The sequence below is a fragment of the Megalopta genalis genome, chromosome 5 (assembly GCF_051020955.1).
Source record: "Megalopta genalis isolate 19385.01 chromosome 5, iyMegGena1_principal, whole genome shotgun sequence".
Lineage (NCBI taxonomy): Eukaryota > Metazoa > Arthropoda > Insecta > Hymenoptera > Halictidae > Megalopta > Megalopta genalis.
Genome location: NC_135017.1, coordinates 488495 through 632673, shown reverse-complemented (window position 1 = coordinate 632673; position 144179 = coordinate 488495). Strand labels below are relative to the sequence as shown.

Sequence of the window (144179 nt, the reverse complement as noted above, 5' to 3'; positions counted from 1 at the left end):
GCAACTGTCTAAACAAAAGCCAGAACATGTTGGTCCATTTAGAGAGTCAAAACTAACAAGATTGTTTCAGAAAGCCCTTTCTGGTAGAGAACGTATGGTTTTGATAGTGAATATAAATCCTTTACCAAATCTGTATACAGAAACACAAAATGTTTTGAATTTTGCTGCTATTGCAAAGAAAATAGTTTTAGAACAGAAACAAAAAGTACATAAGAAAAAGTCGAGATTTTCACAAATAGTTAGAGAAAGTATGAAAACAGTAACAGATTGGGATACTACAGAATTAGAAAGTGAAGGTATAACATCTGTTAAAATTGCTTATATGTTGTAAACTGATTTATGTTAATTATATTTTTATGTATCTTCGCAGAGGTGCTTAACACTGCCGATAATCATGCTATACCTGATTATGTTCACATTGAAGATTACGATGAGTTACTTTGTGAAAATAAAAAGCTAAAAGACGAAATAAAATTATTGAAGAGTTCTGCATTAAGTCGCGATCTAGAGATTCGTCAAGAAATGGCGGATACTTACACGGCTATGATGAAAGACCTTGAAATTGAATGGAAGTATGTTACTAGTTTTAATGATTCCTTATGAGAATAATTTATCTTATGAAGTTGTATAATTCATTAGTATTATCATTGTATTTTAAAAATTATACCATCAATTGTAATCTAGGAATCATATAAACAATGTTGAGGAACAACATGAAGATATTCTTCAATGGTCTGTGAAACAAATTGAAGATTTCTATAAACAAAGATTGGATAAGCTTAGCAGTGACAAGAGAAAACGTTCGTCCATTCTAGATGACAATGTTGATGACAGAAAAAACATTGAAGAGTTGGAGATCCAAAATTCACAATTAACATCGAAGCTTGTGCTACTTAAAAGTAACGTGAAGCAACTTAAAGAATCGAATCAAACTTTAGCAATCGAAAAGAATAAGCTATCTTTCGAACTAGACTTAATAAAAAGAGATATGAATAATATGAAAGATTTGTTGAGTGCAGCTCAGAAAGATGTTTGCACTGATGAAGAAGCAACATGTTACGTAGAAGAATTAAAGTCTCAACTGTTTGCTAAAGAAGATCAAGTGAAGGTGCATGCATCATTATTAATAATTATTTAATGTCGTTTATGATCGTAAATACATATTCCATTTTATATTCTAATGATGTTGTTTCAGAAATTGAAAGTATTTTTAAATGAAGCAAAGGAAGAGTATATTACTATTACCACGGAAATAAGAGAGAAAGAATATACCATTAAGGAGCAGGAAGAAGAATTATTAGAAAAACAGGAGACAATTGATGATTTAGAAGCTGATCTTGTAAATATTAATATTTGCCTCACAAATGAGTGTAAAGAAAAAGAGGCATTAGATGAAGAATTAGAAAATCAAAATAAGAAATTGCTGGATTACGAGTGCAAAATGGAAAATATGCTCCAGATAATAAATAAATTGGAATGTGTGAAATTAGAACTATTAAATGAAGCGCAAATGTTGAAAAAAGCAGTTTCGATTAAAGATTCCACTGAAGACTCAACATGTAAAAATGATGTATGCCATATTTTAACTTTATGTACAATATATAAATAATCTCATGAATCACAACTTATATTGCTAATTGTTATGTAATAGGTTCCAGAAACATCTCATGATTCTCCAAAAGATGACAAATATCAAGAGATTGCTATCAAAAAAGAAATTTTTATTGATTACAAGACAGAATCGTTAAATAAGTCTACTGAGACTGATAACTATGATCCAAACACAGGTAGGTATAAGATTTTGTTTTATGCTGTTTGACAACAATACAATTAATTGCCGATTGATTAGGAAATGTAGAGGTTAATCCTCTAATGCGAGAAAAGATACTTGCTGTAGAAATAGAGAATTCAACTCTAAAAGAGAAATTAATTCAAAGTACGACCGAGATACAGAGTCTGAGAGACGAACTGGATTTAGCTAAAGTGAAATTAAAGGTTATATCTGATCAAATAAGCAACTTGCAAATGAATAGCATAAAAACTAATCTTGGAAGTGAGGGTTCCGTTGAACGAAAAATTGAGAAAGAAGCAGCAACAATCAGACAAGTGAATGAAAATGAAAGTCAAAGTGAATGTGGTCAATCTGTTAGAAAAGAAGAAGATACTCAAACAAGCTTTAGTGGCGAATTTGATGAAACTGAACTTATTTTGAACGAATTATCCAAACTAATGGTAAAATTCGATGATACGAAGTCGCAGCTTATGGACAAATGTCAAGTGCGTAGAGTAATATTAATATATATGTATCAGTTTTTATCAGATTTCTAATAGCACCATTATACAATTTAAGATGTTGGTTGAGTCTAAGCAAGAAGTATCATCTTTGACGCAAAAACTAGAAAGTTTGTCAGAAGAAAATATAGCAAATAAGCTTGTTTTAGAAGAATATAAAAACTCGATTGAAGTGTTGAAAAAGCAGCTTTCTCAAGGTGTGGATGAAATGCATCTTCAAAAATTATTAGAAGATATCGATCAGTCTAAGGTTACACTAAATATAAAGATTGGGTATTATGAGCGACTTATTAATGAAGTTGAAAAAGAACTTTTACATACTAAGGATGGTTACAATCAGTGTATGGAAGTACGTAGTGTTCCATAGTTTTACAATTGGTATCATAAATTTTAACTGTATCAACATTCGATGTATTTAACATTTATTCTATAATTGCAGAAATTAAATACTTTACAAGGTGATTTCGATAATCTCATTTCAAAGGTAAGTCAAGGATTAAACATAAAATCGTTTATGCACACATGCATATTTAGTGATTACGCTTTCAGTGCAAAGATGAACATATAGAAAGTATAAATCAATTGAAGATGGATCTGCATATGGGAATAGAAGGAAGTGATATTAAGACAAAGGTATTTGGATGTAGTATGACAATAAAAACGATAAAAATTAATGGATCCCTGAATCTTAGATAAAAGATTGTCGATGAATGTTATAACCTCGTGAAAAAGTATCAATATTTCTGGATTACAATTTATTTATTCAGGCTTTTATGAGCCAAACGAAAGTCTAAAGTTGTGTTGATTTTATTATGAAGTATATTTTATATTCGTTGTATGAAATTAGGAAGAGATAGTTTACTTCATCTAAGAATATGTAATTCATTAAAACTTTTTGTCGCGTTAACGTAGTATAAATTTCTTAAAACGTGGTCATTTATTCTGTCACACTATATTCTTCTTTCCAGTGCTTGGACGTACATGCTGCGAAAATCACAGAACTGGAGCACAAACTTGATATCGTAACGGAACTTCAGCAACAAATCGAAGAATTGAATAAGAAGTTAGAAATATGTCAAGATGAGAAAGAACATCTGCAAAAGTTGTTAGATGAAAATAATGATAAACTCTTAGAATTTGAGGTTCGTTTGGAAAGTGCAAAGGATATAGAACAGGAGAAAGATGCTGAAATACTATCGCTTCAACAAGGTCAGATATATATATTTGTTATTGAATAATCATTATAAGTGTTATGTCTCTAGTGAAAAAAAGTAAAATTGATCATGATTCCAGAAGTGAAATCTCTACTTCAAAAAACGGATATTGCTGATAGAGAGGGCAAGCTCATGGAAGCAGAGATAAAGAATACAATAAAGGAATTGACAGAAACAAAGGATAAACTTTCTCAAAATGAAAAACATATTGAAAACTTAGAGTCATGCGTTAAAGCAAACGAACAGAATGCTAAGATTCTAGAACTTCTTCAACAAAGTGCTCAAGAGAGGCAAACAGAAAATGACAGGTTACGGAATATGAATCAAGAACTAAAGAACAGTTTGATTGAGAAGGAACGGGAGATGGAAGCGTTTATGAAAAACAGAGATGATATGGTTACTAAATATGAGACGCTAGTAAGGAATCAACAAGAAGAATTAGAGAAACAAAAACAAGTAGCACTTCCTTACTAAATTGTTTAATGATGTTGAAAGCTTACAAACAAATTTTTCATTATGATACTTCTTTTATAGGCAACAGTACATCATTCTAAAGAGAAAGCCTATTATGAAGACGCATCAGAGGATCAAGTGATAACAAGAGAACGTAGGACAAGGAGGCCACCGAGAAAATATTCTCCAACATCAGATGTATCCGTAATCGAGCTACCTGGTTCAGAGACCAAGTATGAACATGAACATTATTATATACATTAGACTAGATGAAGAGGTTCTAAAAGGGAAATTCTTTTGTTTATCTCTGGGGCCCATTTTATTTATTTTGTAAACATACCTATACTAGACTTTCATTTTTATTACTACTTGCTCGTTTTGATCTTACATCGCCTTGTTGTTCTTCTTCTTAACAGAATTTATCAAAAGGGGAAAATAATTATAAGAAAATGTTTCGTTTTATTATTGAAGATCCATGAGCCCTTTGCACTGTAGTTCGAGCAATAAAATTGAGTATTGAAGAATGTTATTACTTAATTTTAGACGGACTGGTAAACGTACTGTGCTTCCACCTCCTACGGAATCTCTTTCGGAGAGAAGAAAAAATATTCGTAAAAAGAAATTATACGTGGCAGGAGATGAATCTTTTCATGATATTGAACCAGTCGAGGTAAATTTGTATGAAATAAATTTAATAATACCATAGATTATTAATATTTTTTATTTGTACAGTGTACAGAAACAAGTACACCTACGGAAGTGAAAACTCGCAGTTTGAGATGTAGGCGAAAATGATAAATTGTAACTAAAGTACATCGATTAAGTATGAGTTATCATAGCCGATAACTATGAAACAAGAAGAATTACAATGCAAAATATGCAATCTGTGATATATTTAATCCATACTGTAAGATGAATAATTAAAACCAGTATTTTTGTATCGCTAAGTTTTAGTGTCTATATTAAAATAATATATTTTTTAAGTACTATATGGCTTCTTTTGTTTATTCTACCACGTTCTTGGAGATTGGAGGCGTTACGTGGATACTGTATTATAAAATCACATTTTTATGACTTCCTACTCAGTGATGTTAGAATTAATGTTTGGTGGTGTCAATTGAAAAATTAATATAAAAAAAAGTATAGCATAAAAAATTATCATACAATTAATATGCTACAAAATTATCCAAGAATATGCATTAATAATATATCCTGTAGAAGAAGATGAAGTGGAAAGCCTACACCACCTACATGATCTCGAAAAATATAGGTGATACGAGAAATGTTTTAAACGAATGTGGGGTATCGATGATCAAATTTGATGCAAATTTCTATATGATATTCAACAAAAATATTTGTTTTTATTTGTTGTTATTTCTGAGTATAATCTCCGATTGTTTAAGTTTTATCGTATAAACTGTATTCAGTGAGGTAAATACTTTATTATAGAAGTTTATAAAATCAACAAAAACACAAATTTTAGCGCTAATTATCAATTAATTTATTTATGATATACGTTCTTCGAGTCCTACAAAATATTTGTTTTCCAGTTAAAATAGACGTAAATATAAAGATTAAAGTAATAAGAAAATGTGACTCTGACACATTTTAGGAATTTTCCAGATTCGCAAGGGAATAATTTTTCCTTGGTTGAATGTCGACTATTTCCTCTGTCTATTTCTCTCAGGCATTTGGAACATGTGTTTCTTCACCCTTTAGAGTCTTGTACATATATGTATGTACAACCCTTTGAAATTGTCGGGGAATCCTCACACTGTTTCTGACCAGAGAATTCAGATTAGAGGAAATACTAGTTATGACCAGCGTGACCATTTGCTTGGAACATCGCGAAGTGACCGTTGCGTCCGCCATATTTCCATAGATTATTTATATTTGTTGAAAAAGAAACTTCAGCCTCGGACAAAAATTAATCTATAGTTTACTTTGGACTGAAATTCGAAAATATCAGATTACGTTTCCGCCGGTTCCGTCAGCGTGCACTGACGGTGATGTAAACTACGCAGATTGCATTTTCGCAAAGGAAAAAGTTACTTCAATTGACCTCAGCTACCCCTCATTTTCGGCTGTTAAAATAATTGTGTAACACCCTGTATATCAAAGATACCGCGATATGCCATCGCCGGTGTCGTTAGAACACACCGCGCTCTGACTGTTAATGATCCCAGTACCGCGTATACAATGTAAGACGCGATGAATGACCGTCTATGATTGGTGGAGAAGACGATACCAAAAAGGGTATATAAGCAGGCGATTTTCAGTTGCCGGTCTCTCAGTTGATTTTGGTCGCTCAGTCACTTCGTACATGTACCTTCTCTCAAATAAAAGTAAAATAAAGCTTTTTAAGAAAAAGAATTAATATCATATTCATTTGAGAAATAATCCAAGCCATAATCCCAATAATATTTTTTATTTTTTCAGTGTACAGTAACAAGTACACCTGCGGAAGTGAAAACTCGCAGTTTAAGATCTAGACGAAAATGATAAATTGTAACTAAAATATATCGACCCCCCAAAAAACATTTGCAATGCAATGTAAAAACACCAAATAGTTGAGTTTGGTTTAGACTTTGGTTCCCGCAAAAAATCTCCCACAAGGGACCTCCATATCAATGTATTCACTCAAACAAGCATCCAGAAGATAAATAATGGAAAGCAACCGATCCCCCAAAGAAACATTCAAAAGTTATTAAGAGGGCCGTAACGGATCGTCGCGCTGCAGTTGTGCGAACGGACATTAGACAAACCAAATTAGAAATATTTTCGACCGGCAGGTGGCACACGCATATGTTTCTGTGATCACGGGTATCGGTAAAAATGTAACGGAAGAGAGAAAGCAAGCTAAAAGAGAAGGATAGCGACTAAACATGGTTGCCACATTTCATTCCTCGCCGCAATGTTGCCATGTCGTCAAAACTGTTTCACAAACTGAGTTTCATGAAACTGATTCCTGCTTCATGAGCCCGTTCTACCGCGCGCTAGGTTTCTGGATCAGGGGAAGGTGGCGTGAGGGGCAATCGTGAGCGGCGCGGCAGTTGCAGCAAGAACGCTCGTCGGATATTGTAAATATCTCAACAATAATAAAGAAATGGACATTTCTACAACCGAAGCCCCCCAGCTTAGACTTTTCTGAATCGAAATATCCAACTCCCGAACTGCTCACTCGAATATTAATTTTTAATATTGCATGAAAGTTTGGATAAGAAATTTAAATTAAATGATGGAATCAGTGCGCCAGCACCAACGGTTGAACTGCTGTTGTTCGTTAATTTTAAGAATTTGTAGGGGCTGCAGTTATCTCGATGGTAAATTTTAATAATTATCTAGGTTGAATAAATTTATGTGAACCGTACAAATCGCCCGTCACTTTCATTATAAATGGAATAAGTCGTAACGTTGTAAAAGTATGGGACAATGTTTTCATTAAAATTTTAGTTTAACAATAACTGTTTCATTTACATTGAAAGGATTCTGAATGAGGAAAATTTTATTATTTGCACAAATTATAAATATTATTGATTTCTTAATTTAATATATTTGAAAAAAGGAATTACATGATTATAAGTTATACTATTTATTTACGAATAAATTTAATGATTTTAAAATGTGTGTGCGTGTGTTGTAGAAGAAGGAAGTAATATTAGTATAAGTAAAAGTGATTTTTTCGTACTTTTTGTATTTGGGTTAATTAAAATAAAGTTAGTGTTTTTAATTATCTCGAAAGTAAAAGAGTTAATTTAATATTTCTGTTATGTATCATAATAATTATTAATACTGAATTGATGAGTTTATGTTGGAAGAAAATCCTAACTTTGGCATTGTTAGTTGTTACATTTTTTATTGGAATCTTCTTTTTTTCTTTTCTTTTTTACGGACATTATTATTTCATACTTTTAAATATATTTATTCATTTATCCTACATCAAATTGAATTGGTTAGTTTAGGGTATTCAATAATAATTGAAATAAATAATGGTTCATTGTCATATAAAGTATTAAAGTCGTGTAAAGAATTAAGTTTAGATTTATGATAATTGAAGATTTAAATTTTTATTAATATTAATCAGTAAAATTAAATGATTTGTATTTCATAACAATTTTATTACTTTGTTGTAATATAATTTAACTTAACTGGATAAATTTATTTTAATACTAATTTAAAATTGGACTTTTAAAATTAGAATATTTAAATTTTCAGTAGTTTTAACCAATAAAATTAAATATTTTGTATTATGATAATTAGACCGCATTTCCAATATTTTCACGTGGCCCGCGGGTGGTCTGGTCTGCCGATAGGACCCACGGTGGACAGTCGCATGAATTGGGGAAAACCGTAATTCGTTTTCTATGGCCGTGAATCCGGTCGACGGGCTAACGATGCATACTGTCAATGTCGTACTAAGAGAAAGAAACAGTTGTGCGTTTGTCGTAAATTATGTTGAGTGCGAGCGGCGATTGTGTCGCGCCTTCGACTGACGATATACACACGACCAGGCACTCGAGGCCCCAATAGTGTTTGGTTTCCTGGATCGCAGACAAAATATATATATTGCCGGGTAAGTGGCCGAGGACTGTCGCGTGGTTTTCCACAGATCAGTTTGTTTTTCCTTCAGAGAATCGCGGGCCTCGGAGCAGACCAGATTACTGCAGCCCCTAAAAATTCAACGAATTAATATCAAAATAAATTTATCCAGTTAAGTTAAATTATATTACAACAAAGTAATAAAATTGTTATGAAATACAAATCATTTAATTTTACTGATTAATATTAATAAAAATTTAAATCTTCAATTATCATAAATCTAAACTTAATTCTTTACACGACTTTAATACTTTATATGACAATGAACCATTATTTATTTCAATTATTATTGAATACCCTAAACTAACCAATTCAATTTGATGTAGGATAAATGAATAAATATATTTAAAAGTATGAAATAATAATGTCCGTAAAAAAGAAAAGAAAAAAAGAAGATTCCAATAAAAAATGTAACAACTAACAATGCCAAAGTTAGGATTTTCTTCCAACATAAACTCATCAATTCAGTATTAATAATTATTATGATACATAACAGAAATATTAAATTAACTCTTTTACTTTCGAGATAATTAAAAACACTAACTTTATTTTAATTAACCCAAATACAAAAAGTACGAAAAAATCACTTTTACTTATACTAATATTACTTTCTTCTTCTACAACACACGCACACACATTTTAAAATCATTAAATTTATTCGTAAATAAATAGTATAACTTATAATCATGTAATTCCTTTTTTCAAATATATTAAATTAAGAAATCAATAATATTTATAATTTGTGCAAATAATAAAATTTTCCTCATTCAGAATCCTTTCAATGTAAATGAAACAGTTATTGTTAAACTAAAATTTTAATGAAAACATTGTCCCATACTTTTACAACGTTACGACTTATTCCATTTATAATGAAAGTGACGGGCGATTTGTACGGTTCACATAAATTTATTCAACCTAGATAATTATTAAAATTTACCATCGAGATAACTGCAGCCCCTACAAATTCTTAAAATTAACGAACAACAGCAGTTCAACCGTTGGTGCTGGCGCACTGATTCCATCATTTAATTTAAATTTCTTATCCAAACTTTCATGCAATATTAAAAATTAATATTCGAGTGAGCAGTTCGGGAGTTGGATATTTCGATTCAGAAAAGTCTAAGCTGGGGGGCTTCGGTTGTAGAAATGTCCATTTCTTTATTATTGTTGAGATATTTACAATATCCGACGAGCGTTCTTGCTGCAACTGCCGCGCCGCTCACGATTGCCCCTCACGCCACCTTCCCCTGATCCAGAAACCTAGCGCGCGGTAGAACGGGCTCATGAAGCAGGAATCAGTTTCATGAAACTCAGTTTGTGAAACAGTTTTGACGACATGGCAACATTGCGGCGAGGAATGAAATGTGGCAACCATGTTTAGTCGCTATCCTTCTCTTTTAGCTTGCTTTCTCTCTTCCGTTACATTTTTACCGATACCCGTGATCACAGAAACATATGCGTGTGCCACCTGCCGGTCGAAAATATTTCTAATTTGGTTTGTCTAATGTCCGTTCGCACAACTGCAGCGGGACGATCCGTTACGGCCCTCTTAATGAACTACTCAAAAAATCTCCAAGAGGTTTAAAATAATACGTGTCAGGCTCGGCTTGTGCTGGCAGCGTCCTCGATTGAGAGTATTCACACTAGACGTGCGAGCATGGTGTCAGGCAGAACCGATTACCTCGGGAATAAGGAGTTCAATTTTATCTTATCCAAACATAGAAAAGGACAGTAAATGAAGGGTAGATAATAACGCAATGCGTAACTTCTTTATTTTTTACTATTTCTTAATGGGACTTTTTCTAATGTAATCGTAAGCTTTTTCTGATTAAAACAAGACCAAATACGATATATTTTTGTAAAAATATAAATATATTTTTCATATTAATATTAACTTAAAAATTTTAGGAAACCAGTGAAACGTCATCCTAGATGAAATTTTTATTTTTGTAGTTTATATACCCTCCGTATCGAAATGATTGTCTGATTTATAAATTTGCAACAAAATAACATGCGCCGTTTAATTACACTGTCCGACACGATTTTTGGGTTTCTATAGCCACTATGAAATTCTTGTAGAGCTTCACTCCCTGAACAAGAATCCGAAAACCGAATTGCTCCATCACCCTCAGTTTTTTAAATAAACGAACTTTTGTAAGAACCCAAAATTTTCGACAAAAATGAGGTATTGCATGAAAAGTACAAACGTTAGAAAGTTCTAATTGGTGTTAAAAGATAGAGGAGAGTTTCCCGAATATAGTGGCATGCAATTTATTAATTGTTTTTGGTCCTAAATAGCAACAAATTGATGTCAAAGTTTAAAAAAGTGTCGACGTGAGCAGTTTCTGCGTAATATTTTTGTATTTTTACGAAAAGTTTTTTGTTCAGCACGAAAACTCTACGCAGGATCGGATTCTGTAGACATTTATGAAGAAGAAACGGCCCGATAGAAGTGTCGGAACGATGTACATTTCGAGTAGGTCGAGAAAATGTTCGTCGGCAACATGTACACGACGTTTTGCCGCCATGTGCTTCGCTGCTCGCTTCTCTCTGTCCGACAGGGCCGAAGCTATGGGTGATCAACAACGATGGAGGGATCCAATGGGGCACCCACTTAGCGTGTGGGGCGTGCCATTTTTTTTTAGTACTTCAATGTGCTGTCTTCTTTTACATATTTTTATGGATAATAATCGCCAAACTGTGAATCATAAATTAAAAATGGAGAAATAATAAAAGAAAAATAATGAACAAAAAATATTCATTTTATTCTGAATTTGTTCGAATTACAAGTATATCATGTATACATTTATCATTAAAATTATAACGATAATTTATATTTAAATTATAAAAATAAAAAAATATATAAATAAAAAAAATAATAAATAATCATTTTCAAAACGTTAAACTTCTTGAAACATATCGTTAAATATATATTTAAATATTTATTTACTTATATGGCGTAGAAGTCAAAATTATGCTAGTGTTAGAATACTTTCGTTACCAACTCCAAATACTCTGGTGTGATTTTTTGTGTGAAATATATCACAGTTTGGTGATTATTATTCACAGAAATATGTAAAAAAAAACAAAACATTGAAATACTAAAAAAAATTCAAATATTATTTACGAAAAGTGGATGCCCCATTGGATCCCTCCATCGGTGTTGATTACGCATAGCTTCGACCCTGCCGGACAGAGAGAAGCGAGCAGCGAAGGACATGGCGGCAAAACGTCGTGCACATGTTGCCGACGAACATTTTCTCGATCCACTCGAAATGTACATCGTTCCGACACTTTTACCGGGCCGTTCCTTCTTCAAAAATGTCTACAGAATCCGATTCTGGGTAGAGTTTTCGTGCTGAACAAAAAACTTTTCGTAAAGATACAAAAATATTGCGCAGAAACTGCTCACGTCGACACTTTTTTAAACTTTCACATTAATTTATTGCTATTTAGGATCAAAAACAATTAATAAATTGCATGCCACTATATTCGGGAAACTCTCCTCTATCTTTTAACACCAATAAGAACCTTCTAACGTTTATACTTTTCATGCAATACCTCATTTTTGTCGAAAATTTTGGGTTCTTACAAAAGTTCGTTTATTTAAAAAACTGAGGGTGATGGAGCAATTCGGTTTTCGGATTCTCGTTCAGGGAGTGAAGCTCTACAAGAATTTCATAGTGGCTATAGAAACCCAGAAAAAAAGTTTGATTTTGTCGGACAGTGTTATATGAACTAAAAGTTAAACAAATGCTTATTATGCTCGTATAGCTAGATCATACTTAGTAAATTATGCTTGCGCCTTGAAATTAATGATAGAGCAAGTGTAAAACATTATTATTTAAAATGGGACGTCTTAAACAATACAGTTATACTTTTTGAAAACTGTGTTAACACTACGAATTGAAAGCTGAAAAGAATCAGGAAATTCCCTTTCGACCCCGTTTGTTTGTCAAATAATACCAACTAATGTTTTTGAAAAGCCGTTACTTTCTTCAGAATTTGACATTTTATTGAATTATGATTTGTTCGTCACATAGTGAAAAAATAATTTAGAACATATCACATTTAAACGATTGCACAGAAAAAATTTGCAAAGATTTAGAAAAATTTGGCAACCTTCTATGTGTGTACATTAACAATAGATTAAAGCACATCAGGAAAGCTTCCAGATTGTATACTTATAAATATCTTATGAACAATACGCTATTGATGTCTGATTTTTGCAAACATTTTTGTACATAATTTCTTATTATCTATTAATCTGTTACATTGAAATATTTGTTACTTGTCTATGTATTATGTTCATATGTGTGTCAGTAATGTATGTATTATGTCAGAATGCATGTTCCTTGTTTATTTATTATGTTGATATATGTACTACATATTTGTTTATGTATTATGTTGGAATATGTATTACATATTTGTATACATTATAATGTGTTTATATTGCATATCAGATTTTGTTCCGCATACATACTTAAAGTACTGATTCCCAGTAATTCTAAATAAAAAATATTACGAAAGAAAATTAATCAATACAGTTTCTAAAAAATTACAATACTAAATGATGATAAAATATTTTATTTATTACAACAAAAATATGTATTATATATGTACAAATCGATTTATCTTCGCATTCCCTTTAAAAAATTATCGACATACTTGGATCGAAAATAAATTAGTTTAGAAGTTATGATTTTTGTCCCGATGCGCGCCGTCGCATCACTGTGCGCTATCGCGTTGGCGAATCAGAAAAAGGGCAAACGATGATTGGTGCGGTGTGGCGACAAATCAAAAACTTGCTAAACTACGATTGGTACATAACGATGTGTGGTGGGTGTGAGTGGTGGTTGGGCAGTAGGTGGGTGTTACAGTAGAGTGCTTCGTCATATCGAGCGATATGAAGAGATAAGAACCGCTTTTCCCTGATTGGTTGACGATTCACAGCTAAGCAATGCATTCCTCGCAGTTTAGACAAAAAGAGGAAGTGCCGAAGGAGCAAAAGAGCACGACATCTGCACAACCGCAAGCGAAACAAGTCACACAATTTAACCAATGTAACTTAACTCACTTTATCATGCTTGCGATCTCACTCTATTCGCGCGTCCGTCTGCTTGATGCTCTATCTGAAACACTCGGCGCGATATTCGACTTGCACTTTTCGCTCCATAGGATACTTGACCACACAATCCAGCATATTTGCTAACGTCTTGAAACGACGATCATTTCCTCAATTATGAAAATGTTCGAAAACCGTAAGCTACATTTGAGATAACAGTTTCTAGTTTGTTAGAAAATTTCTGAGCAAATGCAAGTGCTGGACGGTCAGTCACAGTTCTCTTACGAAAAGACATCTCTGCCTTCCCCACACTCCGTAGTTAGATCCCTCAATAAAATTATCCCTATTCATTAAGGAAACGGTACTACCTGCGAATGAAGTACCCGCATAATTTCGAGATGCCCGTCATTATCTAGGATCTGTATTATGAGGTTTTGCGAATCCATGACCCTACCATAAATGATCCTGTCATAAAATTAAAGCTAGCCTAATCCATCCAGCCTATTCTACACCTCTCTTCGTTTTCGAGGTTGAAAGACTTTCCACGGTACCTTTCTACCTGTCCGTTTGCTCGTGATGCATCTAGTGGTTCCCATTTATTCAATACTTGCAATATATTTCGGTACTGCTGAATGATTTTAATGGTATTAATTGTAAATAATTCGTGAACGCGCCACTAATTAATAAAATATGTTGCTAGCCTTCTTTATTTGTTTCAAACTGGCCGACACAATCGCAGTGAATTGCGTCAAACGGTATCGATTTCTTTGGGATGGCATGAAAATATCCTTGTCTCGGCCTCGTAATGTAATACAATGATCAATATGCAGAATGTCTCAGCTAAAGGAGTTCACCTAAATAACTTTGTTATTTTTGGAAGTAACGAAAATCTTTATTAACAAAAGTTTTTTAGTTCATAGAGGTGTATAATGTGAACTTTATCTTTCTAGTTATAATCGTGTACTTGTTTAAACATTAGTTGATGCAGCTCAACATTATCTAGGTAGAAGTATTAATTTATGTGTGTCGAAAATTTATTAGATTAGTAAATATTTTAGCTTTAATTTTATCGATTTCGCCGTGTCAAAAAATTCAAATTATGTATATTAAGGTTTTCACGATTCGTAAATGTATATTTATCGAAAAATAAATATCTGCTAATTGAATGATGTAAATGAATATCTGCTAACTTTTGGGCATAAATAGGCCAATACCTTTTTATAGAAACCGTAGAGCTGCATCAACTAATGTTTAAAAAACTGTATGATTATATCTAAAAAAAAAAGTGAAGATGACCTTGAAATCTCCAAAAATTCTCCAGCTGCGCGAAAGATTATTACGTTCAGATTATAAACCTCTCTGAGCAGAAAATCTTATGTCTGTAAAGTTTTTCGATATCTTGAAAAATAACTGAGATACACTATATATCTTTACAAATTATCCACATCCTAGGGAACCGATATTTGAGAACAATACGTTCGAATATTTTATCATAATCGACACGACAATTTTCATCATTATAGAGACGTAGCAAACCAAATCAACTGCGATATACTAATAACCGACCTGAATCACTTCGCAATTTCCTACATACTATTACCATTATTAATTCAAAATCTGTGAATTTGATGATCTGAATCTGAAATTGAAAATGATTCGAATTTAGTTTAGTTTAGCTTGATTCGAATCCACACAGGGATACTAAAGTAATCTATTCCCCCACAAGTATTATAACGATTTTACGTATACATTAAAAAACTGCATTGATATTGTAAATAATTATAAATATATATATAAATTATATATATAAAATAAGATTATATATAAATCTTGTAGAAAGACCCATCATTCAGCTATATCCTAGGTACAAGATCCTTTTTTGTATCGGTCGTTTTAATCGCATTGCAAACTGTAACAATTTCCAAATTTATACCGAGGAGGTAACGTCTGCTGAAATACGCTATCACCCTCAGAATTTCGTTCACCTTTTGGAACAGAATTGGACCGTAACCTAGCGAGCTAGTATCGGTATGCAATTAGGTTTATCGTTTCGAGTGAAAAACCATTAAAAAAGGTTTCGAACTCGGATGCTTCAGACTATACCTCCGTGGTTCTTCCTGTTCTTATCCCCAATTCCAGGGTTCCTCTTTTGTTTTGTTAATTTTGTAATACACGCGGTCCGCACCGCTAATTCTGAAACGAATTTACCCTTGCATCGCATTCGCAGGTATGGAGCCGTTTAACGATGCGCTGACTTTATTTGTCCCCAGTTCAGTGCTGTTCAGCCGAAATTTCCCGATCCAGGTATTTCAAGATGATTTTAAAGGCAGCGTCGACCAGACTTTTCGCGGGGCCAAAATACACATTTTCAAATCCAATATTTAAATTTCACAATAAGAAATAATTTATTATAAGTACAATGGATGTTGATTACGTCTTTGATTGCGTCATCGAAATGAGTTAAGTTTGCTACTTCGCTTTCTAGTGAAAGAATAGCCAAATATGTAAATCGGTTTTGCCTTATTGTTGATTATTTGCTTGCAAATAATTAAAGGCAGAGTTTTAGGTAAAAGTATATTTATTGAACTAATATACAGGCTTGCTCGTAAGAGCTTAGAGACAACGAGTGTACTCGTAATCTGCTCACAGACGACTAGCTAAAAAACCGCGGAAGACACGCAAACTGTGGGTCGGAAAATCCTTAGTGGTCATAAATAACCAATTCGCTCTCACCCCGCGTGTAACGGACTTTCGAGTCAAAATTTGCTCGACTCGAGTCGACGCGCGTTTAGCGCTCACGTGCCTTGCAGATGGGCCGCAAGGGCCGTCTTACCTGAAAAACGGACAAGGCCGTAAAACATACAAAGTACCCATTTTCAATAGCATCGAAAATGCCAGACATTTACACTTATTGATGATCGAAGATAATTTCTTATTAGTTTCTTATTAGTCAACCGCGAGAAACTACGTTCAGCTGAAGCCACGGTTGCTGGCGTAATTAACATTGTTTGTAACGCAATTAATTAATTTGGATATGTTTCCGAAAGATCGTTTTTTATAATGTATATCATCGCATCTAGGGCAGAATAATTGGCTTGCGTTATCGATCGGAACATCGTAATCTCTTCAAACATTTCAGTTCCGTCGAAATCTCCTTCCAAATGTAAGCAAAGATCTTGACAACATTTTAATAAACATTCGTCTTTTAAATTCGCAATCTCATTCGTATATAGAAAACCAAAAATATTGTGATGATTTGCATGTAATTCAAATCTACTTTTAAATGATACTAACGCAGTATCTATTATTTTTAAAGAGTAATGTATATCGAAGTATTCTTCGTCGATGATCGTCGACGATTCATCCTGTCCTTCGTAATCAAACAATTTCCTTTTTTGCCCTTGTATGATGACTTGAAATCTGGCGCAATGGCTATTTCCTTTGCAATTTCATTTGCTGCGATCATGGCTTTGCTGAATCTTGAATTTCTATATTCCGCAAAGAATATGTTCAGACCTTTTAGATGCTTCGTAGCCAAATCTATTTGCATCTTTTGATTTTGTAATACTTTGCTGACGATGTTAAATTTCAATAATATTTCGTACCAAGCGACGAGACTCGCAATAAATTCAAATTCATTTATCTTTCGCACTACAGACAAAATCTTAATTTTTAATTTATTGTCAGATGCAATGCAGTTGTTGGCAATCTCGTTCAAGTAATTTCGAAATTGGCGAACTTGAAAGCGAACAACCCTTACACTATCAAAACGGCATTCCCACGTAGTTTCTGATAAAGGTTTACGGATAATTTTTCAACATGTTTTTTTGTTTTAAACATTCCAACGCGATGTTGATGCTGCAAATATCGTATAAATCAGTAACAAATTCAAGTTGCGACTACCGTATGGTACATAAAACGCTTTATGGTTTGCACGTAATATATTTGCTTGTACTTCCTGATATATTTCCCTCATATTGGCACCGTTATCATATACTTTTCCGCGACAGTCAAGTATTTTTATTCCCAATCGATCCAGAATAAATATGATTGTTTCGAATAGTTCTTTTCCTGTTGTATAGTGAACCATTTCAAATTTGATAAAATGTTCTTTGATTTCAGCGTCATCGTTTGTTATGTTAACATAATGAAGGACAACTAATAGTTGCTCTTGATGAATCATATCTTGTGTACAATCCAATAAAATGGAATAGTATTTTGCTCTCTTTATTGCATCGATAATTAATCTTTCTACTTTATTTGCCATTGCATTTATTAATTCGCTTTGAATCGAATGAGATAGATAATGATGCCCTTTTATGGTTGTTTTGTTTAAGTGGCCATTTAGAACAGAATACAATTTTTCAATTACTAAACCCAAAATATTACCATTGTGCAGTGTGTACAAAGAATCGGAACTTCCTCGGGAAGCTAAATTATGTTGCGCCAAATACAAAATAATTGCAGTTATTCTTTGGGAAACTTGTTCGCATCGTGCCGTTTGCCTAAATGCTCGAGAGCCTCCGCTATTGTAATACAACGAATCCTCGGGCGCCCCTTCTCATCCTTGATTGTCCTAAAGAATTGCGCCGCAATTTCGTCGATCCATCGATGGCGTAGTTACACCGATAGAAACCAGCGGAGACGGACAAACCCTTAATAGTAGAGGCGAATGAATTGACTTTACAATTCGTCCGTTTCAGCACCTTTTCCTTTACTAATGCACGTGTAGCTCCGTTGTTAATAAGAGTCTCCTTCAGTATCGTTTCAGGCAATACGACTGTTCCGTCCTTCAACGGAATTTTCGTGCAGCATCCGCCTAACTTTCTCCGGGACGGATTACCTTTTCCTTTTATTCCTAAAAAATATTTATTGACGGGAAATCTTCGACTCGGCGAGACAAATTAACAGTCCTTCAACGAACGACGTGCAATCGACAAAAGGTCACGTTCGTTAGACTTTCAATTTCGTAGAGCCATAGCCTTCATTGCAGTTTCTAAGTTTATGATTTTTTCGAGCCGTCTTCTTTCCGGCAATAAAGTCATTTCTGCATTTTCGAATAATGCACACCTTCATCGGCAGCATTTTTTATAACAGGGTCGCTAGCACGTACCACTTCAACTTTTACATCCCCTTTCATCGCGTCACTGGCCAATTAATTTCTAGTCTTCTGTCCACGAAACAGTATAAAAACTCGAAACCGATTCTTCTCTTAGTCATTTTCTCAGTTGTCATTTTGTCTGTCAGTGATCAGTTGTCAGTCTTCAGTTGTCAGTCTTCAGTTGTCATTTTGTCAGTTGCCAGTCATTTGTCAGTAATTCGTCGGTCTTCGGTCAGTCAGTGTTAGTTAAACTCAGTCATTCTCGCTCGGTCTCTTGTCCGCGACTCTGTTTCATCAGGCACGCGCTGTCCATTTCAACTAAGTTCTGAATCGCAGTCAATCTGCTTCAGTCAACCTCAGCAGACTCCAGCTCGCTAGTCTACTACACTCAACTCTTCAACTTCAGTAGACTCCAGCTGCTGTTGTACAGTACAACACGAATAAAGTAATATCAAAGGTAATGGAGGGCAAGGGTATGAAGCCGCCGAAATTGGTAGAAGAAATGGAAGGAAAAAGGAAAGGCAAGAATGAAAAACAAAAGGAAAAGGAAATAAAGTCTCCGAAGAAGGTGCGAAACGCGTTTTGTTCAACAACGGACCCGGATTATGGAGGTAGCGCAGAGAAACCGGATTTGGAGCAACATCTATTTAACTTTGAAAAAGAAAGGCACATGGAGATGCTGCAGGATTGGCAGACGAATCGAAAGAAAATAGAGAGGGATACGTTGGAACAAAATACAAGCCACGAGTGGCATACATACCGATCCAAATTACTTACAGCGTCGAACTTTGGCAAAGTGTGTCGGCGAAGGAAAACAACCAACTGTGGAAATTTGGTAAAATCACTGCTGTATCCAAACATATTGAAGCTGCCTGCCATTGAATATGGTCGGCAGTGTGAGAATATTGCCCGCGAACAACTTGCGAAGGAGGAAGATGTGGAAATCCGCAAATGCGGTCTCTTCATTGATGCAGAGATACCATTTTTCGGGGCAACTCCGGACGGCATAATTGACGACGACGGTATCGTGGAAATTAAATGCCCGATGACGGCAGAAAAGTTCTCGCCAGAAGAAGCGATAAAAAATATTCAACCCGTACGAAGAATATTTGAAGATGATGCAGGTACTGCATTACGCAAAACCCATCACTATTTTTACCAAGTGCAGGGACAACTGCACATAACAGGTCGACAATATTGTCTGTTTTGTTTGTGGACACCAAAGGGTATGAAAACCATAAAAGTAAGCAAAGACGACACATTTTGGCAGAATGAAATGAAATCGAAATTGTCGCGATTCTACGTCCATCGTATGTCGCCCGAAATATTGGGCAGCCGCTACATTAGATACATGAGTATCCGAAAGACCACAGAAACTGAGTACAAGAAACCAATTGTAATTAGCACGCAAATAATTAACACACTTCAAGCGTCCGGGCGCAATGCCGGCACAAATTAGCTCGGAGGACCACAAAGCCCTCGAGGGTCGCTTTGATGGCTGCCAATGTGAGTAAATGTAAAATTTTTAACTTTGAGTATTATTTCGAATTTATAACGCGATAAAATGTAGAAATTTGTTCTAGTAATTGTAGCAATTTATTTTAATAATATGATTTTTTTTCTTTAGAAACATGGAATATCATATACAAACAAAGATGCAACAGGTGAAAATTTCTGAAGGAAGCAACACTCCGCCACAGCAGCAGCGACCGCCAGCAACGGCGTTTGCAGGAACGCCGTGCAGCGGAGGTGGAAACCACCTCCCATTTGGCCAGAGCGAAAGAAATAGCTCTGTAAGTATATGCAATATATATGTACGATGAAATGTATATTTTTAATATATATACTTCTAATTCTACGCGTCTATGTTACAGGCGAGTATAAAGACAGTTCTGGCTAAATTGGCTCGGGGGATGACAAAACCCTCGAGGGTGGATTTAGTTGCTGCCAACGTAAGTAAATGTAAAATAATAAATGAAAAATACTTTCGGCGTATAATAATAAATTATAATAGTAATAGATACTTTTACGTTACAGAGAGAACTGAAAAAACAGAAGAAATATATGGCACCCGAAAAAGGGGAAACCGAAATGAGCATGAGGGAGAAAGACTAGGATGACGAGGAGGACGAAGCGGACGAGGAGGACTTCTTAGTTTATTATATTATAATGAATAATTTTAATATGATAATTTAATTGTAAAACTAAAAATTATAAATACATGTCTTAATAAATTATCATTATTACAAAAAAATCTATTAAAACGAATAAATAAATATACCCCAGCTATAACTAATGTTGATGAATGAACTAATGATGAAATAGGAGTAGGTGCAGTTATTGCTGCGGGTAACCAAGAAGAAAATGGTAGTTGAGCTCATTTAGTAATATATAATTACTAATAATAATATAAATAAACATAAAAATCTTAACCTATACAATAATAAATGTCAAGAACCATAAATAGAACTAATACCAATCAATATTAAAATTCCTACATCACCTACCCGATTACTTAAAATTGTTAGAGTCCCAGAATTTAATCTATTTTTATTTTGATAATAAATTAATAAACAATATATGAAATAAACCCTAATCCATCCCCATCTTCGTGACAACTGTTCGTATGCCCGCATGCCACCTTCCCCTGATCCAGAAACGCAGCGCGTAGCATAACTCTTCAACTTTAGTAGACTCCAGCTCACATTAGTCTACTATTCAGTTAGTCAGTAAACTACAGTAGACTCCAGCCCACGCTAGTCTAGTGCTCAGATAATCTTTCAACCTGCGACCATCGAATTGAGTGCTTTATAGTGCTTCAATTCATTTTTCAATTCATTCTTCAATTCATTCGATGTTAATTTATAGATCCACGAAAAAACAAACATTTGTTTGTAACTTATCCGTGGTGATAGATTTTCTATAGTCTGTTACAGTGTCCTACAAAAGTGTTCGCATACCTTTTAAAACGCAATAACTATTTTTAAATCGAACTGAATGAGACGATTTTTTTTTTAGATGATAGAGGGACTAGTCTACTAGACGATGACTGAAATGATTTGTTTTTAAATTTTGCTATTCCCTGGAATGACAAAAAAATAAAAATCTTTCGTTTAGTTGCCTTTACTTCCTCAAACATTTGCCTGTTACATAGCAATGTTTCTGACATCGAGTTATTCCAAGTACGCGGCAATGATTGTAAATATGAATAGATTATTCAATTGAAGGTACTAAACACCTGTTACTTTGATTGTGAAGTGATTTAATTACTTATTGTTTATTCAGTTTTATTGTCTCGAAGATACACATCCACCACGAAGTTACACTTGAACGTAACATTTCTCAAAAAAGGTAAAACATATCCTTGGATCTCAACGGAAAACTATTTCTTGAACAGACCTCGACATTATTGTACAACATTTTCTTGCAGAGGCCTGCATTTGTAATTGTGATCATGGTTTTTAGAAGCGCGTCCGAGAAAAAAATCGGGGCATTCTTGAGAAATGGATTTGTTCATCACCTAGTGAAAAAATAATTTAGAACACATCCCATTTAAACGATTGTACAGAAAAAGTTTACAAAGTTTTAGCAAAATTTGGTAACCTTCTCTATGTGTGTATGTTAACAATAGATTGAAGCACATCCGGAAAGCTTCCAAATTGAATACTTGTAAATATCTCAGGAGCACTATATGTTATTGATATGTCTGATTTTTTCAAATATTTTCGTACGTAATTTCTTATTATTTATTAACCTATTACATTGAAATATTTGTTACTTGTTTATGTATTATGTTCAAATACGTGTCAGTTATGTATGTATTATGTTAGAATGTGTGTTATTTCTTAACGAAACAATGTATCGAATGAAAATTAATCAGTACACAGTTTCCAAAAAATGACAATACTGAATGTTGATAAAAGATTTTTTCATTCAACAAAAATACAATATCGTTGCAACTTTTTTAACATAACTGTACATTGTTTATGTACAAATCGATTCATCTTTGTATTCCAGTCATAATTTTTTTTATTTATAATAAATTTCCCAAATAATACAGATTAACACCATTAAATAACAAAGTTTTTTTGATCGCCGAATAATAAATAATTTATTTCAGATGCCATTCTGATTAACTCCGTACTCTGATGTAAATCGTTGCAATGCAAGCCGCTTGACAGGAACTAACGCGCGCGCGGAACTAATATTTTAAAGAGAATTTTGAAAAACAATGTATATTATTTCATAACGTCTCTCCATTTTCTGTTTTATGGATTATAAGCATACAGAGGGAGCGAAACAGATTCAATACCTTTAAAACGGTATAACTTTTTTAAAACTGATCTAAAAATGACGAGATTTTTCAGTAAAATTTTCAACATATACATAAGCTATCCAAAAGTACGAAATGCATTTTTTAAATTTTTATTATAGGCTCAGACAAAACTATGAAAAACGAGAGTTTTTCATTTTCTTTTTATTCCAAGTAATAGCAAAATTAAGAAGAAAGGTATTGTTGCCCTCTAATATTGACAGAAAAATTCAAGTTATTCAGAACAGTTTTAAAAAAATTATACCATTTTAAATGTTTTGACTCAGCTTTGCTCCCCAATGTACGTCTACGCCTATACCTGTATCTGCACCTTTTCGACATAAGGGTGGGAATCCCTTGACCCACCATAGCGAACCTGACCGTCAAGAGCAGACCATGAATCATCCCCTCCGCTCCCAACTTTCACTTTCCCCCTCCTACATTTTTCTCCTACCCTCTCTCTTTTTCCTACCCTTAGGAAATGGGTAGATTGAGAATCAGTATTCGTTCGAATACCGAACCGTACGGGTCGCTAAGATTTCTAAAACGTACCAGTGTCTAACGGAAAATAAGTGTGTTAACCCAAGGAAGTGTGTCAACCTCTATGAACGAAGTCAAGAAAGAGATATTTTTGCTGGTAAATAAGGTAATTTTTTTATTCGACATTTGTTATAACGTTCGTTATATCATTCGTAATATCTGCTCAGATCCCGATGTCTTTACCTGCTTCTCCAGATAATTTTACCGAATCATCCAATTCTTCTTCTGATTTTCTCATATAGTTTCTTTGCAATTTATATTAAATTCTCTCCAATTGGCCCACAGATTTTAAACAAAAAAGGGACCATTTGGGATGAGGAGATACGATTATTCGAGCCTTACGGCTCGTTTTTATAGTTGTTGACAATTGATAACTATAAAAATCTTCCCAAATTGTACATTTTTGTATACAAGCCCATCGCGAATTAGGGAGAAATTATACATAGTATGTAGAATTTCTCCTTCATTCTCACAGCTACTTTATGCACGGAAAAATGCCGATTCTCTTGCGTATCTTTTTAATTATATTGGCTTGCATGCTTATCGGTACGACTATTGCATTTTTATTATTTATTTTTTATTATTTCTCCTCTTCTTGCTTTTACTGATATTTTATGACAATGTATCTTCGGTACACACATAACTGAGAACGGCTGAGCGCATCCGCGTGTCTTAACTTTTTCCCCGCGCGGTGCTCAATTTCAAAATCGAGTTCTTCCAACGATAGCGCCCACCTTGCGACCCTCGGTGATAGATCTTTCTTTTTAAGCGTCTTTTGAAATGCTTGACAATCTACAAATAATTTAAATTTAACACCTAACAAATGAACTCTAAAATTTTTCCGTTATCTCTTCAGGAGAGGTGCTGACGAAGCACTGGCTCCTTTAGCCCTTCAACTCTGAAAACTATTTTTTTTTCGACCTTGGGCTGTATCAAAAACGAAAACCTTATCCGGCTTTAATAAATCTGTAACGATCTAGCTATTAACGTCGATCTCATTCGTCTCTACAGTGTGGTACATTTGAAACGAGACACCTGAATAACTCGCTTAGGGTTAAATTTGTCTTTTCAAAGGGATGACCTAGTTTTGCTTCCTATTGTCAAAAACAAGCGAGATACTCGCAATGACCGGCGTCGTTATACATCTGTCCTTTGCATATGCGAACGTTTTTAACAACTCTCATTCTAAGAACTTCGTCATGCATATCCGATCGACTTACCACAAATATGTACGTTCGTTTTATACTCGTTGTTTTCATCGACGTTTTAATTTACTAATCCTGTAAATTCCGAACCGTTTTGTATATAACTTCGGACCTCCTATTTGATTGTAGACGTCGGAGTTTTGTTACGTTTATTTCGCTCCCTTTCTTTAACAACGCATAGGTAAACCGTTAATCTTAAGCGCGACTTTATCGGTCGAATGAATAGTATTAGTATAATACTATGCGTGTGTCACGAGACTGCGAACCGGACAAGTTGAATTTGGTATGAACCAACTGACTCGCTCTGGCCGTAGTATATATAACAGAGAGAGGCTATAGTATAGACGTACTGTTTACACTAAACACTATATCGTGGGAAGTAACCGTAAGAACAATTATTGAAGAAAACAATAACGTAGTTGGATCAAGGATCGGATAGAGTAAAGACAAGGTCGACTCGACGTAAAAATGTAGACTACTTTTATTTTGTACAGAGGGTCCTTATATAGTACTACAAGTTTGTTTTATCGTGCTATTTTTGGTGGTCTGAGAGGGATTAGTCATGGTTTAAGGATGAGAGGTTATCGGGTTCAAAGGGCCGGGTAGACGAGAAAGGTATGATGTGCGGATTTGGCATGACGTCACAGATGATTTGGCTAGATGCGTCACACGTGCATCTAAAATATTTTAAACCTTTGTCTTTATCTGGATATATTTAATAGTCGTGCACGACCGAGCAACACTCGTAACATGTACTTACCGCTGCATGTCCAACAGTTCGCGGTGACACTGCCCTTCTCTGTTCATTTTTCCAATTAGGCACACTTTGTCCAGTGTCTTCTTTTACTTTATCAAATATTTCGACATTTTTTTTACTTCTGAAAGCATTCGTGAACCATGCAATAATATGGCCTTATCGCGATGCTCGCGCTGTATGTAGATCGTCCGCAATGTAATGAACGAAACTATCTCCTCAAAATTACATTGAGCGCGATTTCTTTTGCTCACTATAGATGTACTTACGACTACTTCCGGTCGATTGTTGCCCGTGCTTGGATAACTACGAATGAGTCGTTGCTGGATTTACCTTGGTTTTAAATTTTTTAATTAATCTACACTTCGAACTGTTTCATGATTTAACTTTTCTTTCGCAGGTTATGAACTGTCTCGCTGATCCCCCCCCCCCCCCCAGCACACGTTTTCCATACGATGGCCAATCGGTAATTTGTTATCACCGTGGAAATGAGAGTGCCGCCTACCAACGCAGTGATCGCTTGGGTTTTGGCTTCGACCGATGCCCAAACAGCTCGAAGACCCAACTATCGGTTCGTATTCTCCAATTGAGCTTTTTTGTCTTTGTCGCTCCTCCTCACGCGTTATCGGAGGTCGCGTGCGAATAAACTTCGGCTTCTGTCCGGCTTTCCTCCTATGATCGCAGGCAGCGATTGAAAGAAGGCGATGACAAAGATCAACGATAGGTAGCAGCGCGATGAGTGAGGGGGAATAATGATACTATATAGAAAAATGTCCGTCTCATTCGGACTAGCTACTACCCGTCGTTCACCCTTGTCATAGTCTTCGGCCAATATCGAACGCTGCCTGCGATTGCACTGTCCGACACGAATTTTGATTTCCGATATTCACGATGGAATTCTTATAGAGCTTCACTCTGCGAACAAGAATCCGAAAACCAAATTGCTCCATCACCCTCAATTTCCGAAAAAAAAACGAGCTTTTGTGCTTTTTCACGTTTTCCCGGTGAGATCGAACAGTGAAACTGTTAGATCTACGGAGGTCGTAAGTCTCCGATTCAATCGTATACGACACCGAGTCTGCGCGATTCCCTATGACTCTTTCGAGTGATACGGATGGTAGGTTGATAGAGAATGGTTTTAACACTGGCTGATATCAATAACACTATATTTTAACATAACATAACAATTTTTAACGCTAGGATAACTAACTGTACTTGGCTTAGAATGAATTGAGTTGATGGTGAGAAGTCTTTACGCGTTGGTTTCTTGTTAGTAGTCTGTTTTGCTATTTAAGAAGATTCGTTAGGAGTGTGAAGTTTTCAATGAGACACTCGGATTCAATGTTTTTTTCAAGTTTTTCGGATCTAGAAAGGGAAGCGGTCGTTTTGAGTGATCGGTTAAAAAATTGTGAGCAAGGAAAAGGTGACCGCCCCGAACTAACAGTCACTTGCAGATATGAATCGTACCTGTGAGTGAATCTCGCGAAGAATCCGCGTGTCTCGAAGGTTGACCGTCGCAGGTAATAAGACTGGGGAAAAAGATATTGCCTTGGGTAATTGGTGTTGTGCAGAAGGTAACGGGAATACGTGACAGTGAGAGAATTTTGGCGACCAGATGTAGGCAGCGTTGAAGGAAATATTACAGGCAGGAAATAGCGGCTTTTCGGATAATTGGATACTATTGCTACGGTCGCTTATTTGTTTGTGGAAAGACGCTTGCAGTACAGATGGGGTCGTTTGGTAATTTTCGGAATCTATTGTATGGTAGGGACGGTGTTGGGTCGAGCGGTCGAGCCGCGTATGCTTTATTACTATAGATAGCTTCTATATACTTTTAACGCGGAACATTTTGTAAAATCCTACAATTTTCGACGAAAATGAGGTATTGCATGGTAAGTAAAAACGTTAGAAAGCTCTAATCGGTCTTAAAATTAAGAAGAGAGTTCCGAATATAGTGGCATACAATTTATTAATTGCTTTTGATCCTAAATAGCTACAAATTAATGTCAAAGTTTAAAAAAGTGCCAACCTGCGTAGTTCCTCAGCAATATTTTTGTATTTTTGCGAGAAGTTCTTTATCCAGCACGAAAATTCGACAAAATATTTGTCGGCACGCATGTGTCACGGAACGCGACATTCGAAATTACACTTGTAGCGTACGCGAACGCTAAGGCGTGGGTTCAGAGAGCGAAATTAAGGCGTGCAGGTTTCTTGTTAAAAATGACTCTGCTTTATTGTGTGTTTTGGGGTCTTATATACTTGAAGACAAATCAGGGTAGGGGATGCAAGAAGCTTGAGGTTAAAGGCCATGTTTAAAGGCCATGCGGTAGTTCGAGGTTGAACCCTGAATCACTATCGGTGATTCCTCGGAATTTCAGGAACTGTCGGTATTTCTTGGATCCCTGCTGGTGGGCTCCTGGGGTTTGTTGCGTATCTAACGGTTTCGTATTGTGTGGCTCCAACTGTTTGTATGTTTTCTTGACAACAAATCACAAACAACGAGTCTTGATAAACAAGAGCAAATTCCAAGTTTGTACAATAAGTAAATTATTAAGAGACCCAACGCGGCGTATCCAAGATACGTTACAATTGATACGGCTATTTCTTGGGTGGTTTTAATTCGGTGTCGCGTTGTGAAACGCTTACGAGGGTTCTTTCCATGTCGTTTAAATTGGTTATGTATCGATTGAAATTTGGAATAACTCGCGGCACTAATGGTAATTGGTTAAGCTTCTCTAATGCTGCATCTGGAATACTATAATTGAAAATCGCTATATCGGTTTCATACGTCCAATTTTCATAATATATTATTGTTATAGAGAAAAGTACAATCGGAATTACTACTGAATTAAACTGGTTGGTCGATTATGATTCTACTGTTCTCCTTACAAAAAATGTCCACAGTGATGGATTTTTCTGGTATAATGATGTAGGTATTAGGCGCGGACATCAGTATAAACGTTAAATCGTGGATTTTAAATGCGGAAAAGGGACCATCTTGGTCTTTACAGTCCATGTAATTTGTGTGCTGTGTCGGTTGCGTACGTTTACAAATTTTTGCGAGTGAAGTGCTTCTATAATAATGATTTAAGTATGTCAGATCTACAGCAATAAATTGACCTTTGAGTTGTAATATATGTTCATGTTTCAGTATAGGTGCGATGAAAGTTAAACCCTTCCGGTAGGGAATGAAGTACAATTTTATACGAGTCCATTCATCGTCTTCTAATAGGGGAATAACAATAGTATATATATGATCTTATCATTTACTAACGTAAGCTCAAGTAATTGGGGGGTTATGTGTGAAAGGAGAGAACCCTCCTTCAAAAGATGTTCGAAGGCATCAATAAATTGTTTTGATTCTATTATATCTTGACAAATTATTCCATGTTTGCCTAGTGTAATAGTCTCTTGCAGACTGTTAGCATTTTCTTGGACATCCATTATTACCATCTTTATGAGCATAAGCAATTGTCATTAATTCTTTGTCTACACAGTTTCTGTTGATCTAGGAATTGAGGCAAAGTTTTGCTATTCAAAATTGACCTAAACATAATGGTTTGGTTCTCTGAACTATTTTCGAAAGTTTGGTGTCTTCGTCGTACAGTTTGTCGATATTTTGGTTTATGAGCTTTAGATCGTCTTTGTCTAAGGTACCAAATAATGCCTTGGAAGCTGAGCCTATGATATTCAATATTCCTCGTTTGGTCCGATGATATAGGCTGGAGCTAAGCTTGTTATATTTGTAGTTAAGCCGTCTAAATTTTCCTGACAAAAGAGCTAGATTCTGATGGTTACATTCTTTGCAAATTTCTTCGATAATTGTCCATTAGTTTCAAAACTTTGGTTAGGTCGTCGCGGATGTCGCTAGGGTTAATGAAAATGTTATTTTTCACTTATTATTTGGGTATGGTTGAGAGGAGTCAGAGTTTGAATCCTTCAGATGCCTGGAAGGTAAATGGTATGGTTTCAGTCTATTTCCGTGTGCTAAAAGGGTTTTGGAATCGTTAATTTCTGTTAAATAGTTAGGCTTGCGATTTTCGAGGATAGGACATTGTAACGCCGTGCTTTTACGACGCCTTTTTGACGCGCGGGGATCGAACGTCAACCCTACCGGGGTTGTAAGGCCCGGGCTTCACTGTTTGAAGACGCGTCGGTTTACACTGGTTATCGGTCCGATATTGACCGATTTCGAATGAACGAACGATTGAGTCTCCGAATGATTGAGACTGTTTGAAACGCACGAGTGAGACTCCGAATCGAGAATATATGTTTGTGAGTGTGACTATAATAATAACGCGCCTCGATTGCTCGCGTTTTTTATGCATTTTTCCCCACTTGAGATTCCTGAAGGAACCTCCACCTCCATGCCGGGATGCACTGATCTCGAATATTATGATTTTCCGATCAGCGTCCTCCAAACGTTTTGTCACCACCCTCTCGTACCGTCCTGCACGGGCCTTGTCTAGGAGAGGGGTGCGACACGTAATTGCGTGGTCGGGAGGTCCTCTGGGTCTTGAGATGTCATCTCCGCGGCGGTTGGGACTAACTTTCCCAAGACGAGTTCAAAAATCTCAAGTGTTATTGCGGCATTATTTTTCGGGCCTTTCGGATTTACGACGTGTCGCGATCATTAGAAAAGTCGGAAGACACTGCCCAGATGTTCGGCAGCTGCAAAAAAGATTTCCGTCTCAGATGACCCACGCTTGTCCGTGCCATAAACCTTCACGAGAGAGAGAGAGAGAGAGAGGTCTACGGGAGGTCCTACGTAACGGAACAGACATCATGGGCCGTGCCATTCGGGTGATCTGTGGTCGTCGTGTAAAAGTACCAAGTCTCCCTCATTATAGAGGCTTTGGATTCTATTTTTCTTGTCTTGTTTTGCTTTATAACGGGTGTTATGTGTCGTGCCGAGGATATTAAAAACTTCTTAGATTCAACAATAACAAATTTATTGAATAATGTTTTATCCTGCACTTGTCGCCGGCCGATTTAACTTTGGGCGACTGTTTCAAAGGATCCGTGGTTGGGAGTTGGTCGGTTTAACAAATCGAATGGTTATGAAATCGCGTCTTAATTAGTGTCCCTCTCGTGTCTCTATCGTGGTCTGTCTCTGCTTCTCAGTTGTCTCTACCGTCTGGCTGTCTCTACCGTCTGGCTGTCTCTACCGTCTCGCTGTCTCTACCGTCTCGCTGTCTCTACCGTCTCGCTGTCTCTACCGTCTCGTTGTCTCTACCGTCTCGTTGTCTCTACCGTCTCGTTGTCTCTACCGTCTCGTTGTCTCTACCGTCTCGTTGTCTCTACCGTCTCAGTTGTCTCTACCGTCTCCCTGCTGCGTCGGAGTATCGTCCCTTTATCGCCTCGCGGAATGTCTCGATAAGGCCCCGTTTGGGGGAAACGTCATCCCCATTCGCCGATTGACTTGAGGGAGGAGAATTTTCTCGTTAGATCCCCTCTTCGGCGGAGGACGCGAGCCCACCCTCAAGTCAATGTTGGGAAACCCCCAAAACGTGCCGAAAACGGCTGAGAATTCCGGAGCGAGACGTTACCCCGAAACAGCATGACGACGTGGGCCCGAACGGCCCGATGTGGATTTATGGCCCTTGGCCTGGCGACGGTCCCGATGGCTCAAGGGGGCGACCGCTTTCTCGAAACCCGAGGTCGAGAGTATCTCGAGTGGTCGCACGTGCGGCGCAAGGGATGCGGACCCTTGGCCGCTGGTCGTTCGTGGGGACAGCAACATGTGTCCTTTCGGGACCGTACATGCTCCCTCCGTTGAACTATACACAAGTAGTTCAAAATCACATAGAAAGGAACATAACATAACATAGGCGTAAATTAAAACGAAAAATTCGAAAATCGATATACAATGATGCAAAAGAAGAAAATACGAAACATTCTTAAAACGCGTAAAGGGTCTGTCATAAAACTGACCTACTAGGACGGCAAACATACAAATAACACTGATAACAAACGAAACGCTGTACAAACGAAAGATCAAAGATTAAAATTAAGATTTTTCGGGTTCGATCGGTAAAGGTGCGAGGTGTCGAATGTTGCGCTTGTACGCGGCGTTAGCTGTGCGCACAGTTACCGCGCGTATTACGTCGTCCTTGCCTGGGTGAACTTCGACGACCCTTCCAAGAGTCCATTGTAGCGGTGGCAAGTTGTTGTCCCTTAACACGACAATCGTCCCTTCCTTGATGTAATGCGAGCCCCTTGTCCATTTTGCTCGTACATTTAGGTGGTTAATATATTCCTTGTGCCACCGGCTCCAAAAGTCCTGTTTAATCTTTTGGATGTGTTGCCAGGTGGACAGCCGATTGGTAACTGTTTTGGTGAAATCGGCTTCTGGTACGCTCGTCATTATACCGCCAATTAAAAAATGACCGGGAGTCAGGGCGGATAGGTCATTAGGGTCAGAAGAAAGGGGTGTCAAGGGACGTGAATTTAGGACTGCCTCGATTTCGGTTGTTGTTATTGCTCGTGGTTGATCTTGCGATCGTTCGAGCTTTGTTGTAACTTGCACGCTTTGTGTGCCGACTAAGATTCTATTTTTTAGCTAACCGGGCGCTGCAACAATTGGCTTCCCGGGAGACCTCTGTATCCACTGACGATGGATCAGGGTGGATGGACAGCTTAGGACTGTCGAACAATCGTGTAGCATCCACGAGGTCACCTCGGTTAGCCCTACCTTTACTTCAGGGTGGGCGGCGAGGAAAAACTGCCCAATCACGGCAGGCTCAAAAAACGAACGCTAATTGGTTGGAACCTTTGGAAAGGGTACCGCGAACGCCTCCAGATGAGCTTCCTCCTCATGGGAAAATTTGGAAATCTACCCCATTTGGAAGCAATCGCGCCGAGTGGTCCAAGTCCCAACTCCGCTAACGCCTGGTCGTAAATCAGAGATAAGTCCTTCACGGAGGACCACCATAAAACTGTCGACGGGGCCCATGAGTTTTACGAGGCTCGAAAACTAACATTTCTGCCACGGGGTGACAGGCCCACCCCCCTAGCCATCAAGGACCCACGTGTCTGGCCCCCGCCGTGAAGCCCAGATGGGGAATCCCTAACACTGTTGTTGAGAAATCAGAACAAAGGTCTCATTGTGACCTTTATAAGCCCTAACATACCGCCCACCTTGAACTAATCTAGTTCAATTGCACTAAAAATTAAGCGAACATATCGTAATACAATGCTAGTGGTTATAAACTAGTACAACAATGAACTATGAGAACAGTTGAATAATGTGACTAAAACTACTGAACGCAAACTATTTCTACTTAGTGTTCGCTTAGTCTTCTATGGGCAGCACACAAATTTTAGACGCTGGTCTCTTGAGCATTCCACGGGTAGTGCGAATGGTGAACACTCTGCAGATGCCATCCTGGCCCGGATGCAGCTCAACCACGCGTCTCAATGCCCACTTCAGGGGTGGAAGGTTGTCCTCCTTGATAAGGACCATGTCCCCGACCTTGGGAACAACAGCGCATCCTTGTCTCCATTTCCGACGTTGTTGGAGCCCATGCAGGTATTCCTGGTGCCAGCGCTTCCAGAAGTGCTGAACCATCTGCTGTAACAACTGAAACCTATTCAGCCGGTTTCGCGGGGTGTCCAGGAGATGGACATGAGGCAATGCCGTCAACGCCTCTCCCACCAAGAAGTGACCAGGCGACAGTGGGTTCAGGTCAGAAGGATCGGACGAGAAAGGATGGAAGGGACGGGAGTTAAGACAGGCTTCAACCTGTGTTAGTACTGTACACATCTCCTCAAACGTGAGCCTCTGCTCGCCTATCACACGTCTCAGGTGCGTCTTGACGGAGCGGACCGCCCGCTCCCACAATCCGCCAAAATGCGGCGCGCGTGGGGGGATCAGCTGCCATTGGATCTTGTTTTGAGCCAATGCCCCTTTAACTCTGTCGTTGTGAGCGGGGGATGCCAGTAAGTGACCCAGGTCCCTTAACTCATTTCGCGCTCCAATAAAATTCGTGCCATTGTCCGAGTGTATGACACGACACATTCCTCGTCGCGCAGTGAATCTACGTAGGCCGTTCAGAAATGAATCAGTGGTCAAATCCACTGCCAACTCCAAATGAACTGCCTTGGTCACAAAGCAAACAAACAGGCACAAATAGGCCTTTCTACTAGTTCGAGAGCGCCCGCTGTCCACTACTAGAAACGGGCCGGCATAGTCCACGCCGCACGTAGAAAAAGCCAGGGCAGGAGTAACGCGATCGGCTGGTAAATTACCCATTTGGGGTTGCGCGGCGCCAGGCTTCGTCCGAAAGCATCTCATGCAACTACGCACAACCTTCCGCGTGATTCGTCCGCCTGATGGAATCCAATAGTTCGCGTGAAGAGATGCGAGAGTTTGTTGGCAACCGGCATGCAACAATCGGAGATGCTCGCGCCGAATTATCAGGACTGCCAGAGAACTGGAACTTGGTATTAAGATCGGATGTTTTCGCGAGAAGGCTATCGGAGCATTCCGCAGGCGGCCGCCCACCCTAATGATCCCGAGTTCGTCCACGAAGGGGTTTAGGGACAATAACGAGCTTGTTCGATTTAACGGCTGCCTAGCTCCTAGCTGCCTCATTTCGACGCTAAAGTGATGGTTTTGCGTGACCCTGATTACAATTCGTTCGGCTGAAGAAAGTTCCGTGACTGACGGGGAACCCTGACACTTGCTTCGCGAAGCCTTATCCGTCCGTTGACTCTTGGAGCAAAATCTAAGAACGTATGCTAGGATTCGTAACAATTTGCTGTAGCATGACTGCCCTTCAATCAGTTTCAAGACTGGGTGCTCCGGTCTAACCGAGGTTGTCAATTTAACTAACGCCTGCTCACAAGTTTCGCAACCGGTCAGCAGATCGTCGACATAGAAGTCGCTCCGGATGACTTCGCTAACATCCGGCAGCGAGTGCGCGCAATATTTCCCGATCTGCTGAAGGACCCGAGTGGCCAAGTAGGAAGCGAACGCGGTGCCGTAGGTGACGGTGTTGAGGCTGTACCCCCCTATTGCATCGTGTTCCGAAAAACGCCACAGGATGCCTTGGTAGCTTCGGTCTTCCCCTCTAACCGCGATCTGCCGATACATTTTAGCAACATCCGCGGACACAACAATGCCATGTTTACGAAATCGCAGCAGGATGTCAAACAGCTCATCCTGTGTGGGGGGGGCCTACCATTTGTGTATCATTCAACGGAACGCCCGACGCGGTTTTCGCTGAGCCATCAAAGACGACCCGAAGTTTGGTGGTCGTGCTATTGCCTTTCATCACTGCATGATGAGGCAGGTAATAGCTACCGCTGACCCCTCCTATGTCCTTCGGATCCAATCTTGACATATGGCCCAGATTTTCATACTCGCGAAGGAACTCCTTATACTGCGCTTGGAGGTCGGGCTGCTTCCTGAATTTGCGTTCTAAATCCAGAAGCCCACGTTCCGCCTGAGGACGAGACTCTCCCAATTCATGAGTCCTATCATTGAACGGGATCGCTACGATGGATCGCCCCTGCTCGTCGCGCCTAGTATTTTCAACAAAGTGCTGTTCGCACGGATCGTGGTCTTTGCCATTGAACTCCGCGTTACCGACCTCCGCGTTACCGACCTCCGAGTCACCGACCTCCGCGTTACCGACCTCCGCGTTACCGACCTCCGCTTTACCGACCTCTTCGACCTCCCCGAGCCGAGATAGACCGATTTCCAAATCGGAGTTCGTCGCAGTGACTGAGTTTTCGCGGGCTTTCAAAAGGAGTGTCTCAGCCTTGGACATGATCGAGTAGTAATCGTTTTCAAAGGACTCGCGCTCGGCAATCTGCGCTTCCTCGTGCGGGGTGTACATGACGACACATTCTATTTGGGACTGAACGCGGTTGAAGGTTTCGTAAAGACCTTCATTCGTTCGCAAGCGTCTCTCAAAAGCTATTATATCTACCGTTGCGCTTTCAGACTCGAGGAATTTTTTGAACATGGTGAGTCTGGCCTTGACAACCCAGCGCTCACTAACGCATGACTTTACAGTTTCCATGATGTGTAAGGCTAACACAGATTAAAATAATGGAAATGACTCACGGAATAGACGGGTTGGATTAGCGTGACCACGTGGCTTCCTCAAATCGTCCCTTAGGATGCCTGCTGCGTCCTGGCGGCTAGAGGTGCGTCCAGAGTCCCAGTAGCCAATGACGTCCTGGATGCTGTTGCCTTGACGATGGAAGCTTACGTTGCGTGGCTCTTGCTGCAATCTCGAGTGGTCTTGCGCTCGAAGCGTGGACCCTGATGACGACTGTCTCTTGCTCCTATCACGTCCAGGGGTGTGGTGAGCTCAATTCTCACGCACGGCAGCCGCACTGGATGTACAAGATGACAGCGAACTTCCAATAGGTCGAAGTTCTTCTTCAAATGTTATTCGGCTAACCGGCTCGAATAACTCAACGATGATGTTCTTACTGGCAAGAACCAAGGAATACACAGTGGACTGTATCTAATTACTCGAGTATCCGGCTCTGGCGGATCAAATGTTAGTGGTCGATGCAACCCTTGAAGATGCACGCCGCTTGCCGCTATCACGTCCAGGGGGGTGTTGAGCCAAGTCCTCACACACAGGCGCCTCACTGGATGTACAAGTCGACGGGCAAGTCTTCCAACAATGTCACAGGACTGTGTGGACCTTTCCACACAGTATCCGGCTCGAAGGACCAAATGTTAATGCTCGTGGTGCTCCTTGTGAGCTTCGAGCCTTGTAGTATCTTGCACGCTTTGTGTGCCGACTAAGATTCTATTTTTTAGCTAACCGGGCGCTGCAACAATTGGCTTCCCGGGAGACCTCTGTATCCACTGACGATAGATCAGGGTGGATGGACAGCTCAGGACTGTCGAACAATCGTGTGGCATCCACGAGGTCACCTCGGTTAGCCCTACCTTTACTTCAGGGTGGGCGGCGAGGAAAAACTGCCCAATCATGGCAGGCCCAAAAAACGAACGCTAATTGGTTGGAACCTTTGGAAAGGGTACCGCGAACGCCTCCAGATGAGCTTCCTCCTCATGGGAAAATTTGGAAATCTACCCCATCTGGAAGCAATCGCGCCGAGTGGTCCAAGTCCCAACTCCGCTAACGCCTGGTCGTAAATCAGAGATAAGTCCTTCACGGAGGACCACCATAAAACTGTCGACGGGGCCCATGAGTTTTACGAGGCTCGAAAACTAACATTTCTGCCACGGGGTGACAGGCCCACCCCCCTAGCCATCAAGGACCCACGTGTCTGGCCCCCGCCGTGAAGCCCAGATGGGGAATCCCTAACACTGTTGTTGAGAAATCAGAACAAGGGTCTCATTGTGACCTTTATAAGCCCTAACAACTGCCTTTCCTTCCTTCTTCTAATTCTTCTATCAATTTCGGCGGCTTCGCACCCTTGCCCTCTATTACCTTTGATATTAGTTTTTGCGTGTTGTGCTGTACAACAGCAGCTGCACATCTCGCAGAATATGACCCTCTCTGGCCCCAATTTATCCTTTTCCCACCGGTATATTTTGCAATGATTGCATTGAGGTTCTCAACTGAATTGTTTGTAGTATTATGTAATAAACTTTCAGCATGAGCCATCAATGGACGGAAGATCTCATGCATCCGGTTATATATGCCGATTTTCTTGAGATGCGGTACCAAATTGTCTTCTCCCGTGTTTGCTGGGCGGTCGCAGAAATATCCTAGTCTCCGAAAACGTGGCTAGGAATATTTAGTATATCCGTTTGCAAATTTTTTATTAATTGTGCACCAGCCACAATTCAACCCGCGCTTGTTAACAGTTTTTATCATTTGTGTTCATTTTATTTACCAATTGCTCCATCGCCATCACTTTTTTCCTGATTTCCTATAATTATTCATCCTTACGTTTTTATTATTCTTACTTTATTATAATACAATGAATCATTCCATAAAAATTATAAGTACATGTCATTAAATTATTATTATTATAAAAAAATCCATTATTATTTTAATATATATTATTATATATATTAAAATTTTTTCCTACTTCACCTACCCGATTACTCGACGAGCGTTCTTGCTGCAACTGCCGCGCCGCTCACGACTGCCCCGCACGCCACCTTCCCCTGGTCGAGTAAAGTAGCGCGCGGCAGAATATCTTCGTGACAACTGTTCGTATCAAGTAAGATGAACGTGCCAATATTCGAGTGAGCAGTTCGGGAGTTGGATATTTCGATTCAGAAAAGTCTAAGCTGGGGGGCTTCGGTTGTAGAAATGTCCATTTCTTTATTATAGTTCAGATATTTACAGTATTCGACGAGCGTTCTTGCTGCAACTGCTACGAGTATGGGGACTGCCCCGCACGCCACCTTCCCCTGGTCGAGTAACCTAGCGCGCGGCAGAACGGGCTCATGAAGCAGGAATCAGTTTCATGAAACTCAGTTTGTGAAACAGTCCTGACGACATGGCAACATTGCGGCGCGGAATGAAATGTGGCAACCATGTTTAGTCGCTATCCTTCTCTTTTAGCTTGCTTTCTCTCTTCCGTTACATTTTTACCGATACCCGTGATCACAGAAACATATGCGTGTGCCACCTGCCGGTCGAAAATATTTCTAATTTGGTTTGTCTAATGTCCGTTCGCACAACTGCAGCGCCACGATCCGTTACGGCCTAGGTGCACACTCCCTTAAGGTCAAGGAGACGTTATGGTGCGGCCGCCTGTGCTCGGGAACGGTCGTAAGGCTGTTTTGAACATGGTGAGTCTGGCTATGACAGACCCGCGCTCACTGACACATAATTTTATCGTTTCCATGATCTGTAAGACTATCACAGGAATGGTTAACAATTCCGATGACAGACCCATACCGTTGGGGGGTACTCAAGCACATGGCCCTTGCCATGAATCCTGGCCACTTGGCCGCATCATTAATATCAGTTTTAAATAATTTTGAGTTAGCTTGACTAGATCCCGGACACTTGGTATTATACCCAATTGATCCGTAATTGAGTATCAAGAATAAGTTTATGGGTTGATGGTGGAACACACACACGTCGCTGAACGCGTATCAAATTCTTTACTACACGAAAGCGTACGATTGGATTTACTCGGTCATGACTTGGAAGACCGACTGAGCAAAGGGGAGGAGATATTTTTCTTCCGTTTCGATTTTTTGAAGCAAATCCACGACGATGAGTTCAGTATTCATGCGCGTCACAATAGGCCCCGGCATACGGTTTTACGTAACGATAGTGACTCCCAGTTAGACAATGTTATGTTCGATAGTGAATCGGTAGTGACGTTGAGTTCGGTCAGTTCCAACTTAAGTTTGGATAGTTGGTGTAGCTCTGTTAGTCAGAACAGCAGGGATAGTCAAGATAATAATCCACCAGCGGTGTTTCATTGTGCTTCCACGGAGAGTCAAGAAGATAGTCATAGTAATGGGAACGTTGTACCAAGGATCTTTTACCCCACCCCGAACAAGGAAGGCATCGCTCATGGATCACGGACCCCTCTTTCGCCGAATAGAATTTCTCCCGTAGCGGTTCCTGTACTCGAACGTCTTCGACAACGAAACGAATCTTCGTCGTCTGGCAGATGATATCTGGGACTGGTAGTTTACGTGGTTCCACGACTGCTAATGCTCCCATCGCAGATGGACTAACGTCTTCTGGTTTAGCTTGCAGATCTCATTGCGAAACATGTACGGGACGCGGGTCTTAGGAATCGAGTACCACGATCATCGAGGACTAAGTGTGCGCGTTATTAGCACAATCTCGCTGAGAAAAGTTACAGTGTTTAAGAAGAATATTTTATAACGCTTACAGTCGTACAATCTAGTGTTAAACCCGGCAATCTAGTGTTAAAGTATCCACAAGTAGAACTGATGTATCTCATTCTTGTTGAAGGTTGTCCCTGCGAGGGACATAATATTTTAAATTTTGTTATTATATTGTTTTATGATGGGCTGCATCACATCTGGCGAGAAAGTGCGACGACTAGCTACCTGGACAAGATACCTTTACGAAAATAATCCTGAAATTTCCTTTCGACCTCATCTGTTCGTCAAACAATGCCAACCACTTACTCCGAACATCCGTCCATACAACCGGGAAAGCATTTGTACGTGACGAAGATCCCCAAAAAAGGAAGGAATGTCTACGCAATTGATCTTTATTTTTTATTAAACACGTTTGTATATTTTGCATTTATAGAAGTGAACAAGCTGCAGCGGCAAGAAAGATGCGCACCGAGAAGATCGAAGCAGCGGAAGTCAGTCAAGAAATGCGCCATTTCATTATTGAGGCAGGAACGCAAGAGCAATCACATGCACAGCCATGCATCGAGGAAGGATTAACCATTACCGACTTCCGGTTCGTGGTAGAGCAGGTACTACTGATAGGGTACCTCTCGGCAACGTTCGAATGCACCACGCAACATTTGCAAGTGATCGGGATGAAGCGCTCGGGATTCATAGCAACGATAACTCTGAAGTGCAAGATGTGCCAATATGAAGCGGAAGTGCACAGTCAAACGGCAGACAACAAAACAATGGACTTGCATTATACTACGACCCTCGCTTCAATCACTTCTGGAGGTGGTTACGCAAAGATGGAAGAAATGTTTGCAACAATGAACATTCCATACATATCAAGGATGGAATATCCAAGACGTCATGACGACATTGTTGAAGATTTGTTAAGTCTTGCTGAAGCAGAGATGCTAGCAGCGGCAGAAGAGGAGAAACAATTAGCCGTCCGAAGAGGCGACGTTTCAGTTTTCGGTATCCCTTTCATCCCCGTCGTGACTGACGGCAGCTGGATGAAGAGATCGTTCCATACTGGAAGGTATGACTCCTTATCCGGTATTGGTGCAATAGTGGGATACCATACAAAGAAAGTGTTATTTGCAGGTGTGAAAAATAAAGTGTGTTTGATTTGCCGCAACGCTTCGAAGAGGAAGGAAAGCCCCAGAGAACATAGGTGCTTCAAGAACTGGGGACGAAATGAGACGTCCACGAGAATGGAGAGTGCTGCAATTGCTGAGGGTTTCCAGACCAGCATACAAAAAAGAGGTCTGATATATAATATCTTGATCGCCGATGGCGACAGCAGCGTGTATAAAAGGATTTTGGATTGTGATCCATACAAGGCAGAGATGGTTCGTGTTAAAAAGATTGAGTGCACGAACCATTTATTGCGCAATTTTCGCAACAAACTGAAAGACGTTGTAAAGAAGACTCCACCTGGCATTTATCGAAAAGCCGTGGAAAATAACATTCGTAGACTGCGCACGGATGTTGTGAAGGCTGCAGTTTACAGATCGAAGGAAAATCTTCCGACCCACCAAAGAATAAAAAATTTGCAAACGGATCTACTAAATATTCCTAGCCACGTTTTCGGAGAGCACAAGGAGTGTCAAAGACTAGGATATTTCTGCGACCGCCCAGCAAACACGGGAGAAGACAACTTGGTACCGCATCTCAAGAAAATCGGCATATATAACCGGATGCATGAGATCTTCCGTCCATTGATGGCTCATGCTGAAAGTTTATTACATAATACTACAAACAATTCAGTTGAGAACCTCAATGCAATCATTGCAAAATATACCGGTGGGAAAAGGATAAATTGGGGCCAGAGAGATGATCTACTAACTCAACGGTGTGGCTCATTTTCATTGGTTTGGCCAGTGGAATCAACCGAATCTTGTAAATCCTTGTAAAATACGCGTTTTCACTGCGTCGGCACAGGCCGATCGGGCAGGGGAGTAGTCAAAGATAAACAAGTTTGAAGCATTTCGTATCTTCTCAGCGTCATTTGAGAAAGGTACAGTTCCACTTGAAAAGCGATATGCTTTTCGACATCCGATGTCGGTAAAAGATCAAAGGAAATCGTGCAAAGCGAGGCCAAGTTATCGGCGCGGGGAACAGTTTCGGTTTAAAAGTAAAATCTGGGATAAAATTAACAAGTCCTGAAATTTCCTCCAAAAGTACTGCCAGCTCATACGACGATGTATCAGTTGATGAAAGGTATACAGTTTCATTGAAATAAAAGTTTAGATCATTGTGTATCTTGATAATAATATTAGTTTATATTTTCATTTTGAACAAATTCGAGCATATAAAGTTACATTTCAAGTATAGGCCCTGCCTTAGACGCGGGGATATCGGAAGCACGATTATCGGAAGGACAGTATCAGGTAGTTGCTATATATCTGCTGGTGAGCGCTAGAGATATATAGCCGACACAAAGAATTGTAAGAGAATTTCTTTTACCAAGAAAGATTCTGAGGTAAGTGTCGAGAAGTCAATCACGGTTCTCCCACCAAAAGGCGACACCTCCACTAGATGGAAAAATCCATCTAGAACAAATTGCCAATCCTTTATCAAGGCGGCATCGTGCCGTTTACCTTCATTAAATATATGTACATTGTCTCAATAGACGACCTCAGATACCCGATAGTCGGAGGAACAAACGAGGTCCCCATTCATCGTCTGTTACCAGGTCTGTTTAGACATACCCAATAAACCATAAGGTCATGTGCACGCCATGCCCTCAACGACCCTAGTTCGGTCATCCTTTCTGAGCTCTCTCTTTCTAAAAACGTGTTGCGTGATAGATCCAAAGATTTTTCTAGCTTCTGTGTATTTTGCACGTTGGTGTGCCGACTAATTTACCTAACACTGATGACGTTGCCGTGAACGTCCGAATAAGTCAATGGACAGCAACAAATAGCTGTCCGGGAGATATGAACCGCACACAGAGTCTCTAGATTGATTCCTGACTTAGTTCTACTGAGGTCCTTGGTTCACTCGATTTCAACTCAACTCAACAGAACTCAACTCAAATCAGATCAGATGTATGGTTCACTTGTTTTCATCTCAGCTCAGAACAGATCAAATCGATGGTTCACTTGTTTTCGTGTCAACTCCGGTCAGGTCAGACCTAACGAGATGACCGAGTGCCATCCACCAGGTCACCTCGGTCCCCTCCCTACTCTTCTTAACTTAGGAGTAGGCGGCGAGGATATCTGCCCAATCACGGCAGGCTCAAAACAGCGCGACGATCGCTCAAAACAATGATTATCGGGACCAAGGAGGAGACACCGCGGACGTCTCCAGAGGGGATCCAACCTTAAGGGAAAGTTTGGAAATCCTCAACCTTTGGAAGTATTTCGCGCTGAGTAACACGAGTCCCAACCGCACATACGACAAGGCCACGAGACAAGGGCCAGGCGTTTATGGCGGAACAATGAAGGCCTAAAATAAATGTAGACTATGTGCCTTGATGCGGCCCAAAAAATGCCGTTTCGAAAGTCATGGCGACAGGCCCACAACCCAGCCATTACGGACACGAGGCATATGGCCCCCGCCATAAACTCCGGCTGAGCAATACAGGTCCATGTCCAATCGCGAATTCGAAGGGGGAGTAACTGGTAACCTCGTGAAGAACAATGTTGTATTTCATACGTATTACATTCGGATTGCTATCCCGTTCTATGTGGTTATCCATTAGCAGGTATTTATTAAATCTTTTACGAGATCATCTGTTCTTTCGCGAGCTCCACTGCTTTCGGGGTGGATACTATCAGTTTCTGTGTTTAATCTTAAATATTTGTCCAAACGTTTTCACGAGGTTACTTACGAAATTACTACCTTGATCAGTTATGTAGGAGCCGAAGGTTAACGATTTCGGAGCGGCTTCCGAAATCACAACAGTCGACCGGAGCTGGCGGACTCCGGCGCGTTGACCGCACGTGACGTATGTGTCCGTGACATCGCATGCTGTTAAAACGATCGGCGGGCGTTAGGCGCTGGTCAAGCGAAACTGCTAAAATTCGAATGAAGTCTTGTAACCAGACCTCCCAGCATCGCGACCGTTCGTAGAATTTCCACTCAAGGCCAGTGTGTCCACTGATGTCTAGCGTGTCCGTTGCTGTCAGTGATTCTGCTTGGAATCTGCTCCAAGTAGCAGAGACGTGACTTCACAAGTTGGATTCGACGATTCCAGTGGATTGCCAATGGGAATCCATTGAAATCGTTCAATCCCATTTGTGATAGGCAATATTTACTTTCCTGGAAGAAAGTCTTAAAGCGGTCAGGATGCTGCAGGTCTGCTCGTAACATTCGGCCGGCGCACCGATAAAGGGACGCGGCAGAACGCGACGAACGTCGTCACGTGATTTACGATCATACTTGCGGATACGATTACGATTTACGAATACGATTACGTTTTACGAATACGATTACGATTTACGAACACGGTTACGAACACGATCACGATTACGAACCCGGCTACGAAACACGATCACGATTACGAACCCGGATTACGACTTTGGCGTGCGATTACGAGAATTATTGTTTACTGCTTTACTGTCTTTTTGCATTGTGTTTTGTGTGCGCCACTGTTTTGTAATAACTAGAATAGTTTCCATTTACTTACTATTCCATAACTGGAATAGTTTCCATTTCCAGAAATGTTCGGAGGTTGGAATTGAAACTGGCAGATCTGAGAATACTAAGACGCGATTCTTCGAGCCTCGCGCCTCGTTTTTATAGGAACACGGGGCAGTCGGCGAGAAAAGGCAACGACCAGCAGTCCGGTGTCTATAGATACCTAGTATCTATCACATATCTCGTAGCTCTGCGATTTTTCTTACCTGACTTGCACCCAACAGACTATTTTGTGTCCTGAAATTCGCGTCGCGTGCAGCACAACACGCTCGACCGACCTCGTCGACCCTTAGCATTGATGTAGCAATAAATTACATAGGCGTAGGACTAGCACAGGGAAATTCTCAGCAATCCGAAATTTGGAATTTCCGGGAGAAGTTACTGTGTTTCTACAATTGGGGGCTCGTCCGGGATTTCCATCGACTAGACAGTGCGGATTGTAATAATAGTGTAAGAGACAGCGACACGACCGTGAAGAGATGGACACACGCAATCTGCAAGATTTAACAGACTACCTGTCTGTGGGAGCTACTACGGGAAATGGCGCATTTTACCAGCGGTACGGAGGACGAGGCTAGTTGAAACCGGCACGGACATGGACGATATCTTCGGCGAGGACGTGCCTAAAGTCGTACCAACGGCACTCGACCCGGCTCCAGTCACCGAACGGGAGGTGCTCAAGCTGCGTCTAGTGCTCCTGGAAAAAGAAAAGGAGTTTGTCGTTACAGAGGCCGACCTGGCGAAGCGGGAAGCGGACCTCGTCCGTCGAGAGCAGGTCGGTACCGAGCAGCAGCCTGCAAGCGACAAGGCGATCAAGACGACCTCGTTGGCGCTCTGTGTGGGCATCATGGCAATCGCGGACATTCTGAATCATTTCGACGACTTCCAGCTACTTCGCGGCACGTTCGGATGCTAGGCGACGCCATTCGCGTCGCTGCTACTAGCGAAGGTCCTGGAGTGGTGTTCCACTCGCGGGCAGAACACATGAAGACGACGGTCGCTATGCTCCTGGGAGAGATGACTTCCACGTTCCACCTACGGACCAACAAGCTGGCGGCGCGAAGGCAGTTCGAGGAAAAAACGTGGCGCTGATAGGAGACGTTCGCGGATCACCTGTATCAGAAGGCAATCCTGGCGAACAGGATAGTTATCCACCAGGAGGAATTCGTCGATTATGTCACCGACGGCATCCCGTCCTACAGGGCCAAGCGCGAATCTAGCGATTTTAAATAAACGCCGTTATGCTGGACGCGTTTGGGAAGATTACACTGTGGACGTGGATGACGTTGCTGAGCCGGCGCCGGGACGGACAAGGGGAAGGTCCAACGAGCGGCCCAGACGAAAGATGTTCCAACCGCGGCGACCATGGACATTCTACGCAGAGATGCCCAGTCCAGGAGAAGGGCCGCAAGTGCTTTCCGTGCAATGAGTACGGGCACATTTCGTGCGACTTTCTCTTACCAAAATCGGCCACGAATGATTCACCGACGGAGGAACGAGAAACGTTCTCGCGATCATGGTAAGGAGAAAGAAGAATCTCCGGAGGGATGTTCTCGTGAATGGATACGGCGCAGTAGCAGTTATGAATACGAGTAGCGAAATTTCCCTGGTCCACTAGGACGCGTACTTCGATATCGGTGCACCTCCGTTAACGAAGGAGAAAGTACATTTCCGCGGAATAATCGACGGTGAGACACACGAGGTCACGTCCCGAGCGGCTGCTCGCTCGGGATATGTAGATTTCATTGAAACCGTAGAATGGACCGTAGACCATAAAGAACGGGGCGATGGCACTCGTAACACCGTTAAATCCATAAATGTTCTACGTACGATACAGCCCACGTAGGTCATGAATACGACCGCTCCCACGTCGAAGACCCGCAGTTGTGACAAGATATCGAGACAAACATCCGTGAATGATCTATTCACGGAGGATAACTCCGTGTGTTACACGGTTGAAATAACGACGGCCGAGAGCAAACACGGTATGCACACAACATGAATTACGAAACCACAGGAGTCAGGAGCGCAGCGAGGATAACGAAGACGATCCACAACGGACAACGAACATCCTCAACGAGCGAGGGTTCCCAGGCTGCGTGGTGCGGCGATGACACCTGATGAGGGAACTGGACAACGACCGACGCATCACGGTCCCGAAGGGATGCAGAAGCAAGGCCACTGGGAAAGCGCACGAACACAAGACGAGCGACGGACCAACACCGATGACGAGAGCGACGACGTCAAGGGCCAAGATGACCAGATAAATGATAAAGACGTCTGGGGTCATATGTCTGGACGGTCGGATGCAGGAGCCGAAGATTAACGATTTTGGGCGCTGCTAGGATAATCGGCGGGTGTTACACACTGGTCGAGCGAAACGGCCGAACTGGAACGAAGACTCGTAATGTTCGGCCGGTGCATCGATAAAAGGGCGCGCTTGCAGAGCACGTGACAGAGCGGGGCGAACGTCGACACGCTATTTACGATCACGCTCGCGAATACGATTACGAACACGGCTACGATCATGATTTCGGAATACGAAATAACGAAAGAGGGTTTACGGACACGATTTACGATTTCGGCGTGCGATTCGAGAATAATTGTATACTACTTTACTGTCTTTTTGTATTGTATTTTGTGTGCATCACTGTTTAGTAATAAATAGGATACAGTAAATTCTCCCTAATTGATGCTTACACTGTTCACAAAAATGGACATTTCGGGAAGAAGAGGTATGATTATTCGTGCCTTGTTTTTATAGTTGACAGTTGCCTATTTTTGTGTATAATTTGAGCGTCAGTTAGGGAGAATTTACTGTAGCTACTATCTCTATACTTAGTATATGCTTTGGCGAAGAAACGTATGTATGTATGTATGTATGTATGTATGTATATATATCCCGGCTATCATCTTCGCGTGAAGGTGTCTTGTAAGGCGTCACTGTTTTGGGTTGCCACTCGAAAAACGACCCAGATACGCCGCGTCTAGGACCGCGTGTTACATCTCCCGATGTATTGCAGTTGTATATTGCACTCGTATATTGCGCTCGTATATTGCACTCATGTTTTGCGTTCGTATATTGCGTTCATGTATTGCGTTCGTGTGTGTTGCGTGCGTGTGTTGCGACTCCCGATGTATTGCGTTCGTGCGTGTATGCATGTATTAATCGATCCATTGTATAATCACATAGGAGTAAGACGCGCCGTCGCTAATAGATTAAGTACATTATATGATCCAATTACCAATTCCCGAATTCTATACATATATGTAATTATAAGACCTCGCGATCCGCGACTTGCTTCCACCGCGACGTCCCCAATCCGACGGACGCACCCCACCAGCGACGCCACCCCATGCGACCTCCCCGCGACAGCGATGCCTCGAAAGAAAGGAGGTCCATGCAGAACAGATCTCGCTCACTTCGCGCTCAGCAGTCAACCAGCACACTTCGTGCTCAGTTCCAGAGGACCGTCGATCTCTGGAGACATATTCCTAAATCTTAAATTAGCTCTTATATGGAAATTGTGTGTAACTCAAGTCTCTTGTAACTTTGATTAAGAATATATATATTTATATTTATATACGTACAACTCTCAATTCAATCAACCCAATTCCAAGTTAGATCCCTGGTATTACAGAACCAGTGCATTAATCTACGATTTGAAACCAATCTCACTGTTTGTTGGAAAGTAAGATACGCCTTAGAGCTCGACCTGAATGCTCGGTATGTGAAATTCAGCCTCCAGTCAGAATAACGCAATTGCATTTTGTCGAACAAGGCGCACTGTTTCTCACATGCCCAAACGCGCCAGTCGCAAGTATCAATTACGAAAACTGCAACGACTGTACCGCGAAATCGCGACCGGGAATCATAAATTCGACAAACGAAAGTCTCGCGCATTTCACAACGCCGCAGGACGAGACCGAGTTTCCGAAAGCCTTCGAAAACTGAACGAGAACCAGCCCGCTGCACGAGCATCGTATCCTGCCGACCGTCGCCCGCAAGCCGAATAGATTGTTCGAGAACGCAACGATTGATCGATATCAATCACCGACAACTGCAGACATCCCACAGGAGGATCCTCGACGAGGCAGATACACGTCTCTCTCTCTCTCTCTCTCTCTCTCTCTCTCTCTCTCCACGTGCAGCTCGTACGCGTTTCAACACAAGGTTAGCGTACTCATTATTTGCAAGCGCGCGTTCAAATCGTGGCCGTTCCCGGTAATACTCGAACGTAACGCGTCGTGTGTACCAAAATTGCGACCAACTACGTCTTATAGCCGCGGATCCGCGAAATTATATATATTTTTCTCGTGAGTCAACTGCGGGACGTAACACGCGATTCGTGTGAAGAGACGAAGAAAGCGCGTAATATAGCGGCGCGACGCACTGAAATTTGTCAGTTGAGTCGGTTAAGACGCATTTAGGAATCGTTAGTCATAAGCATTAGTTGTAGGTATTTTGTACATATTAAGTCGTAATTAAACGCTGTGAACATAATCCCCGTATTTTATACCCACAATTCTTTTTTTATGAAAAACCATATTTTTAAACAAATTTTAAAATCTTCATAAAATTTTAATTTTTCACTTATATGTTACAATGATATGATCCTAATAAAAATCAAATAAATTTTATATAGATCCCAATCTCTGGACATAAGAGTAGGATTTTCTTGTAAGGAATGTCTCATTAAAAAATGTTGAGTAATCGTGTACTTTAAAAAGAAAATGAGTTTGCAGAAGTTCTTTTATGTTCTTTTTCCACTCTTCGAGAATTGTAAAAATAATATTAATAATGTAGTTGACCTGCACACAGTTTGATTTTAATTTTGTTTTTCCTTCAAAAATCTCAGAGTTTTGGTTTGCTATTGCATTCTGTATTTCGAGGGGATCATATTTCCGTCAGCTACGTAAATTCGTTATTAGGTATCGAGATCTTGTTTTTTTAAATCCACTTGTGTTGGGCATTGTTTAAATGTATATAAATTTCGATAACTCCATGTAAAATTATACCATTTTGTACGGAACAGAATCGTTCTAAGACTAGGTTCTATGCAAAGTTACAGCTGAAAAAATATAGGGTGTCCCAAAAATTAATCAAAATCGTGAAATGAGAGGTTCCTTAGGGCATTCGAAGTAACTTTTTCCTTAACGTAAATGCAGTCCGCAGCTTTGGTTACGAGTTATTAATGAAAAACACTGACCAATGAGAGGCAAACTCGGCTGTACTAGCCGATGTTTGCTTATCACCGGGGCGTCACTAAGTAAGTAAGGGTGCCGTGGACTAGCTGGTGCATTTTTCATCGCCGGGACGTCGCTAGGAGTAGAAGAGAAGATCTTGAAGGTTGGTTGCCTCGTAATTTTTTTAAAAGAAGAATGTAGATACACCTCGAGCGGTAAAAATGTATCTCTGTGGATTGTACCAACTACAGCTTCGAATCAGGAAATGGAATAGTCAACTTTGACAACAATATAGACTGGTAAAAAGTAATACATTACAAGTTTTTGGTCTATCACAAATGTTCCCTGGAGAAAAACAATAATGGTGGTTGTGTGCGTACGTGCACCGGTTCCAAAGAATTCGTCGCTGTACTCCTTCGGGGTACTTGTATTATGACGCGCTGCCGTCCAGCGCACAATGGTCTGCAGCGAAGTAATTTTTGGCAAAATAACAATTTCTCAACTTCAATTTATGGAAAACATGTTTCTTCCTATGAACTGGTAACTTATCCGATAACTCTATAAAGATAAAAATATTGAAATTGAAGTTGAAGCATTTGATTTAATTCATGGTTAGGAGCATTAAAATACTCGTTTGTTTTAGTAATACGAAGGTGATTACAATTTAGACTTTAAAACTAGATTTACGGAGCACAAAAAACAGCTCTTTTATATCAGTTTAGAAAAGTAACAATAAGACATTTATTCTGATTTTTAACAAGTTTTATTGTAACATTTGCCGTAAGTAACGTATAAATTGAATAAATAACTCATAAATGTATTTTTACGATATGAATAATCGTAAATATTAAAAAATTAGTGACCCGCCATTTTGATGGGTTCGGTAAATCTAGTGTTAAGAAGCATTTAAAAACAAAACTATAGAATGTGTTAAATATCCGATTTGTTTCATATAAAAACTGACAGTATTACGAAAAAGATCGTACAAATTTTAGCTGCTATTATTTGCGCTTTCTAATTTTCTATGGATTTTAAGAAACCGCGACGCGGTGTTTTCAACGTTGCGATGCGACGCGTCCTGTCAGTTCGGGTCGTAACAGTAGCCACTTGATAGACTCCTTTCAAAGATAACGAGCAAAGGAACATGCCTCTTATCTACTGCTTATAAATTCAATAAACACTAGCTTTTGGATTTGGGTCTTGGAATATCGGCCTTGTTGGTTCGTTGATTCAAAAGACATTTATAATACATTTTGGTATGTTCACATTACTTATTTAATATTATATCATTTAACTACAGATTTTTTACATTTTTTACAACGAAACATTTGTTACAATGGTTTATTTTTAATGTAAAAAAACTACAAATTACCTAAATGATCCATAGAAAGATTAATATATTCCGATCATAGAAACTATGTAATCTTGGCGTTTTATATAACTGCGCGCTCGCATCCAATTTCAAAATAAACCACAATATTTCAGACATTTTCAATGATCTGGCAAGAACATATTTCCAACAAAAGTTGGTCGGTACTCACTTTTCTACCTATTAGAATGTAATAGCTTCCAAAAAAATTTCTTTTTATAAAAAGTACTGGACACCTCAATTTTTTAAATGTCAACATATATTTTTTACCTGATAATATTGTAGCTGGTGTCGAGACGAATTCAACGACCTACTGCTCTCTCTCGCTCTCTCTCCCCTCTCTCTCTCTCTCTCTCACACACACACACACAGCTCTGCTACTCGATTAGCATTGAAATCGGCCTTTTCCAAATCCACCAGGAATTTAATCATATTCAAATTACCACTTTCAGCTGCCATATGCAAAATTGTCATGCCAGACTTAGTTTCAGCAACAATATTGGCGCCTTTAATTACCAGAAACTTAACTATCTTTAAATTACCACGTTTAGCAGCCATATGCAAAACTGTTCTGTCATCACTGTCTTTAGCATTGAAATCGGCCTTTTTCTCATCCACCAGGAATTTAATCATATTCAAATTACCACTTTTAGCAGCCATGTGCAAAACTGTCATGCCAGACTTGGTTTTAGCATCAACATTGGCACCTTTCAATACCAGAAACTTAACCATCTTTAAATTACCACGTTTAGCAGCCATATGCAAAACTGTTCTGTCACCACTGTCTTTAGCATTGAAATCGGCCTTTTTCTCATTCACCAGGAATTTAATCATTTTCAAATTACCACTTTCAGCTGCCATATGCAAAATTGTCATGCCAGTCTTAGTTTCAGCAACAATATTGGCGCCTTTAATTACCAGAAACTTAACTATCTTTAAATTACCACGTTTAGCAGCCATATGCAAAACTGTTCTGTCACCACTGTCTTTAGCATTGAAATCGGCCTTTTTCTCATTCACCAGGAATTTAATCATTTTCAAATTACCACTTTCAGCTGCCATATGCAAAACTGTCATTCCAGACTTGGTTTTAGCATCAACATTGGCACCTTTCAATACCAGAAACTTAACCATATTTAAGTTACCACGTTTAGTAGCCGTGTGTAAAATTGTTATTCCTCTCCAATCTTTAGCACGAAAATTTACCTTTTTCTCATCCACCAGAAATTTAACTATCTCCAATTTACCAGAGCCAGCAGCCATGTGCAAAACCGTGCTGCCGTTATTGTCTTTAGCATTAAAATCGGCCTTTTTCTCATTAATCAGAAATTTAACCATGTCCAAGTTGCCAGACACAGCTGCCACGTGCAAGACTTTAGGATCAACGATGCTACTTGAATTATCTAACACAAAACCGGCGATTCCTATATTACTTTCCTTGGCTGCTACAATTAAAACTTCTATAACATTATATTCTACTTTTAGTCGTATATTCGTTGTTTTCTGTTTTAAAAGCTTACTATTTAAGAATGTTCGAATAACTTGATAATCCGGTTGCAGTAAAACCACCGATAAGTCTATTCGTTGACACTCATTTCCTTTTTTCCATTCGTCTATCCAATTTAAGAATGCTTTAGCAGCAAAGTATTCTGTAAAAGTTGGATGCGTAAACTCAACATTGTTACCATCGGATCTAACAATCCCAGCTGATAGCACTATGTCTCTAAATTTTTCAAATTTTTCTAAGGATTGTTTGGACAATGGTTTAAGAATTAAATATTTGGCTAGATCTTTATGAAAATCGTCCAAATTGTCTTTTTCCTGCTCCCGTTTTATTTGTTCCTTAATGTCTGTTTTTTTAAAATAAATACTATACTTTCTGTCAACAAAATTATCAAATACATCCCAAATGTCATTACCCAGATAGCTGAAATCTGGGATTTGACCATTATCTCGTACCCATTCTTTAAAATGTTCTGTAGAACCTTCTAACAATAAATTGAGCTGTAATGGTGTTCCAATGAACTTAGATACATCACCTTTGAATACTTCGCGCATTTTACTTAAGAATGCCTTGGCGTATGCCTGCATGCTCGTATTTTCTGTCATTTCATCACTACTGCCAAAGATACTTTGAAACTGCTCACGACTGAAAATTAGACTTAGGCGATTTTTTAAATACTTTTTAATGAATTCGCTTGTTGTTTTATCACAAATTGGGTCAATTTCTATAGCAAATGTTGATGCTACACTCTCTAAAGTCTGCTGATAATGGAGACGAGTAGTAATCCAAAATTTAGCTTTTGTTTCGTTCTTTAAACATTTTAATAATAAGATAATTTTGTCTCTATCCGCTTTATCCAACACTTCATCAAATCCATCGAGTGCTATTAATAAAGGTTTCAGAAAATTCTCCTTTACCAGCGCCATACCTAATAATTTTCTGGCAAAATCATCGCTTATGTTTTTATCAACTTGTGATAAAAATTCTGCAACATTTTTTATTATTTCTGTTGATATATTAAAATCAATATCTCTAATTGCTTGTAAATGATCTTTTAGATTGATCCTAATCAACCAATGCGACTTAATTATCGACCCTACTGTGCCCGATTGTAATGCATACTTAGACTCATATAATTTAACCAAAGTAGTACTTTTGCCTATCCCTGAATCACCAGCGATAATTACCACTTTATCACCTTTAATTTCAGTAATTAAAGCATCCTCTCCTAATAAACGTTTAGTATTCCTATGGTCTTTACATCTATATTTACTCAAATTCATTAACGAACCATGGGTTTTGCACCAAATAAGCTGATCTTGTTCAAACTTATGCAAATGAACCGTTTGTTCGTGATTTTGGTCGACTAGTTCTTGAAAAGTAGCTTCCATATGATCTTGAGAAGTTAGAAACTTAATTCTACATTTCTTGCAATTTTTTTCAAATTCTATTTGTTCTTTATTATCACTAAATTGAAGCCATCTTGTGGCCTCCTCTTTGCTTTTGCCACCGATGATAAATATTTCAGAAAGCGTAGGACTTGCTAACTGTTCTTTTACATTTTTCACAATAATTACTTCATTATTAAATCTGTTACCTTTTAAGTAAAAATCAGGATTATAAATTTGTTCTAGCATGAATTTAGATGCACTACCTTCATGTTTTACATTAATCCAATAAATCTTTCTTTCCCGATTTTTCTGACATATTTGTTTAAAATCTTCTTTTTTAAATTGATCATCAGCTATTTGTATTCTATTGTCAATAGCTCTGTCAATATATCGATTCAATATTGCTATTCGACTTTTGAGATCATTCACTTTTGGTATTTTGCTATTATCTATATCTGCTTTTACTAGGTATTCAATTAACTTGTTCTCTTTGACTGTGCTAGGTATCCCACTAATAATGTAAATATCATTTGATTCTTCTGATAATAATTTATCAACCAAAGTTTTCATATTGACTTCGTCAACTAAGTCAGAATATGCTCCTTCTAAGTCAATTGTGCCTAATGGGCTACTACCTATCTTGATTACTTTATTGAGAATAAGTCTCTCTACCGTTTCTGCATCAATTATTTGTTTTGCATCTTTATCCGACTTATCTATTAATTTGTTTAAACTAATTTTTTCTCCTTGCAAAGTTACTTCTCGTTCCAAAAGCTTCCGCTGTGATTCTTTAGTTAGGTCATTCAATGTGAACTTGCGGTCTGTTGTTTCTTTATAACATTTGTTGGTGAACACCCTTTTCATTTCATGAAATTCCTCTATTTTACTTTCTGGTATTATGAATACGACTTTTCTATCTGATTTTTCTTCTAAAAGTGTATTTAAAATTTTTAAAACATCTGATAATCTTTCCTTATCTGAATCGTAGGGATATCTTATGCATAGCATTTTTCCTGCTGCAGAATAGTATCGGTGGTTGATTTTGTCTCCCTTCTCCATATAAGAATTAAATTTTAAAAAAAGACAATCTCGTATAGGATAATTTCTATTCTCAATTGTTAAGCTTTCATAAATACTTAAAATGCTTAACAACGTGTTCTCTGTTTTTAGAAGAAAAACTTGTTCGTTTGACCTTAGAAAGTTATCAAGATCAATAGGATTTTCAAAATGTATCTCATATTTTATTATATTGTTCATTTCTCCTAAATATTCATTAAGAACTTGTACACTATTCCTTGGCTTAATTAAAAAACTGTTTTCAATGAATTCCTTACATCGATATGCTATTCCTCCTTTTGCTTGATCGGTGTAGTACTCAAAAAGCGACTTGATTTCTTTATTTGTATTAAGCAACCATCTTCTTCCTTCATCATGATATCGTGCAAGTATATGTGGAATCCTTACAATTAGTTCAGAATGCTGCTCATCCTCTGGATATGTAAATGCTCTTGCTAGAGTTATGAACGGACTATCATCAGTGTTACTGTGTATTTCTTTAATTATGTCTTTTGTATAATCTTTAATATTCGCCGTTGTTGTTTCAAAAGCTTGCTTTTCATTATTTTGTAAATTATATGGATTACAATCATTTTTATATAGAATATACATTGCAAGGTGCGTTAACTCATGAGCCAAAGTACCTAATAGTTTATTTTCTTCTATCTTAGCTGCTAAGTAAATTCTACCGTCTTTATAATCAGTAGTTCCTTTTGTACCTTCTGAAGCAGTGGGATTAATATCCTTAATGTTTTCATTATCAAAATCAAAAACTATGTCAAGATAATCTATATATTGTATCACTTTGAGAATTATTGAAATTTCGGGAATAGCATCCAAAGACCTATAAAGTTTTTCGATTCGCTCTCTGTCGACAGGTTTCTCTGCTCTTGATTTTGATGTTAGGTAAAGAATATGTGCTTGATCAATTTGAGGAAATTTAGAAATCATTTCTGTTTTTAGAGTATCTTTTTCTCCTTGAGAGAGTTTATTTATGCATTCTTTTTCATCTTCATTTTTAAACATGAATCCAGCGGACTTAAGAAACGCAAAAATTTCGAATCTTTTTTTTTCAATAGCTGTAAACATTGCCGATTGACTTTCACTATTTAAGCAAAGCTTCGATTCGCTAATAGTATCCGTATAAACTTTAATATCCTCTAAATGATTTTCTTTAATTTGTTCATGTAAAGAATTTCTCTTTCCAACAAATTCTTTAAATTCCTTCTGAACATTTCCTTCATTTAACACAGTTAGATCAAAGTGATTAGGAAAATCTGAATCAGCTTTTAATAATGCAAGTACAATATCATAATGGTGATTTTCCCAAGCTAAATCTACAGCACTCTTTTTTAATTTATTATGACAATTGATATCAATTCCACATCGAATAAAAAAATCTACGTTGTCTTTTTTTCCACTTTTAGCAGCTATTGATAGTAGTGTATTACCTTCTTCGTTAATTTGTTTTAACAATTTGAGTTGTTCTTCTGTAAGAGTAGTTTCTCTTAAAGGTAATTGGAGATTAATTACAGATGCTATATCTTTTACATTTCCATGTGCCGCGGCAACCGGTAATGGTAAATTTACTTTCTGATTGTCAGCAGCATCCATATTTATTGGTTGCCAAATTTGCTGCTGTGACTTAGTTCTATTTATATCACTATGCTGTTGAGTTTTATATGAATCAGTATCGCTACCATCTGCTAAATCCAATGCTGTTTTACCACCTAGTGCAGAAAGAAATTCAACTAAATTCTCATAATTTTTATCACGTGCAACATCTAAAACTGTTTTTCCTCGTGCATTTAGAGCATTTATTTCTGCACCATTCTTTAGACAGTTTCCAATGTCTTCCATAATTCGTTCTTGTGGCAGTTTTTTGCGTATAATAGAAAATAACTCATAATTCCTCAACCTCTGTTCATCTTCATCGCCACTACTTATATTATCGAAGAACATCTTGAAAATCTTGAGATTTTGATATGTATATGTTGCGCGAAATCTTCCTGCTGCTGTTGTTGATTTTCTAACTAAGAATTTACTGGATTTATTCCAAAAGGAATGTGTATTTCCGAGCTTTCAGTTATCACTATTGCAACTTTATCGGCATCCTCTATCCGATATTATTATCTTCATATATGTAGTATCTCTTGCTTGTCGCCACCTACGGTCATCAATAAATATTATCATCGTACTTGATCTACGCGATATTTTTTCACAAACAAAGAAATGTAGGAATAAGCATGAAAGGAATGTGGTATCGGAATTGATATTTCGTAGAGCAAACTGGACGCAGTGATGAGTGAATAAATAATTAATTTATAACCGAAATCACAAGTGAGATTCGAATCATCGTAAAAAAGTGCACCTTAAAAAGAGAGCAATCCATAGTGTACTTTTTGACGTTGAAAAATCATTGGATCCAATTGTTTCATTTTCGAAACCGCTTGGTTTTGTTGAAGCAAAATAAGGAATCTTCTACTTCTAATTTCACATCAACACCGTCGCGAAAAATTATTTTGAAAATCTTCTGAAGACGTTGCCGAAATCATACGACCAAAGAGACACAGAAAATATCTCTTCAAATATTTGATGCAAACATGTAGACCAGTGGATACAAAATTAATTCTGTTGCGAACGAAAAGTTTCTTTATATCTATGATCACTAGACTGTGGAACTTTACGCAGATTTACATTTTCATACTTAATTTTGCAGAAACTAAAATAACAGAAAAATTTCTTTCATTTGATAAAAGATTTCTTATGATGAAAATAAAATTAGTATATTGTTAACGTTCATTTATACACATGATTTCTTCACTTTTGATCATCAGATCATCAGTCTAATGGCCGCTTATTCGCGGGAAAGACTGTTGAGTGGTATGCAAGGCCAACTTTACGGGCTGCTTTGGTAGACAAATTTGACACTGACACTTTCAGCAATAACTCATTTGCATTTCAGTGTCCAAAATTAACAAGATTCACTTCAACCATTCACGCCTACAAAGCACTTGAGCCATTTATGGACAAAACTTTGTAACACTCACTTGAAAATATTAGCCAGATAATTAGTATCCTGATATTGCGATTATGGAGGCCATCGTTAGACTCATCTCCATCGAAGGAACCTCGCGAAGAAAGCTGCAAACAAAATATTAGCTAACAAACAGGCTTGCGTTTATGGATTCTCGATATATTGGAATAAAATTCAAAAGCGGAGAGTTGAAAAAGATACAGTAAATTCTCTCCAATTGTCCCTCAGTTTATAAACAGAAATGAACAATTTGGGAAGAGAAGACACGATTATTCGAGTCTCGCGGCTAGTTTTTATAGTTGTTGATAACTTTATAACTGTACTCATGGGACAAAGAGGTGTATGTTACTTTACAATTCTCGATATTGCCGCAAGATTTCACCAGATTCCACTAACACAACAGTCTATAGAAAAAAAGCATCATTCGTTACCCATGACGGGCAATATGAATATTAGATAATATAGTTCGGTTTAAAAAATGTCTCACCTATGTATCAAGGAGCTAAAGAGAAAGCATTAGGAGACTATGCTAATAACATTGTTCTTACCTATGTACATAGACAATTTATAAATTGCCAGAAAGATCGATGAAAATACACAAAATCTTGAAAAAGTTATAATAATTAGGCTGGTAAACGCACGAAAGTTATCTTCCTTGGTTGTGAGTAGAAAATATTTTCGAAGAAAATAGATAGACCAATAGGACCTGGACAGAAATCTACGTCGTAATCGAGTAATTCCAAAAATATATTTTTGACAGACAATAGGAGGCAAAACAAAGGCGATTCTATGATGTATAAATAGACAGAATCACGTCACAGTAGACATCCACAATCCAAGCTAATAATATTATAATTTGGTATGAATCGTTTGATGTTAAACGTGCATAATATTGCTGGGTTCTAGCTGTGAAAGATAATTATATTCTTTACAGAGAAAAAGAAACGATATACAGTAAATTCTCCGTAAATAGTTCCTGTTAATGGTTTGCTTACAGTAAATTGCTACAGTAAATTCTCTCCTGAGCTTGGAAACAGAAATGTGGAGGCTCGAATAATCGTATCTTCTCTTCCCAAATTTCTGTTTACAAGCTGAAGGACGATAGGAGAGAATTTACTGTATTCCTACGCCCAGAGATGTTCTCGCTTCCCCTCCCCCCTCTCACTCACACTCTGTATCTATCTATCTATCTATCTATCTATCTATTTATCTATCTCTACCTGTCTCTCTCAGGAAATGTCGGAACCACGAGGCTCAAAAAATCGTTTCTGCTTTGGCTAAGTTGTCCATTTCCAATTCCAAACTGAGAGACTAGTTGGCAGAATTTACTGTATATGCGACGCAACTACTGGATGAACGTTAGAATTCTGAACTACGATCTCGACGCGGCATAGAGTTTCTATCTGATCGTAGTTCAGAATTATAATGTGTTCACCTAGTAAATGCGTCACATTTATTTCTTCTCGAACATTCATCACTATCACTAACAAAGCACCACTGATAACAAATAAACGTAGGAGTATGTACGGAGGGGATGTGACAACCAGAGTGATTGACAAGAGCGGTTATGAATTAATTTTTCAGGCAGCAAAGCGGGCACATTATAATGTAAAATAAAGTATATTGTGAGCATTGGATAAATAATTAAATTATATACGAAATCTACGACAAATAATAGTTATTGCATTATTTTCATCCTTATAATAGATCTGTTGCTTATACGGCTTACTTAGTACGTACACTAGCCTTCCTTTTATAATTCTGCGAACAGCAAACTTTTTTATCCATGTTATTACCAATAATATTTGCGATAATTCTCGAACTCATGCCTAGTGCTTGTCATATTCTTCGACTAATTTCTCTAGCTGCTTTGGCACGTCTTTTAAATGCAAGCTAATTTAGTAATTTAATAAAGTATTACCACCATTAATCAACTTTGTTGCATAAATGAGCATGTTGAGCATGATCGTCTATTATTCGTCTATTATATTAAATCGTCTATATTTATGCGCCGGCTATGATCATATGCATGCAATTTAAAATTCACAGTGATAAATTATCTTTGTTTTATTGCTTTATAATAAATAGGAGAGATTTGACGATGTGGTTTACAAAAGAAGCTATAGAAGCATGGTTTGAGCAATTACCTATAAATAGAAGCATTGGTAAGCAAAAACAATGAGAAAGAGGTATAAAATTATTAGCAATACTTCTAAAAACATTGTTTAGAAACAAAAATAATGGGTCACGAAAACACGCATGCCATAGATATTATGCTCATTATTGCTTACCTCACGTTATGTACGTTGATTGCTCTGTATAAATCTGTCTATTAAAACATTCGAAAGATCCGTTGGAACAAATAGAATTAACAATTAAGAGGTATCCTCAGGTTTACAGTAAGAAAAACAGTTTCACCAGAAGTATGTTTTACACAGTTGTATGTCGTATACAGGATGCGTACGGACACTGCTTTTTGATAAGTTATCTAGAGATAAGATAAGATACATGGTCAGCAGGTACCCTAAGTTTGTAGTTAGGTCCATTTCTATACCCCCTCTGTGCTATTATATTTTACAGGTGCCGTTTTCATCCTTTGAATATACGCGCTTCCAAATTATACAACGTGCAGTAATGTAAATGACGTCCCAAACTTAGGATCCGCATATGAACCGTATCGCATTGCATCTTTTTCGTTTCAGGTATTTACGGCCACAGTGACATCAATATCACTTCGGTGTCGTGCCGAATATTACCGATAGTTCATGAATTATAGGTGTGTAGCAAACACGGACTTATACACGGACTACATATATGTATATTAATACCCCCTCCCCCAAACAAGCATTAGAACACCTACTGATTTAGAACAGATGTTCCAATTATCGTGCCATTAAGCCAATTTTTGCTTTGCCGAAACTCTCATTAAATAATAGAATTTTCATTTAATGCACTAAAAATATATTTCGATTTGTCAGACGTTTCTGATTTTAAACATATTTTCTTGCATGATAAAATTTATCAATTTAACTCCATTGCCCGTCAAATGATCGGTTTCCTACATTTTATTTCATAATTATTGAAGTCATAAAACTGTTTCTATTAAAAATTGTTAAATATATTTCTTTACTCAGGCACACGCTAACATAAAAATTGTTTAAAAATTTGAATAAATTCTATCTTGTAATTCTTACGAGGCAATTCTTGTTAGTCGCTTTCAAACCTCGGTAGGTTTACTTGTTAATATAATGTTCTTAATTAAACAAAAAAAGTGTTTCTAGCCATAATATCGTACACTTCCAGGAGATCTGCATTTCCGTGTCTTTCCATATTTTCGTGCGTGTATTTTATGCAAGCTTTTTCAATTGTTCTGAATGAAAATGACGTTGGGTTTGATTACGCAGTCTAATAAAAGAGGGCACTGAAATCTGGACAACTATTTCCGAATTTACATTAAAAATATAAAAATATATAAACGTAATATAGTATAATGTAATATAATATAATAAAATATAATATAATATAAATGTAATATAATATCGTATAGTATGGCACAGCATGGCATGGCATTGTATAATACAATATAATAAAATATATATTGTAATAATAATTGTTGGGATTATGAAATGAAAATGAATATGATTCTAATTCTTTTCTTAAAAAGACTTTATTTTATTCCTTTATTGAGAGAAAGTATATGGGCGAAAACGATCGAGCGACCAAACTCTACTGAGAGTCCGGTAAGAAAAAACGCTTCTTTTATACCCTTCTTGGGTTCGTCTTATCCACCAATCAGAGACGTTTATTTGTCGCGTTTCACATTGTATACGTGACGCTGGGATCCCCAAACAGTCAGGGCACGATGTGTATCTAATGGTACCGGTGATGATGTATCGCGGTATCTATTATATACAGTTTACATCACACCGTCGTTGCCCGCTGACGGAACCGACGAAAATGTAAACCGATATCTTAGTATCTTAGTACTAAGTAAACTATAGATTAATTTTTGTTCGAGGCTAAAATTTCCTTTTTTTCAACAATAATAATAATAATAATATACAATACAATATAATATGTATCGTAATGGTGACGTAATGATGACATGACGAGATGCATGTAACACCTCTGTCTGAATCTTACATGTTAATAGGTAAACATAATAAAAAGAAATAGGTCGTCAATTTATATATACCACTTGACTTTTTCTATACATTTTTTTTCTAACACTGAAACATCTACCTTAGTATGAATTGTAATTTCTTATTCAGTTTAAGTAATATTTTATGTTTATTATTAAGTTGTATGGCATCGTATTGTCAATTGTACGCATTAAGTTAGAAGCTTTTGTCGCTTGTGTAATTTAGTTTACCCATTTATTGTATTTTGTTCAGTGAAAACGTCGAGTTCATTTCATACGATATGTTTTCGCAATATGTGGAACATATTACACATGTATGCAATCAAGTAGAACGAGAAATAATAGGCAAACTTATAATATGTACACCGAAGTTAGTCCAAGAAGTAATTAAAAAATGCAGTGAATATATATGGTCGATCGTTATTTTTATTTTATAATGTAAAAAGGGTCATATATATATGTACTTGTCACAGTTTAATACAATTAACTCTGAAACATATGAAAGGAATTATAACAATTTCCTATCGGTTTCTTAAATTCATTTGATTTTCTGAGTGTCCTAATACTTTTTAAGGGGAATGTACGTCATTTCTACGACGATTGTTTAATAATAGTTAGTGTCGACAAATGTATATGGTGTACAAATTTGAACGATGGAAATATTACTTTCGAAATACATACAATGCTACAGAAATGCATTTTTATTAATTATAATATTATAAAAAATGTACTAAAAAATGTTTGATTTCAATCATTTTCCATTTTTATTTATCTCGCATTGTAAATCAATTCACATCGTCATTTAATACATTTCATTTCTTCGTAGCCTATTCTAGATTAAACATAATTATGAGATAATTAACAATCCATATTTTTTTTAATATTGAAGCAGCTTTAATAAGTTATTTAAAACTTGATCTCGAACGATATATTCATCCAACTTCATAATTTTGCCAAACGGGCAACAGAACCGAGAGATATATGTTTAAAAAATATATAGTATATTGTTATCTATTACATAATTATATTTACAAAAGTCAGTACGAATACTATGCGATTATTCAATATATAGGATGTTCGAAAAATCGTGATACAAACGGCAAGAGTGTGATTCCTGACATAAAACTGAGATAAATTAGAAAATAATTAAAACTAAAGGAGTGGAGTAGGATATAACATACTTACATTTACTAATTACTTACACTTACTAATTTCATGAAAATTATACCATATTGTAACTGATATTGTTTACAAATGGAAGCAACAGTGTGGTTTGTCAAGTTGAGTAAACGAAGCAGTCTGTCTCTAAGTGCACGCGTAATTAATGAATTTTCAAACTCGATTTCCTGAAAATTAAGTCCTGTACAAAAAATTTTGATTTCATGTTTTGGACATGAAATTCCTCTTATGTGAGGAATTGCCGATTGTATCATGATTTTTCGAATACCCTGTATAAGCAATTTTATTTTTTGTAACGTTTAAGTTAATTTTAAAGTAATTTTTGTAAGCTTACTTTGTGTTTGTATAAATTTCAATTGAAGTGTTATATTTTAAATGAAGAATGTGAAGAAATAAAAATCTACACTCCGCGACAATAATTATTTTGTACTATTAGGAGCTGAAAAGAATAACCTCTACCAACAAACTAAACGCGGAGCTCCAGGGGAATCGAGCAACCGATCCACCTAACCTCTTTTCCTTTTCCAGATTGCCGATCGTTATTGACTAAGTAAACAACACGAAGGGTAAAGGGAATCGATCACCCGCGCCATCTAATCTCGTTTTCTGTCTAGAGCAGGACTCGGAATTAAGTGCATGAAACACGGCAATGTCAAGGGCTTCGCCTCCTGACCAATGTAAGCATGCATATTAACTACACTCGATGACGCATGCGTAGGGTACCTACCAGATGAACATTGTAAAACCATCTGCAGTTCTGCGTCGTGTCGCGATCGTAATTCAGAACTACAATGTTCACCCGGTAATCGCCACTTTCGGATCGAGGCACATCAAGTTCGTGTACATACGTAAAATTTGAACTTTCATCTTTTACCCCAACGTCCAACATTATTATATGCTCGCCCACTGTGAGCTGTCGAAAAAAAACAAAATTTTCCGAAAGCCACGGAATTCTATTATTCCGAATTCAAATAAGCGCGGTGCCGTGATCATAGGAATTAATAAGATGGCGACGATCTCGTTTAGGTCGACATCGCACAGTAACACCGTCAACTATATTATGATATTCTATGGTCAAGATTTAAGCGCCCACATACGTTGTATCTATCAACTTGTTTGAATTTCTGACAGTTTAAACTTAATTAAGAAGAATTGTCAAATTACATATACAAAAATAACCTTTAATGTTTTCACGATTTACTCGGAAAATAGGTTTTGTGTTGTGATTTTTCTTAGTTACTGTGTTTACATAAAGGTGACCATCAAATTTTATTTCATTCCTATTTACATATGTACATTTAAAATCAGTTACTTAATTATGTTTATCTACGAATACGTATATTTTTTATGTGTTTAGAAATATGGAAAAATCTACTGATCCATTTGCATGGGCTCACAAATTGAGATGTCCACCAACAATTTGCAATGATTCTGTAAAAAAAATGTTTGTATAGATTTTTAGTGTTGTTTACAAATAGATTTTAAGAAAATTGAGCATTGCTAATGTAAATACATACAATAGTTTGATCCTAATATCATAGTTGTGAATAATGCATTATATTTACAGATTATATACAGGTACTGTTTCATTTCTATGGGATGATTTAGCTGATCTTATATTTACTGTCGATGAGGTAAAAACTATAAGAAAAAATGTATTATTACATCAGTTAAAAACAGGACAGCCAAATAAAGTAGTTCAATGCATGCAAAACCTGATACAGCTAAAATCTGCAAGAAGTGATATAAAAAACCAAATATCTAAACTAGAAGAGGAATACGAGCAATTAGATTTTATGGTCAGACAGAAAGGTATGTTTAAATCTACAAAGATATGTATGAAAATCTAAGTATATTATGTATGATTATTTCAGTACAAAAGTTAAGAGAAATTAAGTCTGAGCGTTCTAAAATAAAAATAAGAAAAAACTTAATTAAGATGAAATATGATCAAACTGTTACACAAATTGAGGACTGCAAGAAGATGAAATTAGTTTGTGAATATTTAATGCCAAGTACTTGTAAAGAGTTAGATCCTAAATTACTAACGGAAATGTTAAATTTAGTGTCGACTTTCTGGGATGGAGCAAATAAAAAACAAGTATGCATACAAATAAAATATAATTTGAATAAAGAACAGTTAAAATTTACAATAAATTTTTTAGATATGTGATACGATATCAAACAATCTTAATATTGAAGTTCCTACATTATGGTGTCACTTGAATAAGAATTTGACACAAAGTGTAGATATGTTAATGAAGATGGTAACTTCCAAACCTTTGGACATGGGTATACAAAATTTAAATATTGGTATTGCCAAAATATATGGCCAACAGATTTCTATGGTTACAAAGCGATTATGGTGTAATGCACAAGCAGATAATCATCAGCAAAGTATTCTTGAACTTACAGAGAAAATTGAGGTATGTGTGTAAGGATTATCCGCGAAACGAGTATAAAACTTCTTAGACTCACTGTTAATTTTCTATTGTGATACTATCAGCAACTAATAGTTAAATTATTAGGTCATTAAGTATGAAATGTCCGATTTTGAGATTGAAAGTTTGGTTTATTATATCTCTGGCCTTGCTCTCAGGTTACCTGCGTGGTTCATTCTGGATATCAAAATCTCCAAATCGGAATTTTTCAAACCATCGACGTACTGTACGTTCATTAGCCACATCCTTGCCGAACACCTCGTTAACATTTCGACTTGTCTGCGCTGCATTAATTCCACGACGGAACTCATATTCGAAAATAACCCGAATTTTTTACTTATCCATGGATTACAATATTTAATCCTCAGACGACAATACGATAGACAATTAAAAACAAAAGAGTGCGACTGAAAGCCAGATGGCGTATCCCTTCCCACTGCAAAAAAACAAAGGACGGTCGAAGTAAAACATCGGAAACGTCGGTTATCAAACTTGATGCTTTAGGTAATCGGACATTTCATACTTAATGGCCTAATAATAGTTATGTTAGTCTGAGAATGATATAACTTAAATAAAAACGTCGGTAATAGTATCCGTACTTACTGTACTGTTTTTATTATGCATAATTTTAAATATAAATAAACTGTTACTTTAGGCAGGTTCAAACAATTCACCAGATATTATTACATGGCTTGCATTAGCATTGGAAGTTTGCAAGCTAGAAATTGAACAAAAACGTTTAGGTGATGAAGTTATAAAAATTCGAGAACACTTAAATGAGAACAGTACATTAGCATTTGAATTAGCTGAATTGATTTCAGAAATAGAAGACATCGATAAGAAAATAGTATGTTATCTTTTTAAAATCCTTGTGTTACTAGTTACATCATACATTAATTAAAAACCGATTGTAGATGACATATGCAGAATGTATACAACAATCATTAAATCATTTGAAATCTTTGCCGGAGCATATTATGAAAATAAGGAATGAGATGAGTTCAGTATTGCAAAAAATATTAACACTGAGAAACAATTTTAGTGACTACTCATGCTTGAAAAACAGTTTAAGGACTGAATTGAGTATGTTTCATGACATCTTGGATTGTAATGCTTTGAGGAAGATTAAATTAAAAAACGATGTTGGAATTTACAGGTTCGTTTATTAATATTTCATTATTATATCTTATAAATATTTACATACGATGTGAAACTATTAAATTTGATTTGTGTATTATTCACCATTTTCAGACATAAAAGTATGTGTATCACAGAAGTGTCTCTCTTGGTTCCTAATAATCAAGCTACACATATCGTTCACTATTTTCCAATGATTCACTCACCAACATACTCTTTACTAGAATATTACAGAAATTTCACTTTAATGTTGTTTCACAAACGATTTAATTCTTTTGAAATTGAAGAGAATTTAGATACTTTGCAACTGTCTGCATTGAAACACGAAGGATATGATTGTAATATACTTGAATTGTTAAATTTATCGAAAACTATAAATATAAAGACAAAAGATGAAATTAACGAATTTAATAGAATACTAAACGATTGGTACGTAATTCAATGAGAATATTTTTTAAGAATGCAATTACTTACAATACTATTTTTTTGTATATTTTATTACATTGTACAATTTATTCTACTTTGTATTATATTTGTAGGGTACATCATACAGTTGAAGAAGTAATGAATATTGTTGAGACTGTCGTAGATGGTGCCACTTTTCCAGAATGGGTTGAGCGTTATAATTTATTACTATATATAATTCAGAAGTCTAAATAGTGTTTTATACAATTTGTAATTTATTTTATACTTTTATAATTCTCGTTATTATACCCTTTTTAACTCGTAATACATCAAGGATGAGTGTTAATGTTCTTAGTCTTTTTAATATTCGACCGCAAGTAATGCAGTCGAACGTATAATCCCCCCCCCCCCCCCCCCCGTGCTGAGAATTTGGATTCGCGGGGCAATATGTACCTCTTTCGGTGCCGAATCAACTACATACCGCCTTTCTTCAAACTTTTCTTGGCAGTCATGGCATGTGTACTTTACCTTGGACATCAACTGGCTAGGTCTGGTCATGAAATTTGCAAGAAAAGCTTTTGTCTATTATTACCATTGTTTCAGTCTCCAGTCACTGAGTCCCATGCTTCCTCCTGCCTTTCTTCCAACACCAGTAACATGCCACGCGCCTAAACACACTTGTAATGTTATAAGAGTAGTCATGCGAGAATCCAGCTCGGTTCTCGGCGTCATTCACATCCATGGGAACGACCACGTCTTGCCGAGGTTCGTTACGAGTTTTTTATTTTTTTTGTCATTCTAAGTAATAGCACAATTTCAAAAAAGTATTACATATAGTCATTGACTAGTAGACTAGACCCTCTATTATCTAAAAAAAGTTCAAGACATTTGGCTCAATTTTAAAAAAGCTACTTCATTTGAGATACTGATAATGCAACATATTGACACAATTTAAAAATAGATAATTATTTATGCTAATATAGTTGGCAGATTTAAAATATTTACGGTAAACAGTTTTTATGGCAATACGAAATGTAGACAGTGAAAGGAAAGCGAAAACATATGGATAGATGATAATAGTTTTCCGGAAGCAGATCTGGTGAGCGAAGAATAGGAATATTATGGATGGAGGAGAAAACAAGGTCCAGAAGTACATTATGGTTATTATTTAATTGAGTGAAATTGAAAAAACTTAAAATTCACGAATAAATTCGAGCGGAGAAGGTAGATCATTGTGATATTGAGTGGATAAATTTGGTAGAGGAGGGTGAGAAAAATCAGGGAGATTATAATCACTCGAGTTTGACTCATCATCTTCCAGATAATTACCTTCTGTTAGGGCCAAGTGGCCAGGATTTATGGCAGGGGCCATGTGCTTGGGTACCCGGACGGTATGGGTCTGCCCCGGGCCGTTCCCGGGCACATGTGGCACCGTCATAACGTCTCCTGGTCCTTGATTACGGTCCAGTCAATGACGGTTGGGTCTGGCATTGTTCGGGCACGTAGGCCCATCAGCGCGGGATGTCTCGCAGGAGTTATTTTGTCACTCTCCCTCCTAACTCCCGGCCCACCGTTTTGGGGCAGTCTCGCTGGATTTGGGATTGCAGTGATTGGACCGTAATTCCTTGCCGCCCACCCTAGGTTAAGAGAAGTAGGGAGGACCGAGGTGATATTAGACATGACTCCGGTCCTCTAAAGACCAGAACATTCTTAGAGTACAGACAAACAGAACATTCTTAGAGTACAGACAAACAGAACATTCTTAGAGTACAGACAAACAGAACATTCTCAGAAGAACAGAACATTCTTAGAGTAAAGACAGACAGACATACAGAAAGTACAGACAAGACAGACTTTCAAACAGAACAGAACAGAACACATAGAGAGATACGCGTAACGGTTAGGTTGCGCGTTACAAATAGAGTCCCACTACAGTGGGTGGTCCTTCGAGGTAGTCGGCATCAAGTGCAATATTCAGAGGATCTCCGTCATCCATCTGATGAGTCCTCAACACCTTCATTTGAAATCCTTCGTTCAGCTGTAGGGATGAAGAACAGCGATCACGAGCCAAGTGCTGCGGCCCCCTCTACTTAGTTTCGGTGTGGCTGGCACTCCGTGGCTTTTCTAATATACATTAGAGATGTTGCAAGAGTCCTCGCGAATTCAGAGGGGCCGAACACTGCATGTCGTTATGAAATTCGCGTTCTTCGGAAAGGCAATAGGGTTCGCCGAGGCTCTGGAGGCAACTGAACCGACTCGGTGGAATTCGCAGAAAATGATTCGCCTGGCCATTCCAGGACAGGAAACTGTTGAGCGAGTGCTTGAGTAGTTAAAATTGTCTTTTTTTACGTGGAGGTAATCACTCATTACGGATATCTCAGCTTCCGCGGGAGTGTGGCTGAGATTGTGTGGGGCTCCCTCGGCCTATTTAACAAGAAACACTTCCACGTTCGTCCCTATGTGGTGCGCCTCTGTGATTCGAGCGCACGTCAAACCCGAGACTTCTACTTCTACATATCTCCACGATGTGGTTGCAATTGTCATTCCAAGTAATAGCAAAATTTAAAAGAAGTACTGCAGTCATTACGTAATGGATTAGTACTTTTAAAAAGTGGACAACTAAAATATCCTAATGGTTCATGCATTAGATCAATTCAGAACTTAACTCTTATGTTAAGTTTCTAATCAAATAAATCGTGCGTGATTAATAACCACTCTATAGTTATAAGAGTAACTTAGTACTTTTTTTATGAGGAATGTGTCATTAAAAAACTTTAAGTAACCGTATAATTTAAAAAGAAATTGATTTTAAGTTATTTAAGTTATTCCGAGTATTTATGTTTATCGATAATTAATTAGTGGAGACGTTTATGAGCCCCTCCCTGTGTATTGAAGTACATTCATTGATACGTGTTAGACATATTCAGTAATTTAAAGCGCATAATCTCAACAGATTCGACATAGAATCATTGAAAACTAAGAACTGTTTATTTGACCTCCGAAAGAATCGACACCTTGTACAGGGTGTCGCAAAATTATATGTTACGATCACCATAGCGGGATTCTACATTTTTGTATCGATGGAGACTTGTTAAAAAATATTGGGATTATGGCTTGGATTATTTCTCAAATGAATATGATATTAATTCTTTTTCTTAAAAGTTTTATTTTTACTGTTATTTGAGAGAAGGTATACATATATACGAAATGACTGAGCGACCAAATTCAACTGAGAGACCGGCAACTGAAAATCGCCTGCTTATATACCCTTTTTGGTGTGGTCTTCTCCACCAATCAAAGACGGTCATTCATCGCGTCTTACATTGTATACGCGGTATTGGGATCACTGACAGTCAGAGCACGATGTGTTCTAACGACACCGGCGATGGTACATCGCGGTAACTTTGATATACAGTTTACATCACCGTCGGAGCCCGCTGACGGAACTGGCGGAAACGCCATTTTATTGATATTTTCGAATCTCAGTCCTAAGTAAACTATAGATTAATCTTTGTGTCCGAGACTAAAGTTTCTTTTTTCAACAAAAACAATGTTAAAAACGACATATAAAAATTATATGTCACGGTCACCATACCCAAAGTCGCGGTACAACCGGGCGGGTTGTGATTCTATAAAATGAAACGAAGAAAGAAACATTTTTTTTATTTAAGACTTCGTTTTCGAGAAAACTGACAAGGGAAGTTTGAAAACCTAGAAATTCAATAAAATATGAAACCTCCGTGTTCAAGTAAAGAAAGTCATCTATAACACATATATACATTTTTCGTTCGTGCCACAATTCATTTTTAAGGGATGATTTCATCCCTTGAAGAGAATGAAAAATTATCTTTCTCGTCGAATATCTCAAGAACGATGCGAATGTGTAAAAATATTTTTCAAAAAATCTATACTTTTTGAGTTAAACTCTCCACAACTCCTCAAATTTTATTTTCTGATTTTTTAAAATTTAAATTGAAGTGATTTTCTATACCCCCTCTATCCATTCTCATAAAATACTTTACTTTTTACATATTTAAATCGTATTTAAATCGAGGAATTAATAATAATTAATTAATAATAATAATAAATAATAATTTAAATCGAATTTAAAGTCTGCTGTAGTATTTTTATTATTAGAATGGTTTCATCACAGACAACTTATATTATCATTTATGGTGTACGCTTCGTAATGGCAGCAAATATAGACATTCTTTTTGTAAACACCCGATACATTAGAATTCGCATGATTATTGTGAAAACAACTAATATTTGAGGGCAGTGTGAACAAACTCAACATTTTGCCATTTCATTTTATTCCATACTATTAAAATTATTGTATTTATTGTATTTTTCCTGTTCAGCAGAATTTTTTCAACAGAAACACGTTTCTCTTAAAACATGTCTTTGTTGATTGTATCTCAATCATTTGACAAATTAAAAATAGTACAGTAATGATACTGATTGTAAAAATGTCCAAAACAGAAATACTCGCCACATCACGAACATCTTATAAAAGCGAGCGTCCCACAAACATTAAAGTTGGGCACACTTTTCTGGTTTTTAAAATAACAAAAATCCACAGGATTTTCAAAGACCCCAGAATGCACTCCTAAATATCCGCTTTTAAACCAAACATATATAAAAACGTTTTGGAATCTGGGTGTGTCAAATTTATATCTGTCTCTTAAAAATTATTTCAAAATATGTATTCAAGCATATCCTAATATATCGTATTTTAAAAGACAAACAGTCCGATAAGATATTACATTAAGCATGCACGTACACATGTCTGTATGTGCTGCCATTACAAATCTTACATGTGTATCTTAAACCGTTCTTGAGATATTCAGCGAAAAAGATAATTTTACATTCTCCTTAACCGTTTGACTGCTGAGGAGCGCTATCGCGCTCTTCTTATGTTGTACCAAAAATGCGAAGAGCGCTCCTGCTTTTTTTTATGCCAAGACTGCGGAGAGCGTAATAACGCTGCTCTAAATCACTAGAATTTATGCGTTCAGTGAAGCGCGTTGCGTTTGTGGAGCATATGATTTTTAATTTTTGTAATAATATTACATATTTCAAATCTACTTTCTTTTTTTCTGTTAAATAACGGTGAAAACAATGTCTAATATTTGGAGTGAAACTGACTCGGAATCGTGGACTGGTGATGAAGATCAAATTTGTGACAACGAAAGTGATAGCGGAAGTGATATTATTATTCCTAAAAAGAGATTACGGGCTATTAGCGAGAGCAGCGATGATGAACTAAATGGAGACTGCACCGAACATGCCTCTGTTGATGAATTTGTGCCGTAGTTTTGGCATATGTCCGAAAAGATACGTCAGCAGCCAAACGGTTAAGGAGCGAAATCACCGCTTAAAATTGAATTATGGCACGAACGAAAAATAGTTATATGTTATGCACGACTTACTTTACTTGTATACGGAGCTTGATATTTTTTGAATTTCTGGATTCCCGAACTTTCCTTCTTAATCAATATTAGAAATTGTCGAATAAAATAGGAAATGTTAGTTATCGGCATCCATTGTTAAAGGCGAAGCAGTCCAGCAGGCCAAATTATTATTTACATTGTACAGACATAAGATGGTTATTTACATCTGCCAGAGCTGCTGAACCAGCAGCCTACTGGCGTACTGACTCTGAAGTGATAGGAGATGTAACATGTATACCACTTGTAAAACCATGCAAGTATATAAAATGTAACACCGCTTACTTTATTTTATAAATTTTCTTTCCTACTGGCTATTATTAATGTGATTTCTTGAATAATTGTATAATGTATTAATTGTATGATAATTTTTGATGCTATACTACTTTTTACATCAACTTTTCAATTGAGACCATGAAACTGAAGTTCCAACTGGATAGGAAGTTTCAAAAATGTGATGAACTTATAGCACAGAATCAACGTAACGCCTCGAATCTTCAAGAACATAATAAAATAAACAAAGAAAGCCATGCAATACTTTAAAAATATACTATTTTAATATAGACACTAACTTCATGATATAAAAATACTGGTTTTAATTATTCATCTTACAGTATGAATTAAATTACAGATAATAAAAAATAAATATCACAGATTGCATATCTTGCATCATAACGTATTTTTTACATAAAATCACCGACGCTATAATTAATCCCTTTCTTCATTTTTCATAGTGATCGATTATGATAACTCATTCTTATTCGATATATTTTAGTTACTTTTTTTTCGTCTAGATCTTAAACTGCGCGTTTTCAGTTCCGTAGGTGTATCTATTACTGTACACTGAAAAAATAAAGAAATATTAATAATCTATAGAATTATTAAAATTATTTCATACAAAATTACCTCGACTGGCTCAATATCATGAAAAGATTCATCTTCTGCCACGTATAACTTCTTTCTACGCGTATTTTTTCTTCTTTCCGAAAGAGATCCCGTAGGAGGTGGAAACACAGTACGCTTGCCAGTCCGTCTAAAATTAAGTAATAACATTTTTCAATACCCAATTTTATTGTTTGAACTACCATGCAAAGGGCTCATGGATCTTCAATAATAAAATGTAGAAAAAATTTCCTTATAATTATTTGCTCCTCTTAATTCACTCTGTTAAGAAAGAGAACAGCAAGATGATGGAAGATTAAAATGAGCAAGTAGTAATAAAAATGAAAATCTATAGTATAGGCATGTTTATAGAATAAATAAAAGAATATCCTTTTCAGAACCTCCTCATCTATAGTCTAATCTATACAATAACGTTTAAGTTTATACTTGGTCTCTGAACTAGGTAGCTCGATGACGGATACATCTGATGTAGGAGAATATTTTCTCGGTGGCCGCCTTGTTCTACGTTCTTTTGTTATCACTTCATCCTCTGAAGCGTCATCACAATAGGCTTTTTCTTTAGAATGATGCACAGTTGCCTATAAAAGAAGTATCATAATGAACAATTTGTTCCTAAGCCTTCAACTTCATTAAACAATTTAGTAAGGAAGTGCTACATGTTTTTGTTTCTCTAATTCCTCTTGTTGATTCCTTACTAGTGCCTCATATTTGGTGACCATCTCATCTCTGTTTTTCATAAATGCTTCCATCTCCCGTTCCTTCTCATTCAAACTATTTTTTAGTTCTTGATTCATGTTCCGTAACCTATCATTTTCTGTTTGCCTTTCTTGAGCACTTTGTTGAAGAATTTCCAAAATCTTAGCATTCTGTTCATATGCTTTAATGCGTGACTCTAAGTTTTCAATATGTTCTTTATTTTGAGAAAGTTTATCCTTTGTTTCTGCCAATTCTTTTATTGTATTCTTTATTTCTGCTTCCATGAGCTTGCCGTCGCTGTCAGCAACATCCGTTTTTTGAATTAGAAATTTTACTTCTGGAATCATGACAAATTTTGTTTTTCTACACTACAGACATAATGATTTATTTAATAACAAATATATATATATTGACTTACCTTGTTGAAGCGATACTATTTCAGCATCTTTCTCCTGTTCTATATTCTTCGCACTTTCCAAACGATTCTCAAATTCTAAGAGTTTATCATTACTTTCATCTAACAACTTCTGCAAATGTTCTTTCTCATCTTGACATATTTCTACCTTATTTAATTCTTCAATTTCTTGTTGAAGTTCCGTTATGGTATCAAGTTTGTGTTCCAGTTCTGTGATTTTTGCAGCATGTACATCCAGGCACTGGAAAGAAGAATATAGTGTGACAGAATAAATTACCATGTTTTAGATAATTTATTCTATGTTAACGACAAAAAGTTTTAAAGAATTACAAATTCTTAGATAAAGAAAATAATCTCTTCCCTAATTTCATAAAACGAAAGTTTTCTCAAAACAAATGCTATTAAAAAATTTAGAATATACTTTGTAATAAAATCAATACAAATTTGTCCTATTACATCCAAATACCTTTGTCTCCATATCACTTTTCACTATTGCTGTATGCAGATCAATCTCCAATCGACTTATACTTTCTACATGTTCATCTTTGCACTGTAATCGTAATCATTAAATATATATGTATAAACGATTTTATGTTTAAACCTATACTTACCTTTGAAATGAGATTATCGAAATCATCTTGTAGAGAATTTAATTTCTGCAATTATAGAATAAATGTTAAAGAAGTTGATACCTTTAATATTTATGATACCAATTGTAAAATTATGAAACACTACGTACTTTCATACACTGATTATAATCACTCTTAGTATGTAAAAGTTCTTTTTCAACTTCATTAATAAGTTGCTCATAATCACCAATCTTTATATCTAGTGTAGCCTTAGACTGATCGATATCTTCTAATAATTTTTGAAGATGCGATTCATCATCCACATCTCGAGACAGCTGTTTTTTTAACAATTCAATCGAGTTTTTATATTCTTCTAAAACAAGCTTATTTGCTATATTTTCTTTTGTCAGACTTTCTAGTTTTTGCGTCAAAGATGATACTTCTTGCTTAGACTCAACCAACACCTTAAATTGTATAGTGGTCCTATTAGAAATCTACCAAAAACTGATATGAATATATTTTTATTAATTTACGTACTTGACACTTTTCCATAAGAAGTGATTTCGTATCATCGTATTTTACCATTAGTTTGGATAATTCGTTCAAAATAAGTTCACATTCATCAAATTCGCCACTAAAACTTGTTTGAGTATCTTCTTTTCTAATAGGTTGACTGCAATCACTTTGAATTCCATTTTCATTTACTTGACTTTTGCATTCAACAGAACCTTCAATTCCAAATTTAGTATTTCTGCTATTCATTTGCAAATTGCTTATTTGATCAGATATAACTTTCAATTTCACTTTAGCTAAGTCTAGTTCATCTCTCAGGCTCTGTATCTCGGTCTTACTTTGAGTTAATTTCTCTTTTAGAGTAGAATTCTCTATTTCTACAGCAAGTGTCATTTCTCTCATTTGGAGATCAACCTCTTCATTTCCTATTAAATTGGCAATTAATTGTATGATAACTATTGTTGTTAAACACCATAAATCAAGATCTTATACCTACCTGTTTTTTGGTCATAGTTACCAGGCTCAGTAGACTTATCTAACGATTCTACCTTGTAATCCATAGAAATTTCTTTTTTGATAATAATCTCTTGATATTCGTCATCTTTTGGAGAATCATGAGATGTTTCTGAAACCTATTATGTAACAATTAGCAATGTAAGTTCTGATTCATAAAATTATTTATATATTATATAAAGTTAGAATATGGCATACATCATTTTTACATGTTGAGTCTTGCATGGAATCTTTAATCGAAACTGCTTTTTTTAACATTTGCGCTTCATTTAATAGTTCTAATTTCTCACATTCCAATTTATTTATTATCTGGAGCATATTTTGCATTTTGCGCTCGTAATCCAGCAATTTCTTATTTTGATTTTCTAATTCTTCATCTAATGCCTCTTTTTCTTTACACTCCTTTGTGAGGCAAATATTAATATTTACAAGATCAGCTTCTAAATCATCAATTGTCTCCTGTTTTTCTAATAATTCTTCTTCCTGCTCCTTAATGGTATATTCTTTCTCCCTTATTTCCGTGGTAATAGTAATATACTCTTCCTTTGCTTCATTTAAAAATACTTTCAATTTCTGAAATAACATCATTAGAATATAAAATGGAATATGTATTTACGATCATAAACGACATTAAATAATTATAAATACTGATGCATGCACCTTCACTTGATCTTCTTTAGCAAACAGTTGAGACTTTAATTCTTCTACGTAAAATGTTGCTTCCTCACCAGTGCAAACATCTTTCTGAGCTGCACTCAACAAATCCTTCATATTATTCATATCTTTTTTTATTAAGTCTAGTTCGAAAGATAGTTTATTCTTTTCGATTGCCAAAGTTTGATTCGATTCTTTAAGTTGCTTCACGTTACTTTTAAGTAGCACAAGTTTCGATGTTAATTGTGAGTTTTGAATCTCCAACTCTTCAATGTTTTTTCTGTCATCAGCATTGTCGTCTAGAATAGACGAACGTTTTCTCTTGTCACAGTTAAGTTCATCCAATCTTTGTTTATAGAAATCTTCAATTTGTTTCACAGACCATTGAAGAATATCTTCATGTCGTTCCTCTACATCGTTTATATGACTCCTGGATCACAATTGATGGTGTAATTTTTAAAATACAATGATTATACTAATGAATTATACAACTTAACAAGACAAATTATTCTCGATGAATTGTTAAAACTAGTAACATACTTCCATTCAGTTTCAAGGTTTTTCATCATAGCCGTATAAGTATCCGCCATTTCTTGACGAATCTCTAGATCGCGACTTAATGCAGAACTTTTCAATAATTTTATTTCGTCTTTTAGATTTTTATTTTCACAAAGTAACTCATCGTAATCTTCAACGTGAACATAATCAGGTATAGCATGATTATCGCCAGCGTTAAGCACCTCTGCAAAGATACATAAAAATATAATTAACATAAATCAGTTTAGGACACATATAAGCAATTTTAACAGATGTTATACCTTCACTTTCTAACTCTGTAGTATCCCAATCTGTTACAGTTTTTATACTTTCTCTAACTATTTGTGAAAATCTCGACTTTTTCTTATGTACTTTTTGTTTCTGTTCTAAAACTATTTTCTTTGCAATAGCAGCAAAATTCAAAACATTTTGTGTTTCAGTATACAAATTTGGTAAAGGATTTATATTCACTATCAAAACCATACGTTCTCTACCAGAAAGGGCTTTCTGAAACAGTCTTGTTAGTTTTGACTCCCTAAATGGACCAACATGTTCTGGTTTTTGTTTAGACAGTTGCCCGTCATGAATCGTTTTTAAACATTTTCCTAATACCAACAGACTTGTATTGATATTTTGTGCTTCTTTTAATCTGTCCCCAATATTCAATGTTTTTTTCAAACGTTCCGAACCAGCCAAATCGCAGAAGGTAAATCTGTAATATTTATAAGAACAATTACATATAACCGAAATGGCTAAACACTATATTTAATAAGAAATACTATTGCTTACGTGCTAACTTCAACAGCATTTGGTTCATTCTCAACATAATACTTCAATAATTTGATTGTAAATATGCAATGAGACCTAGAACTTCTTGCATTTAGAGCTGTTGCAGCTACTTTTAGATTATATTGTCCAGCCATTAAAACCTGATAAGCCTCGGAACCAGAATTGACACATACAGTTTTCAGTCCTTTGATAAAAGCTGTACCTTGAGCATCATTAACTAATTTCAGCGGAGTTCTTCTTTTCTGAGTTTCATTCGACAAAAGATCGTAGACAATTTCATTATATATTTCTGCAAAAGACACCCAAACTGAGTAATGCGTGCCAATGCATTGACTTGGTCTGATTGGTGACTCCTCTTGTAATAACTTTTGCATTTCTGTGTAAGCATTAATATAGTGATGTTTATCCATCGAAGCAAACGTTAGCAATTTCGTTTTCATTTCTAATTCTTGAGCACGTTCGAGAGGACCCAAACTAACAACATCACAATGATTCACTGACTTGTAAGAAGGAGACGGTTTTGAAGTAATATTAGAGAAAACAAATTCTAAGCACCTGGGTATAATACCAGGAGATGTAATACTCCCTTGAAGAGTAAATGATTTCCCTGAACTTGTTGTACCTATAAAAATTATAATACTTGTGTAGTAATCAACAATAGAAGTAATCAAGATGTTGATTTCATTTCTTTAAATGTAAACAATATTTATAAGATATTTTATAGCCTTACCATAAGTCATGATAGTTGAATTCTGACCAGCTAAAAATTCTACCATGTGCTGTTTAACAGCTTGATCAAACAGTTCCAATTGAGTAATCTCTGGCCCAAATGTTTGAGTAAATGTAAATTTTCTATGTACAATATCACTACTATTAGATCTTTTCAAAGAATTACTAGTATTATCCACAGTAGGGAGTTTTGTCAGCAGCGTAGTGGAATTCAGAATTTTATATGCCTCCTCTTGCTTCTGTGTTAGTTTGATCTTTTTGGGGAACGGTTTCATTCGTAAGTAGACTTTAATAGTCTGAAACCTCATTGAATCTGAGTTTGTCTCTTCTAAAGAATTAGATTCTTCAATCTCATAAACAGACATTAAATTCTTTTTTGTGTCTTCTGAAATACATGGTCTTTGTCCATAGGCCAAGATACTTGGGTCTCTTCCAAATAAATATGATAATTCATCTTGTGCATTTAGATTACAAGATGGTCTAATGGAATCTAATGTATTATCCATCTATAATGATTAAAAAAATATTAGTTAGAACATAGTTTGGTAATACTTAATGCGGTTAATAATTAATATTATAATTCAAATAATTCATTATAAATTAAAAATGAAATTAATAATTATTAATTCGTAATTAACTGACGTTAGTATTTTATTGTTGATGTAATAAAATTAAAATGTTTAAACATCAATTGAATGAATAATTAACTAATATAATTCTCTCCATTGAGCTTAATAAATTGAATTTTTCATGATCTGCGACGATTGATTTTTTTAATCAATTAATGTTCAAGTCTAGTGCAAGACTGTTTAATAGTATTCTTTATATAATACTTATTCTTAAAGATATACATACGTGCCTTTTACATTTATAAAATTACAAAAACACTTATAAAATTATACAAAATTTTTAACAATTAATACAAAATAATAATTCACACACGCTTCTTTGTTGACTTGCTCACGATTCACAAAAACGGTTAGTGTTTCATTTTGAAATTTTCAATGTGTATACATGAATACATGTGGCGTCACCATTTCCGGTGGGCCCAGAACGAAACGTATCTTTCTTTTTCTCCATGGCTTCCTTTCTCTACAGAACCGACGGCTCTGTTCATGCAAACCATATGCATGTGGTGTCACAAACGAGATATTGTATTAGAGTGAACATTTAAACTATTTGTGTTTTGATTTCTAATAATGGGAATTTAGAAACCACATTGTCATTCCCGTGTCGCGAGCAGCGTTATCGATATTTCAGAAATTTAAACTTTTTAGTAAGGAGTGATTATTATGTTTACATATACCGTTTGTATTACGGCACATTTTATGATTTGGAAGTCACAAATTCATACAAACGATGAAAATGCTACCTACAAAATATAATAAACAGCAAAAGTGAAATTCACTACGGATATTCGTCTGTAATTATCATGATTAATTATACGATTAAAAACGGAAGATATCACAATTATTATATTATAAGGAATCTTTGCACGTCCAGTAAATTTAAAAAGTTAATTGTGCATGATTTATTCCTATACAGGTATGTATCTATAAATAACTAAGTTTGTAGATGTTACAAAGATTTCAATTAATGACCTTAATAATATTTCTGATAGTCTGCACGTAACATATCTCGTTTGTGACACCATATGTATTTGGTTTGCGAATCAAGAGAGGCCGATTCTGTAGATAAGGAACGTGGTGGAAAAGAAAGAAGCGTTTTGTTCTGAACTCGACGGAAGTGGTGACACCACATATGTATATAAATATAAATATGTACATTGAAAATTTCAAAAGAAAGCACTAATCGTTTGAGTGAATCGTAGGGATAACAAAAAAGAAACGTGTATGAATTATTATTTTGCATTAATTGTTAAAGATTTTGTATAATTTTATAAGCGTTTTTATAATTTTATAATTGTAACAGGCACGAATGTGTACATATATTTAAGAATAAGTATTATATAAAGAATACTATTAAACGGTTAATTATTCGCATTACAGCAAATCATAAATTATTCTTGGACTAAGTTTGAGCATTAATTGATTAAAAAAAGTCAATCGTCAAAAATCATGAAAAATTTAATCGATTAAACTCAATGGAGAGGATTTAATTTTATTCAATCAACAATTCTCTAAGATTCAAATTGTTCTTTAAAAAACTTAAAAAACTTTAAAAACTTAATCGTAGTCGATTATTTTGTTTTTGCTCGTATCACCTGGGTCGGTGATAAGTACGCTCGCACGACGCTAGTTTTTGTACACAGCGTCGAGCTCAGCTGTCGAGCTCGACGACGGACCGAGTGAACGACTTGCAGAAACATACACAGAACACCCGTCTGTTTATATCGTTGTGATGTACAATGGCCCACGAAAGTGTTCGTACACCTTTTAAAACGCAATAAACTAGATGATAGAGTGACTAGTCTACTAGATGATAGCTAAAAAGCTTTTTTTTAATTTTGCTATTACATACTTGGAATGAAGAGAAAAAATAAAAAACCCTTGTTTTTTAACCTTTTTATCCGAGTCTATAACGAAAATTTAAAAAATTCCTTTTGTAGATCTCGGCAACTTATATCCGTGCTGAAAATTTGATCGAAATCGGTCAACTCAGAGTCGAGCTACACGCGTTGAAATATTTTAAAAACTGCAGATTTCTTACAGTTTTTGGTCAAAATCGTGATAAAACTGCAATTTTTGCGATCTTTAATTTGTTGTAGCTTGTAACGATGTGAACCGATTTCGATGAAATTTTCAACATGCATGTAAGTTACCGAGATCGACGAAAGCATTTTTTAAATTTTCGTTGTAGGCTCAGATAAAAAGTTAAAAAACGAGAGATTTTTTTGTCATTACATAATAAAAACATAAAAAAAGATCATTTCAGTCACCGTCTAGTAAACTAGTCCTTTTATTATCTAAAAACACACAATTCGAGTCATTTAGTTCAGTTTTAAAATAGTTATGGCGTTTTAAAGGTGTACGATCACTTCATTGGCCACCGTACTTGTCGCCTAGGCCGTCCTTTCAATAATCCCAATATCAAATCCGTTATCTATTTTCCAGTGTCTCCCATGCAGCACTGTTCGTTAGGGCATTGCTCTCGTTCACTATATCGAACGTTCGACGCTGCCTAGTCTTCCCAATATTAAAAAATCTCATTCCTTGTTCCTACTTGATGGTCCATGATATAATTTGTAATACCCCTCTGCGCTTGCAACTGTCGTTATAGCTTTGCAATTTTGGTAGATCGCTCAATCATACCATCAGAGCGCTTCACGATACATATTCTTCGGTTCATTTCTACATTATGCTATTCTCATCTTTATCGGCTTGTTATTTCTTCACGTGTATTTCTCCTCTGTTTACTTAAAGATATTTCGTTATCTCATTTTTCATATAGTCCACTTTACCACTCTATCGATCCTTTCCTTAACAACAATAAAACGTTAACGTAAGTTAATTACAAATTAATATAATGAATTATTTAATGTATAATATTAATTATTACCCGTATTAAGTATTATCAAACTATGTTCTGAAGTATTATAGATTAATATGATAATGATCATAACTAATATTTTTTTAATCATTATACATAGATGGGTGATACATTAGATTCCATTAGACCATCTTGTAATCTAAATCCACAAGATGAAGAGACCCAAGTATCTTAGTCTGTGGACAAAGACCATGTATTTCAGAAGACACAAAAAAGAATTTGATGTCTGTTTATGAGATTGAAGAATCTAATTTTTTAGAAGAGACAAATTCAGAGTCAAGAAGTTTTCAGACCATTAAAGTCTATTTACGATTGAAACCATTTCCCAAACAGATGAAACTAACACAGGAGCTAGAGCAGTCATATAAAATTCTGAATTCCACTACGCTGCTGACAAAACTCCCTACTCTGGATAATACTAGTAGTTTTTTGAAAAGATCTAATAGTAATGATATTGTACAAAGAAAATTTACATTTACTCGTACATTTGGACCAGAGATTAATCAATTGGAACTGTTTGAACAAGCTGTTAAACAGCAAATGGTGGATTTTTTAGCTGGTCAAAATTCAACTATCATGACTTATGGTAAAGATATAAGATATCTTATAAATATTGTTTATATCTGAAGAAATGAAACCAACATCTTAATTACTATACAAGTATTATAACTTTTATAGGTACAACAAGTTCGGGGAAATCATTTACTCTTCAAGGGAGTATTACGTCTCCTGGTATTATACCCAGATGCTTAGAATTTGTTTTCTCTAATATTACTTCAAAACCATCTCCATCTTACAAACCAGTGAATCATTGTGATGTTGTCAGTTTGGGTCCTCTCGAACGTGCTCAAGAATTAGAAATGAAAACGAAATTGCTAACGTTTGCTTCGATGGATAAACATCACTATATTAATGCTTACACAGAAATGCAAAAGTTATTACAAGAGGAGTCACCAATCAGACCAAGTCAATGCATTGGCACGCATTACTCAGTTTGGGTGTCTTTTGCAGAAATATATAATGAAATTGTCTACGATCTTTTGTCGAATGAAACTCAGAAAAGAAGAACTCCGCTGAAATTAGTTAATGATGCTCAAGGTACAGCTTTTATCAAAGGACTGAAAACTGTATGTGTCAATTCTGGTTCCGAGGCTTATCAGGTTTTAATGGCTGGACAATATAATCTAAAAGTAGCTGCAACAGCTCTAAATGCAAGAAGTTCTAGGTCTCATTGCATATTTACAATCAAATTATTGAAGTATTATGTTGAGAATGAACCAAATGCTGTTGAAGTTAGCACGTAAGCAATAGTATTTCTTATTAAATATAGTGTTTAGCCATTTCGGTTATATGTAATTGTTCTTATAAATATTACAGATTTACCTTCTGCGATTTGGCTGGTTCGGAACGTTTGAAAAAAACATTGAATATTGGGGACAGATTAAAAGAAGCACAAAATATCAATACAAGTCTGTTGGTATTAGGAAAATGTTTAAAAACGATTCATGACGGGCAACTGTCTAAACAAAAACCAGAACATGTTGGTCCATTTAGGGAGTCAAAACTAACAAGACTGTTTCAGAAAGCCCTTTCTGGTAGAGAACGTATGGTTTTGATAGTGAATATAAATCCTTTACCAAATTTGTATACTGAAACACAAAATGTTTTGAATTTTGCTGCTATTGCAAAGAAAATAGTTTTAGAACAGAAACAAAAAGTACATAAGAAAAAGTCGAGATTTTCACAAATAGTTAGAGAAAGTATAAAAACTGTAACAGATTGGGATACTACAGAGTTAGAAAGTGAAGGTATAACATCTGTTAAAATTGCTTATATGTGTCCTAAACTGATTTATGTTAATTATATTTTTATGTATCTTTGCAGAGGTGCTTAACGCTGGCGATAATCATGCTATACCTGATTATGTTCACGTTGAAGATTACGATGAGTTACTTTGTGAAAATAAAAATCTAAAAGACGAAATAAAATTATTGAAAAGTTCTGCATTAAGTCGCGATCTAGAGATTCGTCAAGAAATGGCGGATACTTATACGGCTATGATGAAAAACCTTGAAACTGAATGGAAGTATGTTACTAGTTTTAACAATTCATCGAGAATAATTTGTCTTGTTAAGTTGTATAATTCATTAGTATAATCATTGTATTTTAAAAATTACACCATCAATTGTGATCCAGGAGTCATATAAACGATGTAGAGGAACGACATGAAGATATTCTTCAATGGTCTGTGAAACAAATTGAAGATTTCTATAAACAAAGATTGGATGAACTTAACTGTGACAAGAGAAAACGTTCGTCTATTCTAGACGACAATGCTGATGACAGAAAAAACATTGAAGAGTTGGAGATTCAAAACTCACAATTAACATCGAAACTTGTGCTACTTAAAAGTAACGTGAAGCAACTTAAAGAATCGAATCAAACTTTGGCAATCGAAAAGAATAAACTATCTTTCGAACTAGACTTAATAAAAAAAGATATGAATAATATGAAGGATTTGTTGAGTGCAGCTCAGAAAGATGTTTGCACTGGTGAGGAAGCAACATTTTACGTAGAAGAATTAAAGTCTCAACTGTTTGCTAAAGAAGATCAAGTGAAGGTGCATGCATCAGTATTTATAATTATTTAATGTCGTTTATGATCGTAAATACATATTCCATTTTATATTCTAATGATGTTATTTCAGAAATTGAAAGTATTTTTAAATGAAGCAAAGGAAGAGTATATTACTATTACCACGGAAATAAGGGAGAAAGAATATACCATTAACCCTTTCGCTACTACGGACCACTATAGTGGCTTTCCATATGATGCCACTGAGGTACTACGGACCACTATAGTGGCTTTCCATATGATGCCACTGAGATACTACGGATCACTATAGTGGCTTTCCATAAGATGCATTATATTGCATAATGTTATTTCCTCTCATACTGTAAATTAAAGAGCGCATGCTAAGACGTTATAAAATACCCTGGAATACCCTTTATTTATAAATACCCTTTGGAGAAAAATTCATTCAATTCAAACAGCTTAGGTTCTCCGCCGACCGCCGCGGAGTACCGACTTCCGCTGACGATCGCCGTCGCGTAGCGTGCAGTGATGTCGCAGCGCTCTGTTCAGCAGAAGTACCGCGACGGAGAATCCGCCCGTAGCGAAAGGGTTAAGGAGCAGGAAGAAGAATTATTAGAAAAACAGGAGACAATTGATGATTTAGAAGCTGATCTTGTAAATATTAATATTTGCCTCACAAAGGAGTGTAAAGAAAAAGAGGCATTAGATGAAGAATTAGAAAATCAAAATAAGAAATTGCTGGATTACGAGCGCAAAATGCAAAATATGCTCCAGATAATAAATAAATTGGAATGTGAGAAATTAGAACTATTAAATGAAGCGCAAATGTTAAAAAAAGCAGTTTCGATTAAAGATTCCATGCAAGACTCAACATGTAAAAATGATGTATGCCATATTCTAACTTTATATAATATATAAATAATTTTATGAATCAGAACTTACATTGCTAATTGTTACATAATAGGTTTCAGAAACATCTCATGATTCTCCAAAAGATGACGAATATCAAGAGATTATTATCAAAAAAGAAATTTCTATGGATTACAAGGTAGAATCGTTAGATAAGTCTACTGAGCCTGGTAACTATGACCAAAAAACAGGTAGGTATAAGATCTTGATTTATGGTGTTTAACAACAATAGTTATCATACAATTAATTGCCAATTTAATAGGAAATGAAGAGGTTGATCTCCAAATGAGAGAAAAGACACTTGCTGTAGAAATAGAGAATTCTACTCTAAAAGAGAAATTAACTCAAAGTAAGACCGAGATGCAGAGCCTGAGAGATGAACTAGACTTAACTAAAGTGAAATTGAAAGTTATATCTGATCAAATAAGCAATTTGCAAATGAATAGCAGAAATACTAAATTTGGAATTGAAGGTTCTGTTGAATGCAAAAGTCAAGTGAATGAAAATGAAATTCAAAGTGATTGCAGTCAACCTAAAAAAAAGAAGAAGATACTCAAACAAGTTTTAGTGGCGAATTTGATGAATATGAACTTATTTTAAACGAATTATCCAAACTAATGGTAAAATACGATGATACGAAATCACTTCTTATGGAAAAGTGTCAAGTACGTAGATTAATAAAAATATATTCATATCAGTTTTTGGTAGATTTCTAATAGGACCACTATACAATTTAAGGTGTTGGTTGAGTCTAAGCAAGAAGTATCATCTTTGACGCAAAAACTAGAAAATCTGACAAAAGAAAATATAGCAAATAAGCTTGTTTTAGAAGAATATAAAAAAACTGTGGATGATGAAATGCATCATCAAGAATTATTAGAAGATAGTGATCAGTCTAAGGCTACACTAGATATAAAGATTGGGGATTATGGGCGACTTATTAATGAAGTTGAAAAAGAACTTGTACATACTAAGCATGATCATAATCAATGCATGGAAGTACGTAGTGTTTCATAATTTTACAATTGGTATCATAAATATTAAAGGTATCAACTTCTTTAACATTTATTCTGCAATTACAGAAATTAAATACTTTACATGCTGATATTTCGACAATCTCATTTCAAAGGTAAGTATAGGTTTAAACATAAAATCGTTTATGCACACATATTTAATGATTACGATTTCAGTGCAAAGATGAATATATAGAAAGTATAAGTCAATTGGAGATTGATCTGCATACGGCAATAGAGAAAAGTGATATGAAGACAAAGGTATTTGGATGTAATAGGACACTCTAAAAACGATAAAAATTAATGAATCACTAAATCTTAGCTAAAAGATTGTCGATTAATGTTAGAACTCGAGAGAAACGATTTAGTTAAAAGATTAATATTATAACTAAGTGAAGAAGGATCGCAATATTTTTGGGTAACCATTTATTTATTCGGGCTTTTATGCACCAAAAGATCGTCCAAATTTGTGTTGATTTTATTACAAAGTATATTCTAAATTTTGTAATAGCATTTGATTTGAGAAAACTTTTGTTTTATGAAATTAGGGAAGAGATCATTTTCTTTATCTAAGAATTTGTAATTCTTTAAAACGTTTTGTCGTTAACATAGAATAAATTATTTAAAACGTGATAATTTATTCTGTCACACTATATTCTTGTTTCCAGTGCTTAGACGTACATGCTGCGAAAATCATAGAACTGGAACACAAACTTGATACCGTAACGGAACTTCAGCAAGAAATTGAAGAATTAAATAAGAAGTTAGAAATATGTCAAGATGAGAAAGAATATCTGCAAAAGTTGTTGTGGATGAAAATAATGATAATCTCTTGGATTTTGAGTATTGTTTGGAAAGTGCGAAAGATATAGAACAGGAAAAAGATGCTGAAATAGTGTCGCTTCAACAAGGTCGGATATACAATTTGTTATTGTATAAAGCATTACAAATATTACTTCCGTAGTGAAGAAAAACAAAATTCGTCATGATTCCAGAAGCATAGTCGCTACTTAAAAAAACGGATCTTGCTGACAGAGACGGCAAGCTGATGCAGGCAGAGATAAAAAATACAATAAAAGAATTGGCAGATACAAAAAATAAACTTTCTCAAAATGAAAAATATATTGAAAACTTAGAGTCACAGGTTAAAGCAAACGAACAGAATGCTAAAATTTTGGAACTTCTCCAACAAAGTGCTCAAGAAAGGCAAACAGAAAATGACAGGTTACAGAACATGAATCAAGAACTAAAAAATACTTTGAATGAGAAGGAACGGGAGATGGAAGCATTTATGAAAAACAGAGATGAAATGGTCACCAAATATGAAGCGCTAGTAAGGAATCAACAAGAGGAATTAGAGAAACAAATACAAGTAGCACTTCCTTACTAAATTGTTTAATGAAGTTGAAGGCTTAGGAACAAATTGTTCATTATGATACTTTTTTTATAGGCAACTGTGCATCATTCTAAAGAAAAAGACTATTGTGAAGACGCTTCAGGGGATGAAGTGATAACAAAAGAACGTAGGACATGGCGGCCACCAAGGAAATATTCTCCTACATCAGATGTATCCGTCATCGAGCTACCTAGTTCAGAGACCAAGTATAAACTTAAACGTTATTGTATAGATTAGACTAGATGAGGAAGTTTTGAAAAGGATATTCTTTTATTTATCTCTAGGGTCCATTTTATTTATTTTGTAAACATACCTATATACTAGATTTTCATTTTTATTACTACTTGCTCGTTTTGATCTTCCATCACCTTGCCGTTCTTCTTCTTAACAAAATGAATCAAAAGGGGCAAATAATTATAAGAAAATGCTTCGTTTTATTATTGAAAATCCATGGGCCCTTTGCACTGTAGTTCGAACAATAAAATTGAGTATTGAAAAATGTTATTGCTTAATTTTAGACCGACTGGTAAACTTACTGTGCTTCCACCTCCTATTGTATCTCTTTCGGAGAGAAGACAAAATACTCGTAAAAAGAAATTATATGTAGCAGAAGATGAATCTTTTCATGATATTGAACCAGTCAAGGTAATGTTGTGTAAAATAATTTTAATAATTCTATAGATTATTAATATTTCTTTATTTTTTTTAGTGTGCAGTAACAGATAAACCTACGGAAGTGAAAATTCGCAGTTTAAGATCTAGGCGAAAATGATAAATTGTATATCGATTAAGAATGAGTTATCATAACTGATCACTATTAAAAATAAAGGAACGGAGTAATTACAGCTCCGATATTTTTATGTAAAAAGTTACGTTACAATGCAAGATATGCAATCTGTAAGAATTCTTTTTTATTATCTGTAATTTAAGGCATACTGTGAGATGAATAATTAAAACCAGTATTTTTGTATCGTTAAGTTATTGTCTATATTAAAATAGTATATTTTTTTAAGTACCGCATGGCTTTTGTTGTTTATTCTACTAAGTTCTGAAGTGACTTTAACCAGTGACGTTGTAACTTCAGCTTCGTGGCGTTACTTGAAAAGTTTATGCACAAGAAAGTACAGCATCAACAGTTACCATATAATTAATACGTTACAAAATTATTAATGATCAGTAGAACAACTTACTGTCGAAAGCCTACACCACCTACACTATCTCGAAATATATGGGTTATATAGATTATATAGATTTTATTCATTGGTCTAAATACTTGATTAGAAGTTTATAAAATTATCTGAAATAGCGCTAATTATGAATTTATTTATTTACGACGTTTTTCGAGTTTTACAAAATTTTTGCTTTCCAGTTAAAAGCAGACGTAAATATGAACATTAAAGTAACAAGAAAATGTCACTCTTTGCTACCATCAAGAACGAATCTTTGACACATTTCAGGAAGTTTCTAGATTCGCAAGGGAACAGTATTCTTCCTTGGGCGAATGTCGACTATTTTCTGCATCCATTTCTCTCGGCCATTTGGAAAATGTGTTTCTTCTCCCTTTTATATAACTCAAAAATTGGCGGAGAATCCTCACACAGCTTCTGACCCGTGAAATCAGATTAGGGTAATTGCTAGTCACCAGTATAATCATTTGCTTGCAATAGAGGTTGCAATTAGGTTGGATTATGTTCGTCACGTCCGCGACTTTTCCCCGACTAATCGACAGTGGGAGGTTTGTGGAAGATTTTGGGGAGCGTGCAGACTTTACAATTTTTATTTCTATAAAAGATCATTTTTTTTCAAATGAGATTGTTTAGAGGCGAAATTTAATTCTATTTCATTTGTGTATGTTGATAGTAGTATTTTACAAGTTTGTATAAAAACGAAACCAAGAGAGTAGTTTCGTAAGCAACAGATAATTTCGCAATTATCGAAGTTATGAACGAAACTAGGAATATGATAAAACATTGTTTGTGGGTCTTTGGGTAACATAGAAAATGGTATTTTACTATCGCATCGACATTATCATTTCTGGAATGAATTTGAGACCTTGAAAAGGGCTGTTATTATTAAATACAAGTGCCTGTGTAACACAGGAGGTTGTTGTTGCTTCTATGGTTCGATCGTAGCCCGTAATTCTGGAGTTTGAACCTCGTGCCATACTTTAATGTTCAGCCAAAATCCCATCACCACCCCCATCCTACGCAGATGGTGGCCCGTACCTTGACTATGTTCAACCATTGCGATGACGACGGAGCAAATCTGTCGAGAAGGCCCCACCTAGAACCACTTGACCTAGCAAGCCCGAGACATAGTTCGAAATTATTCGAATTGTTCCAAATAAATATTACAATAATATAATTGTCCGAATAAATTCTTGTCTGTCGAATATTTTATTAGGATAATGATTACTTATTGTCCCAACAAATTATTCCATCCACTTATTCAAACAATTTGTTCCATCTATTTATTCAATCAAACTATTCCATTTATTTATTCAAGGAAGCTATTCTGTCCATTTATCCGAACAAACTATTCCGGTATTGTCTATTCGGTCGAATCATAAATAATTTTCGTTTCCTTTTTTATCAGATATCTGTTTTGTCTTTTCTTTTATTTATTTCCTTCCGTTTTTCTTTTTTATTATTTCATTTATTTTGAACCTTTGTCTATTTAGTGAAAGCAAAAAACTCGTTCGACCCGGTGGGTGGATATATCGATATAATCGATGAGAATGTGTGAATCGCGCAGTATTTTTGCGCTCGAGGGTCTCGTTTGCGGATATGTAAATTGCCAGATGCTCTGGCAACAGCCGTGTCTGGATATTGACGGATGTTTCTGCTTAATGTAAATATTGACTTTGCCATCGTATAGCACCTTAACATCGTATAGCCATCGTTTCAAAATCGCGGTAGAAATTCAAATGCAATCCGCGGCTCTTTTTCATTTCACCGTTCCCATGGTCTGGACCAGAAACGGAGAGAGAAATGTTAAACGAAATTTCGATTGCACAAAGTGCCGTGTGTTTTCTCTCTTTCCTTTTTGTCTCTGTAAATAACCCAGCCGCTATATAGGTCAAACTACTATTACATGAGTTGCTTTTTGAATTCACGTGAAACCGAGGACAGCGGAGGATTGAAGGAGACAGGGCCAAAGCCCACGGCGTGCCACGAAGTCGACCGAAGTTTCTCCATAACAAATACAGCGGGCAGATATCGTCGCTTCGGTTTGGCGGATCTTTTTACAAAGCATTCTTTCTCCGAGAAATGATAAAGAATGATCACGCAATCGTCGGATCTATTAACTTGAATGATACGAAATATGTGATCCCGGCGTTTTGGGATTCTCCTGTTCGTCATTCGTATCGGCCCACTTTTCGCCTCGTTCCGTCGCTATTTAAATACGAACAAATTTAAATCTCCGCGCTTCGTGATTAATTATTTTCATAAGAACTGCGCTCTCTCTCTCTCTCTCTCTCTCTCTCTCTCTCTCTCTCTTGGCGCATCTGATATTTAAGGTATTCTATTATTATCGGGTCTTAATCATTTCTTCAACGTTGGGAGGATGTTGCGAGTTGGCTGGCCGAATGATCCGGATTTTTTGACTGTCTGGATAATCCGGATATTTGAGTATTCGGAGTACATATATAGTCGTAGAATAATTCGATTAGTTAAAAATATCCCGATAATTCGGATAAATCGGACAATAATAAAAGAGAAAGTACGCAGAACTATGGCTTTAACTTAAATCCATTACTATGTTACACTTTAGAGACTAAAAATAAGCCTTAGATAAAAAGAATATTTTTTGAAGACAAGAATATAACGGGGGTTATGTTGTAATATAGTACGGGTTATGTTGTTGAATAAAATTTATACGGTTATATATCTGCGTAAAGATGTAATTATGTAAATCCAAACGATATCCAGACATCCGGATATTTACGAGAAATAGTAGTTACTAATTATGGCCACAACACTGTTAAAATATATGTGAGACTTGAATTGTATTTGATAGTTTGCAAAATTTCTATTTGAATTCAAAAAGTTGTTGGCGGAAAAGGATATTATAAACAAAGAAAAAATATTTTTTCCAGAGTTAGCAGGTCGATATCTCCTGCACTATTTTCATTATAGGAACAGTATTACCAACAGATGGTGAAGATTGTGACATGTTTGTGTAAGGTATTTCATGCAAACGAACACGAGTGTCATCAGTGTATGTATATAATTTTTCTCATCAGAAGATCAAGAGCATTTTACAAGATTTACTTGTATTGTAGCACAGAGTTATGTTGGATCCGACAGTAACGTCATGTCTTTGAAATTTTTGAAAATTTTTATTTTACATAAAATTAAATAAAGAACCAGAATATACACCAGTTAGTGATACTTAAAAAAATGGGAACATAAAAACGTTGACATGACCTTGAAATTATAAATTCTTTACAATTGTGAGATCTCCTCACCCCTTTTGACCATATGGGGTCTTCTCAGAAGTTATTTTGTATTTAAATTGAAATAGTTAAGTATTAAAATTAAATCCAGAGATTTAATGATTTGACAATAATGTACATATATAAAGTAAATGCGGAGATAAATCAACCAAGTATTGTATTTGTTGCTGCAACAATTCTTGTTTCGCAGAAAACATTTTAAATTTAATTGGAAAAGCTGGAACCTTTTTGTACAGAATATTATTTGCGAAGGATCTATGAAAACTGTTTCGCACTTATCCGGCTCGAGGGACTCGAATGTGTCGCGGAAAATGTGTGCGAAGCGAGTCGAGCTTTTTCGACCCACGATTGCGTTCGCTCGTTGGCGAAGTAATGCCGCGGATGAGGATTCTACGGAATGTCTCGTGAACTCGAGAGAGTGTCCGATTGTACTGTATGTTAGAGCTAGAGCTCGGGCGAGAAAGAGAGCGCGTGTAAGTGTTTTCGACTGTGACTTCTGACTGTTTGACTCCGACTGGTTGACTGCGTTAGACTATGTTTTTCTGCGTTTTTACTGTACGCGCCCCGACTGGTCGCGTTATTTTATATCGGTCACCCCCGTTTGAGATCCCTGAAGGAACCTCCATCTCCACGCCGGGACGCACTGATTGGTTTTTCTCGAAGATTGCGATTTTCCAATCAGTGTCCTCTAAGCTTTTCGTCACCACCCTCTCGTATCGTCCTACACGAGCCTTTTTTTTTTTTTTTGTTTAACGTGGGGGAAATCTGCTGGTCAGACACCCCCGTCCCGCCCGAAGGGCGGGGCGGGGGTAGTGCGGGGTTCGACCCGCTAAAACCCCCACGGCGACCTAGGGCGCTGGCGAGTAGCGGGGGAGCCACGGGAACTCTCAAAGAACACAACCGCGGCTCCCCCTCGCCTGGCCGGCCACCAGGATGGAATGGCGGTGGCCGGCCGCGTCCCGGGGGGGAGATTTATACTCCCCCCATGAATCATCTTGCTTCGGCGGTGCGGGGGACCGCACCCCACACCGCCTCGTCTCTCCCAATATGGGGAGGACAGCTTCAGTTGGGGGGGGGTGGCGGGCGGCGGGCAATTAAACCAGTAATCTGGTACACCCGCCGCCCGCCTATTCTCATCTGTTCGGGGGGGGGGGGGGCTCTAGGCGTGGGCGCACACGCCGCACCCCCCGCTCACGGCGACCCCGCTCGGCAGCCTCCTTCTGCAGCATCACCTCTTCGCAGAAGGCGATGGCTGCCGCCCATTTTCTCGGTCCTACACGAGCCTTGTCTAGGAGAGGGGGGTGTTGCGTAGTTGCGTGGTCGGGAGGTCCCCTGGGGCCTGAGATATCGTCCCCGCGACGGTTGGGACTAAACTTTCTCAAGACCCGTTAAATTCTCAAATTTACGACGGGATTGTTTTTTCGGGCCTTTCGTGCCTATGACGCGTCGCGGTCATTAAAGAGACGGAAGACCCTGCACCGATGTTCTGCAGATGGAAAAAAGGTTCCCGTCTCTTTATGATCCTCGCTGGTCCACGCCATAAACTTTCGCGAAAGCGGCCTACGGGAGGTCCTACAGAACGGAACAAAAACCGTAAGCGACAAAACTGAGACAGCAGAAACATGATCATCGAATGCTACCCCACTCCACACCCAAAAAAAATATTTACAGTATAATGTGAAAACACCAAGTATGTAGTCGGGTTTGGTACCCACAAAAATGTCCAACAAATTAATTCACAAAACATCTCCACATCAATGAATTCACTCAAACAAGCATCCAGATGATATTAATGGAAAATGATGAATTCGTCCAAAGAAGTATTCAAAAGTTATTAAATAAATCGTTCAAAAAACCTTCAAGAAATGTTACCCCCTCCCCCCCGACCGCCAATGCTTTCAAATACAAAAAATGAAATATTAATCTATAATTTATTACCATTTAATTTCATTTGAAGAGAAAGTATTAAAATCAGAAGTAGTTGTTCATTTTATATTTGATTTAAATTTGAAGAAATTACTAAAATCAAAAGCAGTTGCTCCGTTTATGCAGTTTTTGCTCCGCAACCAGCAAATTAGAAGTATTGGAAATGGGTAGATAAATAAAAGTAAAACGCAGTGAATTAAACTTATCCCTTTTAGTTTATTAATTTGATGTACGAGGAAGGACCGTCTTTACTCTCCTGATTGCTCCAGCAGACTGAAGACTATTCACAAAGACGAAACCAAAAACGTCACCTAAAGACAAAGAGCACTCTGTTCTATATACATATGAAATCATTGTTTATCTAATGGTACTCTGGCGAGACTCTCGGCGTCGATTCGTTTTTGTAACTTATATGCTAGAAGGAAAAACTTCTGAGTATTCAAAAGAGAGAAAATAATCCAATACGCCTCCTCAAAAATGAATCGACTCTGCTTTCAATGAATGTGTATTAACTGTGTAAAATCTAAATTTAACATTAATTATCAGTAATATATTTATAGTTGATCTTATCAACTAAATTTTCGACTGACCTTCCTCGCACTGACTCTACTTCTGGGGCAAATACAAATGGTCCAACATTTGTTGCAATGAATTGGGAAAACCCAGAAAACCCAATCAGACCATATCAAGTACATACAGTATTAATAAGACAAAGTAATTATTATTATTATTATTATTTTTTTTTTAAACCTCTTTTTTTTGTAGAAATATATATATATATATATATATATATATATATATATATATATCAATGGAGTCACTCCAGGAATTTCTGGCCTGACAGTGGCTTTGTCAGTATATCTGCAATTTGATTTTCTGTGGGAATGAATTAACATCTACTAGTGATCTCGGGGAAGAGACGAGGAACACAATTGAATAATTAAACGAACTTACCTGTAAGTGGGCATCTATCATTGTTCCGTCACGTAGAACCCCCCGCAGACCTCTCTCGTGAAGGGTTTATGGCACGGACCAGCGTGGGTCATCTGAGGAGACGGAGACCTTTTTGGCAGCTGCCGAACATCCGGGCAGTGTCTCCGTCTTTTCTAATGATCGCGACGTGTCATAAATCCTAAAGGCCCGAAAAAACCTCCCTCAAAACACTTGAGATTTTTGAACGTGTCTTGGGAAAGTTAGTCCCAACCGTCGCGGGGATGACATCTCAAGGCCCGGAGGACCTCCCCAACCACGCAATTACGTGTCGCACCCCTCTTCAAGACAAGGCCCGTGCAGGACGGTACGAGAGGGTGGTGACGAAACGTTCGGAGGACGCTGATTGGGAAATCGTAATTTTCGAGAAAACCAATCAGCGCATCCAGGCATGGAGGTGGAGGTTCCTTCAAGAATCTCAAGTGGGGAAAACGGGTATAAAAAACGCGAGCAGTCGAGGCAAATATATTCAGTCGTAATATTCAGTCGTAATTCAATCCGAGTAGTGGTTCAAGAGTGGTTCGGTAGTTTTCAAGCAATATTACTATACATTCTCGATAACGGAGTCTCACCCGTGCGTCGAACAGTCTCAATCGTTCGGAGACTCACTCGTCGCAACCGGAGATTCATTCGACTCGGGAATTCAATCGATCATCCACTCTAAATCGGTCAATCGGACCGATAACCACTTCAAAACCGACGCGTCTTCAGATAAGTGAAGCCCGGGCCTTACAACCCCGGTAGGGTTGACGTTCGATCCCCGCGCGTCAAAAAGGCGTCGTAAAAGCACGGCGCTACAATCATAGTTGTATGAAACGCCTCTTCGGAAAAGATCGATCCCACGTGAAGCCCACAATAAAAAATTGTGAGCCCATTACTTATGGCACAACTTTGAAGAAATGAGGTAAGACCCAAATTGAATGATAACAAGTCACTCGAGTGGATGATTTTAACAACATATATCAAGATCGTATATACATAAATTCATGCAAAATGTGAATACTGAGGACGTAGTCGGACCAGCCTGACCCCGCAGTCCTTTCTGCTTCCTCCTGACCTTAAACTCAATCAATTCCAAATCAGTTGAGACCAATTTCCTTGATAGCATGTGTCAAAACCAAAACTATTTTCAAAACGTTCCTTTATGCTTCATACGAACAAAGAAATTCAAGTGTTCTGTTTTTCGTGACTCTCCCTGTATAACAAAACTTCAAGCTTCCACTTAAAAATCTTAATGTCACTTTCGTAGTGTGCTTGACATTAATGTCTCATTCTTCGAAATATTTGAACGAGTTAATTTCGTTGTTGTTGTCGAACAAACAAAAATAATTTTAAAGCTTTCATATTTAAAATTTGTTGCATAAATCTTCACATTGAAACAAAAAATTGACGTTATTGCATTATGAAATCAATTATAGAAAGTCAAGAATACTGAAGAATACTTAATTTCTATACAAAACAGTTCATTGATAGATTTTTGAAAATATCTTAGAGATGATGGTTACTTTGAAAGAATGCACTTTGTATATCATATATCGCTTAAGACAACATATTTAATCATTAATTCATTATAATTACACAACCATATTAAAAAAATTCATATTTTCTTACAATGTACATGCCTCTTTCGCATCTTCACAATTTCTTTTTCATTCTGACACAATATCAAATTACTTGCTCCTAACTAGAGTGTGGGATAGTACTGCTACTCAGCTTACAAATACTTGCTGAATTAAATAATGATGCCAAGGCTTTCTCGGGGGGGGGGGGGGGCAAACAGTATCTTTATTTTCCGGGAATTTGCATCAGCTATGTTCAGAAGTGACATGCCAACATTCTTTTTAGCAGTCACATCGACTTCTTTTTCATACGCCGGAAATTTAACTATATCCAAGTTAACAGAGATAACTGCCGCGGGCAAAATTGTCTCACCAAATTTAATAATAATACACTAGAACTCTGTTTATTTGAATTCTGTTTAACCGACATACAACCCTGTATACCGACAAGAACGATGCTCCTATTATCCGACTCCAGTTGGATGTATATACTTGCACTTGTATTGAAAGCAATTTGTAACAAAAAACCCAGTTATATAAAACTAAACTCCAATTATATGAATAAATAAACAACGAAAGAGGGAATAATCGCTTCATTCCTATTATCACTTATGCGAGTGATAGATAGACTTATAGATAGACTTATAGAGTGATAGATAGATTCACTTATGCGAATATGCATAGAATACGGATACACATTTAATAATATTGTTACGAATTACAACACTTCTCCCGCGTCGCGGCATTTTATTTACAATAGAGAACACGAACTATAATACAACTGAATTAGAATATGTTAGAGATCTTCGAATTAGATGGTGTTGATCGCTCGACGGTCCGATCCCGACTCTCCGATTGTCCGTTGATAAAACACCTCCGTGGCAACCCCTCTCTTCTATTTTTCTTTAAGGAGTTGCTCACAACAGGGCAGTTTCACATTACAGCGACTTAATTTGGACAAGTCGCCCTAACAATATCATCGTTTCCGGACCTAATAGCCGCGACCCGAACTGTCTCGCCAAAACTGTTTCTGGCATAAACACTGGCACCTTTATTTATCAGATATTTAACAACCTCTAAGTGATGAAACCCAACAGCTAAGTGCAAAGCTGTCATGCCATCAAAGCATACAGCATTAAAATCGGCCCCTTTTTCATTTATCAGAAATTTAACTATCTCCAAATTACCACACCTAGCTGCCACGTGCAAAACTGTCATGCCATCAATGTCTTCAGCATTAAAATCGGCCCTTTTTTCATTTATCAGAAATTTAACTATCTCCAAATTACCATACTTAGCAGCCGTGTGCAAAACTGTCATTCCTTCATTGTCTTTGGCATTAAAATCGGCCCCTTTTTCATTTATCAGAAATTTAACTATCTCCCATTTACCAAACTTAGCTGCCACGTGCAAAACTGTCATGCCATCAATGTCTTCAGCATTAAAATCGGCCCTTTTTTCATTTATCAGCAATTTAACTATCTCCAAATTACCAGACCTAGCAGCAGTGTGCAAAATTTTCATTCCATTATTGTATTTGGCATTAAAATCGGCCCTTTTTTCATTTATCAGAAATTTAACTATCTCCCAGTTAACAGACCTAGCTGCCGCGTGAAAAACTGTCATGCCATCAATGTCTTCAGCATTAAAATCGGCCCCTTTTTCATTTGTCAGAAATTTAACTACCTCCAATTTACCATACCTAGCAGCAGTGTGCAAAACTGTCATTCCATTATTGGCTTTGGCATTAAAATCGGCCCCTTTTTCATTTGTCAGAAATTTAACTACCTCCAATTTACCATACCTAGCAGCAGTGTGCAAAATTGTCATTCCATTACTGTCTTTGGCATTAAAATCGGCCCCTTTTTCATTTGTCAGAAATTTAACTATCTCCAATTTACCATACCTAGCAGCAGTGTGCAAAATTGTCATTCCATTATTGTATTTGGCATTAAAATCGGCCCCTTTTTCATGTATCAGAAATTTAACTATCTCCCATTTACCAAACTTAGCTGCCACGTGCAAAACTGTCATGCCATCAATGTCTTCAGCATTAAAATCGGCCCTTTTTTCATTTATCAGCAATTTAACTATCTCCAAATTACCAGACCTAGCAGCAGTGTGCAAAATTGTCATTCCTTCATTGTCTTTGGCATTAAAATCGGCCCCTCTTTCATTTATCAGAAATTTAACTATCTCCAAATTACCATAACTAGCAGCAGTGTGCAAAATTGTCATTCCATTAATGTCTTTGGCATTAAAATCGGCCCCTTTTTCATTTATCAGAAATTTAACTATCTCCCATTTACCATACCAAGCAGCAGTGTGCAAAATTGTCATTCCATTATTGTATTTGGCATTAAAATCGGCCCCTTTTTCATGTATCAGAAATTTAACTATCTCCCATTTACCAAACTTAGCTGCCACGTGCAAAACTGTCATGCCATCAATGTCTTCAACATTAAATTTGGCCCTTTTTTCATTTATCAGCAATTTAACTATCTCCAAATTACCAGACCTAGCAGCAGTGTGCAAAATTGTCTTTCCTTCATTGTCTTCGGCATTAAAATCGGCCCTTTTTTCATTTATCAGCAATTTAACTATCTTCAAATTACCAGACCAAGCAGCAGTGTGCAAAATTGTCGTTCCATTTTTGGCTTTGGCATTAAAATTGGTCCTTATATCATTTGTCAGAAATTTAACTACCTCCAATTTACCATGCCCAGCAGCAATGTGCAAAATTGTCATTCCATTATTGTATTTGTCATTAATACTGGCCCCTTTTTCATGTATCAGAAATTGAACTATGTTCCATTTACCAAACTTAGCTGCCACTTGCAAAACTGTCATGTCATCAATGTCTTCAGCATCAAAATCGGCCCTTTTTTCATTTATCAGCAATTTAATTATCTCCAAATTACCATACCTAGCAGCAGTGTGCAAAATTGTCATTCTTCTATTGTCACCAGCATTAAAATCGGCCCTTTTTTCATTTATCAGCAATTTAACTATCTCCAAATTACCAGACCTAGCAGCAGTGTGCAAAATTGTCATTCCTTCATTGTCTTTGGCATTAAAATCGGCCCCTCTTTCATTTATCAGAAATTTAACTATCTCCAAATTACCATAACTAGCAGCAGTGTGCAAAATTGTCATTCCATTAATGTCTTTGGCATTAAAATCGGCCCCTTTTTCATTTATCAGAAATTTAACTATCTCCCATTTACCAAACTTAGCTGCCACGTGCAAAACTGTCATGCCAGCAATGTATTCAGCATTAAAATCGGCCCTTTTTTCATTTATCAGAAATTTAACTATCTCCAATTTACCATACCTAGCAGCAGTGTTCAAAATTTTCTTTCCATTATTGTCTTTGGCATTAAAATCGGCCCCTTTTTCATTTATCAGAAATTTAACTATCTCCAAATTACCATACTTAGCAGCCGTGTGCAAAACTGTCATGCCATTATTGTCTTCAACATCAAGAATGGTATATGGATTATCTAAATTATCTATGACAAAACGGCCGATTCCTTTATTACTTTCCTTTGCTGCTACAAATAGAACGTCCTTATCATAATATTCCTCTTGTAGATGTATATTTGTCAGTTTCTCTTTTAGAAGTTTACTGTTTAAAAATATTCGTATAACTTGATAATCTGACTTTACTAAAATCTCTTTTAATAAATATTCTTGTTGTTTTGATTTTGTTAGTATATACTGATTCCCTGCTTTCCATTTTGCTATCCAATTTACGAATACTTTAGCAGCAAAGTAGTCTCTAACAGTTGAGTGTATAAACTCAATATTGCTACCATCAGATCTGATAATACCAACTGATAGTAATGTATCTCTAAATGTTTTTAAAGATTGTTTTGGTGCAGATTTAAGGATGAAAGATTTAATTAGAGATTTATGATAATTATCATAAGTTATTTTATCTTGTTCCTGTCTTAGTTGTTCTTTAACTTTTGCTTTTTGAAAATAAATACTATACTTTCTATCAACAAAATTTTCGTATAATTCCCATATGTCATTTCCCACATAACTAAAGTCAGGGCTTTGACCATTAATATCTCGCGTCCATTCCTTAAAATATCTCATAGAGCCTTCTAACATTAAATAAAGCTGTAATGGTCTTCCAATGAGCTTCGATACATCGCCTTTAAATACTTCGTGCATTTTACTTAAGAATGTCATGGTGTATGTTTGCACCCTCGTATTTTCTATTATTTCATCACTACTGCCAAAGATACTTTGAAAATCATCATGACTTAAAATGTGACTTAGATAATTCTTTAAGTAATTTTTAATTAATTCGCTCGTTATTTCATCACCAATTGGTTCAAGCTTTATGGCAAATGTTGAAACTGCACTCTCTAAAATATGCTCACAATGGAGACGAGTAGTAATCCATAATTTAGCTTTAGTTTTATCTTTCAAACGTTTTAATAATGTGATAACTTTATCTCTATTCACTTCATCTAAAACTTCATCAAATCCATCAAATGTTATTAATAAAGGTATTCCAAAATCCTGCTTTACCAGCGCCATACCTAATAATCTTTTGGCAAAATCATTGCTTATACTTTTATCAACTTGTAATAAAAAATCTGTTATTTTTTGTACTATTTCTGTTGGAACATTAAAATCAATATCCCTTATTGCATCTAAGTGATCTTTTAGATTGATTGTAATCAACCAATGCGATTTAATTATTGACTCTCTTGCGCCAGATTGTAATACATACTGTAACTCGTATAACTTAACCAAAGTAGTAGTTTTGCCAATTCCTGGATCACCAGCGATAATTACCACCTTATCGTCTTTAATTTCAATAATTAAAGCATCTTCTCCTATTAAAGGTTTAGAATTTCTATGGTCTTTACCTCTGTATTTACTCAAATTCTTTAATGAACCATAAGTTTTACACCAAATAAGCTGTTCTTGTTCAAACTTAAGCAAATGAACTGTTTTGGCGTAATTTTGTACAACTAGTTCTTCAAAAATAGTTAGCATATTATGTTGAGAATTTAGGAACTTAATCCTATGATCCCTATAATTTCTTTCAAATTCTATTTGTTCTCTGTTATCACCAAATTGAAGCCATCTTGTGGCCTCCTCTTTGCTTTTGCCACCGATGATAAATATTTCAGAAAGCGTAGGACTTGCTAAGTGTTCTTTTACATTCTTCTCAATAATTACTTCATTATTAAATCTGTTACTTTTTAAGTAAAAGTCAGGGTTATAAATTTGTTCTAGCATGAATTTAGATGCACTACCTTCATGTTTTACATTAATCCAATAAATCTTTCTTTCCCGATTGTTCTGACATATTTGTTTAAAATCTTCTTTTTTAAATTGATCACCAGCTACTTGTATTCTATTGTCAATAGCTGTGTCAATATCTTGATTCAATACTGCTATTCGACTTTTGAGATCATTCACTTTTGGTATTTTGCTATTATCTATATCTGCATTTACTAGGTATTCAATTAACTTGTTCTCTTTGACTGTGCTAGGTATCCCACTAATAATGTAAATATCATTTGATTCTTCTGATAATAATTTATCAACCAAAGTTTTCATATTGACTTCGTCAACTAAGTCAGAATATGCTCCTTCTAAATCAGTTGTGCCTAATGGACTACTACCTATCTTGATTACTTTATTGACAATAAGTCCCTCTAACGTTTCGGCATCAATTACTTGTTTTGCATTTTTATCCCACTTACCAATTAATTTCTTCAAATTAATTTTTGCTCCTTGCAGTACTACTTCTCGTTCCAAGAGCTTCTGCTGTGATTCTTCAGTTAGGTCATTTAATGTGAATTTGCGGTCTGTTGCTTCTTTATAACATTTGTTGGTGAACACCCTTTTCATTTCATGAAATTCCTCTATTTTACTTTCTGGTATTATGAATACGACTTTTCTATCTGATTTTTCTTCTAAAAGTGTATTTAAAGCTTTTAAAACATCTGATAATCTTTCCTTATCTGAATCGTAGGGATATCTTATGCATAGCATTTTTCCTGCTGCAGAATAGTATAGGTGGTTGATTTTGTCTCCCTTCTCCATATAAGAATTAAATTTTAAAAAAAGACAATCTCGTATAGGATAATTTCTATTCTCAATTGTTAAGCTTTCATAAATACTTAAAATGCTTAACAACGTGTTCTCTGTTTTTAGAAGAAAAACTTGTTCGTTTGACCTTAGAAAGTTATCAAGATCAATAGGATTTTCAAAATGTATCTCATATTTTATTATATTGTTCATTTCTCCTAAATATTCATTAAGAACTTGTACACTATTCCTTGGCTTAATTAAAAAACTGTTTTCAATGAATTCCTTACATCGATATGCTATTCCTCCTTTTGCTTGATCGGTGTAGTACTCAAAAAGCGACTTGATTTCTTTATTTGTATTAAGCAACCATCTTCTTCCTTCATCATGATATCGTGCAAGTATATGTGGAATACTTACAATTAGTTCAGATTGCTGCTCATCCTCCGGATATGTAAATGCTCTTGCTAGAGTTATGAGCGGACTATCTTCAGTATTACTGTGCATCTCCTTAACTATATCTTTTGTATAATCTTTAATATTCGCCGTTATTGTTTCAAAAGCTCGCTTTTCACAATTTTCTAAATTATTGTCATATGGATTACAATCATTTTTATATAGGATATAGATTGCAAGATGCGTTAACTCTTGAGCTAAAGTACCCAATAGCTTATTTTCTTCTATCTTAGCTGCTAAGTAAATTCTACCGTCTTTATAATCAGTAGTTCCTTTTGTACTTTCTGAAGCAGTAGGATTAATATCGCTAATATTGTCATTATCAAAATCAAAAATTATGTCAAGACAATCTATATATTGTATCACTTTTAGAATTATTGAAACTTCAGGAATAGCATCCAAAGACCTATAAAGTTTCTCGATTAGCTCTTTGTCGACGGGTTTCTCTGATCTTGATTTTGATGTTAGGTAAAGAATATGTCCTTGATCAATTTGAGGAAATTTAGAAATCATTTCTGTTTTTAGAGTATCTTTTTCTCCTTGAGAGAGTTTATTTATGCATTCTTTTTCATCTTCATTTTTAAACATGAATCCAGCGGACTTAAGAAACGCAAAAATTTCGAATCTTTTTTTTTCAATAGCTGTAAACATTGCCGATTGACTTTCACTATTTAAGCAAAGCTTCGATTCGCTAACAGTATCCGTATAAACTTTAATATCCTCTAAATGGTTTTCTTTAATTTGTTCATGTAAAGAATTTCTCTTTCCAACAAATTCTTTAAATTCCTTCTGAACATTTCCTTCATTTAACACAGTTAGATCAAAGTGATTAGGAAAATCTGAATCAGCTTTTAATAATGCAAGTACAATATCAAATTGGTGATTTTCCCAAGCTAAATCTACAGCACTCTTTTTTAATTTATTATGACAATTGATATCAATTCCACATCGAATAAAAAAATCTACGTTATCTTTTTTTCCACTTTTAGCAGCTATTGATAGTAGTGTATTACCTTCTTTGTCAATTTGTTTTAACAATTTGAGTTGTTCTTCTGTAAGAGTAGTTTCTCTTAAAGGTAATTGGAGATTAATTACAGATGCTATATCTTTTACATTTCCATATGCCGCGGCAACCGGTAATGGTAAATTTACTTTCTGATTGTCAGCAGCATCCATATTTATTGGTTGCCAAATTTGCTGCTGTGACTTAGTTCTATTTATATCACTATGCTGTTGAGTTTTATATGAATCAGTATCGCTAGCATCTGCTAAATCCAATGCTGTTTTACCACCTAGTGCAGAAAGAAATTCAACTAAATTCTCATAATTTTTATCACGTGCAACATCTAAAACTGTTTTTCCTCGTGCATTTAGAGCATTTATTTCTGCACCATTCTTTAGACAGTTTCCAATGTCTTTCATAATTCGTTCTTGTGGCAGTTTTTTGCGTATAATAGAAAATAACTCATAATTCTTCAGCCACTGTTCATCTTCATCGCCACTACTTATACTATCGGGATACATTTTTAGAATCTCGATATTTTCATATGCTAGTATATGTTGTGCTAAATCTTCTTATTGTTGTTCCTGATTTTCTCATTAAGGATTTACTGGATTATTTCACAAGGAATGTGTATTTCCGAGCTTCTAGTTACCACTCTTGCAACTTTATCGGCATATAATATGATGTAGTATCCTGCTCGTCGGCACCTGTGGGCATGAATAAATATTATTATCATCTTGATCTACGCGATATTTTTTCAAAAACATAGAAACGTAGGAATAAACATGGAAGGAATGCGGTAACTTGAGCAATCAAAATGTTTCATTTTCGACACTGTTTGGGTTGTTACAATAGAACTTCTAATGTAACACCAATATCGCCACGAAAGTGCTATTTCGAAAATCGTCTGAAGATGTTGTCAAAATCATTCAACCAAAAAGACACAAAAAACTTGTCTCTAAATATTTGATGCATACAATAGAGATCGATGGATAAAATTTAATTTTATTGCGAAACGAGAGCTTTTTTTTATGTATGATCGCTTATTTACAGGAAAGCTTGCGCTGTAGTATATTAAAATTTGACGCCTGCGAGTAATAGTAAACAAATAGCCAGCTTTACAGGCTGCTTGGGTAGAGTACTTTGGTACTGACACATTGACGACTACAAAGCAATTGAACCATTTATGAACGAAACTTTGCAACACTCCATGGAGTATATTGACCAGATAATGAGTGTTTCGCTTATGGAGGCCATTGTTGCAATGACGTCACTCGTCACGGAGGCACGGGGTAAAATTAAAAATCGAAAAGACCGTCGAGTGAAATGCGGGATCCAAAATGCAACAAAATCAAAATACTGGTCGACTGCTGATTTCATAAACTGGTTAACGTCAAACGCTGTGCTTGTAACGAAAGTGAACATATTACAACTTAATGTCCAAGAAATGCAGCCAAAGTAACAGAGTCTTGCAGTGGATTGATACGAGCCATGTCAATTTCAAGTCGGATAAGACGGTATCGTTCATATTAGATTCTGGTCATGATTGTTCGTTAATAACATCATGGAAAAGTTAACGAAACAGTTTAAAAGATACCTATCGGTTTTCGAACTGATTCGAATAAAACTCAAATGAAACCAAGTTGTTCGGACGGATTCGAATAATCGAAAGAAACGGCATTGCTGGAATAGAGAAAAAAAAGCGAGCAGTTGGAGAAAAACTCAACACCTCGAAGAGCTCGTAAATATACCTATCGTGAACCATAACAGTATACATGTACAGTTACTCACAAAATTGAAAGTACACCTTTTAAAACGCAATAACTTATTTAAAACTGGACTAAGTGTATTGAATTTTTTTTAGATGATGGATGGAAGACTAGACGACGACTAAACTGCCTCTTTTTAATTTTGCTATTACTTGGGATGACAAAAAAATTTTACCTTCATTATCTGAGCCTGTAACAAAAATTTAGAAAATGCCTTTCGTAGATCTCCGTAAATTATATGCGTGCTGAAAATTTGATCAAAATCGGTTTAAATATTTAAAACAAAATTGCAGATTTCTTTCAATTTTTGTGATCTTTAATTTGTCGTAACTCATAACAACGTGAACCGATTTCGACAAAAATTTTCAGCATGCATATGTGTAAGTTACCGATATCTACAAAAAGGCATTTTTGACATTTTTGTTACAGGCTCAGATAAAAAAGTTAAACGACGAGAGTTTTTTTTTATTTCTTCTTGCCATTCCAAGTAATAGTAAAATTTAAAAGAAGCATTTCGTTCATCGTCTAGTAGAATAGTTCATCTATCATTTCGTATTCTTCTAATCTAGTGGACTAGTTGATCATTCATCTATCTATCATATAAAAAATCATCATCTAAAAAAAATTCAAGCCACTAGTCCAGTTTTAAAAAAGTTATTGGGTTTTAAAAGGTGTACGCTCAATTTCATGAGTAACTGTACTTACTGAGTGAGTAACTAATATCATTTGAATACCGATATTCTTAATGATATACTAATATTACATCCTATCAAAAGTGTACATTTACGAGTTAGTTGCTTGTAACCTCTCAGTTGTGGACGACGTGTTTACATGTAATAAGGAAATGACAATTTTGCATCTTACAACAAAAATACTTCTCCTACGATTTGGGTTAAAATGCTTGTAAAGCATATTCATAAATTTCGCACAATTTAGAATAATTTTAGAACAACTTGCCGAAAGAAACTGCATCCAGTGTGATCGATAAAAAACGCGTACAAAATTGATCTTAAAAATAGATCGAAGCAGCTTCGCTCCCCAAACAACAATCCAAAAGCCGAAATTCTAAAAAAATACGAAGTTTTGTAAAAACCCAGTATTTTCGACAAAAATGAGGTATTACATGAAAAGTAAAAATGTTAGAAAACTCTAATTGGTTTTGATGATAGAGAAGAGTTTCCCGAATATAAAGTATCTGCGTAGTTTCTCCGCAATATTTCTATATTTTTACGAAAAATTCTTTGTCTAACACGGAAACTCTACCCAGGATCGGCTCCTGTAGACATTTCTGAAGAAGAAACTGCCCTGTAGTAGTGTCGGAACGATTTACATTGCAAACAGGCAACGCGTGCACGACGTTTTATCGCCATGTGCTCCACTGCTCGCTTCTCTCGACTCGGCAGGGCCAAAGCTATGCGTAATCAGCACCGATGGAGGGATCCAATGGGGCACGCAGTTTGTGTAAATAATATTTGAATTTTTTTTAGTAGTCCAGTGTTCTGTTCTTGTTTTATATATTTCTTTGGATACACACATACATGAAAGTATTCAACCGCTAGTATAACGTTGACATCTACGCCATATATTGTAAAATTGGAATGCATTGTTGGTTGATGTGTGCCATATTACACCAATATTAACGGATAAATGGGCATTCGAATTTTACAAATTCCTTCAGATGCATTGACAAATTAAGACAACAAATTACATTTACACGTGTATCTTATTCATGATTGTCCATCCCCATAGAGTGGATTCGGTCATACAAGTTGCAACAAAAAAAAAATACATGCTATAAAGAATTATAAAATCGTATAAAATATAGTGTAATAATACAGTGTAATAATAATTAAGAAAAGAAATAAAATTAATCGAATCATATGTTTTGTGCGTGTCCTTTCATTTTGTTTAGGTGTCTCGGAAATTTTACCACCAGAGGCATCCTTCTCGCTAAATCCATCACTATCATGAGTGGAAAAGAGATGAAGAATACAATAACAATGGAACGTTTTTTAATGTCTCGATCAACCTTGGAGTAGAATGAAATAGTAAACAGCGATAAAAGGAATATTGAATATAAACAAATGAAGATAGATCTACCATTTCGGCGACAAGGCGTAACGACTCGTCAGACGTTACTACATTTCCAAAATCAGAATATCAAAGAGGTACCAGTATTCATTTCGGTTTTCGATAATATGTATATCGGTTTTGGGATTATAACGGTATCGGTATTACGGTAATAATCGATTTCGGAATAGCTTTGCTCGTATAATACCGGTACCAAAAATATAACGGTAAACTGATGAAAGTAAAGGCGAAATAGTAGACTCAAGTATCAAAAAGACTAATTTAAGTATAAGCGCTCAGCAACAAATATGATTAAGGACGATAACAAATGTTAGACGACAGATTAAATGAAAATATGTATAATGTCCAATATATGTATGTAGTGTCACCGTTTGACAAGACACTAACTTGTTCAGATTTAAATAAAAAACGGAAAAACGCGAACATTTTACAAACTGCCATAACATAAGACTAGTAGCAGCAAGAAAAATTTGCACAACAACAAAAGAAAAAGTGAAAGCAAACAGAAATTGCAGAAAAGGAAAAGCAACGAGAACTATTAAAAATTCAAAAAGAAGAAGAAAAGAAAGTTAATTAATAAGTTTGAGTTAGCGTTAGTTCTTTGACACCGCATACATATTTAGATTCGAATATAATTGAGATTAGATCTTTTCTACCCGTCAACCGTTTCTAACTACCGATGCTCGACTGGCGGTTATCATATGTTTATAGAAACACTAGACGAGCGACAAACCCTCGCAGCCGCAACGCGTTGCGGTACACGTACAGGCGAACTCATTGTGGTAGTATCAATTATTTCAGCAAATATTTCAAAAACTAAGGCCGATCGGCAATTATTTTTCAAATAAAAGTTGTTCAGAATCTCGTCCTCTATAATATACTTGTTGGAATTTCAACGATGACCCATCGAACTGTTTTATGGCCCTTTGTGAGGGTGAGCCGTTGGCGACAGAGGCCCAGGTCGGCTCAGACGATAGTCAGTTCAAAAGTAGAAACCAAACCGTGAGGTTGCCACCTCGGGATTTCACCAACACCATATTTTCTGTATCTCTGTAGTTTTGTAATATATCACCATCATTTATATTACTGGATACGCGAATGTTCTGGAGTAGAATTTGTAATTCTGAATAAAGTGCTTTTAAGTATCATTTCATTTTACAACAGGTTATGGGCCCAGAACCCAGTGAATAGTGATTTGAGTGACTCAAGACAGTGCAGAACATTAAGGCTAATACAGAGAAGTTTACAGTTAAAGGAAAGGTAAAGTGAGTCAAAATGGCAAACGGGGTGGAAATAGTTATTTCGGAATTAAAAAGTTAAATGCTGACAATTATTCAGTGTGGTGCTACAAGTTAGAACTCTTGCTGGTTAAAGAAAAACTATTGGATGTGATAAAGAAGGAAAAACCTAATCCAGTGACTATACCGCATGGACTGAAAAGGACGATGAAGCACGTGCTACGATTGGATTACTAATAGAAGATAGTCAATTACAGCATATAAAGGGTGCAAGTTCAGCGAAGGAAGCATGGCATTCGTTAAAGGAACATCACCAGAAGGCTACATTAACAAGCAAGGTACTGTTGCTAAAGCGGTTATGTAGAACACTGTTGAAAGACAATGGTGATATGGAGGAACACATCACTACAATGGTAAATTACTTCGATGAATTAGCAGCTCTCGGACAAGTATTACCGGACAATGTTATGGCAGCAATGTTACTCGGAAGCCTTCCGGAATCCTATGACAATCTTGTGACAGCGTTGGAAAGTAGGCCCGAAGCTGATCTTACGCTAAAGCTCATGAAAAGTAAATTGATAGAAGAGTACAAGAGGCAAATGGGGCTTAAAGATACAAGACAGGATTCTCAAGATAAGGAAGCAGCGATGAAAACGAAATTTCACCACAGAAATAGTGTATCCCAGAAAACGTGTTATTTTTGTAAGAAATCTGGACATTTTAAAAGTGATTGCATAAAGTATAAGTCATGGAAGCATAAAAGTGAGAAAGCCAATAAAGCTACAGAGAATAAATCTTCCAATGATTACAGTTTTTATGCAATAGCCTCGGATGAAATTTCTGGAAAAGCTTGTCTAGGTGCAAAGGTTAATAAGAAGAATAACTCGTGGATCGTCGATTCCGGCGCAACAAGCTATATGGTGACATCGAAGGTTTTTTTCGACGAACTCGACTCAGGAAGAAAAGGCCACGTGTATCTTGCAGATGAAGGAAAGACAGCGGAGGTGCAAGGGATCGGTTCAGGGGTCATAAAGTGTAGAATAGGCTCAGGCGAGGTTGCCGAAATGAAAATAAGCAACGTGCTGTACGTTCCGACCTTTGGATCTAATTTATTGTCAGTAAAGAAATTAGTCAGAGAAGGATACAAGCTAACCTTCGAAGATGATAACTGTAAGATTGTAAAAAACGGGAAACTACAGGCGACGGCGAAACTTTCACCAGAACTGTACGAAGTAAAAACGGTCGAAAGGGCTTGTGCGGCGAACGGAGTCATAAATACGGGACACACAGAAGATTGTCTGCATACCTGGCATTGACATTTCGGACATCGGGACCCTTCTGCAATTAAGGATTTGGCTGTAAAAGGATTAGCCACAGGCATCAGGATAAAGGACTGTGGACAACGAATAACTTGCGAATGGTGCGTCAAAGGAAAAATGGCACGCATACCTTTTCCAAAGGAATCAAGTACCAAAAGCAATTCAATTCTGGATCTCGTTCACACAGATGTTTGCGGGCCCATGCAGACGGTAACGCCTGGAAATAAAAGGTATATTCTTACAATTATTGACGACTTTTCTAGGTATACACAGATTTATTTCATGAGCCACAAAAATGAAGTAACTGCATGTATTAAGGAGTTTGTGGAAATGATGAAAACACAATATCAAAAGAAGTCAAAAATGATAAGGTCAGACCGAGGAAGGGAATATGTGAATTCAGTTTTACAGAGTTATTTAAAAAAGGAAAGGATAAAGCTACAGTACACAGCTCCCTATTCTCCGCAGCATAACGGAGTTGCAGAGCGAAAAAATAGATCGCTAATCGAAATGGCAAGATGCATGTTGCTCGATGCAAATATGGAGAAGAAGTATTGGGAAGAAGCAGTGAATACCGCAAATTATTTGCAAAATAGACTTCCTACAAAAGCGATTGGAAAAATTCCACATGAGTTATGGTATTCAGAAAGACCAAATGTCGGACATTTGCACACTTTCGGATGTGATGCATATGCACATATCCATAAGGAGCAGAGAAGAAAATTAGACGATAAGGCTGAAAAATTCATGTTTGTCGGATATTCTGAAGAGTCGAAAGCGTTTCGATTGTTAGATATAAAAACAGATCGAATAAAAGTTAGTCGTGATGTAATTTTCTTAGATAAGAGTAATGAAAATAAATTAACTCATGAAGTGCATGATGATGAAGTCATAGTCTTTAATACCGAGAAACACGATGACTAAAATCTAGAAAGCGTGGAAGATGATAGATCTGACAACGAGGAACAATCCAGTACAAATGCGAGTGAAGACAGCGAACACGGAACCCCTTTAAGAAATGAAGAAACGAGACCCGAACAATGCAGACGATCTGAAAGGTCAAATAAAGGTGTGCCACCGGACAGGTACATGGTTTTTTCACACATGGTTATGGATGAAGGAAGGGAACCCAGAAACATAAGGGAAACGTTATCAGGACCCGATAAAGACAACTGGAAGATAGCTATGGACGAAGAAATAGACTCTTTGAAAGAAAACTGCACGTGGGACATTGTACCCAAACCAAAGGATAGAGACGTGGTCACTTGTAAGTGGGTCTTTAAATTAAAACGAAATGCGGATGGTAGCATTGGGAGATACAAAGCTAGGCTTGTCGCTCGAGATTTTTCTCAAAAGTATGGGATGGACTATGACGAAGTTTTTGCACCCGTAGTACGGCAAACGACTTTTAGAACCTTCTTAGCGCTGGCAGGTCAGAAAGGTATGTCCGTGAAGCATTTCGATGCGAAAACAGCGTTTCTCAATGGGACACTCAAGGAGACCATTTATATGCAGCAACCCGAAGGATACATCATACCAGGTAAAGAAGATCATGCTTGCAAATTGAAAAAGGGCATTTATGGTTTGAAGCAAGTTGCTAGAGTTTGGAATGATAAGATAAACGAATTACTAAAGAAATATGGTTTTGAACAAAGTTCAACAGATCCATGTTTATATATAAAGATTGCTGAAGGGAAACAAATTTATCTCATTATTTATGTAGATGATATTTTAATTGCTGCAAAGGACATAGATAAAATTGATAAAGTGGCTGATTTTTTGAAGAAACATTTTCAGCTTAGTGATCTTGGACTATTAAAGCAATATTTAGGTATGGAAATCAGAAAAAATGAAGATGGTTTTTTCTGTATAAAGCAAGAAGAGTACATCAAGAAAATTGTATGCAGATTTGGATTACAAGATGCAAAACCTTCTAGTATACCATTAAATCAAGGCTATGGAAAATATAGAGATGACGGATTGCCAATGCCAGAAAATTCCAAATATCAACAGTTGATCGGTGCATTATTATATCTAGCTGTAAATACAAGACCAGATATATCAGCAAGCATTGCAATTTTAAGTCAACATAATAAGCGACCTACAACAGTTGATTGGGTGGAAGCGAAAAGTGTTGTCCGTTAACTGAAAGGAACAATAGGTCATGAATTAAGACTTGGTAAAAGAAATAGCAAAAAGGAATTGATTGGCTTTGCAGATGCTGATTGGGCACAAAACAAAGTTGATAGGAAATCCAACAGCAGGTATTTATTCCAATTTTGCAGAGCATCAATATGTTGGAGTTGCAGAAAGCAAACGAGTGTCGCATTATCTTCGACAGAGGCGGAGTATGTTGCTCTAGCTGAGGCGACACAGGAAGGAGTGTGGCTAAATCGACTGCTGGAAGATTTTGGAGAAAACATCCAGGAGAAAATGATTATTTATGAAGATAATCAGAGTTGTCTTACACTCGTGGACAACAATAAATTCAGTAACAGGACAAAACACATAGACACAAAGTTTCACTATATAAAGGATTTAAAGGATCAAGGGATGGTGGATTATAGATACTGTCCTACGGATCAAATGTCGGCTGACATGTTTACAAAACCATTGGGAAAAATAAAGTTAAAATGTATGGCCGAGAAGTGTGGATTGACTAATAAATAAATTAGTTTCAGTGTCATCATCGTTGAGGAAGGGTTTTGGAATTTCAACGATGACCCATCGAACTGTTTTATGGCCCTTTGTGAGGGTGAGCCATTGGCGACAGAGGCCCAGAGGTCGGCTCAGACGATAGTCAGTTCAAAAGTAGAAACCAAACCGTGAGGTTGCCACCTCGGGATTTCACCAACACCATATTTTCTGTATCTCTGTAGTTTTGTAATATATCACCATCATTTATTTTACTGGATACGCGAATGTTCTGGAGTAGAATTTGTAATTCTGAATAAAGTGCTTTTAAGTATCATTTCATTTTACAACAATACTGAAATATGATCGTCGTTGGTTAAGGCATTCTGTAGTTTTTATAATTTTTTTTGTTAAAAAAATAGCAATAGCACATTTTTTGAAAAAACTGGTAAAAATAAGAACATTTAGGGCAAAGTCACTAAACTGCAGATTTATCCAAAAAGCGTAGGATAGCGTTAGTTTTTTTGCGTGATATTGACAATATATTCTTCCTCAAATACACGCGCGAAATCGCTAAGTACGTATGTGAGGTACGATGTAAGGCGCGAATAAAATTGACTGCACGAGAAACTACTTTTAAAGACACGAATGCGAACAGACTGCTTCCGCGTGCGGAGGAACAGTCGCTGTACGCATTGAAGCGTACTCGCGATTTCCTAACTTTCCGGACGCGACAAACAAGAGCGTGAAGCGGTTCGTGCTCACACCAACTTTCCCAGCCACCTCACGAAAAGAAAATCACAAAAAATAACGAAGAGCGACTTACCACGGATCCAGCAGATCGTCAGCTTTCAATAATACACGGGTCTTTTCTGAAACGCTTCTCTTCACTACTCTTCTCGCTCACGATACACAATAAGTAACGAGTCGTTCAGCGACTTATGCTCGAATGACAGCAGGGAGCCTCGACTCTACAGTCAATTTTTCAAGCACTGTCTTGATTGTCACTTGGAATTAGCTGCGAACTTGAACGAACTAAAATTCAATATGGCGGTTTAGAAGCGGTAATTCAAATTCTGGATTCTAGAGCCAGAATCAGGGCTGGTGAAGATTTGAAATAATTTGACAAAACGTAGTGAAATTGAAATATTTGCATAAGTAAATACTATTTCGTTTAATGCTTAAATGAAATACTATTTGGAATGAATTTCGTTAAATATTTAAAACATCAGAAAATGCTATTTAATACTTATACTTAGATTCAAATGTAGAAAATAAAGAACTGAAAATTAGACACGAAAATTTAAAAATTAAACATATTTCGCAACTGTCACACGCTATCTTCTATTCGAATAAATATTTCTTGCAGGTGTGTAGTACATGTTTACATGCAGTTCTTGTGTTGTGTTTTAGTACATGGTACTATAAAAAGCTGAAGGATACAATTCTTGTCTGCAATACTATTGCAATACCATTATTCTAAATACTGTTTGATGAAATATTATTTTTCTATATTATAATAAAATACTTATTTCACGATACTATTACAATATGTAACTACACACATGAGAAAACAAATATATTTACATTTTATTAAGGGGTTAGGATAGTCACGTGACTTTACGGATTCAGCAGATCGGGATCTGCTGTACAGATTTCGTTACAAAAATGATATTATAACCGGCGTTTTCTATTAGGAATGTAAAAGAAACTCAAATCAAATTGAACAATTGGAGATATTGCAATGAAATTTTCACTAAAAATAATAAAAAAAATAATTATTTTAATGGCGAGTTCGGCTGGCGCGAAGCGGCCCAGCCAACGAGCACACAAAGCCCAGTTTCGCTCATTGGCTCGACCGTCTCGCACCAGCTGATCTCGTCATTCATTGGTCACTGTTTTTCGTTAATAACTCGTAAACCAAGCCGCGGATCGCATTTTTGCTAAGGAGAAAGTTATTTCAAATGGCCCCAGGAATCTCCCTTTTCCGAATTGCGATTCATTTTTGGGACACTCTATATATTTCGAGTCATGTATCTTCAAAGGGATACGACGACGAATTTTTCTGGGATTAGGACACGTATGGACATTTCCACTACTGTTATTCAAGAAGATTTGGGTATATAAAGGGCCCAAACGCGACTAAAACTGGGCCCAGTTTCAAGTCAATTACTGACGAAGAGGAATGTTAGCGAGATTGAGTCTGATTCTCTTTCGAGCATTTCAACCGAATGCATACGTATATCGTTGCAAGGTTATAAGCCCCCGCCAGCGTGACTTATCAGTGCGATAAACTGGAACCGCGATCTTGTATTGAACTAAAAAGCTTGTAATATATTATCTGTTACCAGTCAATTTGAATGTAAAATTCATTTATTCCATTTTCTGATTCGAAGCAGTAGTTGGTACAAACCCACAGAGATATACCTTTACCGCTCGAGGTATATCTTTAATTTTTCTTGTAAAAAGTTACAGGGCAACTAAACCCCCAATCCCTATAGCGACGGTCCGCGTTGACATTACATTACATCGGCTAGTTCACGTTTCCCCCTTATCAAAACTCCAAAATCGCGTAACACCTCCATTCGACGTATATTCGACGAGCCTATACGTTTGACGGGGAGTGTGAAAAAACAGTTTATTGTATTTTTTCCATTGCATTGACACTTTACCGAATTCCTGGTTGGAAATTACAGAAAGTAATATTAAAATTTCATGGAATAAAATTTCTGATCCTGCTAGTCCTCCCATTCAGTCAGACATGTCAGTGCTTGAACCAGATTTGAGCTACACATAGTAAGTGTTATCACAAGAGAGCAATACACCCTAGCAATTGTGTTTTACACAATTTTTATTGAACTGCGAGGGAGAAGAAAGGAGGGACGAAAATGAAGAGACAGAAGTAGAAACGGAAAGACTTCAGGAAGAACCGTATGAGAACAATAAATTACGTATGGTTACATTGCCACATAGTGCAAGAGAATCACCTCACATGCAATACATGGTGAAGGCATTAAAATTGTATTTCTTGGGCAAGGAAAATTAAATAAGTAAGTACGTATTCATACAACGGTAAAAATTTGCAGCCGATTTGAATATGAATTATTTATAAATCAATATTTTTTACATTTGTATTTGTTATTAGGAAATAGAGGAAAATCATCACAGTAGGCCACGATACTACACAATTCCAAGGATGATAGGCCATAAAACATTCAATATAGAATATAAATTTTCACAATAAATATTAAATAAATAAATGTAATCGAAGTTATATTGTGTTTGATTTTATTTAAATCAGAAATATTTGTCCAAACTATATCATGTTTGGTCCCAATTTAATAAGAATACTATCAGCAATATGTTAAAAAAAAAACATTTTTAAAACGTTAAAATTAAAAAAATTATGTCATTGAATTATGACCTGCTTCCGGGAATTTGATAAATTAGAATCGGAAATTAAATTGGAATTAAATTGGAATATATAAATTACAGGGTCGTAGCAATATCACAGTGCAAATCTCAGAATACTAAAATTCGGCAATTCCCGGAGAAATTACCGTAGAGGTTCCCGTTTCCCCTCTTTTTTTTTTAATCGAGTTAATTCTTTTTTTATTATTTGTGGGGTAGAAACTAATGGCCACGTGTGTCAGTATCGTGCGGCCACGTTCTCCATTGATGTAAAGCTTTCATTTCCGCTTTCGTCATTTCCTTCTTCTTTCACGTTCTTGGCTTTTTCTTCCGTCATGTTCCTAGTATCTTTTTGTATTTCTGTTCTTTTAGTTGTATTGCTCCTGTGTTGGCTTTCATTTTCCTTCTTTTTTCTTTACTCTTTTCTTCCTTTTGTGTTCTCCTATTAGCGCATTGTCTAATTTATTTCCTTAGCTTATTGTCCATCTCTCTTGCTTGTTTCTCCAATCACCTTTCCCAAATTATTTCTCCTTTTTCTTTCCGTATTACTTCTTATATGTTCATCCTTGTTCTTTCCATACCTTCCAGTCTTTGTGTTACCGCATTTTTGATTTTTTCTTTTCTATCTTGACTGGGTAGACTATTTTGTGTTCTATTTTTATTGTGTGATGATTTGTTGCTTCCACAATCCGATGAGAGGGCCAATGGTTCCTCTGATTTATTTTTATTTCTGTTTCATCCTCATCCCAACGGCTTCTGGTAGTTGTGTTCCCTTTCTGTAATCTCTTTCTTTTGGCTTTCCCGTATTATATTATTATATTATATTTAGGGTGAAGGGTTTTTATGTAACTCATAACTATAGGTCTTTCTTGGATTTTTTTTTGTTTGTTTTTTATTTCTTCCATTTTGTTTATCCAGGTTCTATTGCCCTTCCTGTTCTCAATTTCTGTTTTGTGACTTTGTTCTTTTATCTTCTTTATCAATATATTCTTGTTTATACTTATAATTTACTATAATTTCTTTTTTAGTTTTTCCATGATGTCATGCTCTTTTACGGTTCTCAATATTTCTTCTTCTTCTCAATATTTTATCTTTTGTCTTCCCTTTGCCTATTCTTCCTACTTCAACTTGTACTTCTTTCTCTTCTTCTTGTATATTTTTTCAGTGCGGATTCAATCTATATTGTACTCTTCTTTCCCTTTCTCCTACTCTATTGACATTCTCTATGCTCTTTTCGTCTTTCTCTGTTTTCTATTTTCTTTCCATGACTCTTCTTCTTTGTTTGTATTCCATGACATCGTCTGTCTAGTTAGTCTTTTCCACTTTGATCGTCTTTTTTTCTGTGATCCTAATTTTGGGAATTTATCTTTATCCAACCTGCCTTCTAGATCCAACTCGTTAGTGGCCATTTTTCTTGACTCTATAACGGACTTGTATTTATAGGCCACTATTTTGTTGATCGTATACTCTATCTGGTAGATAACGCTGGGCTTATGACCGTATCTTAGGCATTTGTAGCATATATTGATGTCTTTATTGTATATGGCTTTACATCTAATGCGAATAATCCTTGGCAAATAAGTAGTTTTTTTGGGAGTAAATATCTCTCGACCTTTATTAAGAGTTTGTCCATGTTTTTCCCACACGTATTCCTCCTGTCTCTTAATCCTTTTCGCAAGTCTTTCAACCGCGAAGTTCCTTTGGCCAGGTTTCACGTCATCCACCAGCTAAGAGATGAGCCCATTCCAATCCACAATTTTCTGTTTATTATCTCCCCTCGTAGTCTCGGTCCCTTCCTGTTTTATCTTTTTGTCTTTGTTCGTTTCAACTTCTACTATTGTTTCCGCGGCTAAAGTTTCTTCTTCTTCTATATTTGTACTAGTATCGTTAGTCGTTAAGGGCCTCTCTCCCCTTGCATATTCTTGTTATTACTTCTTCTCCCTCTTGAGGTTCCTCCTCCAATCTCATCCTTTTGTTTGTCTTCCTGTTCGTTCTATTGGCCCTTCCATTATTTCCTATAGTTGCACGTCTCCCTGTTCTGTGTTCTAGCTCTGATTGGTCTTCGACCATTCTTTCCGCAGATCGGTTCAGTACTAGCATACCTCTGGGTTTCATTCTCTCCCGGAAGGGACTACCATGCTCGGTCTGTTCGGCTTCTACCGGCTGCTTCATGCGTTTACTTTTTTCATGATAGTGAGCTTAGGGAATATCCCTAACCTCATATACCCAAGTTTAATCGATTCAACATAGTTTCTACATTTTTAATCACAATTAAACCCCACTCGTTACAAATCCAATCACGCGTTACCCGTGTTCTACCGGATGTGCTATCGTACCATAGCATTTTCTACAGAGTCGGTAATTCAGACCCTGAAACCAGAAAAAAGCATGGCATGCAATGTCTGTACGGATCATAAGTTTGTGAATATACTAATACACAAAAAATGAAAATATTCCGGAAGGAAGTTTATATCAAAAAGATATAATTTATTTATTAAATGTATGTATATTCATGAAGAATAGACAACAAGAAAAGACGAATTGTCTTATATATTAATTGTATTCGAAACTTTTGCAATAGAAAGTAAAGCAGGACTGAATTGTTATATTAAAAGTTAAAAAAATATAAAGAAATAAACTTGCGAGCGTAAAATGTGTTTCAAATAATTAATGATTATATTATAGTCGTTTAATTTTTCATTCGGAAATATTTATGGGCAAAGGGTTACCATTCACATTCCATTTGTAGCAGATGGTTAGCTTTATAAGCTTGTAGAGAGCGTCACTTGACTGTTCTATCTTCTTTAAAAGTTGGCTTATCTTTTCTTCCATTTTTCTCGGAATAAACATAAAGAAGGATATCAATAGCTTTTAGCTAGTTAGTAAATTCATTCTCCAATAATTTTTGCATTACTGTAAAAATTTCGTTACAAATTTATTTTACCATTAAGCTCATATTTATGCGCGTATCATTATGTTTATTTAAATGTAACACCTTCCTGCATTACAAATTTATTTTAAATATATTTTTATATATTGTTTTATATGTTTTATAGCTCAAAATATTTTTAAATTACAGCCTTCATTATTCTTGACTTTAAATATTTATATTTATACGAGTTTACTCAAGCAAAAAATATTATACAATTAAATATGCCGTATTTTATAATTAAAGATACCTAAAAGCTTCTCCCCGCGCGCGTGACTGACATATTAATTTAAATACTTTCCATAAAGTTAGTTATTTTTACTAGTTTTTGTTCTGGCATTCTTTCCGAAGTATTTATCTCAATTTCAGAAAGTTGTCTTTTATATACGTAATTTGAGGAAATTAATGTAATCGCATACAATTAGTAGTATTGGGAGTAATAGAAATTTGGGGGTTTCCAGACAGATTTGTAAATAATTTTGGGATTTATTATTTACAATTTTCGTGTAAATGTCAATAATTACGGCGCTCCTTTTGGACAAAGTCGCGAATTATATCATTATTTATTGAACCGATGAAAAATCAGATCGACAAATATAAATTTTTCTTGGAATAATTCAAAGAAAAATAATAAAATATGAAACGTACGGAGTTTCGTTCAGTCACGCCACTAATATTCAAGGTCCTTATTGATTCCGGGTGATCATGTTGGGCGCGACGAGATCGCCACAGATGATTTTGTTTTATCGAGAAATGATTCGTCGCTCACGGAACTATCTCGAATTCGCATCTCGACAGCAGAACTCGATTCGATCGCATTACGCGCCACTATTTTTATCATCGGCGATCTTGACATCGACACAGATCGGATCCGTTATGGTCGCGCTTTGTTTTTCAAAGAATTTTCACGTTTTTGATAGAAATATTATTCATCATTCTGAGTTGCGTCGTTTTTAACACTAGCATTCAGTGTAAAATAATAATGCTTATAATTATTATTAATTATTCATGTATTAACTTTCAATTATGTCATTCGCACAGTAAGTGCAATTTGTTATAATTATTAAACAATAAGTGGTAGGACAAAAATTTTGTGTGAAATGTCACTGCGATAAACAGATCTTTCCATCTTCAATTTTTCAAGCTCGTATTTCATTAGTTGCCTCGAGGACATTTCAAGAAGATACGTCATTTTAGACATAGATTTAGTTGCTTCAAGATCATTTCAAGGACTTGAATTTGTTCCTTTTTGTAATTTCACAAGTTAAATATGTATTCATAAGGAAACTTTATGAATGAATTTCATAACACGAATAACAAAATAAAAAAATAGGCATTCCATTAAAAAAAAATGAATTTAAATGAGACTTCAATAAAACAAACAAAAGTCTGTTTTAAATATTTTAGTATTTCGTTACATTTTACATTACTGATCATTTTCCTGAAATTGTCGCTTGTAAATTGTAATAAAATAATCTGGTTGCTGATAACCTAAAGGATGAAACAACCTTAAATAAATTAATAAAACCAAAATAACCAATTAAGTTGCTGGCAACTGAATATTAAATATAAAAATTAGGATATTCCTGAAATATTTACATCTTGTTATCTTTTCCAAAATACCAATTTCGTTTACAGTAAAATTTAATGTAGTATTTGTTCATTTAATCTTCTATTATATACAGGGTGGGACAAAAACTACGTACGTCTTGAATATTTGCATTATTTGTAATATTATTAAGAAGCTTGCGTGATACAAATAGGATCATATTTTAATTATTAGAACCTAATGCGGACATTTGTTGTGTAGATGAGTATATTTAGGGTAAATTCGGGTGAGTCCAATTACTTTTTGAACAAAGTATCGTATTGCGACCAACAAATAAGCTTGGCCTCATTGTCAAAGGTTAAAATTGTTGAAGTGGATTAACTTAAGATTGATGAAGTATATTGACCCGGAGTATAAATATCGTTATTCCATTATACATTTTCTAACAATTAAATGAAATTTCTACCTACTTATTAAGCATCTGAAATAATGCATTTTGAACCGTCATTTTCAATGTGGTTATTTAAAAATGAATATAACACCGTGCCATTTGAGATAACGGCAATTTCAAATAATTGATTATTACGTTATCTTTTTTATTTTTATCTTTTTATTTTTTATTTTTATAACAACATATCACGCACAGGACAAATCTACTTTTATTTTTTGAACTTGTTATATTTGAGCCGTTTATTTTGAAAGTGGTATAAGACACTTTGTTTTTAAGTCGATATATTTAAGGGTTTGCGTTTTAACACGTTTAAAAATATGGATGCTAACTTTCAAGAAGATTTACTTATATTTGTTATCTCAGGATACTGATATTTTTCTTAGTATAAATAATTGCGTATTTTACTGAAGTGATGTTTTGGAAGGACAGTGATTTACTAAAATTGTTGAATTAATTACACATATATGTGCCGTTTATTTTGAAAGTGGCATAAGTCACTTTTCTTTCAATTGTAATTAGTGTTACCATTAACACGATTTTTTTGAAAAAGTGACTCATGCCACTTTCAAAATAAACGGCTCATATAGTAATAATTTATACCATGAATATATTTAATATAAAGGTTTGATTGAAGTATTTCCTTTTTTAATATTCATAAAATACAAAAATAATTAGTACATTTTGAAACATAAGTATAAGTAATTTATATGATAATACATCAGTTCAATTTAATTTTCGTCATCAATAGGAGTGATTAAGTCCTCGGAAATCGTGTTTTGTTTCAAATTTTTAAAATAACTGTGGTATATTGGGGGTATATAATTAAGCAAGTCCATCATGTCTTTGTATTTTGTTGAAGAAACAGGACGAGATCCAGCGTATAACGGATCCATTTCTATTTGTGAATAACGCCTAGGTCTTCCTCTTTTTGGTGACAAATCCAAAGTTAGAAATTCATCTTTTTCATCTATAGGGAATATCATGGTAAAATCGTATCCATTGAATTTTTAGCCAATTAACTTCGTTTTGGAAAAAATAAAATTTAAAAAATTAAAAAACTAAAATTAAAATTCTATAAAATAAAATTTTTTTCGTTTTTAACTTATAAAAATAAGTCCAGTGATCACAACTTTTTTAAAAATACTGAAAATAATTCAAAACAATACTTCACACACACTTATCACACGTTTCTATTTCTTTTACACTAAGCCCCGCAATTAATTTCCTGAGTACAGCGACTTGATTGCAAATTTAAAAAAAATGAAAAGATACCGTTCAATTGTAATTAGTGTTACCATTAACTCGATTTTTTTGAAAAAGTGACTTATGCCACTTTCAAAATAAACGGCTCATTTCAAGGTAAACGTAGATTAATACTGGCCGAACAACTAGCAAATGCGTTATCGTTGAGCACCACAGTTACTGTGACGTCTGTTCTAAGTTAGTAGTCCGAGAAAAGTTGAAATATATATAGTTCAAGTGTAGTTGTTCACAATAACTGTGCTATGCAATATACTAGCTAATTATGATACTGCACATTTTATGCATTTATGATAAAAAAGCAAGAGTTAAAAAGCAATGAGAGAACGAAGAATTCGTTCGATCATTCATTTCAAACTGAAAACTTTTCAAAACATTAGCTATTTATTAGACTGCAGTTTTTATGCAGTTATTATGGAAATCAGGAGATGGAATTATAAAAACTAGAACAATTAAAAGGGTAACAGAATATGAACGTATTATTTTCAATTTATTAAAACTGTCAAGTGAAGATAGAAATTTGAACGTTGATTGTTGTAAACTAATTTCTATCTTCGTGTAAAGATCGCACAAACTTACAAAACACCTTTCACGATATTATCTAACTATTAGATTGTCTATTTCAGGACTCGGAATTAACCAGCACGCAACATTCAGGTCGCGAGGGCTACGCCTTCTGACTCCCATCGCGCCCATCTACGCCTTCCGTCTCCCACCACTGTGGTCGCCTCTTTCAGCACGGATCACCTCATTTTATTTAGGCAATAATCGGGCGATCATTTCATTTATTTAGGCGATTATCAGGAAGCAAGACGTGCGACGGAACTCGGAAAGCGTAGCCGTCGCGGTCATCATGTTGCGTGCAGGTTAATTCCGAGCCCTGGTTTTATGCGTTCATGATAAAAAGCGAGAGTTAACATTTCTCCAAGTCGAGTAATTGAAACGGTATCAGGAAATAAACATATTCTTTCCAACTAAACAGACGTATTAAACAAAAGGAAAGTAATTTGACTCTTGATTCTTGCAATTGCTGCAATAAATGCAAATTTTAGGATAATCAAAATTTCAGATATATCGTCAGTTGGACTTCTAGAACGTGCTCGATCTTCGAAACAAACATTTCCTTTAGGAAATCGATTAAACATATTGCTGTCTGATTGATAGACGGATCGGCTGTCTCGCGCCAGCTGATCTCGCCTCTCATTGGTCACTCGTTTTCCTGAATAACTCGTAAACAAAGCCGCGGATAGCATTTTCGCTAAGGAAAAAGTTGCTTCAAATGATCCCAGTACCCCCCTCCCCCCATTTCCGGATTGTAAGACATTTTTGAGACATCTTGTATACCTAAATGTGTTTGTTGAATGGTTAAGTTTTTCGACTACGATATGCTCCGCTGGGGTTCGAATCCCATTGGAGAGAATTTCTTTTCCATAAATCATACTTTATTTTTCCAATTTCATATTACATATTTTATTCGCGTGATTTTAAAAATATTGTTTTAATGTTTTAGAAATATTTTGTTTTATATTTGAAAAATATATATTTAAGTCAAAATGCACACAAAAATAGTTTAGTATACATCCATTTATACTAGAATTTTATGATGCGACAATTACTATCGTTAAGAAAAAGCGGACTTCTTAGAAGCATCTCAGATGGCTAGGCACTTCCCTAATCTTGGTAACTCGAATTTAATCTTCCTTCTAATGTTTATCAAATAATTCACGAAAAGTGAAGATATTACAGTGGAGACACCCTTATCCGAATATTTATTTTGACAATAGTCCGGTGTTCAAATGTTCTATTATCTAATTATTGCATTATTTAGATACATTGTAGCTTAATAGAAAAGTTGGATGAAATTTTTTGATAATAGAATGTTTCGGTATCAGGATATTATAAAAATAAATTTTCGGATAAGGGTTCAGTAATTATATAGTACTTCTGCAAGTATTATTCCGTCTTCGATCCGAAGTACTTCAGACCGGTAAGAATTGGTGTGGGGGCCAATCTAGTATTCGAAATGGATTTCGGTACTAGTTTAGCGACATTCCAGCAAAGCTACTCCACTTTCAATAGATGATAAAGCAGCAATTTGATACGGTCGTAGTGAGTCACGAAATCGATCCATCGACGTGCAGTTTTCATCGTCGTTGACTGGCACATCGCGTCCACTTTCTCCAGCAGTATCTTCGTGCGATAAAATAATTTATCGTTTCATTCGCACGAAATTGAAACCAATCCTGACAAATATCACCTCGCGGGCACCAATTCCATCGGTTTGAATATTTCGCGCAAGCGAATCTTCGAACAATATACAGTGGACCACAAAAGTGTTCGCACACCTTCTGAAACGTAATGACATTTTTAAAACTCAACTAAATGACTTGAGTTTTTTTTAAATGACAGAGGGACTAGTATACTAGACGATGAATAAAATGCCTTGTTATAAACTCAGATAAAAAGTTAAAAAACGAGACTTTCCAAATTATTTTTGTTATATTACTTATGGATACGATGATTTTTTAAATGACGCATTTTCGATTAACTAGCAATTAACAGATACTATTTATTATATAAACAAAGTTTCTTTAGTGAAAGTATTATTATGCATTATTATGCTGTAAATTCGAGTGAATTTTAGATTCAACACACATGTTCCGAAAATATTAACTAAATTTAGTTGTATTTACTTAATACTTTACCAAAGTATTCGTACTCTAAATTTTTCATTTTCAGCTCTTAATATAATAAGTAATTTTCAAATATTTCATTGTTTCAAATTTTCATTTCATTTCAATTCATTGTTCAACTGTCCACTTAATAATTATTGTGAAATGTTTAGATATCTATTTAATAGTTTTCTTAACTGTTCATATGTATGTCCTGTTAACAATTTTTATTAACTTCCTAAATATCCACTTAACAGTTTTCTCCATTGTTTAAATATCATTTAACAGATTTCTTTACTGTTTAAATATCTATTTAACAATTTTTCGTAACTATTTAACATAACAATTAAACTTGACTATTCGCATAACAATTTTTGTTAATTGTTTCAGTAGCGCCACTTAACAGATTTCGTTAACTATTTGAATATCCACATAACAGTTTTCTTTACTGCTTAAATATTCAGTTAATAGCTTTCTTGCTTGTTTAAACTGTTTAAACATCCGTACGTTCCTAATTCACCATTTGAACAGTTTAAAACGATTTTCAAAATAATTTTTAAGGATAAATTGAAATAATCGTCAACGAAAAATATACCAACAAAAAGTTAGTTATACCAACAAATATACCAACAAAAGTTCTCTGCATGCTCGAATAAAATTCATAGAAATTCGTGCCAATTGAAGCGGGACATAAATCGAGCGGATAATTAATTTTCTGTTTGTTCCGTCGTACAACATAATTTCGCGTGGTGTCGAGCAGCTCTTTCTGAGCCGTCCTAATTGCCTCCGAAATTCCTTGTTCTCCGTTTCTTTTCAATTTTGTTAAATACCTTCTCGCTTTTGGCCGCGTTGTTTTCCAATATATATATATGTAGCTGCACGGGCGTTGGCACCTCCGCGATCGCATGGCAAAAGTTCTCGTGCCCTGGGCGACGTTGCAGGAACATGAGTTTTCCCTTGCAGAGTCAGTGAGGTCGTGCAGGTACAGTGAGTGGGCCGCTGTCCGTGTTTTTGGTTCACGCGGTTGTAAAGCAAGACTACCCTTAAACCTAAACATAAGATAAGAACTTCTAAACACTCCCCTAAAAACTCTGTACATAAGCCAGCCGAACCCGAATAAACCGGTCATTCTGCCGGAACCTCTCTGCGTGCCAACTTCATTCTCCCGAAACCTTTTCGTAGCGTATGCGTACTTTACTTAAAGTTCGGCGTAAGGACTAATTCACAGAATATCACGATCGTGTACTCTTCAGTATAGTAATAAGCAGTCAGTGAAAGCTTAGAGTTCCGCGTTAGCTCATTTTTACGTGTCGCGTCCCGTGACACGGTCGCCGATCAATAATTTAAAAGGTATCGGTACGTGCGACCGATCTAAATATGTAGTTACGGCGAGGCTAATGCTTGCCCTCGCTCATAAGCTATTCGCGGAACACGTTGGAAACTTGTTCGGCGAAGAATCTGTTGCGGGCAGCTTGATTGCGTCGATTATTCTCGTGCTGATTGTTTTTTATTTTTTTTTTTTCTAGCAAAGTTCGGAGGTATATTATTTGAAATGAAGTAATGAATAATCATTTGGAAGAATTCATTGTTCCAAATAAAATAAAAAATAATCATTTGAAGGAATGCATTGCTCCAATAAATTAACAAATAATCGTTCGAAAGAAACCATTGTTTCAAATAAATTAACAAATAGTATTTTGAAAGAAGTCATTGTTTCAAATAAATTAACAAACAATCATTTGAAAGAATTTATTGTTCCAAATAAAATAATATAATCGAATATAGCTATAATATTCAAACATAATGATATAGTTCATATGGAAGGGAACCAATCAAATTATACATAACATAATGGTATAAACACAATGTGTGATATATTATAATATATTCTTGAAAATATTTGATTGTGATGTATATTGATTTGATTTTGTGTAGTATACACAATGATATTAATTAAATAGTGATAGTTATTACTTTGTACAGTATAACGCAACATTTATTGAAATTTTTATTTAGTTTTGAAACTAATAAAATTCGAATAATAATTAGAATTTATTTGTAATCAACTTTGGCGGTGGTGAATGTGACCGTGTTAATCAGTAAGGCTATCCTAGCGGGCCCTTGCCTTAGACGTTGGGATGTCGGTAGGAAGGACGAAGTCTGTATATATACAAATTGGTGCGGCAGTCGGGACCACAAGGTGGCTGGCTGTATGGCAAAGCCAAATTGCCCGCTCTGTGCGGGTGTAGGCAAGCCAGCCGGCCACCGCCTCGGTAGCCGGGCGTGCCCTGCCAGCGCGAGACGCGGCAGAGGTAGCAGGGGGAGAAAGACCACGGTGGCTAAGGCGGCGGCCACCGTGGCAAATAAACCGAAGGAGGCACCAAGAGGTGCCACCGTCGCGCCCGCGGGGGCGGATGGGGCCAAAGAGACCCCAGACGCCACCGCTCCCGCGGCGGCAATGGATGTGGAGGCCTGCCCATAATGGAGCCCAAGGGCCCTATAATACAGGCCAACCTGAACCGCTCGGCCAGGGCACAGGACTTTCTTGTTCTATTCATGGCCGAGCGGGGTGCCGGGTTGGCCGTAGCGGCGGAGCCGTACAGGATTCCCGACCATCCACGTTGGATGGGGGACTCGGGCGGCTCCGCCGCTATAATATGGGCAGGCCGGCCGGGGTCCCCGGCGTCCTCGGTTATCGAGCGCGACCGGGGATACCTGGCCGTTGACTGGGGCGGCACCGCGGTTGTGGCGATCTACGCACCTCCGAGATGGTCCCTCGAGGAATTCGAGCAGTATCTGAACGTGGTGGGGAGATGCGTCTCCCGCTGCCAACCACGTCCGGTGCTGGTCCTGGGGGATTTCAACGCCAAGTCTACAGCTTGGGGTTCCCCCAGGACAGACCCGAGGGGCCGGGAGGTGCTTGATTGGGCGGCGGGACTCGAGCTCCGTCTTTTAAACACGGGCTCGGTCCATACGTGCGTGCGGCACAATGGGGGGTCCATCGTTGACCTTTCATGGGCAACGCCCCCAGCCGCGCGCCGTATTACGGGGTGGAGGGTGGCGGAGGAGGTCGAGACACTGTCTGACCACAGGTACATTGTTCTCGGCCTCTCCGCCGCCCCATCGACGCCCCGACGTCGCCCCGCTGATGAGGGATCGCCTCAGCCGCGGTGGGCGCTAAAGCGCCTCGACCAGGACGCTCTGATGGCGGCAGCCCACGTCGTGGCCTGGCCGGCAATACCGGCCGGGCCAGTCGACGGGACAAGGGAGGCCCATTGGTTCCGGGGCGCAATGACGTCGATTTGCGACGTCGCCATGCCCCGGGCCAGGGTTTTCCCGAGGAAGGCGGTGTAGTGGTGGTCGCGCGCGATAGCGGATTTGCGCACAGAGTGCGTCCGCGCGCGACGCCAGTACGCCCGCGTCCGTCGACGACGACGTTCCGATGTGGAGCTGGCTGTCCAGCTGTATGGGCGATACAGGGAGAAGGTGGTCGCCCTGCAGCTGGCCATCAGGCAGGCAAAAAGCCAGGCCTGGCGCGACCTCCTAGGTACTTTAAACCGAGATCCGTGGGGGCGCCCATACAAAATGGCGATGGGACGGTTACGTCCCTGGGCGCCCCCTCTGACGGAGAGCCTGGATCCGGGGATGCTCGGACGGGTCGTGGGCGCCTTATTTCCCGTTAGCGGGGAGGCGTCCCGGCCCGATCCTGAGCCAGGGGAAGAGGAGTGGTCCCCGGATCTGGAGGTCGCGCCGGAGGAAATGGCCGGGGTAGTCAAATGGCTCCGGGGCAAGAATACTGCCCCGGGGCCGGACGGTATCCCCGGTCGGGTCTGGTTGCTTGCCATGAGCGTCCTGGGCGAGAGGCTAAGAAGCCTCTACTCTGGGCTCCTGAGGTCCGGGGTGTTCCCGGACCTCTGAAGGAGAAGTCGGATGGTCCTCTTAAGGAAGGATGGGAGGCCTGCGGATTCTCCCTCCGCGTACCGGCCCATTTGTCTCTTGGACGAGGCGGGCAAGATCTTTGAGAAGATCATTGCTGCCCGCCTCGCCAGGCACCTGTCCCGTGTTGGCCCCGATCTGGCGAACTGCCAGTTCGGCTTCCGGGAGGGGCGATCGACGGTCGACGCAATCGACCGTCTAAAGTCCCTCTCGGACAATGCCGTGGCACGGGGCGGGGTGTGTTTGGCGGTGTCGATTGACATCGTCAATGCGTTTAACACCCTGCCCTGGTCCGCCATTAGGGAGGCCCTGGTTGAGCACCAGGTGCCTCCCTATCTGAGGCGGGTGATCGGGGCCTACCTGCGGGACAGGTGGGTGGAATACCCGGGCCGGTACGGGACGATTCGGAGGGAAGTGGACTGCGGGGTCCCACAGGGGTCCGCGTTAGGACCACTCCTGTGGGACCTGGGATATAACGCAGTCCTGGAGAAGGCCTCCCTGCCCGACGGTGCCACTCTTATCTGCTATGCAGATGACACGTTAGTGGTCACCGTCGGGGACACCTTCGAGAGGACCATCCGACGAGCGGAGGTTGCGGTGGCAGCCGTCGTCGCGAGGATCCACGATCTGGGGCTGAAGATGGCCCCGGAGAAGGCCGAGGCCGTCTGGTTTGGACGGCCTCGGTCGCGGCCACCGGCCGGATCGTGGATCTGGGTTGGAGGAGCCTGCGTCGAGGTGAAGTCCGAGATCAAGTATCTCGGACTGATCCTCGACAGCCACTGGAGGTTCGGAGCGCATTTCGGCCGCCTCGTCCCCCGAGTTGAGAGGGCGGCGGCTGCGTTAGGCTGCCTGTTGCCCAATCTCGGGGGACCGGGCGATATGGTGCGTCGCCTATACCTAGGCGTGGTGCGGTCCATGGCATTATACGGCGCCCCGATTTGGGCGCCGTACGCGGGGGCAAGCCGGCGCAACACATTGCTGTTGAGGCAAATGGCCCTTCGCCTCGTAAGGGGTTACCGCACCACGTCTACCGTGGCTGCGCTTGCTCTGGCGGGAGAAATTCCCTTCGAGCTGCAGGCGGCGATGCGCGCCTATGTTTATAGGCGCATATGCATCGCCGGCCGGGCTCGGGGGGACCCGCCGGAGCAGGAGGCGGTCGAGTGCTTCGAGCTCCGGGCCCGGGGACTAGCGCTCGCCAGATGGCATGCGGAGCTTTGTTCCCATGACGGTGAGCGCGTCCCCGGGCCTCTCCTGCCACACTTCACCTCGTGGCGGGAGAGGCGGTTTGGTAGGCTCTCCTACCGTGCAACGCAGGTATTCACCGGGCATGGCTGCTTCGGTGTCTACCTGTGTCGCATCGGTCGGGAAGCGACGACGGTGTGCCACCACTGTGGCGCGGAGGAGGACTCGGCGCAGCATACACTGGAGGTATGCCCCGCCTTTTCAGTGCTGCGCCGAGTCCTAAGAAGGGAAGTTGGTCGCGACCTCGCTCTCTCCAGCTTAGTTGGGGCCATGCTGGAGAGCCCGAGAAAATGGGCGGCAGCCATCGCCTTCTGCGAACAGGTAATGTTGCAGAAGGAGGCTGCCGAGCGGGGTCGCCGTGAGCGGGGGGTGCGGCGTATGCGCCCACGCCTAGAGCCCCCCCCCCCCCCCCCCGAGCAGCTGAGAATAGGCGGGCGGCGGGTGTACCAGATTATGCTGGTTTAATTGCCCTCCGCCCGCCAACTGAAAATGTCCTCCCCATATTGGGAGTGACGAGGCGGTGTGGGGTGCGGCCCCCGCACCGCCGAATCAAGATGATTCATGGGGGGAGGATAAATCTCCCCCCGGGACGCGGCCGGCCACCGCCATTCCATCCTGGTGGCCGGCCAGGCGAGGGGGAGCCGCGGTTGTGTTCTTTGAGAGTTCCCGTGGCTCCCCCGCTAATCGCCAGCGCCCTAGGCCGTCGTGGGGGTTTTAGCGGGTCAAACCCCGCACTACCCCCGTCCTGCCCTTCGGGCGGGACGGGGGTGTCTGGCCAGCAGATTTCCCCCACGTTAATAAAAAAAAAAAAAAAAAAAAAAAATATATATATATATACAAATTGAGGCGGATCAGTTACTTGCGGGAAGAGGAGCCATCTGCTGGCAGGTCTGGAGGTAGCCGCCATACAACTATAACCTTTATAAACTTATATAATATTTTTTAATTTCTTTCAAATAAAAATCTAATTTATTAGAAAAACTAAAATAAAAAAAAAATCATATTTTTAAAAATTAAAATAAAAGAGACATATTTCGGTAGAAATAGTTTTTTTCTTAAATGTCATATTTCTCGAGATCATGCCACGATAGCTAAGATCAAAACGAATGTAAAGTTGTTCAGATTGATGACCTTGACAATATATTTCAAGGTCACTGAAATCGGTATTTCTGGACTCTGTTCCGAATAATTATCGATTTATTTTACTTTACTACGTACTAATATGATTTGGACATTAAAGTAACGGTAAGAAAAATCAAAGTATATACATTATAATTTTATTAGAAATATTGAATAAAAAACGTCAATAAAAATTTCACAAGAAATTATGAATTAAATTAAATTAAATTAAATTAAATTATTTGTATAATCATTCGGTATAAACTTCAGTGTTGAAACGTTCAACGCTTATATGTATATAAAACAGAGTAGCCATGAATAATAAGTATGGACTCTCTTTTGTGAAGATATATAAATCTACAATATAATAATAATCTAAAAAATTATTTTCCAAAGAGAATAATTTTTGGTTTATCATCAAGAATATTGTAGTAATATTTTTAATATTTTAATATTGTTGTAATATTATTCATTAAGTAATATTCGACACGTGTAAGAAAGTTCGAGAATTTCTTTTTATATTAATTAACAAATATCTGTTCCTGTTATAGGAGAAAAGGTTGTATTTTTAGATTTCATTAATTCCAGTGAAAGCAAAATTGTTCATCTCAAGACGTCTTCTATATCTGCTTCCTTTGAAATTTATAATACGAGAACCTTTTTCCGAAAGTACCGCATGCAATAAATTCCAATGTAGCCTGTGAAAAAGTTCCGAAATTTCTTCGGATCGTGATTTTAACTTCTGGTCTCTGTGGATTTCTATCCAACGAAGAATACATGGTGTTCAATGTTAAATGGCCAAATATTTTCAAATTAAAATTTTTTTTCACCACTCAGTAATTTTAATAAAATGAAAATAAATATATTTTTTCCTAATATGATATATTTACAATATAAATTACAATGATTTATATATTTACTTTTAAGTGTGCTCGTTGGTTTGTCATCTTGAATTGTGTGAATTCTTGTGATAAATTGAGAGAAAGAGAGAGACAGAGAGAGAGAGAGAGAGAGAGAGAGAGAGAGAGCTCGGTAGTTATTATAATCTGTTTCATATAATACAATTGCCATAATCTAATTGTGTGTTTAACAAAAATATAATTATCATTACGTTCACAATTACCAATTATTATTACTGGAAAGAAGAATAAAACAACAAGAATTTTGCACATTTTTATTAACATTCACTTATGTTAAACTAGATTCTACTGGACAAGTGAATCGACGTCAATAAAACGCCCAAAATCTTTGCAGTATTTTCGAAGTTTTTACATTTTATCGATATACGTGCGAATTTTTTTGAATGATTGTACCTTTAGTCAGTTGACATATGTACCTGCAGAAATAATACCACGGATAGATAAAGCAATTTATTATTGTAAAATTGATAGTATAACCATGCACTATCAATAATCCAATTCAAATCAATTCTAAACTGTCAAACAATATAATAAAACATACTGGAAATATTCTTGCCTGTCTTTTTCACTAGAAGTGAAGGTCAGCCATAATTTCTTATATTGGAAAAGTTGTTCAGATCGTTGATCTTCAAGATACATCGTTCATTTGTTCCAACAGCGACATAAGAAAGAATTTAGTTATTGATAGACAAAGAGCAATTTGTACCCTTTTGGGTAGACTCTCCAAAATTTATCATGTGAAAGCACTTTTGTATGATTATTGCATCAGAACGTTTCATTCGATTTGATAGCTTCAATACTAACATAGTTGCATGTTTGAAAGAGCAAAAACAATTTATTCCTTTGTGGGCAGAATCTCCATCATTTTTGTATCATTGTTGCATCAGAATGTTTAATTCAATTGGATAATTTCGATACTAACATAGTTGCATGTTTGAAAAAGAAAAAGTAATTCGTTCCTTTTCGGCTAGAACCTCCAACAATTTATCATTTGAAAGCACTTTTGTATCATTGTTGCATTAGAACGTTTAATTCGATTGAATAACTTGGATACTAACATAGTTGCATATTTGAAAAAGGAAAAGCAATTTGTCCAGTTTTTATTAGAATCTCCAAAATTAATCATGTGAAAGCAGTTTTGTATTATTGTTGCACATAGTTGCACATTTGAATTTGAATCATAAATTCCATTGGAGTTTTAAGAAATTTTTCCTAGTTTCGTGTTACTACTAATATGTTCTGTAAATACTGATAATAATTGATTCGTTTTTTTTTATCATTTGATTGTTAATTTTATTCGCTTGAAATATTCGAAAATTTCAAAACATTGAAAACATTTAACGAACTTAAAAATATTATTGCATTTTTTCAACATATTTAAATTATTGAGAAAATAAAAAGATTCTGTACGTACACTCATACACAAAGCTTAAACTATGTATAAAAATTATCACGAAATTTTCTAATGTAACTGTGTTACAAAAGACACATGATTGATATTGCAATAAATTGAATGAGTTTCGAATAACAGATACATATACAATTATAAATAACAACCAACATATATGATTTACTTACGACAAACTTAAATCCTTTCTTCAATTTTGTTTTTTCTTTTCTATTTAAAAAGAAGTTACAATCAGCATACAAAAGAGTGTTATAAAGTCTGACATCGTTTTTTAGGCAATTCTATCGCTTCAAAAGCAAATTTAAATGTATTGAAAATTAAATCTGATGTCAATTTAACGTTCAAACGTATTAGAAATTGAGTTGGGAATAAATTAAAAAGTCATTTTCAGTTTCATATTATGCTTTACATATATTTTTTATTTATTATTATGCAGAGGTATCAATTGCTTTCTTATTTAAATTTCCATAAATTAATTTATTGAAGTGGGTGTTTAAGTCCACACTAAATCGGATGAGCCTAATGTCCACTCATTCTGTATGAAAAAGCATAAGCCCCTAAATCCCGAGTTTCTATTTCCTCGTGTGCTCGACACTCTTCGTTATCGATGTCGACCTATTCAAGAAACATGACATGTTATTTCGATACTTGTTTGATATCGTAGTTTGATATTGTGGGATTGATACGAATATCCCAACCCACCAGATCGAGATATCACGGGCACAGTTTATTTTACGTTACCGTGATGCACACGTCTGTATTAAGGGTTGAATTCATCCCTTTTATTCAGAATTATCGAATCGTTTGAAATATTTACTGATTAAACTGATTTAAATTTGACACATGAATAAAGGACCACAAAAGTATTCCTATGAAATTGACAGATTCCATAAAAAAATTGACAAATTGCCCAGATTGAGAAATTTCTTAGATTAACGGATTGACGAATTGTCTAAAAAATTGACAGCTTGATGAATTGAAAAGTCATTCAAAAAATTTACAAGTTGACTAAAAATTTGACAAATTGCAAGTCATCGAAAAATGTGTCTAAATAATTGACGGGTTGACGAATTGCCTAAAAACATTGATGTCTTGACGAATTGAAAAGTCATTAAAAAAATTTACGAATTGACTACAAAATTTACGCATTAACAAGTCATTTCGAAAAGTGTCTAAATAATTGACGGATTGATGATTTGATAAAAATTGCCGAAATGATTAAAAAAAAAATTAACAAGATAACAAACATCAAAGTCAAATTGACTGAATACTTCTACGTAGTCAAAATTTTCTAGAATAACATACAGAACGGTTTTGTCAGTTTACCGCCCGTATTAAAGGGTGAATTTCATTCTTTTATCCAGAATTATCGATTCATTTAATATTTCTACTGATAAAGCTGATCAAAATTTTTGCACGTCTACACTGGCTTACACTGGTTTAATTACATTGTATTTCATTACAATTTTTATACGGTCAGAGATTTGATTAAAATAAGATATGGCTGAAGTAAAATTAGCCGGAAACTTTGATGATTAGGTATATTACTGTAATCATAGTAAGTTATCAAACGAGCAAGAAAAATCAATTGGATAATTTTTAATTTCGCGTATGAATACTTTTCTACATCACTGTTCATACTGCATAATTAAGTGCTCTAATATGCTTACGATAGGTTCTATAAAGAAATTCCACTTTTAATCATCTGACAATAGTAACACAATAGTAAAATAAGTTTCATTGCTGCCAGTCAGTGTTCCATCCTTTGTTTTAGAAGTGACGAAGAACAAAATTTATATTTTATTAAATAAGTATCGCGGATAAAGTCTAATAAAAGATATTATTTTATACGAAAGCTTCACTTATCTAGCTTGTAGAATAACAAATGTGTGAAGAAAACTTCGTTTTTGTTTGGGAAAAGAATGTTAACCTCTCGATAACCTTGAAAATTCCTAACAATCGATATATATATAAATAGGACAGTTATATTTCTACTTTGAAACAATGAAACTTTTGTATCTAACATTTTAATTAAATGTAACATTTTCGAGATATTTCAATTTGAAGTTTTCGAGCACCCTGGCTGCACCGAATGTGTTCGCAAGTAGAACTGGCAGTTTATGAACAAACGTGTCAGCCGATTTCTATTCAGTACAGCGCGCACTCGACGAATTTTCAAATACGGTTATTGTTTTACATTTTCAATTTATCTCTTTTTACGTAGATTCGTTCACTGTACAACAAAACCAGTGTATATTGGCTCTAAACACGTCTTATAAAGGGTGAGTGAAAAATCGTGGCGCAACCGGCCAGGGGAGAATTTCCATTCTTCATTTCATGGAGAAATAAGACGAAAAAGTAGAGTAACATTTTTTTATTTCATACTGCGTTTTCGAGAAAAATAAATTTAAAGATTCGCCAGGTTCGTATTGCTTGTAGTATGACGAGAAGTAGAATTGGTGTGTGATGACCAGACGCGCCACTTGATTCCGATTCAATAGTATTATTTTTTCAAGCTATTTTTCCTCGAAAACGGAGCCTTGAATGGAAAAATGTTATCTTTTTTTGGACTCATTTCTGTATTTAGAAGCATCCCCTGGTCGGACATACCACGATTTTTCACCCACTCTGTATAAAATGCTTCTGAAATCATAGTAGAAGTAGTCAACTGATGATTCTATTGGATTGTGTCACAGGAAATGACAGGAATTGGAATAAAATATAATATACATATACTATTGGTGCGAATTACACCATTTCTCTCGCGTCGCGGCATATTATTTACAATAAAGAATATTAACTATAACACAATTCGATACAATAGCAATTCAGATCTTTCAGAAGTAGAATGTTGATTGTTCGACGGTCCGATCTCGATTCTTCGATTGTCCGTTGATAACACACCTCCGTGGCACACCCCTCTCTTCTATTATTCTTTAAGGAGTTGTTCACAACAGGGCAGTTTCACATTACAGCGACTTGATTTGAACAAGTCGCCGTAACACTATAATATATTATGATATTTTTATATATTGTTATAAATTATTATTATGTATGTTATTATGTATTATTACATATGTATTGTATATAAAATATATTTTTGAGAAACACGCTGGCAAAAGTGCATACAAGCAAGTGCTAATAATCCTAATAAATGGGCCAATTTAGGAATTAATGGTTTGATAAATTCAGGAGTTGATGATTTGGTAGATCGAGAAAATGAAGAATTGATAGTTTCATACACAGATGAATTATTAAAATGATGAATTGACAAATTAACGAATCGAAGAACCGACAAGTTGATGAATCGACGAATTGACAAAATCGTAGACAAATTGATGAATCGTTAAAACAAATTGACACCTATATTAAAAAATTGGCAAATTGTTCAAAAAATTAATAAAGTCGCAAACAAAAATGTACAACTGCCCAAAATATTGACGGAATGACGATTTGATTTAAAAATTAACACAAGTCGTCCGAGCAATTTAAAAATTAATGAAAAGATTAACCAATTTGCCTAGAGAATGGTTGAATTTGGAAATCGATTCGAAACTTGTCTGAATGACGAACAGTTTAACGACATAACGGTCTAACGATCTAACTCTCTAACGGTCTGAGAGCATAATAGTAAAACATTCTAACAGTCTAATAGTCTAACCGTCCAGCCGTACGATGGTCTGGAAAGCGGTAATTTAGAGGAAAACTCAACTTTGAGATTTTCATATATGTATAAAATCTTTTTCTCTAAAAAAATAAGGACTTTATAAGATCTCGAAATTCAAAATTCCGCAACGAATTCAATGACCTAGTATGCTATAAACATAAACTTTGAAACAACCCTAAAGTAATTTAGGCCACAAAAAGGGAACACCTAGACTACACAGCAACGCTCGAATGATCTGACGGTCTAACGGTTTGACAGCCTAACAGTTCAGTAGCCTAACAGTCTAATAACCTAACAATCTAGCAGTCTAAAAATTCAATAGCCTAACAATCTAATAGTCAAACAGTCCAATAGCCTAACCGTCTAACAATCTAACAGTCTAATAGTCCAACAACCTAACAGCCCAACAGCCTAATAATCCAACGGCCTAACAGTCCAACAGTGTAATAGCCTAACAATCTAATAGCCTAACAATTTAATATTCAATTTAATATTAAAAGCATTTGTCACACGTTCTACTCAATACGGAAGACTGTCTCTTGTATGATTTACTGTTGTATATGTATATCTAGAGATGAAATGAACATGGAATATTGAGGAAAAGGGAAGCATTTCGTCCTGGTCTCCCTAGAGGACTCGTTAGTAAGGCTTTTGTGACATTCCTGCCTCCTGCGCTCGTCATCAGATGGATATCTTCCAGTAAGGGATGCCAATTGTGGGAGTTACCTCTGGCGTTCACCACCAAGTAGATTCTCCTTCCTCGCAATGAGCTGGATCCGTCTCAGTTTGTGCATGTACTGTCTTCCTCCCTTCGTCCGACATCCCCGCCTCTAAAGCAAGGCTCGCTACATCTTCCGTACATATTGTAACGTACGGAGAATCTTCCCACGAATTTTTTATATTCCTTTCTGAAGGCATACGTCAGGTTGGTGCTGGCCAGGGGGTTCATTTGTATATCGCGAGTCAAGTACCTCCAACGGGGTACGACGACGAACGTTTCTGGAATCGGACCACATAGGAACTCACTACCATTTTCTCTAGAGAAAATCTGGCTATACAAAGGGCCCAAACGCAACCAGAAATCGGGCTAGTTTCGAGTCATTCGTCGACGTGGAAACTCTAGCGAGATCGAGTCTTAATTCTCCTTCGAGCAAACAATCTAGTAGGTAATAGATATCAGATCAGAAGCCCCCGCCGATTCAGTGCGAAAAGCTGAGAGCGCGTTAGAGTCCGCGAACACTCACTTGCAGTTGTAAAACCCAACGCGTAATAAATTTGTTTTCACCAGTTTTCTTTGGTTTCAAGTTTAATCATTTCCATCTCCTGTTTTTAATCAGTAGTTGATATAACCCACCAAGATATATCTTAACCGCTCGAGATATATCTTTATTTCTTTTCTAACAAAGTTACGAGGCACCCTGATATCAATTTTCTCTCAAACACTTTATCCTAACTTTAAAGGTAGCCACCCGTGTCGAAGTAAACATCGGCTGGTCTACGCACCTCATCCTAACCTCAATGGTAGTCACCCGTGTCTAAATAAACATCGGCTGTTCTACGCACCTCATCCAAAGATTCCAATTGCATGCAACCTCCGGCCACCCAAACTGCCTGGCCCTCGGCTTGTAACACGTTTCTCGAAAATTATTGCATATATAAAAAATCAATATCAATCATCTTTTTTGTTACGAAGAAAAAATATTAAAACCTTTCCCTCTTTACGTTTTTTTCATATACAAACCGTTTGCGAGAAAAATGCTGATCAAATTTAACGCAAACACTATTGAAAGATGATATTATAAAATGAAAGATACATAAAAGTAAAAATAAAAGTCAAACAAAATATTTTGAACTGCTATTCATAAAAATCTAAAAGGAATGCTATTACTGCAAAGTTCATAAATTTATCAACGTTGTAAATACCTCCCTGCAAGACAAAATGTATAAAACTATTCCTGTTATATCATCTCTAATTATATAATTATTAGAAATAATAGCTCGACTGTCTATAAAAATAATTACACTTCATATCATATTTCTACAGTAAATGTTTCATAAATACTATTTCCATCATTTAAATGTCGCACGGTATATACTTATTGCCTCCAAATAATATTCAGCACTTGTAACAGAAACGAAATTAGATATATTTGCTTCTTGCGAACATGCCTAAATGGATGAACTAACGGTAATGCTGGATGCGACACGAAATAGTAAGGGGGAATGGAAAACCTTACAAATGGGATTGGACGATTCCAATAAAATCCATTGGCATCATCTAATCCCATTTGTGAGATCACCCCCTTTACCATTTTATGGCACATTCCTATTTTTACTATAAATTTAAATTAATTAATTTCTGTTATGAATTTATATAAATGAATTTCTCCTAAGAATCCCCGATGCCACGCTTTGCTTTCATGTATGTACCGGGCGAAGATATGGGTAATTCTCCCACTACTACTTTCCTGAAAGAAGGTCGTAAGAAGACTGGTCATCTGATAGCTCTGGTCCCAAGATTGTGCCGAGCGCCGACAAGCAGGGAAGAAATCGCTTGAACGCTATCATCGCAAGCAGTATTGCCAGGAGGTGTATCCCGCGAGGGGAAATCTCTTTGTCCTTTCCCTTTCGCTGTGCCATGCAATTGCAAACAAACATATCCTTTGACTCCATACATTTCCTGGCAACACTGATCGCAAGCTGGCGACGCTATAAATTTAGCCATCTAAAGCCTCGTTTCCTGGGGTTTTGTCGATCGGCCATGCCGCGCAGCATGTCAACGCAATGATCACTTGGATTTTGGTCACGGCCGATGCCGAACAGCTCGAAAAGCCGAACGCGTTGGTATACATACTGTCATTATTCTCTCTCACTCGGTCTCGCTACTATCCGTCGTTGATCTTTGTCACCGTCTTCGGTCAATATCGATTACTGCCAGCGATCATAAGACATAACACCGTACAGCAGCCAAAGTTTGTTTGTGCGGGACCTCAAATAACGCGAGAGGGAAGCGATTGAAAAATACAGAAATGTCTCTCTACCCGACGTAACTTCAGTATGTCATCACTGTCACCGCGATATTGCTGCGACCCTGTAATTTATCGATTTTCCCGCTACGTCGATGCTAAGGTGAGCATCACACATCGAGCTTGTGATGCGTCACGTGACGCGGCTTCTTTGACTCGAATACCTGGAAGACAACCCATAATACAGTGACATAACTTTTTAATTTTATCATTTTAATACTGATCTTTTTTTAACATATTACTGATAGTTTTCTGATTAAAATTAGATCAAACATGATATAGTTCGGATCAAGTCCACAGATAGTCAAGTCCACACATTTTTTTTTGAGTCGCCTTTTATACTGATTCAGTGACCAAAGTGCGCACCGATTAACAATTAGCATTTTTGCTATGGTAAAATAACCGAGTCCTGGATTTCCCGGGGGTTTGAGCGAGCGTCGCGTCGACGGTCTACTGATGGCCACGTGCAACTCTTTACCTGACCTTTTACCCTACATATTTTCATGGAATTTTGCTGAATAGGATTTACTTTGATAATAGTTTCATTGAATGAATACAATAAATTCTTCCTAATTTACATAAAAATGATCAATTTGGTAAGAGGAGATGCGATTGAAGATTGGAGAAGATACACCCTCTCTTGCGGCTCGGTTTTATAATTACCGATTATCAACAACTATAAAAATGGCACGAATAATAGTATCCCCCCTTCCAAAATGATACATTTTTCTGCAGAATCTGAGCGTCAATTTGGGTGAATTTACTGTACATTGCCGTTGTTACGTCGTAAAGACGATTCGAACAAGAGTAACGAGTTGATTCCTGCACTTACAGGAAAACGTGGCTTCCGTTCCAGCTCTTGTCCTTCGTCGTGATATCTACAACCCATCCGATGCGTTATTGGCGCTGAGTTTCAAAGATCTTGTATCTAAACAGTGTCGCTCTTTCTCGATGTTCAACCTCTTAAAATTCCAGGGTTGATGGAAAATGTACAGAAAACTGTTCCTTCACACCCTCCATGTGTAGGCTCGTCTTCAAACTGTAGTCGAATCTTTCCCTTGACGTCATCTCTTACCCATGGACTCTCCCTTGCTGTTATCTCTTAACCAGGCCTTCTTTTTCCGTCGTCGAACGAAGGCTCGAGCAGCATAACTTCACTGATATTTTCTTTCGAACGACATGTGTACATACCTTCTTTGACATTGCTTTTAATATTTCATGTGTTAAGAATTGGTTTTTCTGATGCTTTCTTCGCAAATAAAATAAGTTACTTACTACGTAACAAGTATGGTCTAAAGCATGTCGTGTTTGATACTGTTACGAGCCGAGGGCTAGGCAGTTTGGGTGGCCGGAGGTTGCATGCAATTGGAATCTTTTTGGTGAGGTGCGTAGACCAGCCGATGTTTATTTCGACATGGGTGGCTACCTTTTAGGTTAGGATGAGGTGCGTAGACCAGCCGATGTTTATTTCGATACGGGTGGCTACCTTCAAAGGGGTTTGGATGAGGTGCGTAGACCAGACGATGTTTATTTCGACACGGGTGGCTACCTTTTAGGTTAGGATGAGGTGCGTAGACCAGCCGATGTTTATTTCGACACGGGTGGCTACCTTCAAAGGGGTTTGGATGAGGTGCGTAGACCAGACGATGTTTATTTCGACACGGGTGGCTACCTTTTAGGTTAGAATGAGGTGCGTAGACCAGCCGATGTTTATTTTGACACGGGTGGCTACCTTCAAAGGGGTTTGGATGAGGTGCGTAGACCAGGCGATGTTTATTTCGACACGGGTGGCTACCTTTTAGGTTAGGATGAGGTGCGTAGACCAGCCGATGTTTATTTCGACACGGGTGGCTACCTTCAAAGGGGTTAGGATAAGGTGGTTGGAGAAATTGGTGTTAGGGTGCCTCGTAACTTTGTTAAAAGAAATAAGCATATACCTCGAGCGGCTGAAGTATACCTTGGTGGGTTCTTACCTACTACTGGTTCGAAGCAGGAGATGGTAATGGTTAAAGTAGAAATCAAAAAAGAACTGGTAGAAACTAATTTATTGCGCGCTGAATTTAACAAGTGTGAGTGTGTGTTTGTGGTCACTAAACGCGCTCTCAGTTTTTCGCACTGAGCCGGCGGGGGCTTTCGATTCTAGGTTGTTACCTCTGAGATTTGGTTGAAAGAGAATTTAACTCGATCTTGCTAATGTTTCCGTTTCGACGCATTTCACGAAACTAGCCCGATTCCCGGTCGCGTTTGAGCCCTTTATATACTAAAATTTTCGTGGAAAAATGGTAGTGGGGGTGTTGCTACGTGGTCCGGTTCCAGAACGTTCGTCGTCGTACCCCCTCGGAGGTACTCGACTCACGATATACAAATCCACCCCCGGCTGGCTGGCGCCAGCCTGGCGTATGCCTTCAGGAAGGAATATAAAAAATAGGTGGGAGGATTCCCCGTATGTTACAATACCATTTTAATTGGAAAAATGTGACCAGTATATTAAACAAATTTTCATGTATAAAAAATTAGAAATAAAAAAGTTAAGTTATCGTTTTTATCACTACAATGTATTCATAGTAATATACACCGGCTCCGCCGATCCTAGCCACCGGTGCTATCTCTCTCTTTCTCTCTCATGAGGTGTCGGCAATAATAAAGGCGAGCCGTGAGACTCGAAGAATTAAATGTTCGTATGCTAGATCTGACTATTACTCGTCGTTGATTTTTGTCACTGTCTTCGACCAATGTCGATCACTGCAACAGAAATGAGCCATGTCTTTTTCTCGTGAAAGAATGGTACATTGGTTCTACTTCTGAACATTTTAAACTTTACTTTAAAGGTGACTTTATTTGCTCGAATTTGTTAAAAATGAAGATATTAACCAATATTATCATAAACAGTGTTCTAAACTTTTTTTACGAAATTGTATTCTTTTCATCAGTTGATACATCATCATATGAGCTAGCAGTATTTTTGTAGAAATTGTAGGAGGACTTAGGACTTAAGACTTTTGTAGAGAATTTTGTCCCAGATTCTACTTTAAGACCGAAACTGTTCCCCGTGTCAATGACTTGGCCT

At 36.9% G+C, this 144179-nt stretch overlaps 6 protein-coding genes and 3 long non-coding RNA genes across 24 annotated transcripts in view; 4 read left to right on the top strand and 5 right to left on the bottom strand.

Annotated features, from left to right (window-relative positions):
- The window catches only part of LOC117223132 (uncharacterized), a 6856-nt gene extending 1908 nt beyond the window's left edge, over positions 1-4948 (top strand). For 2 of the 3 annotated variants that reach the window (XM_076521925.1, XM_076521926.1), the window contains exons 4-17: positions 1-296; positions 371-572; positions 685-1108; positions 1196-1570; positions 1652-1787; positions 1850-2277; positions 2351-2641; positions 2732-2776; positions 2842-2925; positions 3261-3501; positions 3586-3962; positions 4041-4192; positions 4503-4629; positions 4692-4948. The exon at positions 1-296 is cut by the window's left edge and continues 135 nt beyond it. In XM_076521925.1, coding sequence (XP_076378040.1) covers positions 1-296; positions 371-572; positions 685-1108; positions 1196-1570; positions 1652-1787; positions 1850-2277; positions 2351-2641; positions 2732-2776; positions 2842-2925; positions 3261-3501; positions 3586-3962; positions 4041-4192; positions 4503-4629; positions 4692-4754 — 3241 coding nt within the window. In that variant the 3' untranslated portion in view covers positions 4755-4948. The remainder of the gene's footprint in view (positions 297-370; positions 573-684; positions 1109-1195; positions 1571-1651; positions 1788-1849; positions 2278-2350; positions 2642-2731; positions 2777-2841; positions 2926-3260; positions 3502-3585; positions 3963-4040; positions 4193-4502; positions 4630-4691) is intronic. The other variant, XM_076521927.1, reaches the window with a different exon arrangement.
- A 45469-nt stretch (positions 4949-50417) lies between these two features.
- On the bottom strand, positions 50418-59963 carry LOC117229504 (uncharacterized). 3 transcript variants are annotated; one of them, XM_076521922.1, is made up of 4 exons: positions 59813-59963; positions 58070-58227; positions 57535-57628; positions 50418-56651 (listed from the first exon to the last, which is right to left on the bottom strand). In XM_076521922.1, the coding sequence occupies exon 4, from the start codon at positions 56444-56446 to the stop codon at positions 50888-50890; it is 5559 nt and encodes a 1852-aa protein (XP_076378037.1). In that variant the 5' UTR covers positions 56447-56651; positions 57535-57628; positions 58070-58227; positions 59813-59963; the 3' UTR covers positions 50418-50887. The 3 variants fall into 3 exon arrangements, with proteins under 3 accessions (XP_076378037.1, XP_076378038.1, XP_076378039.1); XM_076521923.1 differs by lacking the exon at positions 58070-58227; XM_076521924.1 differs by lacking the exons at positions 58070-58227; positions 59813-59963 and adding an exon at positions 58742-58845.
- Positions 59964-63608: 3645 nt separating this feature from the next.
- LOC117229509 (uncharacterized) lies at positions 63609-67170 on the top strand. Its single transcript, XM_076521921.1, has 9 exons — positions 63609-64096; positions 64199-64285; positions 64409-64653; positions 64716-64942; positions 65007-65267; positions 65938-66129; positions 66197-66438; positions 66534-66848; positions 66959-67170. The coding sequence occupies exons 2-9, from the start codon at positions 64203-64205 to the stop codon at positions 67077-67079; spliced, it is 1686 nt and encodes a 561-aa protein (XP_076378036.1). The 5' UTR covers positions 63609-64096; positions 64199-64202; the 3' UTR covers positions 67080-67170.
- Positions 64092-65779, bottom strand: LOC117229514 (uncharacterized). 2 transcript variants are annotated; one of them, XR_013033426.1, is made up of 3 exons: positions 65320-65779; positions 64359-64482; positions 64092-64272 (listed from the first exon to the last, which is right to left on the bottom strand). It is a non-coding gene; the product is annotated as an uncharacterized LOC117229514 (long non-coding RNA). The 2 variants fall into 2 exon arrangements; XR_013033425.1 differs by having other exon boundaries at positions 65446-65772.
- Positions 67171-67717: 547 nt separating the features above from the next.
- LOC143259486 (uncharacterized) lies at positions 67718-69795 on the bottom strand. Its single transcript, XR_013033427.1, has 2 exons — positions 68839-69795; positions 67718-68153 (listed from the first exon to the last, which is right to left on the bottom strand). It is a non-coding gene; the product is annotated as an uncharacterized LOC143259486 (long non-coding RNA).
- Positions 69796-72809: 3014 nt separating this feature from the next.
- On the bottom strand, positions 72810-79590 carry LOC117229487 (uncharacterized). 3 transcript variants are annotated; one of them, XM_033485994.2, is made up of 17 exons: positions 79452-79590; positions 78594-79098; positions 77864-78485; positions 77356-77786; positions 77078-77279; positions 76544-76967; positions 76082-76456; positions 75867-76002; positions 75395-75795; positions 75028-75321; positions 74900-74944; positions 74755-74838; positions 74292-74529; positions 73834-74210; positions 73604-73755; positions 73181-73307; positions 72810-73117 (listed from the first exon to the last, which is right to left on the bottom strand). In XM_033485994.2, the coding sequence occupies exons 2-17, from the start codon at positions 79096-79098 to the stop codon at positions 73046-73048; spliced, it is 4485 nt and encodes a 1494-aa protein (XP_033341885.2). In that variant the 5' UTR covers positions 79452-79590; the 3' UTR covers positions 72810-73045. The 3 variants fall into 3 exon arrangements, with proteins under 3 accessions (XP_033341885.2, XP_033341894.2, XP_076378033.1); XM_033486003.2 differs by having other exon boundaries at positions 73873-74210; XM_076521918.1 differs by having other exon boundaries at positions 77569-77786.
- A 110-nt stretch (positions 79591-79700) lies between these two features.
- Positions 79701-80595, top strand: LOC143259485 (uncharacterized). The gene is made up of 2 exons (XR_013033424.1): positions 79701-80137; positions 80214-80595. It is a non-coding gene; the product is annotated as an uncharacterized LOC143259485 (long non-coding RNA).
- A 1607-nt stretch (positions 80596-82202) lies between these two features.
- On the top strand, positions 82203-89030 carry LOC117226639 (uncharacterized). The gene is given in 21 exon segments (XM_076521919.1): positions 82203-82254; positions 82257-82688; positions 82781-83402; positions 83480-83910; positions 83987-84188; positions 84299-84722; positions 84810-84888; positions 85287-85582; positions 85662-85797; positions 85869-86141; positions 86144-86271; positions 86345-86605; positions 86689-86712; positions 86715-86735; positions 86797-86880; positions 87288-87428; positions 87431-87530; positions 87615-87991; positions 88070-88221; positions 88534-88660; positions 88725-89030. Coding segments are annotated over 21 exon segments (4425 nt in total). The 3' UTR covers positions 88788-89030.
- A 7895-nt stretch (positions 89031-96925) lies between these two features.
- Positions 96926-114548, bottom strand: LOC143259484 (uncharacterized). Of its 9 annotated transcripts, none has more exons than XM_076521914.1 (5): positions 114349-114548; positions 111019-111105; positions 110876-110925; positions 109992-110123; positions 96926-105178 (listed from the first exon to the last, which is right to left on the bottom strand). In XM_076521914.1, exon 5 carries the CDS (start codon positions 104990-104992, stop codon positions 97898-97900), a length of 7095 nt encoding a protein of 2364 aa, XP_076378029.1. In that variant the 5' UTR covers positions 104993-105178; positions 109992-110123; positions 110876-110925; positions 111019-111105; positions 114349-114548; the 3' UTR covers positions 96926-97897. The 9 variants fall into 9 exon arrangements, with proteins under 9 accessions (XP_076378029.1, XP_076378027.1, XP_076378030.1 ...); XM_076521912.1 differs by having other exon boundaries at positions 110876-110907; XM_076521915.1 differs by lacking the exon at positions 109992-110123.
- Positions 114549-144179: the final 29631 nt, after the last annotated feature.

What these genes read in the sequence shown, in the direction of transcription:
- LOC117229504 (XM_076521922.1), bottom strand. Translation starts at nt 56,446, where the DNA reads ATGTTCTTCGATAATATAAGTAGTGGCGATGAAGATGAACAGAGGTTG.
- LOC117229509 (XM_076521921.1), top strand. Translation starts at nt 64,203, where the DNA reads ATGGAAAAATCTACTGATCCATTTGCATGGGCTCACAAATTGAGATGT. An exon ending in AAGACATCGATAAGAAAATA is followed by an intron (nt 66,130 to 66,196) that starts GTATGTTATCTT and finishes AACCGATTGTAG; the next exon opens with ATGACATATGCAGAATGTAT. An exon ending in AACGATGTTGGAATTTACAG is followed by an intron (nt 66,439 to 66,533) that starts GTTCGTTTATTA and finishes CACCATTTTCAG; the next exon opens with ACATAAAAGTATGTGTATCA.
- LOC117229487 (XM_033485994.2), bottom strand. Translation starts at nt 79,098, where the DNA reads ATGGATAATACATTAGATTCCATTAGACCATCTTGTAATCTAAATGCA. An exon ending in AATTAGAGAAACAAAAACAT is followed by an intron (nt 73,756 to 73,833) that starts GTAGCACTTCCT and finishes CTTCTTTTATAG; the next exon opens with GCAACTGTGCATCATTCTAA. An exon ending in ATGATATTGAGCCAGTCGAG is followed by an intron (nt 73,118 to 73,180) that starts GTAATTTTGTAT and finishes TTATTTTTTCAG; the next exon opens with TGTACAGTAATAGATACACC.
- LOC143259484 (XM_076521914.1), bottom strand. Translation starts at nt 104,992, where the DNA reads ATGTATCCCGATAGTATAAGTAGTGGCGATGAAGATGAACAGTGGCTG.